At 42.9% G+C, this 144,179-nt stretch overlaps 4 protein-coding genes across 4 annotated transcripts; 2 read left to right on the forward strand and 2 right to left on the reverse strand.

Annotated features, from left to right (window-relative positions):
* Nucleotides 1-9,535: 9,535 nt before the first annotated feature.
* On the forward strand, nt 9,536-18,742 carry LOC311150481 (palmdelphin-like; the record flags this gene model as incomplete). Its single annotated transcript, XM_084187979.1, has 7 exons — nt 9,536-9,553; nt 9,686-9,766; nt 10,029-10,147; nt 11,478-11,592; nt 11,757-11,781; nt 17,183-17,287; nt 17,424-18,742. 7 exons carry the CDS (start codon nt 9,536-9,538, stop codon nt 18,740-18,742), a joined length of 1,782 nt encoding a protein of 593 aa, XP_084044105.1.
* An 18,745-nt stretch (nt 18,743-37,487) lies between these two features.
* frrs1a (ferric-chelate reductase 1a) lies at nt 37,488-53,719 on the reverse strand. Its single transcript, XM_084139883.1, has 16 exons — nt 53,545-53,719; nt 50,945-51,143; nt 50,446-50,585; nt 50,195-50,289; nt 49,900-50,047; nt 49,517-49,699; nt 49,317-49,415; nt 45,736-45,883; nt 41,300-41,413; nt 40,953-41,068; nt 40,759-40,845; nt 39,755-39,852; nt 39,306-39,364; nt 38,491-38,634; nt 38,073-38,131; nt 37,488-37,742 (listed from the first exon to the last, which is right to left on the reverse strand). The coding sequence occupies exons 1-16, from the start codon at nt 53,608-53,610 to the stop codon at nt 37,650-37,652; spliced, it is 1,848 nt and encodes a 615-aa protein (XP_083996009.1). The 5' UTR covers nt 53,611-53,719; the 3' UTR covers nt 37,488-37,649.
* Nucleotides 53,720-61,398: 7,679 nt separating this feature from the next.
* LOC311098787 (glycogen debranching enzyme-like) lies at nt 61,399-109,828 on the forward strand. The gene is made up of 33 exons (XM_084139352.1): nt 61,399-62,451; nt 70,813-71,023; nt 71,133-71,302; nt 76,181-76,384; nt 79,692-79,873; nt 80,205-80,316; nt 80,626-80,752; nt 81,366-81,468; nt 81,576-81,673; nt 82,097-82,236; nt 82,738-82,925; nt 83,153-83,276; nt 84,454-84,617; nt 85,066-85,167; nt 85,944-86,099; nt 93,723-93,873; nt 94,165-94,289; nt 95,193-95,305; nt 96,000-96,134; nt 100,791-100,921; nt 101,183-101,319; nt 101,611-101,744; nt 102,008-102,183; nt 102,578-102,680; nt 102,780-103,005; nt 105,711-105,831; nt 106,048-106,183; nt 106,382-106,494; nt 106,668-106,879; nt 108,250-108,347; nt 108,514-108,601; nt 108,748-108,881; nt 108,960-109,828. Exons 1-33 carry the CDS (start codon nt 62,367-62,369, stop codon nt 109,075-109,077), a joined length of 4,617 nt encoding a protein of 1,538 aa, XP_083995478.1. The 5' UTR covers nt 61,399-62,366; the 3' UTR covers nt 109,078-109,828.
* A 16,114-nt stretch (nt 109,829-125,942) lies between these two features.
* On the reverse strand, nt 125,943-138,417 carry LOC311150770 (ADAMTS-like protein 2; the record flags this gene model as incomplete). The annotated part of the gene is made up of 18 exons (XM_084188295.1): nt 125,943-126,064; nt 126,147-126,291; nt 126,592-126,768; nt 127,114-127,284; nt 127,681-127,836; nt 128,057-128,270; nt 128,603-128,729; nt 129,042-129,148; nt 129,414-129,771; nt 130,036-130,489; nt 130,618-130,793; nt 131,086-131,166; nt 131,329-131,452; nt 131,698-131,843; nt 132,549-132,651; nt 133,304-133,379; nt 135,581-135,762; nt 138,319-138,417. 18 exons carry the CDS (start codon nt 138,415-138,417, stop codon nt 125,943-125,945), a joined length of 3,018 nt encoding a protein of 1,005 aa, XP_084044421.1.
* Nucleotides 138,418-144,179: the final 5,762 nt, after the last annotated feature.

A 144,179-nucleotide genomic window follows, 5' to 3' on the forward strand; every position in this document is an offset into this window, starting at 1 on the left:
TAACTCTATCCTCCTGATTCCTGCTTATAAGCAAAAACTAAAGCAGGAAGCACCTGTGACTCGGTTAATAAAAAAGTGGTCAGATGATGCAGATGCTAAGCTACAGGACTGTTTTGCTAGCACAGACTGGAACATGTTCCGGGATTCTTCAGATAGCATTGAGGAGTACACCACATCAGTCACTGGCTTCATCAATAAGTGCATCAGTGACCGTACGTACCCCAACCAGAAGCCATGGATTACAGATAACATCCGCACTGAGCTAAAGGGTAGAGCTGCCGCTTTCAAGGAGCGGGACTCTAACCCCGATGCTTATAAGAAGTCCCGCTATGCCCTCCGACGAACCATCAAACAGGCAAAGAGTCAATACCGGACTAAGATTGAATCGTACTACACCGGCTCTCACACTCGTTGGATGTGGCAGGGCTTGAAAACTATTACAGACTACAAAAGGAAGCACAGCCGCGAGCTGCCCAGTGACACAAGCCTACCAGACGAGCTAAATCACTTCTATGCTCGATTCGAGGCAAGCAACACTGAAGCATGCATGAGAGCACCAGCTGTTCCGGATGACTATGTGATCACGCTCTCCGTAGCCGATGTGAGTAAGACTTTTAAGCAGGTCAACATTCACAAGGCCGCAGGGCCAGACGGATTACCAGGACATGTACTCCGAGCATGTGCTGACCAACTGGCAAGTGTCTTCACTGACATTTTCAACATGTCCCTGACTGAGTCTGTAATACCAACATGTTTCAAGCAGACCACCATAGTCCCTGTGCCCAAGGACACAAAGATAACCTGCCTAAATGACTACCAACCCATGGCACTCACTTCTGTAGCCATGAAGTGCTTTGAAAGGCTGGTCATGGCTCACATCAACACCATTATCCCAGAAACCCTAGACCCACTCCAATTTGCATACTGCCCCAACAGATCCACAGATGATGCAATCTCTATTGCACTCCACACTGCCCTTTCCCACCTGGACAAGAGGAACACCTACGTGAGAATGCTGTTCATTGACTACAGCTCAACGTCCAACACCATGGTGCCCTCAAAGCTCATCACTAAGCTAAGGATCCTGGGACTAAACACCTCCCTCTGCAACTGGATCCTGGACTTCCTGACGGGCCGCCCCCAGGTGGTAAGGGTAGGTAACAACACATCTGCCACGCTGATCCTCAACACGGGGGCCCCTCAGGGGTGCGTGCTCAGTCCCCTCCTGTACTCCCTGTTCACCCATGACTGCATGGCCAAGCACGACTCCAACACCATCATTAAGTTTGCTGACGACACAACAGTGGTAGGCCTGATCACCGACAACAATGAGACAGCCTATAGGGAGGAGGTCCAAAACCTGGCCGTGTGGTGCCAGGATAACAACCTATCCCTCAATGTGATTAAGACAAAGGAGATGATTGTTGACTACAGGGAAAAAAAGAGGACTGAGCACGCTCACATTCTCATCGACGGGGCTGTAGTGGAACAGGTTGAGAGCTTCAAGTTCCTCGGTGTCCACATCACCAACGAACTATCATGGTCCAAACACACCAAGACAGTCAGAGGGCACGACAAAGCCTAATCCCCCTCGGGAGACTGAAAAGATTTGGCATGGGTCCTCAGATCCTCAAAAGGTTCTACAGCTGCACCATCGAGAGCATCCTGACTGGTTGCATCACCGCCTGGTATGGCAACTGCTCTGCCTCCGACCGCAAGGCACTACAGAGGGTAGTGCGTACGGCCCAGTACATCACTGGGGCCAAGCTTCCTGCCATCCAGGACCTCTATACCAGGTGGTGTCAGAGGAAGGCCCTCAAAATTGTCAAAGACTCCAGCCACCCTAGTCATAGACTGTTCTCTCTGCTACCGCACGGCAAGCGGTACCGGAGCGCCAAGTCTAGGTCCAAAAGGCTTCTCAACAGCTTCTACCCCCAAGCCATTAGAGTCCTGAACAGCTAATCATTGCTACCCAGACTATTTGTACTGCCCCCCCACCCCCACCCCCCTCTTTTACGCTTTTACGCTGCTGCTACTCTGTTTATTATTTATGCATAGTCAGTTTAACTCTACCCACATGTACATATTACCTCAATTACCTCGACTAGCCGGTGCCCCCGCACATTGACTCTGCACCTGTACCCCCCTGTATATAGCCTCCCTACTGCTTTAATTTTTTTTTACTTAACAAACTTAACAGTTTACTTCAATATGATGATTATTATATTAATATTATATCAATATTTGCGCATAAAGGCGTTTCCACGCCATTTCTCACATAATTAATTTTCTAGGTGTCTGTTCACCTCTGTCAAGGTCAAGGAGGACCAAAGCAAAGACAGCTGCGCACATTTTGAGAAAAGGTTGGAAATGTGGAACTTTACAAAGAAAGCAAAGAGGAGCTTTGTTTCACTGGTGAGATGATGAGAGCGAGCACATGGCTTTCTCAATGCTTCAGTTAAACCCGCCAGTCATTGAACTTGCCCTGTTGCTATTGGTGTAAAGGCAAGCTGCCAATCATGCGTAACCCTGGCTCTGGTCAATCCCCACACACTGTACCTGACCATCGCGTTGTGCGGGACAGAGCGCTGTCCTTTTGAGAAGTATAGTGAACTATATCCTGCACTTGTTCACGTATATAACTGGTGAGTGTTCTTGCTATTTTCTAAAACCGTTACTTTTTGTTCGGCAATGTTGTAGAATTTGGGCACGAGCGCACAGCGCACACTGATAGCTGTCATTATGAAGAATAGTTTAAGTTTAGCACATTACAATACGTTATATTAACTATGCAATACGTTATACCTTTGTATAGGTTTTAACCTATGTACATTATACTTTTTAATGATTTCAACATAATTTCACTCTTATGTTCAATTGTTCTTTCTTTATGCCTGCCTATATAAAACAATTGGACAGGGGCACTGCGGGGTCTCCAATAATCTCTTAATGCTTCACTTAAACCGTTTCAGTTTTCGCCGTCTGTTGGGTGTCTTCAGAACCTGTCATAGCATGCGAAGGCATGGGGATTTAATCTTATAGGAACTTTTACTTGGGACACTTGTTTCACTCATGCGAGAACTGCACACTCACATTCGACTATATCTTAGTCACTTTGTCAAGCTCTTGTTCTCCCCTTATTTGATTACTTGTATGTATAGGCTATTTGTATATGACTTTGGAAAAGTACCATAATAGGCCTAGGATATACAGTACTTCTGTCTCATTGTTTGTGCATAATTGGTTAATTGGTTAATTGGCATTCAGGCTATATTATTGACAAATGCTTTGCATGGGCCCTTATCAGTCATATTGCCATTGGAATGAAATACACACCCATCAAATAATAGCATAAAGAAAATGAAGGAAGAGTGCACATTTAATTGTTTACTACATTTTGAATACTGCTTGACTATCATCCATGTGCCATTTTAAAAGCCATGTGTCCATGCAGTTATTGTTGTGGAAGCAGATGCCCCAGCAGATTTGCTGCCTGGATAAGTCACCAGTGATCAGCTTAGGGCAGGCAGCTTAAAAGGAACTGACCATCACAATTTAGAGCTTCCACTCTTCACTATAGGGAGATTGAAACACATCAGATTGTTCTGGGCAGCTGCTGGGGATTCAAGTATAAGAAAAGGAAAGAAAAGCAATTAAGAGTCTGCGTATTGCAGTATAGTGTACTATGCTACCAAGTGTGATCAGGGCCGGCTCTGTTAGCTGACATGGCTAATTGAGTAACTGTCAGTGACTGACAACAAGAGAAACATTGGGTTGGGCCTATGTGATCGCTTATGACGCTTATGCCTGGAGCCAGCCCTGAGTGTGATGTATCAGGCCAGGTAAAAAATGCATTGTTGCTTAGGTCTTTCATCAGGTTTTAAACTTTCCAATACTTCACAGAAGTGATGACCTAAGGGTCAAAAGGGTGCCTAGCTTAATTAGTCACACGTGGGAGGATATATCGCACACTTCACAATGCTGACCAGGGTTGGGGTCAGTGAGTACCATTTCAATTTAGTCTATCCAGGAGATTAATGGAAATTCCACTTAAATAATTGAAAAGTGCCATTCATTTTCAATTAGGATTTTGTGCTTTTTTCTTGTTTGAAATTTTATTTTGAATTTTATTTTTCACCAGGGAAGGATTTTTCAATTCTTGAATTTAATTGTTTATGCTGAAAGCTGATGTACAGAGCTGTGTGATGATGATACGTGTTGTAATAATGATAGGCATAACTGGCTGTATGCCACATGATAATATTGAATCACAAAGGCTTTATGTCAATAACATGTAATAGCTACTATAACCATAACAGCAGCCCAAATGTTTCTACATCACCCAATTTCATCCTACGATATCAGAATAGTGTATCTCCGATGCCTTGACAGAAGAACCAAAATAAATGTATAACATGTAAATGAAGAACAATAACTGTACTTCAGTTCTAAACAGTGATATCACCTGTTTGCTTATCTCTGTTTTGAAGAGACAGACAGACACATTATTCGCAGCAGAATGCAGCACTTGCTGTTTTGACCTCTTATTTTTAGACAGAGCTTCAGTATATAAGCATGCAATGCAAGAGGCGTGGTTTGGCCAGCTCATTCCTCTATGTACTGTATGTAGATGCCTCACCCCTGTATCACATCCAATGTGTATCCCTGCATCCCTGTATCCCTGCATGTACTGTATATGCCTCTCCCCATTTCATCCTCATGGGAAACATTGAGTGTTGTGTGGTGAAAGATGGCAATTGGTGCTCCTCTGGCATATTGTGTTGGTGAGGACATAATGATGGGAGCATCTTTATCATGTTCTACCACAGTGATTCCCACCCCTTGGCTTGTTGTCAAGGTCTTTTCTGAGCAGCACCGTACCTCACCCAGCCTCAGTAATGTTGGGGGGAGACCGGAGACATTGGATGTGATATACATACAGATATAGCTCCTCATTGCAATCATTCTCTGATCTGACAGAATGCCATTCCATATGGACTTCATACAGTGGAGGCTCCTCAGAGGAGGAAGGGGAGGACCATCCTCCTCAGTGAATTTCATAAAAATAAAAATAGTGAAACATTAAAAACTTTATATTTTTTAGATAAAACTATACTAAATATATTCACGTCACCAAATAATTTATTAAAACACACTGTTTTGCAATGAAGGTTTACAGTAGCCTCAGCAGCACTCTGTAGGGTAGCACCATTGTGTAGCCGGAGGACAGCTAGCTTCTATCCTCCTCTGGGTACATTGACTTACAAAACCTAGGAGGCTCATGGTTCTCACTCCCTTCCATAAACTTTCCCAGTAATTATGACAACTTCCAGAGGACGTCCTCCAACCTATCAGAGCTCTTACATCATGAACTGAAATGTTGTCCACCCAATCAAAAGATCAGATAATTAATCTAGTACTGAAAGCATAAGCTACAACTAGCTAGCACTACAGTGCATAAAATGTGATGAGTAGATGACTCAAAGAGAGAGAAAGACAATAGTTTAACAGTTTTGAACAAATTAATTTCTTCAAAAATTAAGGAGAAGTGAGAGAGAGAGAGAGAGAGAGAGAGAGAGAGAGAGAGAGAGAGAGAGAGAGAGAGAGAGAGAGAGAGAGAGAGAGAGAGAGAGAGAGAGAGAGAGAGAGAGAGAGAGAGAGAGAGAGAGAGAGAGAGAGAGAGAGAGAGAGAGAGAGAGAGAGAGAGAGAGAGAGAGAGAGAGAGAGAGAGAGAGAGAGAGAGAGCTAGCTATATTTGGTTGTATTTATTTTTACTTTCACTTAGCTAGCAAATGCAGCTAGCTTGTTTAGCCTATTCAAACACCTGGCTCAAACAGAGAGGGATGCTATGTTAGCTAACTGGCTATGGCTATCCAACACTGGAACTTTTCCAAGTCAAGGTAAGCTTTTGGTTTTATTAATTTATTGCCACCGGAGCCCGCCGGTGTAACTGCTAAACTGCTTTCTGACTGTACACTGTACTGCATGACTGTAGCGGGTTTACTAATGCGTTAGTTCTAGTAGATATGTTGACTATTATGTGACAATGATGTAGGCTGTGTGTAGCGGTTAGAAGTCATGATATGAAGGTTTGGCTTGGAAATATGTTTTAGTCTGGTCAGAGACAGCTGATGTGTTGTCCACTGAAGTCCACAAGCGAAGGAAAAAGGTGACAGGAACTAAGGGAAAAGGTGAGAGGAGGAGAGCACGTAGATGGTAGTGAGAAGGAATTATATATACAACGAGCAAAGTGATCATGCTGTTTTTATGTGGTTGCTATGAAAATGAACTGTGTTTGCGTTTGATCAGGTGTGTATTCATTCCGCCGATTCTGTTGAGAAACGTTTCTTAAACAGAAGCAAACGGGATACATTTGTCCATAGAAACTCCCATTTGCAACAGTTGGACTGATGTTGGACTGTAATAGAAATAAGGCCATGCTCATAAAAAAAAGTATAATTCTCCCTAATCTTAAACGGCACCGACCACCACTGACTTCATGCTGTTTTAGATTCTAGTAACTGCAAGACTTTGGTCTGACTCTCTAATTCTAGTTTACTATGGTGTTGGACCAAATACTGTTCTATCCTCATCTGGCTCTAGACTGAGAAGTATAATGTGGTGCATCTGGGTCTGCACAGATTAAAACATATTGACAATGCCTGGACACAATTCCTGGACACAATGCCTGGACACAGTGCTTGGACACAATGCCTGGACACACCTACTACCATACCCCGTTCAAAGGCACTTAAATCTTTTGACTTGCCCATTCACCCTCTATTTCTCAATTGTCTCAAGGCTTCAAAATCCTTCTTTAACCTGTCTCCTCCCCTTTATCTACACTGATGTAAGTGGATTTAACAAGTGACATCAATAAGGGAGCGTAGCTTCACCTGGATTCACCTGGTCAGTCTATGTTATGCAAAGAGCAGGTGTTCATAATGTTTGTAAATTGCAAATTCCCAGGTTTTTCAGAATTCCCGGTTAGAGGACTAGCAGAATCAGAAAGGAATAAGCAGTTATGTACAGAATTATTTTGACAGTATCTGGAAGGCCCCCATACTCCACTCACCTATCAGATTGCTATCTCTTTCATGTTCATACCTCTATGTGAAGAGCAGATGTGGAGGCTGCTGCTGTGTCATCCCATTAAGGTGCTATCTGTCTGAGGATATAGCCTGGCTAGAATATCTGTGGGGCATGGTGAGAGACAGGAAGTCTGCAGCAAGGCTAGAGTTTCGTGGAAAGATGTAAGGAGATCAGGGAGGTGCTGGCATGCCATTTCAGGCCCATAGGTCATCCCAGTCACTATCACCACACAGAAGCACCACATAAGCACCCTTGACAGCATGTGACAGAGTCCATAAAGTCCATGCATTTTTGCACCTCATGATGTTTGTAAGTATGCGTATCGGCATACCAGTTGACTCGACTTACAGCAAAATCAATACCACTCCCAATTGATATAGCGATTTTGGAGACTCTTGCCTTGTACGCCAGAACATTTCTGGAGTAAGATCTGAGGGGTTTGAATGCCATTCTCTCTCAGACCAGAAATACAGTTGAGTGTGCTAGTGGCTAGACCAGACTCTTGTTTCAGGTCTGGTCAGGCAGGCTTCCAGACCTGGGTTCAAATACTATTTAGGGTATTTAAATGACTTTGGAAGTATGTATTTATATATTTTTTTTTTGAAAAGACAAGTAGTTGAATATTGGAATGTATTTAGAAATACTCTTAGAAAGTATTTGAAAATACTCAAATACACTGACTCAAATACACTCCCCTGCATTTAATCCAGGTTTTTGAAAATAGTCTTTGAATACTTTCAAGTAGTACACTACCGGTCAAAAGTTTTAGAACACCTACTCATTCAAGGGTTTTTCTTTATTTTTACTATTTTCTACATTGTAGAATGATAGTGAAGACATCAAAACTATGAAATAACACATATGGAATCATAAAGTAACCAAAAAAGTTTTAAACAAATCAAAATATATTTTATATTTGAGATTCTTTAAATAGCCACCCTTTGCCTTGATGACAGCTTTTGCACACTCTTGGCATTCTCTCAACCAGCTTCACCTGGAATGCTTTTCCAACAGTCTTGAAGGAGTTCCCACATATGCTGAGCACTTGTTGGCTGCTTTTCCTTCACTCTGCGGTCCAACTCATCCCAAACCATCTCAATTTGGTTGAGCTCGGGGGATTGTGGAGGCCAGGTCATCTGATGCAGCACTCCATCACTCTAGTTCTTGGTAAAATAGCCCTTACACAGCCTGGAGGTGTGTTGGGTCATTGTCCTGTTGAAAAACAAATGATAGTCCCACTAAGCCCAAACCAGATGGGATGGCGTATCGCTGCAGAATGCTGTGGTAGCCATGCTGGTTAAGTGTGCCTTGAATTCTAAATAAATCACAGACAGTGTCACCAGCAAAGCACCCCCACACCATAACACCTCCTCCTCCATGCTTTATGGAGGGATATACACATGCGGAGATCATCCGTTCACCCACACCGCGTCTCACAAAGACACAGCATTTGGAACCAAAAATCTCCAATTTGGACTCCAGACTAAAGGACAAATTTCCACCGGTCTAATGTCCATTGCTCGTGTTTCTTGGCCCAAGCAAGTCTCTTCTTATTGGTGTCCTTTAGTAGTGGTTTCTTTGCAGCAATTTGACCATGAAGGCCTGATTCACACAGTCCCCTCTGAACAGTTGATGTTGAGATGTGTCTGTGACTTGAACTCTGTGAAGCATTTATTTGGGCTGCAAATTCTGAGGCTGGTAACTCTAATGAACTTATCCTCTGCAGCAGAGGTAACTCTGGGTCTTCCATTCCAGTGGTGGTCCTCATGAGAGCCAGTTTCATCATAGCGCTTGATGGCTTTTGCGACTGCACTTGAAGAAACTTTCAAACTTCTTTAAATGTTCTGTATTGACTGACCTTCATGTCTTAAAGTAATGATGGACTGTCGTTTCTCTTTGCTTATTTGAGCTGTTCTTGCCATAATATGGACTTGGTCTTTTACCAAATAGGGCTATCTTCTGTATACCCCCCTAGCTTGTCACAACACAACTGATTGACTCAAACGCATTAAGAAGGAAAGAAATTCCACAAATTAACTTTTAAGAAGGCACACCTGTTAATTGAAGTACATTCCAGGTGACTACCTAATGAAGCTGGTTGAGAGAATGCCAAGAGTGTGCAAAGTTGTCATCAAGGCAAAGGGTGGCTATTTGAAGAATCTCAAATATAAAATATATTTTGATTTGTTTAACACTTTTTTGGTTACTACATGATTCCATATGTGTTATTTCATAGTTTTGATGTCTTCACTATTATTCTACAATGTAGAAATAGTAAAAATAAAGAAAAACCCTTGAATGAGTTGGTGTTCTAAAACTTTTGACCGGTAGTGTATATAGTGGTGTCCGTGTCAAATCATCACTTTTTAGATACTGTTTTTATTCTAGTTTTTCTATTATCTTTCCTCCCCTCACTTTTCAATTTCTTTGATCCAGGGTCAGTATGGAAGAGGCAGAACTGGTAAAGGACCGACTCCAAGCAATAACGGTAAACTGATCTGGAATCAGTCTGGTCCTCTTACAGCAAATCAACTTCTGAATAATACCTGTTTCAAGTACTGTAGTAAGATTCATAACTATATTGTATCTGCAGGATAAGAGAAAAGTCCAAGAAGACATTGTTCATAAAAAGCTGGAAATAGACAAGGAAAAGTTAAAGCTTCAGCACTTAAAGGTACAGTACGATAATGTGATGAAGTGATCAAATTATAGTTTATTTTATAAATAGTCAGACCACATAATTTCAACAACATTGGATGAATTCGTAAATCAATATCTAATGACAGTGAGAATTCCAGGCATTAAAGCTTGCTGACAGTTTTATATTTTATAGTCACTGCAGTTGTGCAGTCCATTAAAAGACATATCAGCACGTAAAAAATAATATGTCAGCCATGACACTTAAGCCATAATGTTTCCTCATCTGCTTTGAACAGAAAAAGTCTCTGAGGGAGCAGTGGCTCATGGATGGAGCGAGCAACCAAAGCCCACAGCAGAGAGAAACTTTGAGGGGAGATCAACAGCAAACTAAACTCCTCCAGACCAGCATCCACAGGTACAGTAAGCCAAGACAACATACTCCATTTGTGCATGTTTATCTATGTTTATGTTTTTTTAATGTTTATGTTTATGTTTATGTTGATCTATGTTTACATTGCTGGTTTAACATGGCTGCCTGATCGAATATAGGCCTTATTATGTTGAGAAATGTTTTTAGCAAATGTTGGTTATGTGTTATATGCAAGTGCTAGTTAAGTATTATAAATCTTACTCATTTGTGCTGGTTAAGTGTTATATATCTTACTCATTTAAAACATCTGTACCACTTACAGTCAAGTGATGCTTTTAAATCAAATCAAATCAAATCAAATTGTATTGGCCACATGCGCCGAATACAACAGGTGCAGACATTACAGTGAAATGCTTACTTACAGTCCTTAACCAACAGTGCATTTATTTTTTATAAAAAAGTAAAATAAAACAACAACAAGAAAGTGTTGAGAAAAAAAGAGCAGAAGTAAAATAATATAACAGTAGGGAGGCTATACAGGGGGGTACCGGTGCAGAGTCAATGTGCGGGGGCACCGGCTAGTAGAGGTAGTTGAAGTAAATGGGGATGCCTGTTCTATTTATTTGATTTCTATGCTCAAGGGCCAGGCACTGTATCACACTGCATCAACACCCTGAAGACAACATGTATTGGACTGTCTGTGGTGAAGGGCAGTCCATCCACTGTCCAGTTAGACCTAAATCCCTTAGATGTGTACCAATTTGACCAAGTGACCGTCAGTGCGTTCCCTGAAAAGGTGCTGGTAATAAGACAGCAGCAGAGTGATCTTTAGGTCCACCAACTCCCGTAACTGAGATGGAAGTAAAAATTGTTTTTACCTAACGAAAACCACCTAGGATTGAAACATTTGTCATTATTAAAAGGTGGCATAAGGAGTGATATAGTGTTCTGGCCTTTTTTGTTTCTTTACTAAAAGAGAAGGACATCTACAAATAGACTCATTCTGCACTCCCCCTTCCACTCAATAGACACTTGTTAATATTTCACAGAGTAGGTGCCAATCTGTTAGGGTGGTACCGCTTTGGGGTTGTGCCATTTGGACTGTAGGTGTCAAAGTGGCAGGGTTGTACCAGTTGGCTGGAATGGCACAGCTTTGATGGGGTTGGCAGAGGAGGGATACCGGGGCCGTTGACCCAAAGTCTGTCTGATGCCAGCCATGATCAGTTTGCTAAGTTACACCTCTGATGAAATTACAGTCAGAACAGAAAGTTTTCAGAAGATGAGAAAACAGTCAGCTCACTGATCCGTTCCTCACCCCTACTCCGCTCGTCTATGAGGTGATATGACCTTTGACCCTTTCTGTCTGGGCTTGCAGGATTGAGAAAGAGATTGAGGCTCTGGAGAGGGAAGAGACAATGATTTCAAAAAATGAGGGCTTCATACTGAAGAGGCTGAAAGCTATCGAGAAAACACCTGAGGAGATAATAAAGGTACTTGGACAGTATGGTACTTATTGACATTGAGCTATTTCTGTCTTAGATGTTTTGCTTTGGCCATAATTAGAGTACTGTAGATGTAGATCTAACACTGTTGTATCTGAAAGTTTTATTTGAGGTTGGTGACTTTTAGTATCTTGTTTTATGTTATCTTACAGGAAGCAAAGGAGAATTTCAAAGAAGGTAAGTCCTTTTGCTAGCTTGCTGATTACGTTTCCGTGACCGAAATTATTGGCACCGTTGACAAAGATGAGCAAAAAAGACTGTACAAAATAGATAATACAAATCGTGACTTCACATTAGTGCCAATAATGACAGACAAGCTGTTGATAAGGTTATATCTGTGCAAAGCATAGTTCTGAGATATTCAGCATCACATTTTTCACATCCCAGATCTCAGATCTGTTTTTGTAGTGAATTCTTCTTTCATAACCCATATCCACACCTTAAAGGTAGCTAAAGTGCAGAGTATCAAAATCGTGAGACATTTGTAAATTTGTTTTTTAGGGGGGTGGAATCGCAGACAGAACCTTATGGCTCTGAAATGTCAATCTGGGTTCAGCCATAAGGTTCTATCTGACACCTCTGAATTAGACATGTTCAGTTTTTAAGAAAACTGTAGCTATTTGAATACATAAATGATAGAATAACACTATTTTACCAAGATAGAGTCAGAACACATAATCAAATACATAACATGTATTATGATCATCAGACGAATTACTGTCATCACTGAACAACAATGTGACAACATCATTTACTTTTAAGATTTCTGACAGTGTTGGTTTTTTGCTTGCGTGCCATTATTGCTGGCTAGACTAGCCCCCTAGTCCATACTTAGAGGGAGATGGTCCATCTGTATTTTTTCAGGCTTGTGATTGGATTGAAGCTAGAACCTTATAGTGCCAAGTTCAAATGGGTTTATGCAGATAGAACTTTCTAGTTTTGAAATGTTTTCACTTAAAGGGATTCTAAGGGATTTTGGCAGTGAGGCCCTTTATCTACTTCCCCAGAGTCAGATGAACTCGTGGATACCATTTTTATGTCTCTATGTCCAGTTTGAAGGAAGTTGCTGCTTAGCGCTAGAAGTCTCGTTATTGGGTTAAGTCTAGTTAGCGTTGGCTCACAAAACTACCTCTAACTTCCTTCATACTGGACACAGAGGCATACAAATGGTATCCACGAGTTCATCTGACTCTGGGCTATGTAGATAAAGTATAAATTTAAATTTAAAATGTTCTTATAAAAAAATCTAACTTATGAAGAACCATCTAAAGATCAATTATATGTGACTAACAAATGTTTGACAAAAATGTCAGATAGAACCTTATAGTTACAAGGTCTCAAAATATTGAGCTATATTGTATGCTCCACATATATATTAATATATTAATACAATTGCTCAGAGAAAGAGATTTTGTTTAACAAGTTTTTAAAAAACGACAAATAGGGGTCCAAATTATTGGCCTCGTTTTGACGATAATTCAGCAGCCTCTGCTGCTCTTTGGGAACGGTGCGGGTGAAGCATGCCTCTGTTTAATGCAGCGCGCCAGAATAGTTATTCCACTGTCAGAAGAAATTCCATGCATATTAATATATGTTAATTGCATGCAAATAAAGATTGCTTATCTACCACATCCACAATGGAAGCACAATCATGGCCTCGGATTCACAGGTGGAGGACTTCTGTGCCCAATCATGGCCTCGGATTCACAGGTGGAGGACTTCTGTGAGAGGTCACTGTTATGCCTGAATTCAACACAAAACAAACGAGGAAGTCTGCTGCAGTGTTGCGAGTGATTGTATGAAACCAATCGGTACGTCAAGCAAAGCTTATAACCGTGCCAGCCCGGCAGGTAGCTTAGTGGTTAAGAGCGTTGTGCCAGTAACCGAAAGGTCGCTGGTTCTAATCCCCGAGCCAACTAGGTGAAAAATCTGTCAATGTGCCCTTGAGCAAGGCACTTAACCCTAATTGCTCATGTAAGTCGCTCTGGATAAGAGCGTCTGCTAAATGACTAAAATGTAAATTATGACAACTCCATTCCTATTTCCAATTCCTGGAGGTGGAGGAAGCGGGGCTTGCGTGCACCTCCAAGGAGGAAGCAGCCCCCGAGCCCTTGGTTCGGGTAAACCCCCGAAGTGAGGGTCTGAGCAACCAGTGTGCCCTTCCACAAAAACATTGCTATGACAACAGTGCCCCGACATTTGGTTACGGCCAAACAGGATAATATGTAGCCATTGCCGGAGCTTGTCCATGTTTAATGCCCCCTCTGTTACTCCATGTTCCACGGGGTTCAAGGGGCATATTGATCTCCCCAGAGTGAGAGTAATAAGGGGGCACCCCTCCCCCATAGGTGTCTCATTACTGGGATTCATTGCTGATTCCTGCCTGTAGCTCACTAGACCCTATGAGGTATCTAGTGATGCAGGTTATGGGTTCTATAGGTGATTGGTTGTTGGTAGCAGAGTCGAGGGTTGAACCCGACAATGCTATTATCCCACACACAGTCTCTGTGGTTCCTATGAACCCCGAAATGAGCTGTCTGTCTCCAGCTCAACACTTTTAATTCCTGGGAATTAGATTCAATTACGAATTGCCCCTGTCTGTTACCATAGAATGGGTCAATTTTTCAGAGCTGTCTGTCCCATTCCCGGGTGGGTTACAAGACGCTTAGTCGCCAGTACCCATGACTGGTTGGTAGCGTAACCTCCATGATAACAGATTTTTCCCTGGGTCTATTTATAATGCATGTGGTCCTACACTGGGTGCCAGCCGGTTACCAGAACACATCTTACTGCCTAAACCAAGTGAGGCTTGTTGTGACAACAGTACCTCCAAGTGACACTGCCAATTGGGGTACGTCGCTGATCGCCGGAGCCGTTGTACCCAGAGTGGGCCAGGCTTTAAGCAAACCGTAGCACAGAAAAACACTGTTTTTTCAACCCCAGGTTCCACAGGGTTCATGGGTGTCGAAAGTGTTCTGTCTCCATCATGTAAGTTCAATTAAAAGTGTCTCTTCTCCAAATTCAGACACACGGATGTCAAAAATAACCATTCTCTCCCAGTCCACAAGGTGGCGTCTCACCCCTTCAGATGGCACTTCACGGGAGGCTCACTGTCTGCTCTGACCATTAGTTTGCATGCAGTGTCGCACTGGATCATGAGAACAGTGATGTTGGGGTACGGGCTATAATTTGTTGTGTGTGTCCTGCGCTTCTGCAGTATTATCACGTCGACTGTTCCTGAGGTCTCAGCGCTCGTTTTGAGGGAGAAAATATCCTACCTTCTCCCGAAGCAGGCTTCAAAATTGTATATCGTACACTGTAGTTGGAGGAAACATAGGAAAGTTATGCTGCTTTAAAAGTTGATCAACCTGTTATCCCACTTAAAAGACAAGCAGGAGAAAATGCCCTTTTGGTGAGATTTTTACACTTCCTAGAGAGTTCTTCTTTGTTTACGCCCATTCAGCATCGTTCATACCCTCTTAAAAATATATATAAATATATGCCATTTAGCAGACGCTTTTATCCAAAGCGACTTACAGTCATGGGTGCTTACATTTTTTTTTTGTGTGTATGGAAAGCCTTAGCCCCACCCACACATAAGCCTTAGCCCCACCCACACATGTAAAAGCATGTGAGTCAGCATGGCATTGCCCTCCAAAAAGTAGTTTCTCTACTTAAACCCAGCTAAACTCAGGGCAGCAATGTTTTTGCGAGCTGCAGCAACACTTTTCCAGTTGTCGATAGCTATACTGTATCTTTCAAAAAATCGGCGATAGCAAGTATTAGCTATATACTGACCAGGGAAGAGCCCATTCTGTTATAGACAGAAGCCTTTGACATGACAGACCAATCAGGGCTCATCTCTCTGCATGTCCAACCACGCCATTATCTCAGCCAATCATGAATAGCCAGGAAGGATCCTATCTTCCCTGTATAGCTCAGTGCTTTCTCCTTGGCTCAACTAGGCTGAGCATTTAACATTTGTATTAATATTTACAGATCCCATACAAGTTTGTAATTAATGCACATGAAAGTTCACATGTTCAAGAAGGCATTTCTGCAACAAAAAACTATTTTTTTATGGCCCTACTGTGAAGTAGGAACCAGCTTCAAACGCCTCAGATCCTGTAACCGGTCAAATGTAGGAAATGCTCAGCATTGCGAGAATACAAACTGTCGTCTGTTTTTCTCGATGAGGCCTCGGACCCTCCTTTATGCATTTACCCCCGTGGAGCTGATTCGGCCCACGTTGGGGAGGGTGCGCCTGGAGGGCTTGTCATGGATTTTTGGGTCCCTCGGCCAGAGATTTGGGGTCTGTGGCTCGTGCCCTGGTGGTGCAGTTCCTAAAGGGTGTGCGCCGTCTCAGACAGGTTTCTAAACCTATTGTGCCCACTTGGGATTTAGCTTTTGTTTTGGATGTTCTGTGTTATGCCCCCTTTTGAACCACTGGAGTCTGTGGATCTGAAGATCCTCTCCTACAAAACCTCCTTGCTAGTGGCTTTCGCCTCGGCTAAACACGTTGGGAATCTCCATGCCTTATCCGTACACCGTTCCTGTATTCAGTTCGCCCCTGGCGACTCTAAGGTGACATTGCGTCCTAATATGGCCTTCGCCCCTAAGGTCATGACTATGTCCTACAGGTTCCTAATGGTGTGCATGGCCAAAGAGCTCTATTTTCATGTCAACTAACAAATGTAAATGGCTGAAGTTTTTTAAACAGCATTGGCACTAGCATTGGAACCGGTGCTATGGTCAGATGACATGAAAATAGAGCTCTTTGGCCACGCACACCAGTAGTGGGTTTGGCGTCGAAAGAAGGATGTGATAAGCAGAAAATAACCCCATACCTACTGTAAAATGTGGTGGTTGATCTTTGATGTTATGGGGCTATTTTGCCTTCACTGGTCCTGGGGCCCTTGTTAAGGTCAACGGTATCATGAACTTTACCCAGCACCAGGATATTTTAGCCAAAAACCTAGTTGCCTCTGGCAGGAGGCTGAAACTAGGCCCAGCAAGCATCAAATTCCACAAATAAATTGTTAATTGACCACAAAATCAACATTTTGCAATAGCTATCGCAGTCTCTGGACTTGAACCCCTTTGAAAGCCTTTGATCTGAATTGAAGAGGGCAGTCCATAAGCGCACACAAAGAATATCAAGAATCTGGAAAGATTCTGTATGGAGAAATGTTCTAAGATCCATCCCAATCTGTTCTCCAATCTCATAAAACATTTCAGAAAAAGGCTCAGTGCCGTTATTCTTGAAAGGGGAGGGTGCCGGAATATTGAAAACAGGGGTGCCAATAATTTTGACCAATCTTTTTGAGAATAAATATATATATATATATATATATTTCTCTGAGCAATTGTATTAGTATAACATAATCAAATTTTCCGATTTTGTTGTGCATACAATATAGCTCAGTATTTGTATTATTTATTTTATGCAGTCTTTTTTGCTCATCTTTATCAAGGGTGCCAATAATGTCGGTCATGACTGTATTTGTTCAAACATATTAAATTATATACATAAATCATTGGCAATACAAAAATAAACATTGCTCCTTTTCTTTTGCAGAGCCAATCCATATCACCCCAGCTATTCCAGATGCCCCAAAGTCCTACAAATCTCTAATCTCAAAGAAGCAGTCCTTTGAATCTAATAAGGACACACCCAAACAAAGTAAGAAACTTCATAGTAACATTTATTACAACATTAGCATGTACTATAGATCTGACACAACCCTATTTTTATCTAACTTCAATCCAACTCTCCCTTCCTCTTCCATTCTGTCTCTCCTCCCTCTCTCCTCCTCCAGCCATGTTTGCCATGGAGATCAACGTCCAGAAGGACCGCCGTACTGGGGAGACTCAGGTCCTGTCCACATCCACCGTCACCCCCCAGGAGCTCCAGCAGAGAGGGGTCAAAGTCTATGACGACGGCCGCAAGTCTGTCTATGCCCTGCGGTCTGATGAGTCTCAGCTGGGGGATGGTTCTAACAGAGTGGACGAGCTCAGCCCTATGGAGGTGGAGGTGCTGCTCAGAGCAGCTACAGAGCAGAAGAAGTCTCAACGCAGCCCACTGGGCCACCAAGGCCATCAGGAATCAATGTCTGCATTCTCCACCCCCTGTGGAGTTCGGGGCCATCAGGGACTCAGCCCTGTGGAGGTGGAGGAGCAGCTCCGAAAGGCTACAGTGCAGAAGATGCCTCAAAGCGGGGCTTTCCCAAAAGACCACCGGGGCCACCAGGAATCAGTGCCTGCATTCTCCAACACCTGCAGCAGGAGGGCCTCAGCCCCCAACAGACCCCAACAGAGTCATGCTAAAGTCATCCACGGAACCAACGGGAACGGGTATCAGCAAGAGTCGTATAAGCGTGATGTCCTCTCCAGGAAGGAGCTCCACTATATTGATGGAGTCCACTACTCAGGGCCGGAGAGTCTTTCCTCCTCCCCTCACATTCCAGTCCGTTCTTTCATTGGCAGGCAGGACGAGGAGTACTACCAGCCAAACAACGGGTACAGCCAGAATCCTTTCACCTACGGTGTGGAGAAAGGGTTCACCACCCACGACTCCTACCATATCCCTAGAGAGAGCCAGCGAGGCGGGATGTTCTATGACTCGTTGGCTGAAATGGACCGGAAGCCGTCCCCGATCTACCAGGAAGACTCGCACTTCAGTATCCTGAACACCATGGACACGTCCGAGCCTGTCACCGCCATCTTTATGGGCTACCAGACCGCAAAGGATGACAGCGGACGTGGTCTTGGCTATGAAGGATCCATCCGGGCCGAGCTTGTCGTCATTGGCGACGAGGATGGGGTGGACAAGAGTAACCCTCAGTTCAACACCTACACCCCGGATGGCTACAACAACCGGGGCTACCATCACTGTCAACCTCAACAGAACTTAATAAAATACATGGCAGAGCCCACAGCAAATTTTAACTCAAACAATGCTTCACCGTACACAGCGTCAAAGAATTTGGTCTACCCTGGTCAACAGGCCAAAGAGGCACACTACCTGTATTCAGACGAACAGTCCGACGAGGACAGGACAGAGAAGCACTCTGCCCCAGGTATCAGAAATATAAAAAAGATTAAAAAGAGAACAAAGCCCTGCTGCACGCTCATGTAACCAACCTGCAACTGCTGACACTACTGTAACTAACAAATGTCACTTAATTTGCTTTGACTGACAGCACTTTTGAGGTCTCTCATTGGCTGGCTAGTGTGTTGAACTGTATGCTGGTTACTTGGCTTCTTCGCTGCATCAGTTTCTCCTTGTCTTAACCATTGCAACACAGACTGACCTGAAACTCTCATTCTAATCACAATTTATCACTGTATAAATACATAGTGATGTTGCGTATCCATACGAGAGCTTGTTTTGATGCTTGAAGTCAAACTCTGCCTCTCTCTAGTGGCTGAGAGGCATTCTGCCTCCCTCTAATGTCTGAGAGGCAGTTGTACTGTATCTTTGGTTCTCTTTTAAGTATTTGTTTCAACATCTAATATGAAGGATTTACCAGAATCTCATAAGCTCGAAGAACCATTTACACACGTCTGTCGGAGACAGACAGGTCGAGTGGCAAATGAGGTGAGCCCCTCCCCTCATACTAAAGAGCTACTTGCCCGCCCTCTGGTCATTCTCACCTCTCTTCCTCATGTAGAGTACTACTCTAAGCTCTCCTTAGCATGACTTTGTTTTCCTGTTCAACTGTTCGTAGGTGTGCTGTGAGGTTAGGCCACCAAGCACAGGTTTTTCAGCTTTTGTCTTCTGTGTTGGGTGACTTTACCAAAAGGAACGTTTTCGCTTTGGGTAGGAATTAGCTTTTCCGCCTTTTCTTCCCTTTGTCTCCTGTGGTGGCTACTGAGACTTGGCTAGCTTAGCTGCAAGGCTAGCTATCCTACTGACTGGTTTTTCTACCGACTGTTATTTCTACCTGGAAGGGTACAATTACTAGCTCGCTCTCTCGTTTAGCTCAACCCACTACCGTGCCGCGTTGACTAGACCGACCATCCTAGCTTTCACTGCTTATCGGTCAAGAGCCACACTTTTGTTAATCGCAAGACCAACATAGCGCTAGCTTCCTTTGGCTAACATTGTGCTAACTAGCTAGGCTACTAACCCAGGCTGTCGCTCGGGTGGCTGAGATTCTTGATGATCTTTTTGGCCTTCCTGCGACACCGGTGTCGTAGGTGTTCTGGAGGGCAGGCAGTGAGCACCCAATTGTGCATTCGGCTGAGCGTACCACGCTTGTAGAGCCTTGCAATCATTGTAGGGATTTTCCTGCTAACACCCACCATCGGAGAGTGCGCAGAGTAGCACAATGTGGTTTGTCTTCCACACCGACCCCATAGTGATGAGCTTTGAGGGCACTATGGTGTTGAACGCTGAGCTGTAGTCAATGAATAGCATTCTCACGTAGGTGTTCCTTTCGTCCAGGTGGGAAAGGGCAGTGTGGAGTGCAATAGAGATTGCATCATCTGTGGATCTTTTGGGGCGGTATGCAAATTGGAGTGGGGTCTAGGGTTTCTGGGATAATGGTGTTGATGTGAGCCATGACCAGCCTTTCAAAGCACTTCATGGCTACAGACGTGAGTGCTACGGGTCTGTAGTCATTTAGGCAAGTTACCTTCGTGTTCTTGGGCACAGGGACTATGGTGGTCTGCTTGAAACATGTTGGGATTACAGACTCAGTCAGGGACAGGTTGAAAATGTCAGTGAAAACACTTCCCAGTTGGTAAGCGCATGCTCGGAGTACACATCCTGGTAATCCGTCTGGCCCTGCGGCCTTGTGAATGTTGACCTGTTTAAAGGTCTTACGTACATCGGCTACGGAGAGCGTGATCACACAGTCGTCCGGAACAGCTGATGCTCTCATGCATGCTTCAGTGTTGCTTGCCTCGAAGCAAGTCTAGTTTTTCGGAACGGGTCTCTATATTTTGTACATTTATTTATGCATAGCGGGTCTGGGTGGGAAAGCCCCAGGTCCATTTCGGAATGAGTCCAACTTTTTGGACCTGTGAAGACCTCTAACCAGAGGTATGGCTACTTCTTGGGCGCTGTTCAAGGGCATCTCCTTACAGGAGATTTGCGATGCAGCTCGTTGGGCATCCCTTCATCTTTAGTATGAGGGAAGGGGCTCACCTCATTCACCACTCGACCTGTCTCTCTCCGACAGACATGTTTGATTGGTTCTTAGAGCTGATGAGATTCTGCTGAATCCATCATGTGAGATATCTCAGTCATAATATCAGAGAACCGGGGTTACGCAAGTAACCTTATGTTTCCTACGTGAGGCCAAATGGTCTTTGACTGCTTGTATAATATGTAAAATATGATTTGATATTTTTTTGTTTATTCCTTTTGGGTAACAAAGATAAAATTGACTTTTTTACTGACATATTGTAAATCACTAGTGTGAACGTACATTGCAAATCAAATTACGCTCTGACTAAATAATTGTTTTGTACTAACTTAATATTAATTATTTGTGTGTGTGTTTTCTAGAATCTCTTTTCTACATTACAATGCTGGTATGCCATGACTGTCCTCTGTATACTTACAGTAGTATGCATGATTGCTTGCCCTGTAACTTAAACAATAATGTACTCATTATTAGCTGGCTTACTCCTCTTGTGTAACAATGATCTGTTTGATTGTGTGAGTACATGGGTGTGTGCATATAGTGTGTGTGTGTATGTGTGTGTGTGTGCTGCTGAACTATTTTGTGCATATTTCAATGTTTGCTTTATTTATCATTAATGCATGTCACCACACAGAGACTACACACACACAAACAAACACAACCATGTGTCCAATAACACTCTCACCCTCTGTCACCTTTCATAATCTTTCTGAGCACACAGACGGACAGTGGACGGTCTGGACCTTAATGGTCTTAACAGTCCAGACATCAATCAGATCATTAGACACGGATGTCTCCCGAACTAATAGGCTTTTGACACATAACTGAGGACATACACCAATCTTAGCTCACAAGTCTTGTGGTTGGTTCAGACAGTCCTTTTCCTAACAACTGTGTCTGCTTGGTGAGTAGGCTATGGGAAGGTGGGTATTACCAAACTTCACAGAAAGAGCTGGGGTGCGTTCAGTTCGCTTCAATGTTTACTACGTTGCTTGACCGTGTGGTCAATATGCCCCACCATTTGGTATCACAACCTTTTTTAACTGGACTCTTCTACCATTTCTGTTGAATTCAACGTTGCACACCATTCTGTCGAACTGAACACAACCCTGTCCCATATTTTTGTCATGAGGTTATTTTCAGGAGTCACATTAATAGAAACATAGCACAACTAATCTGAATTAGTCCTAATTGATGTGATATGAGGTGATATGGTAAATGTGTGTCATTTTCTCTTACATTCCCCACAGCTTCAATTACAAGCATGGAGAAACCTGAACAGTTTGTGTAAAAATACACCATGCAAGACTCAGCAACCCTACAAGTTCCATGAGAAGAAGAAAATCAACTTTGCACAAAACATTCAACTAACAGCAAAAAGGGCACTTCTGTAATGCCATCAGTAGCTAAAACCAGAGCCTTGTATTTGGATAATTCTCAAAATATTCTCAATATATTGTCAATATAAGGATGTGGCTAATACTCTCATAATGTTTCCTTACACAGCTGAAAACTGACCAATGATGTCATTTAGAGAGAAAGAAACCACCCGAAAAGTAGACTTTTGAAATTAATCTCTGATCTTAAATGTTAAATCTGCTCAATGTTCCTGAAGATATAAGTGCCTCTGATGTTTACTGTACTCTCTAGCCTTTGGTGCTGCTGTCAGCTACTAGTCAGCACTTTTGATATGCTAATAAACCTTTATGGAGTGCCTCAATATTATATGCTGTTGAAACTGTAACATGGGAGCATATTTGTAAAAGATAATCATGCTAACAAAATAATAAAAAAGCAAATTGTCATACATCTGGGTGTTTTACTGTTGTTATATTACAAAGGCAATGAAATTGAGCTTTTCTTAAGTCACTTGATATAGGCTTAGATTTAATTAGAATGTGGTTATAATGTGACATTAACTTTAAGCATAAGGGGAGGACGCTATGGGTATATGTCAATATCCATTTTAAAATACTGTACAGAAATCTAGAATTACTTTTAGTACCCCACTGTTTCTTACTGACCAATATAATTATCTTCACTGATCTTATAGAGGAAAGATAAAATGTGATGCTAGAGAAAATCCATATTCATGAAATTTAGTGACTCTTCTACCATTCAAAATCCCTGACAGGAGTAGCTAACAGCTAGCAGTGTAGGAGGCTGTGTGGGGGAGTAGCTAACAGCTAGCAGTGTAGGAGGCTGTGTGGGGGAGTAGCTAACAGCTAGCTGTGTAGGAGGCTGTGTGGGGGAGTAGCTAACAGCTAGCTGTGTAGGAGGCTGTGTGGGGGAGTCTTTGTATTCATCCCAGCTGTTGGTGACATGCTTGTAATACCACATCAAATAGTATGTGTTTGTAACAACTGTCACCAAAACTGCTGTTTTGTGATTGGCTGATTCCCACGCACCCGATTTGTGTCGCTGCCTGCCGCTGTGGCATGTGTGTGTGTGTGTGTGTCAGACATATACAGACAAGCACACTCCACTTCATCACTCCACCACTGGACCAGCCAAAACCTGAATCACTGTGGAAAGACCCGGAGAGGTAAGAGAGCAGCAACACAACACTCACTTTGTTTCCATGACATTTGGTCATGACCTAGTTATTCAGCATCAGGCTGATAATCATTACAGGCACTTTAGAGACAGTGACCAAAGTAGGAAGTTCACTAAATTGCTTCGCACTTTACAGTTTTCTAGAAATGGTTAACAGTTCAGAGTATTGAGTAAATACTGCTCGGACAGTGTTCTGAAAGGTAAAAAGAGTGATAAGGAGTAATAGAGACAAAGAGAAACAGGGAAACAGAGAGAAAAAATGAAAGATACAGAGAGACAAATTGAGAGAGAAAGAGAGGGAGAGAGAGCTACGCTTAAACAAAATACGTTGTGTTATTGATATTTGGTTGATTCTGTTCTTGCTGTGGCTTCAGTGTGTGGGTGAAGTGGATAGAAAAAATCTCTGCTCCAGTGAGCCAGCTGAGCTGAGGAGAAAATACAAGACGGTGGATTAAACTGTAGAAACACTCACAGCAGCACTGTGCTTTCCTGCACACACTGGAGAGGTTGTCAAGTGTATAATTGGTTTAAATTATTTATTAGTTTTATAGGTTTTATTGCTGGATGGATGGCTGAGCAAAGTTGTTTAGAGTTGAGGAAGAGCTTTTGAAAGCTACTCTGACATACAGTTTCAGGTATTTTGTACAGCTGGAATGCACCCTGGAACCCAAAAGGTCAGAGTTTACAGGCCATTCTCATTACAAAAGATAGGGATATATAAAGGGTATATCATTTTAACCAATTTGGGCCACTAGAACTAACTGTGTGTTGTATTTATTTTTTGTAGGTATGTGGTAGATATGGTGGTTTATGGGGTTATCTTCCTATTTTAATTAATTAACACCTTTAATGGTAGACATACTGTGTGTGTGCCAAACTGAATGTCTCGTTTATCACAAAGTGTCTAAAGTGAACAATTGATCCCAAACATTGGGCACAGAACAGAATCCACCTCACTTAAAAATCCATAATTTATCCAGATTTGAATGGCTTTTTAATGGCAGTGAGTCAAATGTGTCTAGGGGTTAGTCTTAAATACATGTCATCACCCGAGGCTTCACTGGCACCACTCAGCTCTGGCTTATCTTTGAAACAGCTGAAGCGGATTTCTCATGGAAAGATTTACAGATGTTCTAATTCTCCACTTGTAGCCACAGCATGTTAATACTACAACCCAGCCAGACCAACACATGACCTTAGGGGTCATAGGAACGAAATGTATGGACAAAACCAGACAGAGATGGTTCACTCACATTTCAGAGAAAGAGTTTAGATAAGGTAAACATTGAAAAAAGTTGTCAGCTAAGGTATAAGACTAAGCCCTTTACAGAACAAAATTATTGGACCACAATAAATAATCAATCAGTGAGCTTATGATTCTGAGAGCAACAGTGACCTTGGTCATGGAGATCGACAGTGTTTTAAAATGTGCGTGGGCAAAATCAAACGCTCAATAGCTGGTCCTTGAAAGAGATGGAGCCTGGGGGCGATAGCTGGATGCTGCAGAAGTCGATGCATGCGCGCTCAACGTATCTATCTGTATGGGGACTGGGGAGGATGCTGCGAGAGAAGAGCGGTGAGTCGCGTGCGATGCAATGCATTTCAGTGGCGTTTATGCCAATACTTATCGCATCTGCTCTAGTTAACTTCAGACAAATGTGCCATGCAGATCGATCATTCCAACCGAAACCCACCACACACACCCACAGAAACGCAAATATGTTCCCGCTCCAAATCAAACCTGAATTACTCGCGACGGGTGGCCGCATGGTTGAGTTCTCCACTTGTCAGTGTAGTTCAAATAATATGTAGGCGCCTCGGTAAATTGGAGATGATATCCTTCTGGTTGCTCTGTTGGAGACTGCTGGTAGGTACCAGATATGTTATGCTATCCACATATGCTGCATCTGTTCGCCATGGACAGTTTTATTTTTTATTGGCAGCATGCTCAAGGCTTGGATGGGTACATGAACCGCATGAATTTTGCTTGATATGTGAGCTTATCTATCACGATTCTGGGCATTTGTCTGCCTTTACTATCTATCTACATTCCCGTTGCAGAATGGTTGAAATGTCTGTAATTTGCGCAGTGGGGTATCCAAGCATTTTGCGCGTGACTTTTGGAGCTGACATCCTAAATATTCTCGGTCCTCAGCCATTTGACAGGTGGTTTGCCTTTATGAAAATGAAAATAGTAACTTTACGTTAAGATATTTTACACATTTATTGTCAGCAAAGCATTCATTCTGTTAAATATATTTTCTCTCACATCCTATCACTGCCAATGATGGCTATTTTTCCCATTGGTTGGGTATCCTAGGAAAATGTTGAACAGGTTATTCAGAGTACATCAGCTTTTGATGTAACAAGGGAGAGGATGTTGGGGGGGGATCTCCTTATACTCATCAATCAAGTCATCTTTTAGTTGGATTTTCAACCCCCCACATAACAGGAGAACTGAGGGATCTCATCTTGCTATAACCTGTTGATTTCATCTTTGTTGTGTCTGCAGATAATCAAAGGCTGTGCATAGAGAAGATTCCATGTTCCTATCAGTTGTGATGTGTAGCCTACAGGTTCATATCATGGGCCTTGTGGTCATGATATAACAGTACACATGACATGGACATACAAAGATACATGGCTGTGAAGGTGAAATGAGTTGCCAGGCCTGTTGTTTTTTGACTGACTGCAAAGCAATCAAAGAACCATGTTTTCCTCGTTTTTTCGACCATACTGTACAACATTCATAATTATTAATGGATATTCAGTAAAATGTACATTTATTGATGGTGTGTGTATAGCTTAGGCTATGCTAATTTTCAACATCTGTCCCTGCTGTATCTTTCAAGATAAATCTGGTCCATCTGATAAATCAAGGCATTATGGTAATGGTAGAGAGCTGTACATTTAACAAAGCTCTATGTACATGTAATTTGACCCAGAGGATGAAAGATACGAAAAAGCATCTCTTACACTATACAAGCTGTCCCCAGGAGGGCTTGGATTTTCATATCAGCAAGTTTCTAGGCAACCGTTCCAAAGCTACAGTATATTTATATACAGTATGTTGGCTCGAGAATATGAGATTCACATCAAGTGGACTTGATCTTCAACCATAAAGCAGTCAGGGACACCAGTACAGTGCCTTGCCAAAGTATTCAACCCCCTTGGCGTTTTCCCTATTTTGTTGCATTACAACCTGTAATTTAAATGGATTTTTATTTGGATTTCATGTAATGGACATACACAAAATAGTCCAAATTGGTGAAGTGAAAAAAAGAATGTGTTAAAAAAGAATAAAAAAAATACATTATGGAAAAGTGGTGCGTGCATATGTATTCACCCCCTTTGCTATGAAACCCCTAAATAACATCTGGTGCACCCAATTACCTTCAGAAGTCACATAATTAGTTAAATAAAGTCCACCTGTGTGCAATCTAAATGTCACATGATCTGTCACATGATCTCAGTATATATACACCTGTTCTGAAGGGCCCCAGAGTCTGCAACACCACTAAGCAACGGGCACCACCAAGCAAGCGGCACCATGAAGACCAAGGAGCTCTCCAAACAGGTCAGGGACAAAGTTGTGGAGAAGTACAGATCAGGGTTGGGTTATAAAAAAATATCTGAAACTTTTAACATCCCACGGAGAACCATTAAATCCATTATAAAAACAATTGAAAGAATATGGCACCACAACAAACCTGCCAAGAGAGGGCCGCCCACTAAAACTCACAGACCAGGCAAGGAGGGCATTAATCAGAGAGGCAACAAAGAGACCAAAGATAACCCTGAAGGAGCAGCAAAGCTCCACAGCGGAGATTGGAGTATCTGTCCATAGGACCACTTTAAGCCGTACACTCCACAGAACTGGGCTTTACAGAAGAGTGGCCAGAAAAAAGCCATTGCTTAAAGAAAAAAAGAAGCAAACACGTTGGTGTTCGCCAAAAGGCATGTGGTAGACTCCCCAAACATATGGAAGAAGGTACTCTGGTCAGATGAGACTAAAATTGAGCTTTTTGGCCATCAAGGAAAACGCTATGTCTGGCGCAAACCCAACACCTCTCATCACCCTGAGAACACCATCCCCACAGTGAAGCATGGTGGTGGCAGTATCATGCTGTGGGGAAGTTTTTCATCGGCAGGGACTAGGAAACTGGTCAGAATTGAAGGAATGATGGATGGCGCTAAATACAGGGAAATTCTTGAGCGAAACCTGTTTCAGTCTTCCAGAGATTTGAGACTGGGACGGAGGTTCACCTTCCAGCAGGACAATGACCCTAAGCATACTGCTAAAGCAACACTCGAGTGGTTTAAGGGGAAACATTTAAATGTCTTGGAATGGCCTAGTGAAAGCCCAGACCTCAATCCAATTGAGAATCTTGGTATGACTTAAAGATTGCTGTACAGCAGCGGAACCCATCCAACTTGAAGGAGCTGGAGCAGTTTTGCCCTGAAGAATGGGCAAAAATCCCAGTTGCTAGTTGTGCCAAGCTTATAGAGACATACCCCAAGAGACTTGCAGCTGTAATTGCTGCAAAAGGTGTCTCTACAAAGTATTCACTTTGGGGGTTGAATAGTTATACACGCTCAAGTTTTCAGTTTTTTAGTCTTATTTCTTGTTTGTTTCACCCCAAAAAATATTTTGCATCTTCAAAATGGTAGGCATGTTGTGTAAATCAAATGATACAACCCCCCCCCAAAATCCATTTTAATTCCAGGTTGTAAGGCAACAAAATAGGAAAAATGCCAAGGGGGGTGAATACTTTCACAAGCCACTGTAGATGTGCTTGACAGCAATTAGGGACGAATAGCATGTATGGTGCTGCACTGGAGATTGGAGAAGCAAAACCACGTTAAGAGCTTCCCACTGGAAACTATACAGGCAGTACTCTACTCCAACGATCTACTATAAGATTGCTACCACATTATAGATAAATGACTGGTACAGGTTGAATCCAGGTCTTAGTATAGGGTTGTGGATGGAGGCTGGGCTGGATGCCCTGAGGGCTCGAATGTACTGATTTCCTGTTCTGTAGTACCAGGACCTGATGTTCAAACGCTATGGGGAACACAACCGAAATGGCGGGGGCGAGGTATTTAGTCCTTACATAATGGATCCAATTTGTTCTTTCAGATGGGTTTATTCCGTTCTCTGCCAAACACCATTACAGTCACAGTATGCAGGTCCACATGTGCGCAAACAAACACACACACACACACACACATACACACAACGCTGTAATTGTATGTATTTTTTTCTCTCCAGATAAAGCAACAGTTGATTCTTTGCAGATATGTGGTCTCCAAGCTTTCACATAACTTAAGCAATATACACGCTATGAAGCTTGACTTTAAAAATAAGTGCTGTCAACTGGTGGACAGTAGCCCATGCCAACTTCAATGGTGTGAATTGGCAGTATGGGTGTGTGGGTGTATTCAACATGCAATACATGTTGTCTTAGCAATATGTACTGTATGTTGGTCAGGGCTATTGTGTGGGGGGGTTTCTGCATAGGCTGAATTGTGTGTATTTGCTTACCTCCCCTCATCAAGAAGTCAGTTTCAGGCATCCCAGGCTGTGTCATTACAGGCCGTGACCGGAAGTCCCATAGGGCGCTGCACAATCATCCAGGTTAGGGGAGGGTTTGTCAGGGGGGGGCTTTACTTGGCTCATTGTGCTCTAGCGACTCCTTGTGGTGGGCCGGGCACCTGCAGGCTGACTTCGGTCGTCAGTTGAACAGTGTTTCTTCTGACACATTGGTGCAGCTGGCTTCCGGGTTAAGCGAGCAAGTGTTAAGAAGCGCGGTTTGGTGGTCATATTTCAGAGGACTCGACCTTTGCCTCTCCCGAGCCCATTGGGGAGTTGCAGCGATGAGGCAAGATTGTAATCATGAAATTGGGGAGAAAAAAGCGGGGTAAAATAAATGATAATAAGAAGTCAGTTTCAATCACATGTAAACTGAAATTAAGGGTCACAGAAAATGGTCTGTGCACCATATTTCATAGCATGCATGTTTTGCATGAAAACCTCATCCAAATGTTCATCTAAAGACACCAATCTCCCATCACCAAGCCATTTTTTTTTTTTTTTACATGTTTGTCAGCAGCATATTCGTTGACATCCACGTGTTATCCCTTGCAGAATCACATGCTTGGCTGTGAAACTAAGGAAATCATGCTAACCCACTTAGAGCAATGCCATGCTTGGTTTGCAGCATGTCTCATCATGACTTATGCTATCAAAAGATTTCCTCCCACCCTCGGTGAGCACCAGCGTGAAGATGATGTTTTGATGAAATGAAAGTGGCATGGTGAAACCCTGGTGTGTCATATCACAGAGAACCAAAGTCATAACCTGTTAACCAATTTCTAATTGTGAGTGTTGAAGGTTATACTACCAAGAAGGAGAAATTATCTTTGAAGAGTTTATTTCCAAAACGCTATATCCACCAATCAGAAATTAATGTTTATGGGTACCTTTATATGTGTGTAAAATAGTACTGCCCACTGGGCACACACTGGTTGAATCAATGTTGTTTCCACGTAATGTCAATGAAATTACGTTGAACCAACATGGAATAGATGTTGAATTGACGTCTGTGCCCAGTGGGTGTCCTCAGATTTTTCATTTATAGCTTTTAGAAGTGCATTGCAATTGGTTTTGTTGCAAAACTCTATATATCCATTGTTTAGCTGGAATGGAATGTTCATATACTGTATATTTAACATATAAATTCAACATCATAAATCTAGCCTCATGTTTGGTTAGAGTTAGTCCTCCTCCCAAATGACACCCTACTCCAAATATAGTGCACTGCTTCTGACCAGAATCCAGATCTCATATTACTGTATTGATAAAAATATATATATATAAATATATATATATATATATATATATATATATATATATATATATACACTTAAGGTCAAAAGTTTGACCTGCAGCAGGCTGGGAAGACTGAATCTGTAATAGGTAAGCAGCTTGGTTTGAAGAAATCAACTGTGGGAGCAATTATTAGGAAATGGAAGACATACAAGACCACTGATAATCTCCCTCGAGCTGGGGCTCCACGCAAGATCTCACCCTGTGGGGTCAAAATGATCACAAGAGAGAGCTGGGACCAAAGTAACAAAGCCTACCATCAGTAACACACTACGCCGCCAGGGACTCAAATCCTGCAGTGCCAGACGTGTTCCCCTGCTTAAGCCAGTACATGTCCAGGCCCGTCTGAAGTTTGCTAGAGTGCATTTGGATGATCCAGAAGAGGATTGGGAGAATGTCATATGGTCAGATGAAACCAAAATAGAACTTTTTGGTAAAAACTCAACTCGTCGTTTTTGGAGGACAAAGAATGTTGAGTTGCATCCAAAGAACACCATACCTACTGTGAAGCATGGGGGTGGAAACATCATGCTTTGGGGCTGTTTTTCTGCAAAGGGACCAGGACGACTGATCCGTGTAAAGGAAAGAATGAATGGGGCCATGTATCGTGAGATTTTGAGTGAAAACCTCCTTCCATCAGCAAGGGCATTGAAGATGAAACGTGGCTGGGTCTTTCAGCATGAGCTATTTTCAGGTCTCTCCAGAGATGTTCGATCGGGTTCAAGTCCGGGCTCTGGCTGGGCCACTCAAGGACATTCAGAGACTTGTCCCGAAGCCACTCCTGCATTGTCTTGGCTGTGTGCTTAGGGTCGTTGTCCTGTTGGAAGGTGAACCTTCGCCCCAATCTGAGTTCCTGAGCGCTCTGGAGCAGGTTTTCATCAAGGATCTCTCTGTCCTGACTAGTCTCCCAGTCCCTGCCGCTGAAAAACATCCCCACAGCATGATGCTGCCACCACCATGCTTCACCTTAGGGATGGTGCCAGGTTTCCTCCAGACGTTACGTTTGGCATTCAGGCTAAAGAGTTCAGTCTTGGTTTCATCAGACCAGAGCATCTTGTTTCTCATGTTCTGAATGTCTTTCGGTGCCTTTTGGCAAACTCCAAGCGGGATGTCATGTGCCTTTTACTGAGGAGTGTCTTCCGTCTGGCCACTCTACCATAAAAGCCTGATTGGTGGAGTGCTGCAGAGATGGTTGTCCTTCTGGAAGGTTCTCCCATCTCCACATAGGAAGTCTAGAGCTCTGTAAGAGTGACCATCGGGTTCTTGTCACCTCCCTGACCAAGGCCCTTCTCCCCTGACTGCTCAGTTTGGCCGGGCGGCCTGCTCTAGGAAGAGTCTTGGTGGTTCCAAACTTCTTCCATTTAAGAATGATGGAGGCCATTGTGTTCTTGGGGTCCTTCAATGCTGCAGAAATGTTTTGGTACCCTTCCTCAGATCTGTGCCTCAACACAATCCTGTCTTGGAGCTCTACGGACAATTCCTTCGAGCTCATGGCTTGGTTTTTGCTATGACATGCACTGTCAACTGTGGGACCTTATATAGACAGGTATGTGTCTTTCCAGATCATGTCCAATCAATTTAATTTACCACTGGTGGACTCCAATCAAGTTGTAGAAACATCTCAAGGATGACCAATGGAAACAGGATGCACTTGAGCTCAATTTCGAGTCTCATAGCAAAGGGTCTGAATACTTATGTAAATTAGGTATTTCCGATTTTAATACATTTGCTAAAATGTCTAAAAACCTGTTTTTGCTTTGTCATTATGGGGTATTGTGTGTAGATTGTTGAGGATTTTAATTTATTTAATCTATTTTAGAATAAGGCTGTAATGTAACAAAATGTGGAAAAAGTCAAAGGGTCTGAATACTTTCCGAAGGCACTGTATATATATATATATATATATATATATATATATATATAGTAAGGTGGATATATCTCATTTTGCAACAAAATGTGATCGTTTGCCTCTCTGAAATGAAACCATCTAGTTATAGGTTTCAAAGAAATTCATGTCTGTCATTTAACAACCCGATGCCATGATTTGATGGGTGAAAAAAAAACGCACCAATCTATTTAATAAGTTATTTAATCAAAAGGTTAATTTACCAACATTTCTGAAAATTGATATATAGCATTTTGGAATGAAACTCTTAATTTTGACACAGAACTGAGGGTTCTGGCTGGTATAAGGGGTTCATTATTTGAGATGCAATATCTAATGAATTCCACTCACCACCACACTTCATTAAAAGAGCCATTGAAGGAAGAAAAATATTAGAAATACCTCATACCAAAACAGGTTCATTGATGTATTCAGAGAAGTCATGTTTTTTCTGTGTCCCTCTTATTCTCCTCTGATCATGTTTTATTTGACTTCCATAGAGAGCCACAGCTGGAGTGAAGAGGATAAAGGGGAATGAAGTGATTGAGGGCTGCAGTGCCAGCGACACTCCACAAGGGAAACAAGAAGAACAAGAATCCCATTCTGGGGCCATAGCCATGGAGACCAGCCAGCTTTCAGAGATGGCGAACCTAACAGACTATAAAATTGATTCTGGGGAAACAGAGGACCAGAGTCCTCTGCTGCTTAGCGAAAGCGAGGAAGAATGTGACCGAGAACCTTTCGCAGAATACAGAGGAACAAAAGAGAACATAAAAACGTCAGTGGATGAACCAGACGAGGATGATGAAAGTGTTGAGGTGAACAAAGAGGAGGAGGAGACTCATAACTTTGAGACAGGACGAAATGACTTCAGTCTAACAGAGTTACTCAACCCCTCAAGTATATTTGGTAGTGAACCCATTTGTAAGGTGGAAGACCTGCTTGCACAAGGTCACATGGGCAACTCTTCTCCATCAGAAGTGACAGTGACACAAGAGTCCATCTTGGAGCAGAGCATCCGAGAGGTGGTCTCCTCAGACGTCTCAACAGGGTCCTGTCACGACCTTGACCGAGACGACCTGAGTGACTGTCTCCAGGTAGAAATGGCCATCGTATCATCAGATAGCGAGGCTGACGACCAATGGAGGTCCACTTTTGCCTCTTCAATCAGCAAGGAGGAAGGTTGTGACGGAAATGCTCAAGATGCCCTCGAGAAGGACAGAGCCGCAGGGGAGGCAGAGAATGGGGCCAAGGATGAAACTGGAGATAGTCCTCACATTCTTGAACAACCAGATTGCCTGACAGAATGCGATATCCAAGACCAAGATATGTCCTCTGGCCAGTTCCAGGGCTTATCCAACATCCCAGAGGATGAAGAAGAAGTCAGCCAAGGCAGGACTCGCAAAGTGAGTCGTTCTACATCTGCAAGCTCTTCTGCAAGCTCTGACCCCGACAAGAAGGTTCCTCAAGACTACTGTGTGATACAAGAAATGAAGAGCAAGAACATTAGTACAGAGCATGTGGACTTCCAGGGGGCTCGGAAGCAGTGGCGCCAAATGGAGGAGCAGACCCAAGGAGAGGTCCAGGTCCACCAGCCCACTGCCAGACAGCAGGGGACATGCCAGGGAGGTCACAGCGCCATGTACACACCCGTCAGGAACATTGACCGACCCAGGAGGGAACCCGAAATCGACAGCCTTGCCCTTGGTGACTTTCAACACACTCAGTTCAGCCCATGTTCAGAAGACTCAGGTCTGGATGACTTCAGCTACAGGTCCCTTTACGAGGACTCAGACAACCCTGTCGAAAGGGAGATACGACAGACCATAGAGCGTGAGGAGAACTTCAGGCGTGAAAGAGAGATTGCCAAACAGGGTCAAGCTGGAGAATCATCTGCACATTCCAAAACCCGACCAACTACTCTCTACCCCGGCAAGTACGGCAAAGGTCTTTGCCAGGAGGTGGAGGAGAAACGGAAGATATTTGACTCTATTGATCCCGGATGCAGGCCGTTGAGGTCTCCCAACGCAAAGACCCCAACCGTCTCCATATCCACCTCCCCATCGCCCACACCAAGGGGTGCAACCTACCATGAGATGACCGCCCAAAACGTGATCATCCTGGAGCCAGACTCCTACCCCACCAGCCCAAGACACCGCACCCGGGGATCCCTGCTCTCTCCGGGGCCCAGCCGATACAGCGAGTGGCCCTTGGAGACGTCAGCCAATGTCATCATTCTGGAGACGTCCAACCTGATCATCCGGAGTGCCTCTGAGTTCTGCCTGAGCTCGGCCTCCTGCCAGGAGACCCAGGAGAGCACGTTTGTCAACAACCCCTTCTTCAAGCTGCGCTCACGGAGCTCCATGTCCCTGGTGGACCAGGAGATTAAGATGGTGAACCAGAGGGAGGAAGAGTGGAGGAGGCAGAGAAGCCAGACGCAGACCAGGGAGAAGTACGACACCGTCCTGGTGTCCCCCAACCTCCTGGAGAACCTGAGCTTTGATAAAGCAGGTATGTGCTGATTACTGATGAAGTGCATGGTCATTATGGAAAAGAGTTTGTGTTTTGTAGCTGTGTTGTGTTTTCATTGCATCACTAGTGGTATTTTTATCTGACCTGGCTTATACTTACAGCACACTGAGGATATCGTGATCTTCTCAAACCCAATTAGTCCAAATTCATGATATAGGTCTCTTAGCATATGAATGTATGAGTATTAATTGTTTATCTTTCTTTTTCAGAAGTGCCACTGAAATGTGTGTCTTCCCCTTCATCACCATCAAGGACACGAAAGCTGGACCGCTCCACCCTGTCATGTGACCATAGGGTAGGTCCTATCTCCTCCAATAATAATTCATCAGAATTGAACAGAATTTGTGTGAAGAACAGATGCTAGCCTAGTCACCTGATCAAATGTTTGTGCTTTGTCAATTCACCTGTGGTGTTCGTTGTCATGTCAATTGCCAAACATTACCAGGCTAGAAAAAGGCTTCTTTATCATCTGATTGCCTCACGAAATGTCATCGGAATGCCTCAACAAAAATAACATTGCATGTGCTCATGTTTAAGTGTGGTCTTTACATTTTCCAATACTATTTAGCCATTAACCATTTTAACCACCATCCATGTTCACCTTGAAACCGGAAACTGCATGCAGTTTTACAGGTGAAACTCTTTCCCCCAGTTACCAGAATCACTATCCCCAGGACCAAGGAAAAAGAATGCCATCGCTCAGAGATGGGAGGCAGGACTATTTGTCAACCACGAACAAGAGTAAAGAACATCAAACCAGAATAATACCATTCCATACTACTACAGATGCCAACTTCCTGAACTTTTCTAGATGTTTTCCAGTTCTGCTATTGATACAGTTCGAATATATTCATTACCGGTACTGTAGCTTTAAAGTTATTGTGAAACAAAAATATGTACATGGAAATGTAAGAGATTATGACACAATGTAATGAACATAGATGGACTACCAGATGCTTTTTGAATGTGATGAGTAAGTTATTATATTGTCCGGTTAAGATTTGTACATATTTTTAAGTACTGTCTTGGTTATACAAAATAAAGATATTTATTGCATTTTTGTATTGTATTTTCTTCTAAACAGACTTTAAATTAAAAAGGCTATAATAATATTATGACAAATGTGGTATTACAAAGCTGTAAAAAAACGAATCTATCGCTGGTCTAAAATAAAGTATGTATATTATGACTACCTGTATAATTAACTTAATTCAAAATGTTTAATATGATAGCCACTTATAGTATAGGATATTTTAAGCTTGACCAGACATTGCCATTTTGAGATGCCTTTTCAACTATGACTTTTTAAAAAATCCTTTACGTCATATTTTTTGTTTGCAGCTGGTCTAGTATTACTTGCTAGACTAGCACAAAACTCCAAGGTGAATACTTTATCGTTTAAATGGAATTCTTGATTATTTTAAGTGTTATGATGTTTCATGGTGAATGTTTTTGTTTTATTTTTGTTATTCTCAATTGATAATGCTGCACCAAAATAAAGTTGGATTGACATTAAGGACAATAATTGGCTGTGTCCTCTTGTTACCTAGAAATGTGTGTGCCTGTCAATGTGTATGGGTGTGTGTATTTATTGGGTTATTGACTGGGAAGCTAGCTGTAAAGCCAATCAAATAAAATCACATGTACAGTCACAGGAAGGGATAGTTATCTTTCCAAATTAATGCATCATTCATTTATTTAACAATCTTTTTTTTTTTTACTGATATTTTACTACAGGATAATTTCAGTTTCAGAAACATAACTGACCCGCAGATAAAAATTCAACAAAAAAAGTGAATTTATAGTTATTCATTAAGATATCAATAATTGATTGTGGGAATAAATTGTGCATTCTCCGTTACAGCTATTCAGCAACACTTCGAAGAAATGTAATAAACATGAACTCATATGGGACAAGGCTGTATCGAGATAATGCATTTCAATAATTTATATACAATTTATTAGGTACACCCTTATAGTACCGGGTCAGACCCCCCTTTACAAGGTGTCGGAAACATTCCACAGGGATGTTGGTCCATGCTGACGCGATGGCATGACACAGTTGCTGCAGATTGGATGGCAGTACATTCATGCTGCGAACAGCCCATTCCATCTCATCCCAAAGATGCACTTTTGAGTTTGGTCAGCAACAATGTTCAGATACGCTTTGGCATTCAATTGTTGCTCAATTGGTATCAAGGGACCTAACGTGTGCCCAGAAAACATTCCCCAGACCACTACACTATCGACACCAGCCTGTACCGATGACACTAGGTGGGATGGCTCCATGGACTCATGCTGCTTATGCCAAATCCTGACTCTGACATTAGCATGACACAACAGGTACCGGGTTTCGTCAAACCAGGCAATATTTTTCCACTCCTCAATTGTCCAGTGTTGGTGATCACGTGCCCACTGGAGCTGTTTCTTCTTGTTTTTAGCTGATAGGAGTGGAACCCGGTCTTGGTAAACCCTAGACACTGTCGTGCGTGAAAAGCCCAGGAGGCTGGCTGTTTCTGAGATACTGGTACCTGTGTGCCTTGCACCGACGATCATACCACGCTCTAAGTTGCTTAGGTCACTCGTTTTGCCCATTCTAATGTTAAATCGAACAATAACTGAATGCCTCGATGCCACAAGAGGTTGGTGGCACCTTAATTGGGGAGGATGGGTTCGTGGTAATGGCTGTAGCGGTATTAGTGGAATGGTATCAAATAGTGCACCTAATAAACTGGCCACTGAGTGTACAACTGCATTTCCCTGAGAAGTTGGGATAATAACATTAGTGCAAAATCAATAGTGCATAAATACTTTTGGTATGTGTGTGAAATGGATAATCTATCCAGTTTTTTTTTTTTTTTTTACATATTCCCTACCATTTCCTGTCACTCCATTTATAGCTTTAGATCTGGTTCAGTGCCTTGATCTGGCTGTGTCCTGAATTTGAATAAGAATCAGGATCCTCCATCATTCTAACAGCCAGTGAGTTGTCATGTACCATGGAATGGCCATTCTCACAGATTCATCACAATCCACTGATGGTGTAAATGAAGCTGATCAGGAACCCGCTATTCCCAATAATAAAGGCAAGAAGGGCAACGATTTTGAACCATGCATCCTGTGGAGAAAAAGGATGCCATTATATTAAACTGTCAAAAGTGCACAATATTATGATATCAGACAAATAAAAATGGTCATTCTGAACCAATCTTAATATTAAATGAGTAGCTAAAAACCAGCAGCTGATTTGGTTCTGGGTGCCAAGATTACCTTGCACCAGCAGTTGCTAGTAAATCACATACATTAACTCATTTAAACATAATGTCCAGGAAGAGAGTTCCATCTTAACTATCTCTGGCTTTAAATCTGAACTCTTACTGGCCCTTACACTTCAAATCACTTCAAAGCTTCACAGAGATAACCCTTAAATCTGTGCTTATGGCCTTACCCAAGCGCTGCCCTCTGAGTGGTCAGCAAGAATCCTCTGCTGGTCATCAGTGTCACTCGCTGTGGAATCAAGGTCACAGAATCACAAAACAGGAAATTGGTGCTAAAAAGATATTTACCTTGAAGGAATATAGCTTCTAAAATAGCATATAGGCTATTAACACATATACGACCTGTTATGTAGGTTGAAATAAATGTGAAGATGTGCATTGTCTTAACATCAGAGATATACTAATCATATGAATGATAACTGGTAATTTCAAGAATTCACTAAACTGACATATAGCAAGAATGGAACTAATGTATTTGCACCTCATAGTTTGATGAAAGATTCAACTTGTCAGCTATAAAAGAAAACTTCTCACAAATTCTCACTGACGTCACAACTAATGGAGATCAACAACATGCCGATTCCTTACGTGTTTTAATGTAGCCTTTTTTATGGAGCCCAAGGATCACCCTCAAGAGGACGACCCATGCCAGGAACCCAGCCAGAACCAGCAGGTACCAGGGGTGAGGCAGGAGCACAGACTGCTGGCCCATCCCCAAAAACATGGCCGCCACTGCATTACAACAGGAAGTGAGTATCACATGAGAAGGGATAAGAGTTTTCCCTGACCATGTGACCTGACCAGGAAAAACTCTGGGCCCAATGCTGCATTCACGTACTCGTCGGAAGTGGGAACCCTCCCAAAATGGAAGTTGTAAGTCCGACATGATTCCGTTCAAGTGCTTTTGAAGTCAGAACAATTCTTCAACCAATAACATTCAAGCTAGCTAGATAAGATAGCTAACGTTGCTAATAATACAGTAAGCTAGCTTGACAATATGGTCAAACTATCTACATTATCCACATCTTTTGGTTGAAAAGGTGAAAGATCAGTGGTTAAATGTTACAACTCGGCAACTCGGGTAAAAACAAATCTTGATATGATGACTTGGAGGGTTGTTCAAGTAAAACTTTGTATTTCTGATAACTCCGACAGCACGGGAACGCATCACAAGTTATAGATACGACCCAGAGCCTTTCCTGGTAAATTCACATGGTCAGGAAAAACTCCTGGCCCTAAACAGGATTTACTCAATGATGGGAAGTGGTCCACATCAGCTAGCTACTCAGTAACAGTAACATTCAATAAGACAAAATTAGGACTTTGTATGCGTTTTAAGTTATTTAGCTTGACTATCAAATATGTACTAAAAGAACAGAAGAATTTCCAGATGGTTGACTAACCAGCCATAATCTCAGCAACAGTCCCAGCTCCCCAATGCAGCCAATTAAACACCCACCTCCTGCATAGAGAGAACAGCTAATCAATGGTAAGAATACAGCCTAATAATAGAATAACACTTAGTATATCACAGCCATGGAATGGATAGAGAAAACAACAGCACCAGATTCAATATAAAACCCTTCCATTACTTGTATGCAAAATGGTAGCACTTCATTTGTTTTTAACCTATTCCATGATCAACATTTTATAAATAATTTGCTCAAGTGCATATTTTATTTCAATATCAGCAAATGTGTGTATTATAAACCATTTAGTATGAGGTCTATGTAATAATGTTTACGAGCAGTTTAGCAAAGCATTTCCAGCATTGGAATCTTCCATTATGTAGTACTTGAGTATGGCCATGTGAGATGGTTGGTGGTCAATTGGGCTGTGGATAGGGTTTTACCTGGAGGAGTCAGGGGGAGGTCTGAGAGTGGCCATGATAGGCTGAAGGAGAGCCAGGGCTAGTACAGTACATCCCAGGTAGGGATGGGCCCCAGCACTCTGGAGAAAGACATACAAACCCTCTGTATTAAACACTAAAGCCCTCGATGCAATCAAACAACTTTTTTACCCGGACTACCTGCATTGACACTTTTTTCACTAACTCTCTTGCACTGACTCTATGCACACACACTGGACTCTACCCACACACTCACACATACTTACACTGACACCCAACACACACACACACACACACACACACTTCATATGCCCACACACAGATAACACGCGCACACATGCACTGACGCACCACTCACACACACACACACACACACACACACACACACACACACTTTCACTGCTGCTGTTACTGTTTATTATTTATCCTGTTGCCTAGTCACTTTACCCCTACCTAGCTACATCAGTTATCTTGTACCTCTGCACATTGACTCAGTACTGGTACTCCCTGTATATAACCATGTTATTTGTACTCGTTGTTGTTCTTCGTTATTCACTGTGTATTTATTCCTCGTGCCACTATTTCTGTTTTCTTTTCTTTTTATCTTTAACTCTGCATTGTTGGAAAAGGACCCGTAAGTATTTAGCATTTCACTGTTAGTCTACACCGGTTGTTTACAAAGCATGTGACAAATAAAATTTGATTTGAACAACTTTTCAGCTGAAGCCTCTGTTTAATCTAACCTGCATTACAGTATCCAGTCAGTAGCATAAACAAAGCCCTGCTGCATAAACATTTCTAAGATAGATTTGGTTGAATCGTTCCATGACAGTTACATTATAATCAGGCACTCAAAATCAAAATAGAAAAATTAAGGAAAATCCTCCTCATCCAACAACAAGATGCAATGCCCTCTGCTGGCTAAACAAGGTTAAAGCAGTGCATAACATCGCAAGCGTGAGGCAGAATAAGAGGGACTTTATGTGTGCTAATGCTTAGTAGCTTACCTTACTCCAACCTCCTCTGTAGATGAAGGGAAGAGTGAAGGCCACACAGGTAAGCAGCACTGTTAACATCATCAACCCTCGATGCACCTGGACAAACACAGGACACGTTGATGCTTATCACCTTTAAGCAGTGACATATCAATGTAAGGACAACTTTTACCACAGATGTTAGTTTATCAGTTTCTTTTACATACCTGGAACCAAATTTTCTGACCGAACAGTGTTTTCTCTGGCCAATCAGGCTTGAAGTAGCTGGCTATGAAAGTACCTGTGCTTCCAGCCAACATCCATGCAATTAACATCAGAACGCCTGATATTACAAAAGAGATAACAGGTATTACAGATGGGCATCAGACTAAAAACTTTAACAGGAGCCAAAATCATTCATAAATCAAGTCAAGAAATACTGTATGTATCAAATTGTGGACCGTCTGACATGACATATTTACTTGGTATTGCTCATAGAGCTGAATGTTGGTTTTATGTAGTTACAGAATTATACATTTGTTTGCCTATCATTTTCAGTCTCCAGTCCACTCACTGTGAAATTTCATGAGGAGTGGTGATCGAGAGCCAGTGAGAATCTCTGCTGGGCCGTTGATGACTGACTGCTGTGAGGATATGAGGGGTTGGCGGTCATGCCTGTGCACCTCGCCTCAAGACAATGGTTTGAGAGAGAGACGAGTTAGCAGCAAGTCACCTACAGTAGCTATAGGTTTCTCATATAGGTAATATGTCACCATGAATGACATACAACTGATATGTCAGTGAAGGTGACATCCCACTGGGCACACAATGGTTGAATCAATGTTGTTTCCATGTAATTTCAATGAAATTACTTTAAACCAACGTGGAACAGATGTTGAATTGACATCTGTGCTCAGTGGGCTATAACGGGAAGACTCCATCTATAGAAATAGGACCTACAGTTCAAAGGATGCATGCTGTTGTGTGACAGCACGAGTTGAAGTCATTTCAGAGCCAGCATTAGAAACTCTTCGCTTCTCTATCCTCATCTGCAAAACCTTTCATCTATATTGTCACTTCTTTCACGTCTTATCATTTCCGTCATAAACAAGTCATAAAGTGGCCATTAAGGGGAAAAGTATTTTCTTTTTTTCCCACAATGCCCCTAAAATGATAGAAAGTCTCAATCTAGAATCTAAAATATTTTATTTATACCACAGAATTGATCTGACATTTACTGTCATGGTAGTCAGTTGCGGAAGCGTCGGTGTCATTAAACAATAATGTGAAATAAATGTTTGTTATGAGACTTTACCTTGAGGGCAATAACTCAAGCCAACCTCATAAACCACAAACTCCTTGACCTCATTTGACAGAAAAACACTGACACATTACATTTTTGTGAACTAGGAGATAACTAGAGTAAAGACAGGGAGTTTAGATCTAAAGTTTAGATCCGGAAGACCGGATCTGAAGTTGCATTCTGCATTTATATTTTATGATGTACTGTACAAAGATATGTAGATGTGTGCAAAATACAATCTGCTAATGGATGTCATAAAGGAAACAATTTACAATGCAGCCCTTCCTTGTACAGTAATTAGATAACTACTAAAATGTGTGAAAGACCTTGTTCCCACTTCCCCACCAAAGCCCATAGATTGTGTATGTACGATGCAACAGTAAAATGACAGGCGAGGAAGCCTTGTAACCAAAGTTAAAGTTATGTTTTTTGGGGGCATACATTTGAAAGTAAAAAATCAGAGTCTCAGCATAATTTCGTTACCATGGAATTGCTCCTATGACTGGGAGGCTAGGAGCCATATATGTGTTGTAGGTTCTAGTTCTTCCCTGTTAGCTAGTGATAGCTAGTAGTCTCGGAAATCCCAGGCCTAGAGCATCAGCCCAAGGTCTGGGGAGGATGTCAGATTCTCTTGGACATAAAAAAGGGGTCCTCTTCAGACAGACAACTCTCCCAACAAATCACGAGTTTGGGTAGGCGGGCTAAGCCTGAAAAAATCAAATTCTTTCCGTAGCCTGTAGGCAGACATCTCAGAATGTTGCGATTCGAAACCAAAGTTTGCAGGCAAAACATTTGCCTAGGTTTTAGTGGTAGAAGATGCTGTGGTGTCTCAAAATATGTTGCTAATTATGCTGTGATGATAAGAAGTCCGCTTACACTGTACTTTGATTATAAAGGTTTATTGTATCAAAGATCACAGTATCAATTTACAGACATCTGCAGATATCTGGAGAACAACGGCCCAATCTGTTAATATGTTGTTTCTCCCCGTCCTTTGTTCAAAACATGGTATTTATATCCTATGTAACATAAGATGGGTGGTTTTTGACAGACCAATCCCCGGCTTCCACATATGTCCAAATGTCCTCTATTCCAAGAAGCCTATGTAGTAATACTTTCCAGATATTTCAGCAAAGCAGAGTAGAGTTCATCCATTACACCATTTGCAAATGTCAGCAAATTCATAGACCCTCAGACACTACAATGCAAACTAGTGAAATGCACTTATTGAAAATAACCTCTGCATTCCCCATCTCGCTAGCTAGTACTTTGTGTCCAGCTGGGATGTTTAAGCTCGGGGCACTCTCCGCGAAGTCTGCAGAAAGCGAATGCTTTCGGTTTTCAGGGATACAGAATTTTCAACCTAACTTTAATTTCCCCTGAAAAACAGATATGGGGACTCCGCTCAGGCGTCTTTTTACTCCTGCTACGTTAGTGTAGTATATGGAGAATTATGACTTTGCTAATGTTTTTAAGTGGAACCTGAGAGGATGTTTATTCAGTTTCAGAGGGAGCCGTTTTAGAGTGACACCTCATAGAACAGAGGGAGTCTGTTTGTTGGAGACAGGTGATTGGACAGTAGAGGGAGCCACCCATATTTTTGTAAAGATTATAAGTATGGGCTAGAGACAAAGAACATTAGAGCAGACATATTCTTTTCGGACACTGCTCTCCGGATGATCTTGACATCTGTAACCTTATGCTGAAATCTTGTGATATGAATAAAACTTATGATCAAAGCTCAGTATAAGCAGACTCCTTTGTTTCAGAGCATAATTAGCCACATTAACTCGATACTACATTAGGTTAACGCTAGGGCAACAAGTGGATGAGACAGTGACGTCACCAGATAAGGCAGTGATGGTCTTCCCTGTTCTGACTCCTCTCTGTCCCAACCAATGACTGTATATATGAAGGTCCCAAATGACGCAGGTACTTGTAAAGACATGTCGTATGCTGGAACATTGTTAAATTGTTGGAGGCAAGCCTTTTGTCTAAAGAGATAGCTAATGATGGTGATGCACAAACTATTTGAAACAGATTTTTGGCCAAAGTTTAAAAGAGAAAAAACGGAACATAATTTCTTATGTTTTTATTTAATTTTACTTAATTTTGGAGTCAAAGATAGTAGTTTCAGTATAGTTTTATTTTTTCTAATGTGTTTCTTAATTATTTTATTTCAGTTTCCTAAATAGTTTTTTATTCGTTTTAGTTTTAGTTTTAGTTTACTATAATAACCTTTGTGTGAAATACATGATATGTCATTGGGCATCTATACATGCAGAACTATAAAGGCCCGTTGCCATTGACCCTTTGAAGTCAACCCGGGCTTCTACTGCCTCCAGAAATTAGAAAAGATGTCATGTTGCTAGGTAGCCGTGACTGTGCAGCTGGCTTCGCTAATGTTGCTAGCTAGCTACAGTAGCAAGATGTTGAAGAATTTTATTCACCCGCCATGCTGTAACTAACTTTACCCCATACTACTGCCACTGCCAGCCAGACTCAGAACCATGTATTTAGCAAATATGTTTTGCTTGCTAACGTTAGCTAGCTAGCTAAACAGTTAGCATCATCGCTAGCATAACAGGCTAGCTAGCTGTCTAGCTTAATTCATACCTTGCTTGCCATGGCATTGGCTATTAGCTAACTAGCTAACCAAGCAAACCAGAAGACAGGTTTGATATGACGTAGCTAGCTAGCTTTCAATACGACCTGGTCAGCTAAAATTCCTGCTAGCTAACATTAGCTGGCTAACTAGTTTCAACTCTGATTTCCTAGCTAACGTTAGGTAGCTAGCATTCGAGGGCTTACTATTCTCATAAAAGTTTATTGTGTAGCGCAAAAATGAATGAAGAATCCAGCTATGGTGGTAATTCATGTCATGTCTGACTACTGCAGTACTGCTTGTCCATGTGCTAGCTAACAGCAACAAGCCCAGACGTGCTAGCTAACAGCAACAAGCCCAGACGAGCTAGCTAAACGTTGTGTCCAGTGGTGGAAAAAGTAGTAATTGTCATACTTGATTAAGTATAGATACCTTAATAGAAAGTTACTCAAGTAAAAGTGAAAGTAACCCTGTAAAATACTACTTGAGTAAAAGTCTAAAATTATTTGGTTTCCCCCTACACAGCTCGAATTTGAGAATTCCATTTGAGCCAGCTCGAATTTGACCCTAATTTTAAGTGCCAGTGGAAACATGGCTTAAGAGGGTTTCAATTTCAAATCAACATTTTAGTCATTTAGCAGACACTCTTATCCAGAGCAACTTACAGTTAGTGAATACATATATATTTTATACTGCCCCCCCCCCTGGGAAACGAACCCACAACCCTGGCGTTGCAAACGCCATGCTCTATCAACTGAGCTACATCCCTGCCGGCCATTTCCTTCCCCTACCCTGGACGACGCTGGGCCAATTGTGCGCCTGGATTCGAACCAGGATCTCTAGTGGGACAGTTAGCACTGCGATGCAGTGCCTTAGACCACTGCACCACTCAGGAGTTACACAGGCAGTTACACACAACACTACTACATTAAAAACTATATCACAGGTCCAATCTATACCTGTATGCTCAAATCTAATCTATATGTTTTTAGCATTCTGCCCTTTTTTCTTTTTTTGGGTTACTCTTATTTATCATATTGGACATTATCTTATTGGACAGGTACAAAACCTTACCGTGATCGTATATCATATTGCAACTCACCGTATTCAGCTTCACCGTATGCCATGAACAGGTAGTACTGTGCGTCCAGACTAAACCGGGTCGCGTCCTGTGGGACAAGAACGCGTCGACGAAACCGACACTGAATTACTCCATCCGCCAATCTCCAGGCCACATCTGTAAGAACATTCTATAGGAAAAGGAAACAATGGCGTGTCTATACATATCTTCTATATAAGATACTCAGTTTAAGTAAATGATTATAATACGCCTGATCTAATAAGTCATAGTAATGTCATGTTTGATTATCATAACTCATATTGATGAGTTGATGCTGATTGAGGAAGGTTTCATTTTCAGGCATTCAAGGAATTCTAGCTTGTGGCCAAGTCAGCCATACAACAGTTACAGTGCTACACATATAGCAGGCTGAACTAGAGGACATGTAGCAGGGTTGAATGACGGAAACCCGGTTACCGAGATTTACAGGGATTTATCGCCCAAAACCACTCCTTTTTCCCAGGATAAATAACTGTGAGAAACCGGTAAATTATAAATATTATTTATATGAACAGCATGGTGTGAAATGGAACTGTTAAATTATATGCGATGTCTAAATTTGGCTTCTCTACGGCCTCTGCATGATGAATCATCAACTCTCAGGGTGGGGACAGACAGCACATCTCAATATGGAGCGCAGTTCACAATGCATGTAGACCTATCATCTCATCATGGTAACCTTTGTTCTTGTGACAGGTAGGCCTACATTTGCTGCCGCGTAATATAAAGACCGAATGAGCGTCTGATTTACAGATCTCCATCTGGCTTTTGGGGTTTACTTTATTTTTTTATTGTAAAGATAGATATTGCAGCTGCAGAGTTATAAAACAGCCTGTCACTCAAATATTGTTGCTTTAAATCAGTGCACGCACAAGCACTCTCTCACAGTTTGTCTCTCTCTCCATCAACTCCATTCAAATTGCATCCAAAATAGATAATCCTGTTCTAGATTGATATATAGCCCTATACATATATATATATATATAGATGTCCTAGCCTACCTCTTTCAGGTAATACATTCAATGCAGTATTAGCCTTATGTTTAACTAATTAATGATGGGTTATGCATAATAAGCTTCTAACTTATAGCCTCTGTCGCTTGCGCAAAATGCACGCACCTGTGCTCAGCTGGCCTCTTTCCTTAAAAAACGCTCCTTAACTCTTGGAGTCCCATGCAGGAAAAGCTAGACTGGAATAGCTTGCTGGCCATTTTTGTTGTTGTTGCATGTCTTATACCGATAGACTATTCGAAGAGGGACTCAAGCTCTTGTTTGCTGAATCTTAAATACAGCAGCCAATAGAACTCACGATGGTGGTTTGAAAGAAGAACGAACGCAGGATGGTGGTAGGCTTTAGCAGTTATTTATTCAGACCCATGACCTTTAAATCTTTGTGAAGAGAAGTGAACGGCTTCTGCATCTGATTCTAGTCCTATATTATTCAAGGATGTCTTTAGAATGATGAAGATAAGGACAACGAAACGTACAGTTGAAGTCAGAAGTGTACATACACTTAGGTTGGAGTCATTAAAACTTGTTTTTCAACCACTCCACAAATTTATTGTTAACAAACTATAGTTTTGGCAAGTCAGTTAGGACATCTACTTTGTGCATGACACAAGTAATTTTTCCAACAATTGTTTACAGACAGATTATTTCACTTATAATTCACTGTATCACAATTCCAGTGGGTCAGAAGTTTACATACACTAAGTTAACTGTGCATTAAACAGCTTGGAAAATTCAAGAAAATGAATTTGAGTCAATTGGAGGTGTACCAGTGGATGTATTTCAAGGCCTACCTTCAAACTCAGTGCCTCTTTGCTTGACATCATGGGAAAATCAAAAGAAATCAGCCAAAACCTCAGAAAAAAATTGTAGACCTTCACAAGTCTGGTTCATCCTTGGGAGCAATTTCCAAATGCCTGAAGGTACCACATTCATCTGTACAAACAATAGTACGCAAGTATAAACACAATGGGACCACGCAGCTGTCATACCGCTCAGGAAGGAGACGCGTTCTGTCTCCTAGAGATGAACGTACTTTGGTGCGAAAAGTGCAAATCAATCCCAGAACAACAGCAAAGGACCTTGTGAAGATGCTGGAGGAAACAGGTACTAAAGTATATATATCCACAATAAATGAGTCCTATATCAACATAACCTGAAAGGCCGCTCAGCAAGGAAGAAGCCACTGCTCCAAAAACCGCCATAAAAAAGCCAGACTACGGTTTGCAATTTACATGGGGACCAGATCGTACTTTTTGGAGAAATGTCCTCTGGTCTGATGAAACAAAAATAGATCTGTTTGGCCATAATGACCATTGTTATGTGTGGAGGAAAAAGGGGGTACTTGCAAGCTGAAGAACACCATCCCAACCGTGAAACACAGGGGTGGCAGCATCATGCTGTGGGTGTGCTTTGCTGCAGGAGGGACTGGTGCACTTCACAAAATAGATGGCATCATGAGGAAGGACAACTATGTGGATATATTGAAGCAACATCTCAAGACATCAGTCAGGAAGTTAAAGCTTGGTCGCAAATGGGTCTTCCAAATGGACTATGACCCCAAGCATACTTCCAAAGTTGTGGCAAAATGGCCTAAGGACAACAAAGTCAAGGTATTGGAGTGGCCTTCACAAAGCCCTGACCTCAATCCTATAGAAAATGTGTGGGCAGAACTGAAAAAGTGTGTGTGAGCAAGGAAGCCTACAAACCTGATTCAGTTACACCAGCTCTGTCAGGAGGAATGGGCCAAAATTCACCCAACTTATTGTGGGAAGCTTGTGGAAGGCTACCCGCAACGTTTGACCCAAGTTAAACAATTTAAAGGCAATACTACCAAATACTAATTGAGTGTATGTAAACTTCTGACCCACTGGGAATGTGATGAAAGAAATAAAAGCTGAAATAAATAATTATCTCTACTATTATTCTGACATTGCACATTGGTGATCCTAACTGACCTAAGACAGGGAATTGTTACCAGGATTAAATGTCAGGAATTGTGAAAAACTGAGTTTAAATGTATTTGGCGAAGGTGTATGTAAACTTCCGACTTCAACTGTATATCATTTAACTATTGAAAGTGAGTAAGGAATGAAGCAACAATAGAGAGAGAGGAGGTAGGTAATAACATTAGGGGAAATATTATAAAAGGTATATATGCGTCAGCCTAATAATTATACAAATAGGCCATATTATATTTCATATATGTATTGGATAACGTCACAATCATTTGGCCTTTTTGGGCTTGGTCTCATTAAATGTTTTTAATGTAGGGCTTATAAATGTATTTAATGTATGGCTCATCAGGCTCAGGTAGCATCAGGCTTGAATGTTCGATCAAAGCTCGAATCAAATCCAGACATAGGCCTATTTATATGCTTTATAATGCTTTTGAATGACACTTCCGGTTTTGGTGGGAAATACCGGGTACCCGGGAAAAAAGTGATTTATTCTCGGGATGGAACATTTGTAAAATATCGGGAAAATATTCAACCCTAACAGGTAGGCCTATAAAAGAGAGACGTATAATTAAAGTCATATACTGTGGGGTTTCACCTCAGAGGCCTCCTCTGGGTGGGACCTTCCTTTGACATAAGCTGCGCTCACATCCACCGAGCTGTCATCCCTCACACATAGGTACACGTCATCATCCCCCTATTAACAGAAAAAGGAGGGAAGGAAAAGCATACCATTACAGCATAATGCTACAGTAACTTACCTAGCAAGTTATCAATGATGCTAAAATGCTAACTTACCATCCATGTGTCATGGGAGAGGGCGAAGGCAATGTAGCCATCTGAGGGCCCACTGAGCTCAAACTCCACAGACTGTCCCTTGGGGGCGAACGACAGGAAGAAGCACGTTGAATCTTTTTCAGGGTTACATCCCGCTGGGTCCAACAGGCAGGACTTCTGTTGGCCACAACCCACTGAGCTGAACTGAGACAGGAGGAGGCATCAAGAAAGAGAGGAAGAGAGAGAGAGCGACAGTGAGAGAGAACAGAGAGAGAAACAGACAGAAAGACAAACAGAGAGAGACACAGACAGACAGAGAGAGCATGAAAGGGGGGTTTCTGTACCAAAACATACAGTAATGTACAGTATATTTATATTCCATTATATTACTAAATATGACTTACTGGTCTGGGCAACACAGAGGGAGTTGACGTCTTTATGGTAGTGGAAGGTGTGGTGGGTTTAGGTGGGATGGGAGGCACCCCACTCTGAGACACAACCGGACCGGGGATTTTCACCCAGAAAGTATTGTAATGAGCCACTACCGTCACACTTAATTCAGAAACACACAAATGCATTGTTAACTGTACACTCAGGATATAATTTTAGCTGTAGAGCGTAAGAGACCATAGCATGTAATGGAAATGCATGTGTGAGACAGGGAATGCAGAGGGAATCAGATGGACTCTAAACACTCACAGAAATTCGACAGCATCTGGAGAGTTTTGGGGAGCGTTCCAGATTACCACGATTTTTGTCTGTCTGGCATCACTTGTGTGACTGACAGCTGAACCCTAAATAGCAACAAAAACAGAAAAATAACTACAATAAATTGCAAGAAATTTAGAGTATTGAGGCCATGCGTAACCTAAGGTCATTGTAAATGATTCATTCTAAGCCAAATGAAAATAAATCCATTGACCTCTTTGCGTAAAGGTAAGTAGGCCTACCGGAGTGTGGCCACATTTCAACAGTTGTGTGGTTTTAGGATTGGTTAGGGTGAAGGAGCCGACAGCATCAGAGTCTGGATTGGATGCATTCCGAGCCTCAAGCAGGAAGCCCTCAAAGTATGTCGTTCCAGATATGGTAACTAGGGACATTACATGACAATGTATGAGTGTGCATGTGTTGGACCCAGAACAATTATTTCAATGACAATTGAATAAAAGGCTGATGAAATGGGTGCATGTCTAGTCCTCTGGATATTTCACATCCTCTCTTTTGATCCTAGCATGTTTCTGTTCAGCTTATTGTACACAGGAGCTATAGAAAAACAGAGGATGTGAAATGTATTGACAAACCTCCTTTAACTTCTGTCTGGAAATACCCTGATGAAGGTTACACCCCAAAATACATTGGATTTAATAATTAAGAAGCTTTCTATTTCCATTGTCTTAGAATAATTGCTGAATATATTATTCTATTGTATTACCAAACTGTTATCATTACCTTGGATGTAATCTCCTGAACTGAATTGAGTGACATTGACAGCCAGAGTGTAGGGACAGTGGGTGGTATTGGGGGCATGACTGTGTTTTGGCATCATATTCCCACAGGATTCAGTCACTTCTCCATTGGGGTAGGCATCAACTGATGTCAAACAAAGAGTCTGAACTAACAGCAAGCTGCTCCATAGACTCACACCCATCTAAAAAGAAAATACACAAAAATAAAACACTCCAATACATGCCCTAGAAGGCAAGCATATTTCTGGGGCAGCTCTAGCAGGGCAGAAAGTTGACGAACTGACTTGTTGGAAAGTCACTGAGCTCTTCAGTAAGGCCATTCTACTGGCAATGGAGATTGCATGGTGGTGTTCTCGATTTTATATACCGGTCAGCAACGGGTGTGGCTGAAGTTGCCAAATCCACTAATTTGAAGGGGTGTCCACATACAGTTGAAGTCGGAAGTTTACATACACCTTAGCCAAATACATTTAAACTCAGTTTTTCACAATTCCTGACATTTAATCCTAGTAAAAATTCCCTGTCATAGGTCAGTTAGGATCACCACTTTCATTTCAGAATGTGAAATGTCAGAATAATAGTAGAGAGAATGATTTATTCCAGCTTTTATTTCTTTCATCACATTCCCAGTGGGTCAGAAGTTTACATACACTCAATTAGTTTTTGGTAGCATTGCCTTTAAATTGTTTAACTTGGGTCAAACGTTTTGGGGAGCTTTTCACAAGCTTCCTACAATAAGTTGGGTGAATTTTGGCCCATTCCTCCTGACAGAGCTGGTGTAGCTGAGTCAGGTTTGTAGGCCTCCTTGCTCGCACATGCTTTTTCAGTTCTGCCCACAAATTTTCTATAGGATTGAGGTCAGGGCTTTGTGATGGCTACTCCAATACCTTGACTTTGTTGTCCTTAAGCCATTTTGCCACAACTTTGGAAGTATGCTTGGGGTCATTGTCCATTTGGAAGACCCATTTGCTTTAACTTCCTGAATGATGTCTTGAGATATTGCTTCAATATATCTACATCATTTTCCTTCCTGATGATGCCATCTATTTTGTGAAGTGCACCAGTCCTTCCTGCAGCAAAGCACCCCCACAGCATGATGCTGCCACCCCCGTGCTTCACGGTTGGGATGGTGTTCTTCGGCTTGCAAGCAACCCCCTTTTTCCTCCAAACATAACGATGGTCATTATGGCCAAACAGTTCTATTTTTGTTTCATCAGACCAGAGGACATTTCTCCAAAAAGTACGATCTTTGTCCCCATATGCAGTTGCAAACCGTAGTCTGGCTTTTTTATGGCGGTTTTGGAGCAGTGGCTTCTTCCTTGCTGAGCGGCCTTTCAGGTTATGTCGATATAGGATTAGTTTTACTGTGGATATAGATACTTTTGTACCTGTTTCCTCCAGCATCTTCACAAGGTCCTTTGCTGTTGTTCTGGGATTGATTTTCACTTTTCGCACCAAAGTATGTTCATCTCTAGGAGACAGAATGCGTCTCCTTCCTGAGCGGTATGACGGCTGCGTGGTCCCATGGTGTTTATACTTGCGTACTATTGTTTGTACAGATGAATGTGTTACCTTTGGAAATTGCTCCCAAGGATGAACCAGACTTGTGAAGGTCTACAATGTCAAGCAAAGAGGCACTGAGTTTGAAGGTAGGCCTTGAAATACATCCACAGGTACACCTCCAGTTGACTCAAATGATGTCAATTAGTGGCGCAGTGGTCTAAGGCACTGCATCGCAGTGCTAACTGTGCCACTAGAGATCCTGGTTCGAATCCAGGCTCTGTCGCAGCCGGCCGCGACCGGGAGACTCATGGGCGGCGCACAATTGGCCCAGGGTAGGGGAGGGAATGGCCGGCAGGGATGTAGCTCAGTTGATAGAGCATGGCGTTTGCAATGCCAGGGTTGTGGGTTTGATTCCCACGGGGGACCAGTATAAAAAAAAAAAAATGTATTCACTAACTGTAAGTTGCTCTGGATAAGAGCGTCTGCTAAATAATGTAAATGTAATTAGCCTATCAGAATCTTCTAAAGCCATGACATCATTTTCTGGAATTTTCCAGAGCTGTTTAAAGGCACAGTCAACTTAGTGTATTTACACTTCTGACCCACTGGAATTGTGATACAGTGAATTATAAATTAAATAATCTGTCTGTAAACAATTGTTGGAAAAATTACTTGTGTCATGCACAAAGTAGATGTCCTAACTGACTTGCCAAAACTATAGTTTGTTAACAAGAAATGTGTGGAGTGGTTGAAAAACTAGTTTTAATGACTCCAACCTAAGTGTATGTACACTTCTGACTTCAACTGTACGTTTCAACTGTACTTTGTGTATACTGTATATAGTGTATTTCTCATTTAGCATGTGGCACGTTCAAGAGCCTAAGACAGTGAAAGTTTCAACAGACATAGCATTGAGAAAACCAATGAATAAACACCATTCTAGCAGTAAGCTTTAAGTAATCCAAATAAAGCATGTGGTCATTTCAAACCAATGGAAAGCAGTATGAGAAGTGACAAACTAGGACAAAAGACAGTTTAAAGAACATTTCTCAAAGAACTTAACTCGGACCATGTACTCACCTCCAGCATGCTTGCGAAAAGCAAAGTATGCATTTTATTACCTGAGCAAGGCTTTTTAAAGCTCATGCCCAGGGCGGTTCTTCATCCAATGTGGGCTTGCCTTGTATGGGAAGAGGCATGGCCTACATAGTCTGACTACCGGTCTCTTTAGCTAACATTCGACTCCTTGCCACTCCTTGTTATTGCCAAAGAGACTGTCCTTTCTGCAATCTCAATGTTCAAGTTATGCACTGGATTTACAGCGGAGTTGCTCATTGGTTGTTGGAAATAACATTAATATTTTCCATGACAACATGTGGAGCCTCAAAAATAGAATTAGAATGTATAACAAAGTAAAAAACTAATATTTAGCTGTTAGCTAGGCACCTTTTGTGGTTGGAATTGTTGTTTGAGAATTTAGACATGATTCTATTAACTTTTGATAGAATGAGGGTGATCGAATCAGGATCAAGTCCTCTGTTCTCCTCATGCTCATTAATGATAGAATGTTCATAATTGAAGATGGCAGAAAGGCCAGTCTCTTTAGCAATGACATGGAGTACAGGGAGTGGTGATGCCGTACTTTATCAACCAGGTTCTTGGGTAGGGCAGAGTTAATGGAGACCTGAACTAGGTAATGGATATGGAAACGCAACACATACAGGATTATCACAAAAAATAGATTTTATTACAATTAATCTAACACAAGGATGTATGCTGGCGGGCTTGGATTGCCATTTACCACAAAACAGTTCGCAAAATAAAATTACAATGACAATTTGAAAAAACGCTGACTCGACCTGCACTCCCCAATGTATTTATTTGGACAGTGAAGCTAAAACTTTAAATTTGGCTCTATACTCCAGCATTTTGGATTTGAGATCAAATGTTTTATATGAGGCGACAGTACAGAATGTCACCTTTTATTTCAGGGTATTTTTATACATATCAGTTTTACCGTTTAGAAATGAAAGCACTTTATGTATCTAGTCCGCCCATTTAAGTTAGTTACAGATGCACAAAGATCATGCCCCCAAAACGTGCTAACCTCTCACCATTACCAATAACAGGGGAGGTTACAATTTTTTCGGGGGTATGATATTTATGCCTCTGTAATCATCATGCCTCTGTAATCATTATTTGTGATTTATTAATGATTATCTTTAATCATGGTAGCATCCACATTCATGTAGAAGTGTTCAGAAACATATGCTATTCTTATGCTATTCCAAATTGGCACAATACATTATTGGACATTCATTTCTACTGGGCACAACATAATCCGAAACACAACCAAAACAATGTAGTCATTGCGTTCTAGGAATATGGGACCAAATACTAAACTTTTGACTAAATTGAATACACTATAAGTTAATTTGTCCAAATACTTATGACACCTTCAAATCAGGGAACTAGATACATAAAGTGTTTTAATTTCTAAACAGTAAAAAAGATATGTCTGAAAATACCCTCAAATAAAAGGTGACAGTTGATCTCAAATCCAAAATGCTGGAATATACAGTACATTCTGAAAGTATTCAAACCCCTTGACTTTTTCTACATTTTGTTACGTTACAGCCTTATTCTAAAATGGATCAAATTAAATAATTGAATTTTTCCTCATCTACACACAATACCCCATATTGACGAAGTAAAAACAGGTTTTTAGAAATTTTTGCAAATGTATTAAAAATAAAAAACAGAAATACCTTATTTACATAAGTATTCAGACCCATTGCTATGAGACTCAAAATGGAGCTCAGGTGCATCCTGTTTCCATTGATCATCCTTGAGATGTTTCTACAACTTGATTGAAGTCCACCTGAGATTTGGAAAGGCACTCACCTGTCTATATAAGGTCCCACAGTTGACAGTGCATGTCAGAGCAAAAACCAAGCCATGAAGTCGAAGGAATTGTACCTAAAGCTCAGAGACAGGATTGTGTCAAGGCACAGATCTGGGGAAGGGTATCAAAAAATGTCTGCAGCATTGAAGGTCCCCAAGAACACAGTGGCCTCCATTATTCTTAAATGGATGAAGTTTGGAACCACCAAGACTCTTCCTAGAGCTGGCCGCCCGGTCAAACTGAGCAATCTGGGGTGAAGGGACTTGGTCAGGGAGTGGGCAATTCAACAGTAACAGAAAGACACTGAGACTCTGATTTTTTCACTTTAAAAGTAAGCCAAACTTAAACCATTGATTGCAAAGTTATACTGTACAAACTCTATGCAGAAGGACTACTATGGAGTGATTTCAGTGCCAACAGTGCAGATGTAAGTTTGGTAACAGAATGACGGTCAAATCTCCCTCCCTTTTTTGTGACCATGTTTTCCAAAAACGACTATAAATATCAACTCTGAATTGAGATTCAAAGATGTCTGCAGAAAGAAGGGGATAACATCTATTTTGGTTATTGAACTATAGTAAGTGAAGTGGATTAACAGAATGATGGAAACAGAATGACATCATGGGTCCCTTTCTGTACTACACAGAAATGCATCATTATTCATGTTATTCTCTTCATGGGGAAGTATCCTGAATAGGTACACAAAGGTAGAAAATTGTAATATCCTCCTTTGCATGTTTGGGTATTATTCTAATGAGCTCCACCCCCAAACAAGACCAAATTTGGTTGGTCCGCACAGGACCAATTCTGTACTAATCATAGACGTCTAGGTTTCACAAGTTTGGACATCACAGTACAGCACAGTACAGCACAGTATAGTACTCTAATCATAAAATCTCTTTTAAAAAATTAACCCAGAACGCAATTGTCATTCATTTGTAATGGATAACATTTCTTAGTTCATCATCTCTACTGAACTCTAGAGTATAGTTCAGTACAGTACAGTACAATCAAATAGAAGAGAACAGCACAATACATTAGAGTATAGTTCAGTACAATACAGTAAAGTACAGTACATTATACTGTACTCTTACTCTATTGTTCTCTACTGTACTGCAAATTATACTGTACTCTACTCTATTGGTGTCACGATCGTTACAGGAAGACACGGACCAAGGCGCAGCGTGATAAGCGTACATTTTATTTGTGCTGAACACGAACCAAAATAACAAACCAAACGATACGTGAAGTCCTAGGTTAACACAAAACAAACCTTACGGAACAAGATCCCACAAATAAACTGGTGCCAACAGGCTGCCTAAGTATGGTCCCCAATCAGAGACAACGAGCTACAGCTGTCTCTGATTGGGAACCACCCTGGCCAACATAGATCAACACGATCTAGAAACAAAAACATAGAAAACAAAACATAGAAAAACCACACCCTGGCTCAACATATAAGAGTCCCCAGAGCCAGGGCGTGACAATTGGGCTCTAGTGTACTGTACTGTACTAAATTGTAATGACCTATACTTTACTCTACTCTACTTTTCATGGGTCGGTGTCAGTACACCTTTCAAACCAAGACATTTTCCCACCAACTTTAAGCATCCCCCCAACTTTAGGGGGGGGGGTTTACAGAAGATAGCCCTATTTGGTAAAAGACCAAGTCCATCATTACTTTAAGACATGAAGGCCAGTCAATACGGAAAAGTTCAATAACTTAAAGTTTCTTCAAGAGCAGTCGCAAAAACCATCAAGCGCTATGATGAAACTGGCTCTCATGAGGACCGCCACAGGAATGGAAGACCCAGAGTTACCTCTGCTGCAGAGGATAAGTTCATTAGAGTTACCAGCCTCAGAAATTGCAGCCCAAATAAATGCTTCACAGAGTTCAAGTCACAGACACATCTTAACATCAACTGTTCAGTGGGGACTGTGTGAATTAGGCCTTCATGATGGAATTGCTGCAAAGAAACCGCTACTAAAGGACACCAATAATAAGAAGAGACCTACTTGGGCCAAGAAACACAAGCAATGGACATTAGAGCGGTGGAAATTTGTCCTTTGGTCTGATGAGTCCAAATTGGAGATTTCTGGTTCCAACCGCTGTGTCTTTGTGAGACGCGGTGTGGGTGAACGGATGATCTCCACATGTGTAGTTCCCACCGTAAAGCATGGAGGAGGAGGTGTTATGGTGTGGGGGTGCTTTGCTGGTGACACTGTCTGTGATTTATTTAGAATTCAAGGCACACTTAACCAGAATGGCTACCACAGCATTCTGCAGAAATACGCCATCCCATCTGGTTTGGGCATAGTAGGACTATCATTTGTTTTTCAACAGGACAATGACCCAACACACCTCCAGGCTATGTAAGAGCTATTTTACCAAGAAGGAGAGTGATGGAGTGCTGCATCAGATGACCTGGCCTCCACAATCCCCCGACCTCAACCCAATTGAGATGGTTTGGGATGAGTCGGACGGCAGAGTGAAGGAAAAGCAGCCAACAAGTGTTCAGCATATGTGGGATCTCCTTCAAGACTGTTGGAAAAGCATTCCAGGTGAAGCTGGTTGAGAGAATGTCAAGCGTGTGCAAAGTTGTCATCAAGGCAAAGGGTGGCTATTTGAAGAATCTCAAATATAAAATATATTTTGATTTGTTTAATACTTTTTTGGTTACTACATGATTCCATATGTGTTATTTCATAGTTTTGATGTCTTCATTATTATTCTACAATGTAGAAAATAGTAAAGATAAAGAAAAACCCTTGAATGAGTAGGTGTGTCCAAACTTTTGAATGGTACTGTACAGTCGTGGTCAAAAGTTTTGATAATGACACATGTATTGGTCTTCACAAAGTTCACTGCTTCAGTGTTTTTAGATATTTTTGTCAGATGTTACTATGGTATACTGAAGTATAATTACAAGCATTCCATAAGTGTCAAAGGCTTTTATTGACAATTGCATAAAGTTTATGCAAAGAGTCAATATTTGCAGTGTTGACCCTTCTTTTTCAAGATCTCTGCAATCCGCCCTGGCATGCTGTCAATTAACTTCTGGGCCACATCCTGACTGATGGCAGCCCATTCTTGCATAATCAATGCTTGAAGTTTGTCAGAATTTGTGGGTTTTTGTTTGTCCACCAGCCTCTTGAGGATCGACCACAAGTTCTCAATGGGATTAAGGTCTGGGGAGTTTCCTGGCCATGGACCCAAAATTTCGATGTTTTGTTCCCCGAGCCACTTAGTTATCACTTTTGCCTTATGGCAAGGTGCTCCATCATCCTGGAAAAGGCATTCGTTGGGAGAAGTTGCTCTCGGAGGATGTGTTGGTACCATTCTTTATTCATGGCTGTGTTCTTAGGCAAAATTGTGAGTGAGCCCACTCCCTTGGCTGAGAAGCAGCCCCACACATGAATGGTCTCAGGATGCTTTACTGTTGGCATGACACAGGACTGATGGTAGCGCTCACCTTGTCTTCTCCGGACAAGGTGTTTTCCGGATGCCCCAAACAATCGGAAAGGGGATTCATCAGAGAAAATGACTTTACCCCAGTCCTCAGCAGTCCAATCCCTGTACCTTTTGCAGAATATCAGTCTGTCCCTGATGTTTTTCCTGGAGAGAAGTGGCTTCTTTGCTGCCCTTCTTGACACCAGGCCATCCTCCAAAAATCTTCGCCTCACTGTGCGTGCAGATGCGAGTGTTGATGAGGACAAGGCTGGAGATCACTCTGTCATGCTGATTGAGTTAGAATAACAGACTGGAAGCTTTAAAAGGAGGGTGGTGCTTGAAATCATTGTTCTTCCTCTGTTAACCATGGTTACCTGCAAGGAAACACGTGCCATCATCATTGTTATGCACAAAAAGGGCTTCACAAGCAAGGATATTGCTGCTAAATCAACCATTTATCGGATCATCAAGAACTTCAAGGAGAGACGTTCAATTGTTGTGAAGAAGGCGTCAGGGCACCCAAGAAAGTCCAGCAAGCACCAGGACCGTCCCCAATCACTACCCTGGGTGTTTGGGATTTTTTTTTCATTGACCAGAGGAAAGAGTGCCTCCTACTGGCCCTCCAACACAACTTCCATCAGCATCTGGTCTCCCATCCAGAGGCTGACCTGGACCAACCCTGCGTAACTTCAGGGGCAAGCCAACAGTGGAATGCAGGGTGGTATGCTGCTGGGATGAGGATCAGTGGAAATGTGGAATGCTTGTATAGGCTTCTCCTGCGCTGACGGTGGCGCTAATGCCTATGATTGACAGTGAACATTCAGACAAGCATGCCCTGAAGAAGATTATCTTTACACTTGTTACATTGTTACCAAACAAACAACACCATACTGTGGGGACTTTCATTATCAACTATCGACTGGATTAGCCAGTTATCTAGATACATTGTAGCCGTTGTAGTTAGATATAATGCAAGTTAGAAGCCTTCCCCGTATTGTGGTCATTGCGCTGTGTGCGGATCTACAGTTAACTGACAAAATAAAGGAAACACCAACATAAAGTGTCTTAGTAGGGCGTTGGGCCACCACGAGCCAGAACAGCTTCAATACAATTTGACATAGATTGTACAAGTGTCTGGAACCCTATTGGAGGGATGTGACACCATTCTTCCATGAGAAATTCAATGTTTGTGGTGGTGGAAAACGAGAAATTCAAAATATCTGTATTTATCCAATCATAACACTCAGCTCAGCTGATATACATAACACTATCAGTGTTTATAATACATATAACATACAGTACTAGTCAAAAGTTTGGACACACCTACTCATTCAAGGGTTTTTCTTAATTTTTACTATTTTCTACATTGTAACACTTTTTTGGTTACTACATGATTCCATATGTGTTATTTCATAGTTTTGATGTCTTCACTAGTTTTCTACAATGTAGAAAATAGTAAAAATAAAGAAAAACCCTGGAATGAGTAGGTGTGTCCAAACTTTTGACTGGTACTGTATTTCTGCATGCTAATCAATGTACTGAATAATCATATGATCATAATTGTACAATTCCAGTGTAAATAACACTATATAATTTACGTGATTGTATTGATTCTATAAATAAAATTATATGGCATACGTGGGGCAAGGACATTTTGTCCTATGATTACATACATATTTATCAGATGATGACACAGTCTGTAAGGCAAAGTCAGATCTAAGTCAAAATGGAAATGATCTTGTAGTGTGAAAAGTGCTGCAGAAAATAGTACATATTTACTACATGAATAAATAGACAGGCGTAACACATGTCCCGTTCATGTAAAAGCAGCGCAGCATTTGCTCACGGTTTTATCGTGTATCATTTCTTATTTAATGTTTTGCATTGCAACATTTGGTGATTCAGACGAATTGTGCTATGCAATAACCCCAGATAATGTTGCCAAACGGATAGAATTCGCACTGCATCTGTCTACAATAAATTATATTAATGCTTTCTTATATTCGTACATGTACGGTAGTCGGGGTAAAGGTTCATGCAACATTGACACGCTCCCGTCAGATGCCAAGCCTCTTCTTCAAACTAGGAACAATTAAGCCTGTAATCTCTGGATCTTTACAAGTGGCGCTCAAGCGACTCTTAACGATGCATTGAGTATTTGAAGTTGGATGTAACAGATGCATAACGTTTGCTTTTTGACAGTTTGTAAACTAAGCATAATGCTTCAACACTACTTTGTGTACTGTGTGCGCGTCTTGCAGAGTCAGGTTTTGTGGTTGCCTGCTTCTTTCGGTTTGCAACGAGAAATTGTTTACAAACAATGGCTCATTGCGGGACGAAGCAAATTGCCTGCTCGGTCCTTATATAGGGACAGACAGACTGCACACGGTAGACCGAGCATTTAAAATAGCACTGTTGGCCTTTTAACCGACTGAATTGTCGACCTTATCCAGAATGAGTTATGAGTTAAAGGGCAACTCCACCACTTTTCAATCTCGTTTTCATTATCTCTAGCACAATACCATTGTCTGTATATATATATATATATATATATATATATATATGAAAAAGGCGCATTTCAAAGTTTTGTAGAAACAAATGTAAAGTTAAAAAGTTATACCTGATGACATCAATGTTAATCAAACACTGAGATTTGCTGTGACCTAGGGAGAAAGAAATCACAGTTTTTTACTTTTAATCCTACCCTGCTATGTCACAGAGAATCATTTTTTTAGGACCTTATCTTTTTAACCACAGATCATAAAAACGCGCTGTTTTCACATATGTAGACACTGGTTTGGTGCTGAAGATTATGAATATGATTTTTAAAAGTGGTGGAATTGCTCTTTAAATATGGACACTGTGCAAAATCAAGTAGGCGTTTGTTGACAGTGTGTGTTGTATGCGAGAGAAGCCGTTGGATACTTGCAGTGAACTAAAAGGGATGAAAACTTAAGTCTTACGAATTTAGTTGATATGGAAAGAACTTAAACTGTATGTATGTTTTGATTTAGTTGGCACATGGTTTCCACTTTTGAATAAGGCTGACAGCTCCACTTCTAAGAACTTAACCTTTGTAGTGACTTATCAAATTACAAATGCATTGATCTTTAAGAATTGGATCCTCTAGTCCAATTTCAACCACAGCATGTGAGCTGTCACAATGTGTCAACAATATTATGTTACAAACTGTAATAGGCTGCTGCTAAAATGTAACTATTTTTAGACAGCTGGAATAGAACTTCTGTTAATTGCTTCAATTTTCAACTGGTTGTTATGTAGCCATGCATGTTCTGAGGAATAGACTGGAATGAAAATGTTGTTTAATGTTCAGAAATATGTGTAGCCTATGAGGAGCGAGAAAGATGTGAGTCAAATTTCAATATGAATGTATTTGGAAACATGGGCTACAGTTGCCTACTTGTACGTTGCTGATGGCTGGTGACACATGACTCTCTTTTTTTTTCACAAGGGGGTCTCGAGAACTAAAATTCCAAAGCATCATCCCCTGTACAGTAAAGGGCGTCCTATATAGGGAAAGTCAAAATGTCCCTCCAGGCAAACCAAGTCCGAGTCCTGGTCCTCAAAGATATGGAACAGCTGGAAAGGACACTCTTCCGCCTGGACCAAGGTACCTGGACATTATTTCCCTTTTATGCATGGCTTAGGTTACCATGGTATTGACTTATTGAGAATGAGAATAATGTGATCATTTAAGTATTTAAATATGCTAATGTGCTAGTTCTATAGATGGCCAATGGGGAGTGTGGTTGCAGGCGGACATGTACACAGTCTCAGTCTTGTTGCATTGCAGTTTTTGAACATGTTGTTTTGTTGTTGTTGTGATGTGAGAGTTGTCTTTTAGTTTATTATAGTCCAAATTATTGCATGGATTCAGACACCTTTTGGTCACCCAAGATTTCCATTATACGAAATCAAACAGCGTTTTCTAGATAGCACTCACACTATACATTGTGTGAATAATAGCCTGATCCCAGCCATTCAGTCATTTTAATTATTTGTGATATCTGGTAACATGAGACTATTATGAGACATATCTCTTCTTTAAGAAGAGATTCTGGTTTAGAGGATTTGAATAACCTCTTTCATTGTCTATTATTTTCATAAACCACAACTACAGTTGCACAGTGACAACGGGATTGAACATGTAGAGATCAAGTTTCACTCAAATTCTCCAGTTGAGCAACTGTGCAGGCTCAACCACACTTGATAAGGCAGCTGCTGCTGAGCTTATTAGCGGAACCTATTTTCAAAGATTAGAAAGAACTCATTTGGTTACATGCACACTATAATATGATTATTGTGAATAGTCAGATTAATATACAGTGCATTCGGAAAGTATTCAGACCCCTTGACTTTTTCCACATTTTGTTACGTTACAGCCTTATTCTAAAATGGATTAAATAGTTTTTTCAATCTACACACAATACCCCATTATGACAAAGCAAAAACAGGTTTTTAGAAGTTTTAGCAAATGTATAAAAAATTAAAAACTGAAAAGACATTTACATAAGTATTCAGACCCTTTACTCAGTACTTTGTTGAAGCACCTTTGGCAGCGATTACAGCCTCAAGTCTTCTTGGGTATGATGCTACAAACTTGGCACACATGTATTTGGGGAGTTTCTCCCAGTCTTCTCTGCAAATCCTCTCAAGCTCTGTCAGGTTGGATGGGGAGCGTCGCTGCACAGCTATTTGCAGGTCTCTCCAGAGATGTTGGATCGGGTTCAAGTCCGGCTCTGGCTGGGCCACTCAAGGACATTCAGAGACTTGTTCCGAAGCCACTCCTGCGTTGTCTTGTCTGTGTGCTTAGGGTCGTTGTCCTGTTGGAAGGTGAACCTTCGCCCCAGTCTGAGGTCCTGAGCGCTCTGGAGCAGGTTTTCATCAAGGATCTCTCTGTACTTTGCTCCGTAAAGGCCTGATTGGTGGAGTGCTGCAGAGATGGTTGTCCTTCTGGAAGTTTCTCCCATCTCCACAGAGGAACTCTGGAGCTCTGTCAGAGTGACCATCGGGTTCTTGGTCACCTCCCTGACCAAGGCCCTTCTCCCCGATTGCTTAGTTTGGCCGGGCGGCCAGCTCTAGGAAGAGTCTTGGTGGTTACAAAGTTATTCTATTTAAGAATGATAGAGGCCACTGTGTTCTTGGGGACTTTCAATGCTGAAGACATTTTTTGGTTCCCTTCCCCTGATCTGTGCCTCGACACAATCCTGTCTTGGAGGTCTACGGACAATTCCTTCGACCTCATCGCTTGGTTTTTGCTCTGACATGCACTGTCAACTGTGGGACCTTTAGATAGACAGGTGTGTGCCTTTCCAAATCATGTCCAATCAATTGAATTTACCACAGGTGGACTCCAATCAAGTTGTAGAAACATCTCAAGGATGATCATTGGAAACAGGATGCACCTGAGCTCAATTTCGAGTCTCATAGCAAAGAGTTGAAAAATACTTATATAAATAAGGTATTTCTGTTTTTAATTTTTAATACATTTGCAAAAATTCCTAAAACCTGTTTTTGCTTTGTCATTATGGGATATTGTGTGTAGATTGATGAGGAAAATGTTTTATTTAATCCATTTCAGAATAAGGCTGTAACGTAACAAAGTGTGGATAAAGGGAAGGAGTCTGAATGCTTTACGAATGCACTGTAATAGTTTGATTTAAATGTTTACATGCTTTGCAAGAAGAAAGATTTTTGTAATAATCCTGTTTACATGGACACATCTGAAATCAGGCTACCTGATGGGACTTTGATCAACTCTGACTAAGGTGGGTTTTTTTTTTTTTACTTTTGGGGGAGGTAGATCAGCTTTAATGTTGCAGATAGATTGTGGCTTCCATCAATGTAATTGTCTGCATCATTTCCAATTCCCCATATATATTTTTTGTAAATATATATACACTGCTCAAAAAAATAAAGGGAACACTAAAATAACACATCCTAGATCTGAATGAATTAAATAATCTTATTAAATACTTTTTTCTTTACATAGTTGAATGTGCTGACAACAAAATCACACAAACATTATCAATGGAAATCAAATTTATCAACCCATGGAGGTCTGAATTTGGAGTCACCCTCAAAATTAAAGTGGAAAACCACACTACAGGCTGATCCAACTTTGATGTAATGTCCTTAAAACAAGTCAAAATGAGGCTCAGTAGTGTGTGTGGCCTCCACGTGCCTGTATGACCTCCCTACAACGCCTGGGCATGCTCCTGATGAGGTGGCGGATTGTCTCCTGAGGGATCTCCTCCCATTCCTGGACTAAAGCATCCGCCAACTCCTGGACAGTCTGTGGTGCAACGTGGCGTTGGTGGATGGAACGAGACATGATGTGCTCAATTGGATTCAGGTCTGGGGAATGGGCGGGCCAGTCCATAGCATCAATGCCTTCCTCTTGCAGGAACTGCTGACACACTCCAGCCACATGAGGTCTAGCATTGTCTTGCATTAGGAGGAACCCAGGGCCAACCGCACCAGCATATGGTCTCACAAGGGGTCTGAGGATCTCATCTCTGTACCTAATGGCAGTCAGGCTACCTCTGGCGAGCACATGGAGGGCTGTGCGGCCCCCCAAAGAAATGCCACCCCACACCATGACTGACCCACCGCCAAACCGGTCATGCTGGAGGATGTTGCAGGCAGCAGAACGTTCTCCATGGCGTCTCCAGACTCTGTCATGTCTGTCACGTGCTCAGTGTGAACCTGCTTTCATCTGTGAAGAGCACAGGGCGCCAGTGCCGAATTTGCCAATCTTGGTGTTCTCTGGCAAATGCCAAACGTCCTGCACGGTGTTAGGCTGTAAGCACAACCCCCACCTGTGGACGTCGGGCCCTCATACCACCCTCATGGAGTCTGTTTCTGACCGTTTGAGCAGACACATGCACATTTGTGGCCTGCTGGAGGTCATTTTGCAGGGCTCTGGCAGTGCTCCTCCTGCTCCTCCTTGCGCAAAGGCGGAGGTAGCAGTCCTGCTGCTGGGTTGTTGCCCTCCTACGGCCTCCTCCACGTCTCCTGATGTACTGGCCTGTCTCCTGGTAGCGCCTCCATGCTCTGGACACTACGCTGACAGACACAGCAAACCTTCTTGCCACAGCTCGCATTGATGTGACATCCTGGATGAGCTGCACTACCTGAGCCACTTGTGTGGGTTGTAGACTCCGTCTCATGCTACCACTAGAGTGAAAGCACCGCCAGCATTCAAAAGTTACCAAAACATCAGCCAGGAAGCATAGGAACTGAGAAGTGGTCTGTGGTCACCACCTGCAAAACCAGTCCTTTATTGGGGGTGTCTTGCTAATTGCCTATAATTTCCACCTGTTGTTTATTCCATTTGCACAACAGCATGTTAAATGTATTGTAAATCAGTGTTGCTTCCTAAGTGGACAGTTTGATTTCACAGAAGTGTGATTGACTTGGAGTTACATTGTGTTGTTTAAGTATTCCCTTTATTTTTTTGAGCAGTGTATAAATTATATATATTTTGAATATATTTTCCTTTATTATTTTCCCCTGACCCTACCATCCCTCCCCTAATTGGAGTTAACTAATGGACAACAACACTTAGGCTTCTACTTCCAGCTTATACGTACTATTATACATTTTACGGACACAGTATATTTTACAATAGTTATCTTTTGTTTTTAGTCCCATCCTTCAGCTCCACTCAACCTCTCCCATCTATCTCTGAACACCATCCAGTTTTGATTTGCCATATTTTTTTAAAACTGTGCTGTGATGTTTCACAAAAGTTCTGAACCTTTCTATTTTCATAGATTCTACATATTGTAAATTAAAGAATTTTTTTTGCTAAGAGTATTATTATATTATTGATCGATTGACTTTTTAAATCACCCAGCAGTGCTATTTGCGGAGTTAGCTCCAGGTAAATGTTGCAATTTTTCAGCCATTCCTGAACCTGCGACCAAAAACAAGCTAAATATGGACAGTACCAAAACAAATGATCTAATTATTCTGTCCCTTTGCATCAAAATCTGAAGCGCTGGGATCGTTGTATCCCCCATATATAGTTGAAGTCTGAAGTTTACATACACTTAGGTTGGAGTCATTTAAAACTCGTTTTTCAACCACTCCACAAATTTCTTGTAAACAAACTATAGTTTTGGCAAGTCGGTTTGGACATCTACTTTGTGCATGACACAAGTAATTTTTTCCAACAATTGTTTACAGACAGATTATTTCACTTATCACAATTCCAGTGGGTCAGAAGTTTACATACACTAAGTTGACTGTGCCTTTTAAACAGCTTGGAAAATTCCAGAAAATGATGTCATGGCTTTAGAAGCTTCTGATAGGCTAATTGACATAATTTGAGTCAATTGGAGGTGTACCTGTGGATGTATTTCAAGGCCTACCTTCAAACCCAGTGCCTCTTTGCTTTACATCATGGGAAAATCAAAAGAAATCAGCCAAGACCTCAGAAAAAAATGGTAGCCCTCCACAAGTCTGGTTCATCCTTGGGAGCAATTTCCAAATGCCTGAAGGTACCACGTTCATCTGTACAAACAATAAACACAATGGGACCACACAGCCATCGCAAAGGACCTTGTGAAGATGCTGGAGGAAACGGGTACAAAAGTATCTATATCCACAGTAAAACGAGTCCTATATCGACATAACCTGAAATGCCAATCAGCAAGGAAGAAGCCACTGCTCCAAAACCGCCATAAAAAAGCCAGACTACGGTTTGCAACTGCACATGGGGACAAAGATCGTACTTTTTGGAGAAATGTCCTCTGGTCTGATGAAACAAAAATATAACTATTTGGCCATAATGATCATCGTTATGTTTGGAGGAAAAAGGGGGTGGCTTGCAAGTCGAAGAACACCATCCCATCCGTGAAGCACAGGGGTGGCAGCATCATGCTGTGGGGGTGCTTTGCTGCAGGAGGGACTGGTGCATTTCACAAAATAGATGGCATCATGAGGAAGGAAAATTATGTGGATATATTGAAGCAACATCTCAAGACATCAGTCAGGAAGTTAAAGCTTGGTCGCAAATGGGTCTTCCAAATGGACAATGACCCCAAGCATACTTCCAAAGTTGTGGCAAAATGGCTTAAGGACAACAAAGTCAAGGTATTGGAGTGGCCATCACAATGCCCTGACCTCAATCCTATAGAAAATGTGTGGGCAGAACTGAAAAAGCGTGTGCGAGCAAGGAGGCCTACAAACCTGACTCAGTTACACCAGCTCTGTCAGGAGGAATGGGCCAAAATTCACCCAACTTATTGTGGGAAGCTTGTGGAAGGCTACCCGAAACGTTTGACCCAAGTTAAACAATTTAAAGGCAATGCTACCAAATACTAATTGAATGTATGTCAACTTCTGACCCACTGGGAATGTGATTAAATAAATAAAAGCTGAAATAAATCATTCTCTCTAATTTTATTCTGACATTTCACATTCTTAAAATAGTGGTGATCCTAACTGACCTAAGACAGGGAATGTTTACTACGGTTACATTTCTGGAATTGTGAAAAACTGAGTTTAAATGTATTTGGCTATGGTGTATGTAATCTTCCGACTTCAACTGTATTTAACATTCTATTGGTTGCAATAATTTTGTATAATAATTTAAATTGAAAAACACTACGTTTTGAATCCAGCATTGTTTTGTGTATTACATTTGCATTTTAGTCATTTAGCAGACACTCTTATCCAGAGCGACTTACAGTTAGTGAGTGCATACATTTTTCATACTGTATCAGTTCATAAACCATGTGCCATGGAATCGGTACATCGAAAATCTCTTCCCAACTATTTTGCCATCTATATGGCACAGCTGTCAATTATTTAGTCCTTAAATGAAACTTGTATACAATTTTTTTGCCAATTTTGCTCTTTAATTCAGGGCCGACAGACAAGTTCCTTACTTTCTCCCCCTTCCATTTTTGTGGTAATGCTGAAATTAGTTGGTTGTAATATTGAGTAAAGCAGACATTTCCATAAATTTTTGTTAGCTACATGTGTGAAATCACTCCACCAGTCCTATTTATGATATCATTTACAAAGATTATACCTTTTTTATTTTTTATTCCAAAAATATTGTGTGTTTTTTATCAGTTCGTATATTTGAGTTTAACCATAATATTTGTTGTAATATTTTTTCTGTCTTTTCTGGTGGATTAAACTGAAATTGCAACCAACTTAATGTGGCTTATTTTAAAAATAGCGATATTTCAGAGATGATTACATTTTCTAATAACCGAAAGTTATAGGTTGTAATCTGAATAAAGGGAAAAAAGGCCATTCTTGAACATGGGGTGAGACATTCCTACTAATCAGCTAGAGAACAAGTTCGGATTTAAGTATAACTTTTGTATGACTGAAGCCTTTAGTGAGAGGTTTAATGTTTTATGATATTTAATCATTTCTGCCCTCCGAATTCATATTAATTATATACATAGGCCCGTTCCAAATATAATGGAATATTTGTTGCTCATATAATTTACAAAGCAAGTCGCTAGGTGTAAGCAAGGCCATAAGCAAATAGGTAAACTGGGATATGACTAAAGAGTTAATCAAGGTGATTTTTCCACAAATAGACAGGTATTTTCCTTTCCACAGTAGCAAGATCTTATTTATTTTTGCTTTCTATTAAAATGTATTGTAGTGAGATCATTTATTTCGTTCGGGATATGAATACCGAGTATGTCCACTTCACCGTCAAACCATTATGTTGGTAAACTACACAGTAATGTAAAAGTTGTATTTTTTAGTGATCCAATACGTAATATAGTAAATACACTTATCATAATTTGGTTGTAATCCAGAGAGGTTAGAAAAAGTATCTAGATCATCTATGAGGCTGTGGAGGGATCCAAATTGTGGATTAAAAAAAAAATAACATGAATCATCAGCATACAATGACACCTTTGTTTTTAAGCCCTGGATTTCTAGGCCCTTGATATTATTGTTGGATCTGATTTTAATGTAATCTGATTAAGGTGTTTGCATGTCCTAATAATTTAAAGTTTACTCAGAAACCATGTGTTTTAATCAGCGTATGTTTACTTCAATTATGACCTCACGCCGATTAAGATAAGCAGAGTAAGGTGTTTACGTGACTAATGCCATACTCTGCCTTATGCCATAATCAGTTTAATATTGAATTATTAGTGTGCATGTAAACGTACTAATTTGTTATTCCTATATCTATCTATTAACTAATAACTGATAGTCTACACAGTATTTATACATTTTACTTTTACATTTTCGTCATTTAGCAGACGCTCTTATCCAGAGCGACTGGATGTAAATGTAAATGTAAATATTTATAAACCCGTTCTAACCCGTTCATAAAGGGTAGCAACACTGTAGGCTATCATTGAGTTCTCTCTAGCAGGCATGGTGTAACTACTAAAGACATGCTCCTAGAGATCATACATTCCTGACCTTAGTGTTGAATTACCATAAGTGGCAACAGGGTTAGAGTGTTAAGGTCAGGGTTTCAAAAGCAGGCATGGTGGCAACTAGACTTTAAGGGGTGGTTTCCTGGATTAAGGGGTGGGTTCCACAGATTAAGCTAAATACTGGACTAAAAAGTAATCTCATTAGAGAGTCTCCATTTAAGATTATTTTTAGTCTGGGACTAGGCTAAATATGTGTCTGGGAAACTGGTCCCAAATGTGTTAGCTGGTTCATTAATGGCAATGTGCTAAATTTCCTGTAGCATTTTTGGAGAATGAGTAACAATTGAAAATTGAAAGGGGTTGTATCAGTTAGCGGTGCATTCAAAAGCATGGGGAAAGGGGGGACGTAACTCGATCCATGTGCCTTGCTCCATGCTTTTGGCTAGATCTGCCTTTACAGTCTGGGGATGTTACCTGAATAATACCTGAGAAAATATCTCTGTCAAGTTGTGTACTTTTATCATATGCTATGGAATGTATCATATAGATGTCTTGTATCCTCAGGCCTGTTTGTACTATATGTTTCTTCTAAGGCTTTGAGCTCCAGTTCCGTCTGGGCCCTACTCTCCAGGGGAAACATGTGTGTGTGCAGACTAACTACCCCGCCCCAGGGGAACACTTTGACCGTCACACCTTCCGAACCCTGGACTGGCACAACCCCACGGGAAGAGAGGACGACTCTGACAAGTTCTGCTCTTTAGACCTACAGATCGCTGGATCGTACCAATACAATTTTGGTCACGGGTGAGACACTATTGTGTTACAGACCAGTATTCATATTCCATTTCTGTATGAGACACAACATCACTGGAGCTTCATCCTTTAACTACATATTCATTGTTTTCACCCCCAGCCATGAGGAGAAGTCAGGCGGTGGCTACTTGGTGGTGGACCCAGTGCTGCGTGCCGGAGCTGACAACCACCACGTCCATCTGGACTGTATCACCATCCAGACCTACCTGTCCAAATGCCTCGGACACCTGGATGACTGGCCAGACAGACTGAGGGTGGCTAAAGAGTCCGGTGAGAGAGCAGGAGGCAGGGGTCCATCCTTATGCAAGCCTGCCTTTACGTGTAGTGTTCTTCACTCCTGGTCCTTGAGGGCTGTCTAGTCTGTGTAGGGCTTTAATTGTTCCAACCCTGGATTATAATACCTGATTCAATTTCTCAACTAGTCATCAACCAAATCAGGTGGATCATGTGTGTTATGCCTGCACACACTGCAGTCTTCCAGGGTCAAGACCGAAGAATACTATTTTAGTGCATTGTCTTACCTGGAAGTTTGAACAATGAACAGGGTTGGTGTCCATTTCTTAGGTCACATATGGACACCAGTGTAGTTCAAGGTCCCAAGACAATGTTTACACTACATTTCACCTTGTCATTCTGCAATATTCCATTCTTGAAAGAGGGCTAGGGAAATCATCAACATGCAGGTGGGTCTCAAAATGCATACAAAATTATGCCATATGATAGACAGTATTCCCTGTGTCGTTTGTATGAAACTATAAGCTATAAAAATAAATAAAAAGAGTTGCACACTCTCTCTCTCTCTCTCTCTATATATATATATATATATATATATCCCAGTAATTTATAGGGTAAAACACCAACGTTTCACCCTATAAATTACTGGGAGTGTATACAGTTGAAGTCGGAAGTTTACATACACCTTAGCCAAATACATTTAAACTCAGTTTTTCAGAATTACTGACATTTAATCCTAGTAAAAATGCTCTGTTTTAGGTCAGTTAGGATCACCACTCTATTTTAAGAATGTGAAATGTCAGAATAATAGTAGAGAGAATGATTTATTTCAGCTTTTATTTCTTTCATCACATTCCCAGTGGGTCAGAAGTTTACATACACTCAATTAGTATTTGGTAGCATTGCCTTTAAATTGTTTAACTTGGGTCAAACGTTTCGGGTAGCCTTCCACAAGCTTCCCACAATAAGTTGGGTGAATTTTGGCCCATTCCTCCTGACAGAGCTGGTGTAACTGAATCAGGTTTGTAGGCCTCCTTGCTCGCACACACTTTTTCAGTTCTGCCCACACATTTTCTATAAGATTGAGGTCAGGGCTTTGTGATAGCCACTCCAATACCTTGACTTTGTTGTCCTTAAGCCATTTTGCCACAACTTTGGAAGTATGCTTGGGGTCATTGTCCATTTGGAAGACCCATTTGCGACCAAGCTTTAACTTCCTGACTGATGTCTTGAGATGTTGCTTCAATATATCCACATAATTTTCCTTCCTCATGATGCCATCTATTTTGTGAAATGCACCAGTCCCTCCTGCAGCAAAGCACCCCCACAGCATGATGCTGCCACCCTCGTGCTTCACAGTTGGGATGGTGTTCTTCGGCTTGCAAGTACCCCCTTTTTCCTCCAAACATAACGATGTTCATTATGGCCAAACAGTTCTATTTTTGTTTCATCAGACCAGAGGACATTTCTCCAAAAAGTACGATCTTTGTCCCCATGTAAGTTGCAAACCATAGTCTGGCTTTTTTATGGTGGTTTTGGAGCAGTGGCTTCTTCCTTGCTGAGCGGCCTTTCAGGTTATGTTGATATAGGACTCGTTTTATTGTAGATACTTTTGTACCGGTTTCCTCCAGCATCTTCACAAGATCCTTTGCTGTTGTTCTGGGATTGATTTGCACTATTCGCACCAAAGTACGTTCATCTCTAGGAGACAGAACGCGTCTCCTTCCTGAGCGGTATGACGGCTGCGTGGTCCCATGGTGTTTATACTTGTGTACTATTGTTTGTACAGATGAATGTGGTACCTTCAGGCGTTTGGAAATTGCTCCCAAGGATGAACCAGACTTGTGGAGGTCTACAATTATTTTTCTGAGGTCTTGGCTGATTTCTTTTGATTTTCCCATGATGTAAAGCAAAGAGGCACTGAGTTTGAAGGTAGGCCTTGAAATACATCCACAGGTACACCTCCAATTGACTCAAATTATGTCAATTAGCCTATCAGAAGCTTCTAAAGCCATGACATCATTTTCTGGAATTTTCCAAGCTGTTTAAAGGCACAGTCAACTTAGTGTATGTAAACTTCTGACCCACTGGAATTGTGATACAGTGAATTATAAGTGAAATAATCTGTCTGTAAACGATGGTTGGAAAAATGACTTGTGTCATGCACAAAGTAGATGTCCTAACCGACTTGCCAAAACTATAGTTTGTTAAAAAGAAATTTGTGGAGCGGTTGAAAAACGAGTTTTAATGACTCCAACCTAAGTGTATGTAAACCTCCGACTTCAACTGTATATACAGTTTATACACTACCAGTCAAATTTCTTTTTTTTTTCCTTTTTCTTTTTTTTTACTATTTTTTACATTGTAGAATAATAGTAATAATAGTAAAGACAAAAAGCCACCCTTAGCCTTGATGACAGCTTTGCACACTCTTGGCATTCTCTCAACCAGTTTCATGAGGTAGTCACCTGGAATGCATTTCAATTAACAGGTTTGCCTTCTTAAATATTATTTTTCCTTCTTAATGCTTTTTAGCCAATCAGTTGTGTTGTGACAAGGTGGAGGGGGGGGGGGGGGGGGGTATACAGAAGATATCCCTATTTGGTAAAAGACCATGTCCATATTATGGCAAGAGCAGCTCAAATAAACAAAGAGAAATGACAGTCCATCATTACTTTAAGACATGAAGGTCAGTCAATACGGACAATTTCAAGAACTTTGTTTCTTCAAGTGCAGTCGCAAAAACCATCAAGTGCTATGATGAAACTGGTTCTCATGAGGACCGCCACATGAATGGAAGACCCAGAGTTACCTCTGCTGCAGAGGATAAGTTCATTAGAGTTACCAGCCTCAGAAATTGCAGCCCAAATAAAGGCTTCACAGAGTTCAAGTAACAGACACATCTCAACATCAACTGTTCAGAGGAGACTGTGTGAATCAGGCCTTCATGGTCGAATCGCTGCAAAGAAACAACTACTGAAGGACACCAATAAGAAGAAGAGACCTGCTTGGGCCAAGAAACAGGAGCAATGGACATTAGAGCGGTGGAAATTTGTCCTTTTGGCCTGGAGTCCAAATCAGAGACTTTTGGTTCCAACCGCCATGTCTTTGTGAGACGCGGTGTGGGTGAACGTATTATCTCCTTATGTATATTTCCAACCGTAGGTGTGTCCAAACTTTTGACTGGTACTGTATATACAATATATATATATATATATATATATATATATATATATATATATATATATATATATATATATATATATATATATATATATATATATATATACACACACACACAGCGCCTTCGGAAAGTATTCAGACCCCTTGACTTTTTCCACATTTTGTTAGGTTACAGCCTTATTCTAAAATTTATTAAATTGTTTTTTTCCTCATCAATCTACACACAATACCCCATAATGACAAAGCAAAAACAGCATTTTAGAAATGTTTGCAAATTTATAAAAATAAAAAAACTGGAAATATGACATTTACATATGTATTCAGACCCTTTACTCAGTATTTTGTTGAAGCACCTTTGGCAGTGATTACAGCCTTGAGTCTTCTTGGGTGTGACGCTACAAGTTTGGCACACCTGTATTTGGTGAGTTTCTCCCATTCTTCTCTGTCAGGTTTGATGGGGAGCATTGTCCTGAAGCCACTCCTGCGTTGTCCTGGCTGTGTGCTTAGGGTCGTTGTCCTGTTGGAAGGTGAACCTTTGCCCCAGTCTGAGGTCCTGAGCGCTCTGGAGCAGGTTTTCATCAAGGATCTCTCTGTACTGTTCCGTTCATCTTTGCCTCGATCCTGACTAGTCTCCCAGTCCCTGCCGCTGAAAAACATGCATGATGTTGCCACCACCATGCTTCACCGTAGGGATGGTGCCAGGTTTCCTCCAGAAGTGACACATGGGCATTCAGGCCAAAGAGTTCAATCTTGGTTTCATCAGACCAGAGAATCTTGTTTCTCATGGTCTGAGAGGCTTTAAGTGCCTTTTGGCAAACTCCAAGTGGGCTGTCATGTGCCTTTTACTGAGGAGTGGCTTCTGTCTGGCCACTCTACCATAAAGGCCTGATTGGTGGAGTGCTGCAGAGATGGTTGTCCTTCTGGAAGGTTCTCCCATCTCCACAGAGGATCTCTAGAGCTCTGTCAGAGTGACCATTGGGTTCTCTGACCAAGGCCCTTCTCCCCAGATTGCTTATTGCTCAGTTTGGCGGGGTGGCCAGCTCTAGGAAGAGTCTTGGTGGTTCCAAACTTCTTCCATTTAAGATGGATGGAGGCCACTGTGTTCTTGGGGACCTTCAATGTAACAGAAAGGTTTTGGTACCCTTCCCCAGATCTGTGACTCGACACAATGCTGTCTCTGAGCTCTACGGACAATTCCTTCGAGCTTATGGCTTGGTTTTTGCTCTCAAGGATGATCAATGGAAACAGGATGCACCTGAGCTCAATTTCGAGTCTCATAGCAAAGGGTCTGAAAACTTAGGTAAATAAGGTATTTCGGTTTTATTTTTAATACATTTGTAAAAGTGTCTAAAAACCTGCTTTCACTTGGTGTGTAGATTGCTGAGGATTTTTGTATTTATTTAATCCATGTTAGAATAAGGATGTAACGTAACAAAATGTGGAAAAAGTCAAGGGGTCTGAATACTTTCAGAGAGAGCGGTTGTGCGACTCTCTTTATTTATTCATATAGCTTACAGTTTATTCGCCATTAGTCAGCACCTCTACACAAAATACTTTTCTCTGGGTGTGCTCCAGCTTATGCTTTTTGTTTGTATGAAACTAAAAATATATGTGAATAAAGAACATTCAGCTAATTTCTTAGAATATGTCTTCTAATATCTTATAATATGTTATTTCTTATAGTACTAATTTCTTACATTGTTGATATAATGTAGTTTGTTTGTTTCCCAGGCTACAACATGATCCACTTCACGCCTCTGCAGAAGCTCGGTAAATCTAGGTCCTGCTACTCCCTAGCTGACCAACTAAGCCTGAACCCAGAGTTTTCGCCACCGGGAAAGAACTACACATGGACAGATGTGGGAGAGTTGGTGCAGAAACTGAAGAAAGAGTGGAATATGATCTGTATCACTGACGTGGTCTACAATCATACAGGTGTGTGTTTGTAGTTGTGGGATGGGGCGTGGACATATGTGTGGGTGTGTGTCTCCCTCTCTTTGGTTGAACGATGAGCTGTCCAGTAGGTTACAACAATTGCATCACAGTCTGTTACAATGAGGCCATACCTAAAGAGCAGTTTGTTCCTCTCATAGTTCAGGGAAAAATAACCAGAATTTGTCAGCAAGCCAGGCAGGTCTCACAATTCATAGTTTAGTAGTCATCCCTAATATCCCTCTACATGTACAATGTTTTTTTTTTTGGTGGGGGAGTTTATCTGTATAGTGTCAAGTGTGTTGACTAAGGCCTTTTTCGAATCAGTGGTTTGTGTCTGTAACATCCCCTGTCAAGAGATTGTTTAATACTACTGTGTTGTTAAATGTACCTTACTGGTTGCCATAGCAGAACTCCCAATATCACAATGGGTGTGCATACTGCATGTTTCACACTGAATATAGACTAGGGAAAGGCCACTATTGAAATGCCACAGTCGCAAAAATTATGACGAGTCATGGTCCTCGAATCCAGTGCAAGCTTTAAAGATGAGTGCCGTGTTAAAAATACCCTCCCTAGATAATTCTGCACAACTTAGTTATGGGTGAACTTAAACCTAGTCACTATGTGCAGCCCTGCAGTCAAGCTGTTGTATAGCAGTTCAGGCAGACACTATGTGGAGTCTTTGTGACAAGCATGCTAAACTAAGAAGGGAGAATGAAATAATTAACTCATGCTCCAATTGATTAGATGTGTTATGAATAGAACCTGCGTCAAATGGACTCGTTGCCATTGGTTCAGAATTGGTTTATTTTGTCCTCAGTTTTTGAGTGCAGTGCTTATATGGAGGTAGTTGAGTTGTTTCTCTATTGTCTACTTGTTCCTGTTTAGTGCAGTTGTATACTTTTTGATTTACAAGTTTATCTAATAAGGGTCATTTATTACAGTGCAGTGTAGTTAGTCTGCTTCAGAAACCTAGGTAAAGCTTGGAGAGTATAAAGGCTTGAGAGCAGCATTCTCTGGCCCAGGCCCAGTATTGTAAAAGGTCGGATGATCAGAGAAACCTTATCTCCATGGCAGCTTAAAGGCCATGTGCTAGCTGACATCCGACCTGGCTACTGGTGTGCTGTGTGCTCAGTGCAGCTCATGGTGAACCAATGGGTGTGCTCTGCTGTTACTTGATGTAACATTAAGACATGGTTACCTTTGTTAGATTTCCCCTTATCTGTCATATGTGCTCATATCATAACTATGGTTAGAATGTTTTTCATACCCACAACCCTGGCTAGAATTCTATTCAAAATTATTCACAGCTGTAATGGCTTCCAAAGGTGCTTCGACCAAGTATTAACTCTGGGGTGTGAAGACATACACAATCAAGACAACTTTTTTCTTCTTCATTTAATTCATTTGGAAAAATGTATTTACTTTTTTTCACTTTGAAAATGTGGAGGAGGTTGTGTAGATCTGTAGGAAAAAAATCTAAATTAATCCCTTTTTAGATTTAATTTTAAGGCAGCTAAATGTGAAGACTGTGCAAGGGGTGTATAGACTTTCACTAGGCACTGTACAGTGGTGTTCAAAAGTTTTGAGAATGACACAAGTATTGGTCTTCACAAAGTTTGCTTCTTCAGTATTTTTAGATATTTTTGTCAGATGTTACTATGGTATACTGAAGTATAATTACAAGCATTCCATAAGTGTCAAAGGCTTTTATTGACAATTACATTAAGTTTATGCAAAGAGTCAATATTTACAGTGTTGACCCTTCTTTTTCAAGACCTCTGCAATCTGCCCTGGCATGCTGTCAATTAACTTCTGGGCCACATCCTGACTGATGGCAGCCCATTCTTGCATAATCAATGCTTGGAGTTTGTCAGAATTTGTGGGTTTTTGTTTGTCTACCCGCCTCTTGAGGATTGACCACAAGTTCTCAATGGGATTAAGGTCTAGGGAGTTCCCAGAGCCACTTAGTTATCACTTTTACCTTATGGCAAGGTGCTCCATCATGCTGGAAAAGGCGATGTTCATCACCAAACTGTTCTTGGATGGTTGGGAGAAGTTGCTCTCGGAGGATGTGTTGGTACCATTCTTTATTCATAGCTGTGTTCTTAGGCACAATTGTGAGTGAGCCCACTCCCTTGGCTGAGAAGCAACCCCACACATGAATGGTCTCAGGATGCTTTACTGTTGGCATGACACAGGACTGATGGTAGCGCTCACCTTGTCTTCTCCGGACAAGCTTTTTTCCGGATGCCCCAAACAATCGGAAAGGGGATTCAGCAGAGAAAATAACTTTACCCCAGTCCTCAGCAGTCCAATCCCTGTACCTTTTGCAGAATATCAGTCTGTCCCTGATGTTTTTCCTGGAGAGAAGTGGCTTCCTCGCTGCCCTTCTTGACACCAGGCCATCCTCCAAAAGTCTTTGCCTCACTGTGCGTGCAGATGCACTCACACCTGCCTGCTGCCATTTCTGAGCAAGCTCTGCACTGGTGGTGCCCCGATCCCGCAGCTGAATCAACTTTAGGAGACAGTCCTGGTGCTTGCTGGGCGCCCTGAAGCCGCCTTCACAACAATTGAACCTCTCTCCTTGAAGTTCTTGATGATCCGATAAATGGTTGATTTAGGTGCAATCTTACTAGCAGCAATATCCTTGCCTGTGAAGTCCTTTTTGTGCAAAGCAATGATGACGGCACGTGTTTCCTTGCAGGTAACCAAGGTTAACAGAGGAAGAACAATGATTTCAAGCACCACCCTCCTTTTAAAGCCTCTAGTCTGTTATTCTAACTCAATCAGCATGACAGATTGATCTCCAGCCTTGTCCTCGTCAACACTCTCACCTGTGTTAACAAGAGAATCACTGACATGATGTCAGCTGGTCCTTTTGTGGCAGGGCTGACATGCAGTGGAAATGTTTTTTGGGGGGATTAAGTTCATTTTCATGGCAAAGAGGGACTTTGCAATTAATTGCAATTCATCTGATCACTCTTCATAACATTCTGGAGTATATGCAAATTGCCATCATAAAAACTGAGGCAGCAGACTTTGTGAAAATTTATATTTGTGTCATTCTCAAAACTTTTGACCACGACTGTACAACAGCCATTTTGTTCATATGCCCAACGGTTATCCTACCACTGACAGAAGGTTAGCTTTGATATCATCAGGGAGTGTCTGCATAGAGAGAGTCCATTAACCTTCATTGCCCTTAGTAATATTCCTTGACAAAAGGCCTCAATGTCCTCCATAACAGTTAGTTAGATTTCTGTGTGGTAACTCTTGCATTGTCCCCTTCCCCTCCCATGTGCAGCCGCCAACAGCCCATGGATCAAGGAGCACCCTGAGTGTGGCTACAACCTGGTCAACTCCCCCCACCTGAGGCCAGCCTGGGTCCTGGACCGGGCCATATGGCACATGACCTGCAACATGGCTGACGCCAAGTACGCTACTAACGGCCTTCCCGCCCTGGTCAAGAATGAGGGGCACCTCAATGTGAGTGTCTGAAGGTCACTTTCACAGCTAGGGTTGCAACATTCCAGAAACCTTCCCAAAATTCCCATGTTTTCCGAAAATCCTCCTACCGGGAACTTATCAGGATGGAATAAGCAGGAAGGAAATCCTCAAACCGGAAAGTTTATGGAATTTTATAACCCTGGCCACAGTGGTCCAGAGTTTTTTCCTGATCATGCCACGATGTGGTCAGGAAAAACTCAGGGCCTTACACATATCACCTTATTGGGTTTGTCTTAATGAAATTGTGAGCTCCTTTGGGGAAGACCTGAACCTTGAACCTGTTTATTTTTTATTTTTTAATCTCTCTCAGGCAATCCGCGATGTTCTGTGGGGGCAGGTGTTCCCCAAGATCAAGCTGTGGGAGTTCTTCCAGGTCAGAATCGAGAGCGCTGTGGAGGAGTTCAGGGACCTGCTTGTAGATGGTGAGAGCATTCAACTGAGCACTGTACTGTTCTGTCTTTCTGTTCATGACATCTGTTGTGTCATTATAATAACTGGGGTATAAAGAACCAAACAGAAGCAAAGAGGCCTAAACAAGCAAACGTATTGTTGATTTTATCATTATCCAATTTTCATTTTAAGATTAATTTTGGCAGCTACAGTATATGCTTCCTAATCCACCACCCTTGTCAATCAGAGAAATGATGTGTTTTGGTATTGAGTAAATGTTTCAATGTGTTGGTATTGATGGATTAATTGAATGGGTTGTGGTATTATGTGGTTGTAATCAGGAGAGAAACCAGACCAGAAGAAGACTGGGGGTAAACAGGGACTGAAGATCATTCAGGACCCAAAGTTCAGACGCTTCGGAAACGAAGTGGACATGGACTCTGCTCTGGAGACCTTTGTGCCTCACAGGTAAGTGTGTGGGTGTGTGTGGTGACATTGAAATTCCAATTTCCTCAATGCTTTAGGTTACTCCCTGAATTGAAATGCAATTGACCCCAACCCTGGTGCGTGTTTGGTACTTTATAGATGTGTGTCAAACTTATTTTGCCGAAGGGACGCATTTCGTGTTCAACAAGGTACGGAGGGCCGCACAATGTTTTTTAAATATTTCCTTGCCATCAAAATGTGCAGAAAACAGTCCATAGGTTTGGGAATTTTCAATGCTCCCTGACTGTCTAGCTTTCGTTTTGGTGAATGTTAACAAGCTGGACAGAGTAAAGAGACTGTATAAATGTAGGTCCATTATCATTTATACACAGTTTCAATTTGGTTTTAGTAATTTCAATGTAGATTGAGGTTGTACGTTTTTATTATTATTTTAAAGAAAAAAAAACGTTTTCTTTAGGCTCGCGGGCCGGATCCGTCCTGCGACCCATATGTTTGACACCCCAACCTCTAGTTACTTGGATTGCCAACGTTGATGATCCTGACTTTACATCAGTTTATTGAGTGGATTCTGAATCGACCCCCAAATCTAAAGCCAAGTCTCATCCTGCACATGTCAATCCTTTTCCCTGTCCAGCCACAGTACACAAGCCATTCTGGAGGCCTGTAACAGGCTGTGGGGGAGACTGGAGGAGATCAATAAAGAGCAGTACCAGCAGATGCTACACCACCAGGAGCAGGTAGCCCCCCCCCCCATCAGTAGCTTTGGTATGCTCCATATGCGTGTCTGGATAATGTAGTCCATCCATTTTACAATTCTTTGTTCTACTTCTTTTTTTCCACTCAGGCCACTAACTGCATTGTGGGAAATGTTGTTTATGAGCGCCTGGCTGACCACGGACCCAAACTGGGCCCCGTCACCAGGAAAGACCCTATTGTTACCAGGTAGGCCAGTGGTATTCAAACTCGGGGTCGGGGGAAGTGCAGTGGGGTCGTCAAAAAAATATATAGCTAAATTCTGGCTGAAAATATGGGGTTTGAAGGTAGGCTGTGTGCTGACTGTATGTAGATGTTAAAAGGCTTCATGACCTAGTGTATTTCACTCACATGAATACAAAAAATGGCTTTAGAAACAAGGTCTACAGTATTATGACTGTAATGTCAAAGAGGCAGATTCACTTTATTGAACCCTCGGCCGTGGAAAAAAAGGTTCCATCCGTGACATAAGACATTATATCATGCTAAACTTATTAAGCAGGAGTGCCCTCCTTAGGGCCGAAGCAGTAATGCACATGCAGATACAATTTGGGTCCTTTGTTTTCACATTTCATTATGGATCCAACTAATTAAATGTGCGTGTGTTGACAGATACTTCACCTTTCCGTTCGAGGAGAAGAGCCTGGAGGATGACCTGAAGATGATGGACCAGCCAGACAACGCCTGTCACTTCCTGGCTCACAACGGCTGGGTGATGGGAGACGACCCTCTTAGAAACTTTGCTGAGCCAGGTTTGCATTCATTCACTTCTCCCCATTGTGCGCGGCTGGCACATAGGGCAGCAACAAAAGTATCTCCACTTCTGGCAGTCTTCTCCACTGTGCCCCAGCTCTGCTGATGTTGGTGCTTAGTCAATTGTTTTACATTATAATTTTTTAAAAAGATGCTCTTATCCAGATCAACTTACAATAAGTGCTTTCCGCTAAGGAAGATCATACTTTACACTCACTTTTTTAATCAGGGCAAAGATCAGTGTGTCTCTATTGGTCAATGACATGCAAACAGTCTGGAGATGTGTGATATATTACCATGTGTAGCATAAGGGATATAGATGAATGTAAAGATGAATGCTTAGTTTAGACAGTCAAAAAGCTGGAAATAGCAATGCTGCTTCAGTGGTAACCTGATCCTTCCACAAGGGGGAGCCAGTGTGATGTAAATATCATTCCCAGTGTTACTAGAGGCCCAGTCCCTGAGAACGTCAAGAAATTAATGCCTCTCTGTCTTTCCAGGCTCTAACGTGTACATCAGGAGAGAGCTGATCTGCTGGGGCGACAGCGTCAAGCTTCGCTACGGCGACAAGCCCGAGGACTGCCCCTACCTGTGGGCCCACATGCAGAAGTACACAGAGATCACAGCGGAGCACTTCGCCGGAGTCCGCCTGGACAACTGTCACTCCACCCCCCTGCACGTGGCTGAGGTACATTCCATTCAGTCTGAGCCATTTGAGTTTGTTATTACACTCCATGTAGCCCATACCATTCCACACTCTATGAAACCCATATAGTGTTACTGCATGGCCAATGAATAAGATTTAAGGATCTTCCAAGGTAACAATTGATACATTTGATGTATGAATAAAGTTAGTGATCATTCGCTGTAAAGGGACGGAACAATGTAATTACTGAAACCACTCTCTTTCCGTAGCACATGCTGGCAGCAGCCAGGGCTGTCAGGCCCAACCTGTATGTGATCGCGGAGCTCTTTACAGGCAGCGAGCTCATTGATAATGTGTTTGTTAACCGCCTGGGGATAACCAGTCTTGTCAGAGGTACCGGACGTTCACATGAAGTAGACAAAGCACTGGAGTGGTTGGGGTTAAACCCTAGGTTACACTTTATTTTACATATCTGGTGTTTACTTGCTTACATAATTACATTTTGGTGTCTTTGAGATCAATTGAAAAACGGACCAATTTGTATCATCTGGTACCTGTTTCTTCAAAGTAAGTACCGGAAAGTATCGTTGGTTACCAAATAATTTTAGAGTAAACACAAGTACTATATTAGGACTGTAAAATAAAGTTTTACCAAAAATGTTTTGTTTAGGCACGACACTAAATCTCTGTTTTTGTTTCTTTCTATGTGTCTCTCTCACTACATCTCTCTAATAACTCCCATTTACAACCTTCATCTCATCATTCCTGATACCTCACTTTACATAGTATCTGCTAAAATGTTTTGCATTAAACATATCACCTGTCGTTTACTTCCTGGTCTAAACACCTCGTTTACCTTTTGACCTTTATACTTTGTCGTCCCCCTCACCCCTTTGTCGGTTCTCTTCTCATATTTCTGTCTCTCTGTTTGGTTTCTGTTTTGGATTTTGGGATGTTTTCTTTTGCACCTTGACCTTGACCCCCATCACTCCTCCATACTAACCTCCTCTCCTGCTTAGCTTCATTTCTACTTCTTCTTCCCTCTCCCTACCCCTCATCCATCCTTTCTCTCCCTCCTTCAACCTAACCCTCCACCCCCTCCTTCCCCTCTTTCCACCCTCTCTCTATGATTTAACCCCTTGTTGACTGGCCTGTGGATGTGTACATGTAGTACATGTTGGATGTGGCTCGTGTGGCGAGGCGCAGTCTGTATGTGGTGGCTGAGCTGTTTACGGGCAGCGAGGACCTGGACAATGTCTTTGTAAATAAGCTAAGCATTACCTCGCTCATCAGATGTAGGACTACACACCACTAGCCTGGTCCCAGATCTGTTTGGTCTACTCCTTTGGACGTTGTCATGAATGACCAAAGGAGTTGGTAAGACACCACAAACAGATCTGAGACCAGGTTAATGCATCACTGCATCTTTGAAAGGAAAATGGTATCAACATGCATTCTCAAGTCCTGCGTGTTGGCACCATTGTATGTGATTGAAAAGACTACAAAGTAATACAGGGGTGTAACTGTAAATCCCTTCCTCCCTCTTTTTCCCTCTACCTGTCCCTTCCAGAGGCAATGAGTGCAGGGGACAGTCACGAGGAGGGCAGGCTGGTGTACAGGTATGGAGGGGAGCCCGTCGGAGCCTTCGTCCAGCCCAGCCTCCGGCCCCTGGTGCCCAGCATTGCACACGCCATGTTCCTGGATGTCACCCACGACAACGAGTGCCCCATCCAGGTACGTTATTCTTAAGTGGCCTATTTAGGTAGCCTATTCTTGACTTCCGTTATTCAGGTACAGCATAGCATTATAGTGGCCATTGCTAGTTCATTGCTGTAAAACATATCTAGGCAATGTTTCAATATGCACACTACTGTAGCTAGCATACTACTTCTTAGAATGAAGCAAATATACTGGCCATGCATTCTAAGTGGTATGCTAGTATGTACATTGATACATATTGTTAAACAATATAGAACCTGGTCAGAACCTGGTTGATTTCAGTATGAACTTTGGGTTTAAATCTTAAATCCAGTGCTATATGAAACTCCAGTGAGGCAGTGGAGCGGTACCCCTTTGTGCTGTGTCCCTGTTCATTCTCTGGGAACATTTCCCCCTAATTAAAAAAAAGTAGGGCACCACAAACCTGGGTGTGTCAATTCCTTTTTTGATGTCTATGTTCCAGCTCCGCTCTGCTTACGACTCGCTCCCCAGCTCTGCCATCGTTTCAATGGCCTGCTGTTGCTCTGGCAGCACCAGGGGATATGATGAGATGGTGCCCCACCAGGTAACACTCACACCTTTTCTCGGTCATAACAGTATAATGACTTTTATCCTGATATTTGTATATGTTAAATGCATATACAACACTATAGCATCACTATATATATCTCAAATCACTTTAAAGGGAAATTTCAAAAATTTTCAACTTCATATTCATCATCTCCAGCACCACCCAAACATCAACATATGTGAAAATGGTGTGTTTCAATGTTTTGTAGTAAAAAAGCTAGAGAAAGATAAGTGTTTCCAATGACATCATCAACCAATTAGTAGACAATTAGTAAGCAATTAGTGGGCAATGCCTACTCACAACTCACTGGGCCCCGTGTAGCTCAGTTGGTAGAGCATGGCGCTTGCAACGCCAGGGTTGTGGGTTCAATTCCCATGGGGGGCCAGTATGATTTTATTTTTATTTTTATAAAAATGTATGCACTCACTTAACTGTAAGTTGCTCTGGATAAGAGCGTCTGCTAAATGACTAAAATGTACAAATGTAAATGTCAAAATCACACGATGCACACCGATGATGCCCTAGGAAACACTTATTTTCCTTATTTTTTAAAACAAAACATAGAAATGTGCCATTTTCACAATATGTTGATGTTGGGGTGGTGCTGGAGATTATGAAGTTGAAAAATTGTGAAGTTTCCCTTTAAGTATAAAGCCAAAGGAAAGTTTAGAATTATGGTAGGTACTATAGTAGTATTGTACAGTAAATAGCCATGGATGATGAATGACTATGGTCTTTAGTGACCATCTCCTCTGCGTGTCTGCCTGTAGATCTCAGTGGTGAAGGAGGAGCGTTTCTACCCCAAGTGGAACCCTGACGCCAAGGCCTCGTCCCCCGGGGAGGTCAACCTGAAGACGGGTATTATCGCTGGCAAGCTGGCCCTCAATAAAATGCACCAGGATCTGGCCTTGAAGGGCTTCAACCAGGTGGGTGTGTTGGGAAGTAAATGAAAACTGAAATAAAAACGATTTAGTAAACTGAAATTAAATCATTAACAAACCTGTTTGAAAAACTCAAACTAAATAAAAATCGAATGGGCTTTTCAAGCTTTTTTTCTAATTGGGTTGTCAAGATTCTGAATTTGGCGGGGTCACATTAAGATTGACTTTAATTTCAAGGTAGACTCAGCGAGATGACATTGCCATGAGCGGCACCGCAGATATTGGTCGCATTCCCCTGCGGGCACCAGATTGCTATAACATGTCGGTCGTTTTCCTCTGCTCAGGCGTTGCTGACACATGCCAGATCTTACAACGCCTGGATAAGTATTTTACGTATCAGCTAACCACTTTATTTTATAGCAGTCTGGTGCCCGACTGCACAGTCGATGATGGGGCACACAACCATTGGTTGATGCATGCAACGTCTGAGCAGCGTAACACGACCATGATGTGGTTGAAAGGTACGTAAAATAGCCATCCAGGTGTTGTAAGATCTGGCAGGCGTCAGCAACGTCTGAGCAGAGAAACGCACCCATTGAGATGAAAGCGATGCAAGACTTTGCTCCTGTGGGTACACTCGCAATGGCTGCCAGTCCACCCATAATGCCTTCATTGACTTGAATGGGGATGTTCGTTCTATTCATTATATTTCTATGGCAGGACATGCATTCAGGAGCGAAGGAGAGGAGAAAATGTGTGTCTTTTTTGCTATTCTAACGGTTATTATGGTGAGTGCAGTCATTTGGCTGGCCAATTACAGTCATCGAAAATTCCATGACTGTCACAGCCCTACTTTAAACGTAACCTAACCTATGACCTGACTCGTCACCTTATGTATTACTGCCCCACAGTAGCATGAAGTGACATCCCCAAAAACACAAACTATACAACACATAAATGGCTGTTAGCTTCCCACGCATACAGTGAGGGAAAAAGTATTTGATCCCCTGCTGATTTTGTACATTTGCCCACTGACAAAGAAATGATCAGTCTATAATTTGTATGGTAGGTTTATTTGAACAGTGAGAGACAGAATAACAACAAAAAAATCCAGAAAAACGCATATCAAAAATGAGGGAAATAAGAATTTGACCCCCTCTCAATCAGAAAGATTTCTGGCTCCCAGGTGTCTTTTTATACAGGTAACGAGCTGAAATTAGGAGCACACTCTTAAAGGGAGTGCTCCTAATCTCAGCTTGTTACCTGTATAAAAGACACCTGTCCACAGAAGCAATCAATCAATCAGATTCCAAACTCTCCACCATGGCCAAGACTAAAGAGCTCTCCAAGGATATCAGGGACAAGATTGTAGACCTACACATGGCTGGAATGGGCTACAAGACCATTGCCAAGCAGTTTGGTGAGAAGGTGACAACAGTTGGTGCAATTATTCGCAAATGGAAGAAACACAAAATAACCGTCTATCTCCCTCCAATGGGGCTCCATGCAAGATCTCACCTTGTGGAGTTGCAATGATCATGAGAACGGTGAGGAATCAGCCCAGAACTACACGGGAGGATCTTGTCAATGATCTCAAGGCAGAATCAAAATCACATTGTAGGATTTTTTATGAATTTATTTGCAAATTATGGTGGAAAATAAGTATTTGGTCAATAACAAAAGTTTCTCAATACTTTGTTATATACCCTTTGTTGGCAATGACACAGGTCAAACGTTTTCTGTAAGTCTTCAAAAGGTTTTCACACACTGTTGCTGGTATTTTGGCCCATTCCTCCATGCAGATCTCCTCTAGAGCAGTGATGTTTTGGGGCTGTCGCTGGGCAACACGGACTTTCAACTCCCTCCAAAGATTTTCTATGGGGTTGAGATCTGGAGACTGGCTAGGCCACTCCAGGACCTTGAAATGCTTCTTACGAAGCCACTCCTTCATTGCCCGGGCGGTGTGTTTGGGATCATTGTCATGCTGAAAGACCCAGCCACGTTTCATCTTCAATGCCCTTGCCAATGGAAGGAGGTTTTCACTCAAAATCTCACGATACATGGCCCCATTCATTCTTTCCTTTACACCAGGGGTGTCAAACGTACGGCCCGCGGGCCGGATCAGGCCCGCAAACGGGTTTAATCCGGCCCGCGAGATGATTTTGAAAGAAAAAACTATTATTGCACACAGCTTATTATGTGGCTTGTTAAGCAAACGTTTACTCCTGAACTTATTTAGGCTTGCCATAACAAAGGGGTTGAATACTTAGTGACTCAAGACATTTCAACTTTTCATTTGTTATTAATTTGTAAAACATTTCAAAAACATAATTCCACTTTGACATTATGAGGTATTGTGTGTAGGCCAGTGACACAAAATCTCAATTTAATAAATTTTAAATTCAGGCTGTAACACAACAAAATGTGGCAAAAGTCAGGGGTGTGAATACTTTCTGAAGGCACTGTATGTGCAACAAGTCATCTCTCTCTCTCGCTCTCTCTCTCTCTCTGAACAGTAATTCTTCCCTCAGATTATGCATGTATGAACTAGACATTGAAGCATCCAGCCCAAAGTGAGAGGTTTAAAAAATACTTTCTTAGTCACCAAAGTACCATGTCTTTAAACATTTGGTTTCCAGGGGGGCAGTGCGGGCCATGAGGAAGGCCAAAAAGTGTCTCACTCCCTGGGTCAGAAAGCTCATAATTAGCTGGGTCATCGCAAGCACCAGCACCAGTGTAGATACTACCATGACCTGGTAGTATATGAGGAGCTGTAGGTCACGGGGGCATTTGCCAAAGTCGTAGGAGAAAGCAGTTTAGGGACAGGGACTTCACGTCAAACTAATTGCCAAATGTATCCAAAGAGATGAATTAATGAATTATCTGAATTAATGAATACAATGAGGAGCAGGTTACAACATTCTGGAACACGTGATGTTATAATCAGATTCTTCTATTACATCATGTTGGGTCCATATCTTGTGTATGTTTGACAGTGAACAGTAAACCCAATTCACTTTTACAAAGCACAGCTAGCCAACTAGTAGTTTGACTTGTAATTTGTACTGCCTACTTTTGAAAGACGATTTCTTTAATCAAAATGGCACAGCTCTCCCAGAAGGGTGGGCTGTGCAACATGAAGATGTTATTGTTGGCTGTTATTTTCTGTCTCCTTTCGCCTGTTGCTGCAAATGTGTTGGTGTCTTCAGAGCACAAGACTTTGATGCCAGTGAAGGACCACCCTATTCTGAACAACCCTGATGCTACAAAAGAACAAGTTGATAGTTTACGGGTGAAAGACTATTCTTCTCCAGGTAATGTGGGCCAGTTGACAAAAGGATATTCCTCAAAAAATGTCAAAGACCCCCCGGACTTTGTAGAGCCCCTGATTTCTGTTCCAGAGCACAAGCCGTTGATGCCAGTGAAGGACCACTCTGTTCAGAACAACCCTGATGCTACAAAAGAGACCAATTTTAAGTCATTGCTGGAACAACTTGAGAGTTTACGGGTGAAAGACGATTCTTCTCCAGGTAACGTGGGCCAGTTGACAAAAGGATATTCCTCAAAAAATTCTAAAGAGCCCTCGGAGCTTGTAGAGCCCCTGATTTCTGTTCCAGAGCACAGGCCTTTGATGCCAGTGAAGGACCACCCTGTTCAGGACATCCCCAATGTTGCAAAATGGACCAAAATGGTGCAAGTGGACCAGATGCTGGAACAACTTCAGAGGATGAAAGATGATACTTTCCCAGGTAAAGCTAAAGTCCCACAGATGATTGTGGAGAAACGTATTCCTTATCTACAGGCTTACAAGCAAAAAGCATTGCAAGGTGACAACAACGTCTTCAAAGAAAATCTTCAGGCTCCAGCTCCAAAAGCTCAGAAGAGCACCCTGAAGATCAAACCCAGAGTCAACATATTGACTGACCCTTCTTACTCCGAGCCACTTGTGAAGGTGAACCTGATTTTGGGGCTTGTTTTCTATGGCTTCATCGTAATAGTGGTTCTCTATGATGCTGTGAGAATCTCCAAGGAGGCTAGAAGGCGATCTGATGCTATTGCCACTGCCAGGTTGAAGAAAAGGGAACCAGCCACCGCTGAACCACAGACACTGGCATCCAGAGTTCGGGAGAGCATCTCTTCACGGTTTGGTTTGAAACAAGCATCATCCACACCACAGTGTGCCCCCATTTCTGACGATTCTGCAAAAGAGTTGCAGAAGTCAAAGGAGTTCATCTCCACTAAGGACAAATCTGAGTCGGAAAAGAGACCTGGAAAGAGTGCTGTCAGCCTGAGAGAGTGTGAGCCGCCTCTGCCTAGCATCCCAGATAACTTCCTTGTGCCTGACTCTGAGCCTGCCATCCAGGTGGCATTGAACCCATTCGACACCAAGCTAGCCAAAGTTGTATCTGACAATGCTGAGGCATCCAACTACGAGGCAACCGAGAAGCCCTGCTACACACAGTCTGGGCTCACTGAGGTTTGCGTCAATTAAGACTGAGGACTACTTCTTAAACCAAGTGATATTGAATAAAAGCTGCAGATATTACATCTCCAAATGAGATCACATGGAGACTGTCACCTTTGAAGACTTCCATTTTCTGTTTGTAATTTAATTTCTTTAGAATAGTAATAAAAATATATTGCATTTAAAACATATGTTTCAAGTTATTTTTGGGGTATTTTGATTTGTTGTTGTACTGTTGTGTTGTAAATGCAATAGGCAACATTATTTAATTGATAAAATAATATATTTTTCAGAGAAAAAAAATTGTTAAACATTAAAGAGATTCTTCTGTACTTTTGTATACTTTTTTGCCAGTAGTTCTGAAAGTAGCACTCACGAGCCAAAAGTGTTCCCAGAGAATTGCGTACTACGTCACATATGTGCAGATACAGTGCCTTCAGAATGTATTCATACCCCTTGACTTAATCCACATTTTGTTGTGTTACAGCCTGAATTCAAAATGGATTAAATAGATTTTTTCTCACCCATCTACACAACATACAGAAATATCTAATTTGCATAAGTATTCACACCCCTGAGTCAATACATGTTATAATCAACTTTGGCAGCAATTACAGGTGTGAGTCTTTCTAGGTAAGCCTCTAAGACAGGGGTGTCAAACGTACGGCCCGCGGGCCGTATCAGGCCCGCAAACGGGTTTAATCCGGCCCGCGAGATGATTTAAAAAAAAAAAAAAAAAAACTTTTTTTTTTTTTTTTTTTTTTATAAAATAAACTGCTGTTCCAATTGCGTCCACTGGATGGCGCAATAGCAATTGTGTTAAGCAAGCAAACTGTTTATACCGGGGCAGAGCAAGTAGGTCAAGCACGTGCAGCCAATGAGCTACTTTGTTTTGCCCGCGATATTTATTACGGCTTCTACTTTTAACATTATGTGCTTTGGCACCCTCATTGCCCCAATATGTCTCTGTCAAAAAAGAGAAAAGTGGACACAGAGTGCAGAGTGTTCCAAGAAAAATGGTCATCCTATTTAATCACGGAATTGAATGGGAAAGCTGTATGTTTGGTGTGTTCAGAGCATGTTGCAGTGCTGAAAGAATATAACCTTCGTCGCCACTATGTGAGTCTTCATGCCGACAAATATGACAACTTTCAAGGACAGCGGAGATGAGAGAAGGTGAATGAACTGTTGGCGGGTCTGAAGAAACAGCAGTCTGTGTTTACTCACAGCCGAGACATCAGTGACGCTGCAGTGAAAGCTAGCTACCTCATTGCTAATGAAATCGCAGTGGCTTCAAAACCATTTAGTGAGGGTGAATTTGTAAAAACATGCATGATGAAGGCAGCGGAGATTGTGTGCCCTGAAAAACGGCAGGCTTTTGCAAATATCAGCCTGACAAGAAACACAGTTGCAGACAGGATTTCCGATCTTTCAGTGGATTTGGACAGCCAGTTGAAGCAAAAAGTAAAGTCATTTATTGCGTTTTCGGTTGCAATTGATGAAAGCACGGACATTACAGATGTTGCACAACTGGCCATTTTTTCATCCGCGGAGTTGATGACACATTGACCGTCACCGAGGAGTTCGTGGAGTTGGTGCCGATGACAGATACAACGACAGCAGCTGATATTTTTACCGCACTCGTCGGCGCGCTGGACAGGGTCGGAGTGGACTGGTCCCGTGCTGTCAGCCTGGCTACAGATGGTGCGCCCTCAATGATCGGGAAAAAAGCAGGCGTTGTGACAAAGTTCAGAGAGAAAGTGCAATCTGCAAATGGAGGACGTGATTTTTTGACTTTTCACTGTATTTTGCACCAGGAGGCTTTGTGTTGCAAGTCACTTTTTCTTTAGAATTTTCAAATAAACTTGACGTGTTTTATGATTAATAGTGATGTTGTGCTTGTACTATTTTGGACACACTGTCCTCAGGCTCCAGCTTTATGTTGTATGTTGATCGTATTAAAACAAAGAAAACAATCTGAAGTTGTTGTTTTTAAGTTATATATACCATGATTTTTCCGGTCCGGCCCACTTGGGAATAGATTTTCCTCCATGTGGCCCCTGAGCTAAAACGAGTTTGACACCCCTGCTTTACACGGATCAGTCGTCCTGGTCCCTTTGCAGAAAAACAGCCCCAAAGCATGATGTTTCCACGCCCATGCTTCACAGTAGGTATGGTGTTCTTTGGATGCAACTCAGCATTCTTTGTCCTCCAAACATGACGAGTTGAGTTTTTACCAAAAAGTTATATTTTGGTTTAATCTGACCATATGGCATTCTCCCAATCCTCCTCTGGATCATCCAAATGCACTCTAGCAAACTTCAGACGGGCCTGGACATGTACTGGCTTAAGCAGGGGGACACGTCTGGCACTGCAGGATTTGAGTCCCTGGCGGCGTAGTGTGTTACTGATGGTAGGCTTTGTTACTTTGGTCCCAGCTCTCTGCAGGTCGTTCACTAGGTCCCCCCGTGTGGTTCTGGGATTTTTGCTCACCGTTCTTGTGATCATTTTGACCCCACGGGGTGAGATCTTGCGTGGAGCCCCAGATCGAGGGAGATTATCAGTGGTCTTGTATGTCTTCCATTTCCTAATAATTGCTCCCACAGTTGATTTCTTCAAACCAAGCTGCTTACCTATTGCAGATTCAGTCTTCCCAGCCTGGTGCAGGTCTACAATTTTGTTTCTGGTGTCCTTTGACAGCTCTTTGGTCTTGGCCATAGTGGAGTTTGGAGTGTGACTGTTTGAGGTTGTGGACAGGTGTCTTTTATACTTATAACAAGTTCAAACAGGTGCCATTAATACAGGTAACGAGTGGAGGACAGAGGAGCCTCTTAAAGAAGAAGTTACAGGTCTGTGAGAGCCAGAAATCTTGCTTGTTTGTAGGTGACCAAATACTTATTTTCCACCATAATTTGCATTAAAAATAAATTCATTAAAAATCCTACAATGTGATTTTCTGGAAAAAATATTCTCAATTTGTCTGTCATAGTTGACGTGTACCTATGATGAAAATTACAGGCCTCTCTCATCTTTTTAAGTGGGAGAACTTGCACAATTGGTGCCTGACTAAATCGTTTTTCCCCCACTGTAAGTGGGAGAACTTGCACAATTGGTGGCTGACTAAATACTTTTTTTCCCCACTGTATTTGCGTGATAAGAGTTATGTGGAACATTACTTGTTATTTCCTCTGTCCCCCTCCTAGGTGTATGTGGACCAGGTGGACGAGGACGTTGTGGCGGTGACGCGTCACTGTCCCAGCACACACCAGTCTGTGGTGGCCGTGTGTCGCACTGCTTTCCACAACCCCAAACACCACCAGTACAGGAAGGAGGTTCCACCCATGTTCATCCCTGGTATGATGCTTCACTGTTACCATACACACGACACTGTCCTCAGAACGGGCCATCCATAGAAATACAATAATACTAAAGTGGCCTATGTCATTCACCTTCATATATGTCATTCATCTTCATAACTCTAGAATGTGCTGATAATGGCAGCCATCTTGGTCAGGGATCAATTCCAAACCAATATTATTGGAACAAATGGCAAGAGAGGCACAGGAGATGACATGAGAACACTACTGACCTGGATGCAGGACCTACTATTTTAACACAATCAACTTAATCTCTCTCCATCTCCAGGTAAAATTGATGAGGTGGTTCTCGAGGCGCGTATCATCGACAGGCAAGCCGGCACCTACAAGAAATGTGAGAAGTACATTAATGGCATGCCGGAGTACACTGTGGAGATTAAGGAGCACATCCAGGTAATGTGACGCCAAGTGCCGGGGAACATGGGTAATTACAGTTGTTTAGGCCCCCTGTCACAATGGGCTTGAGATGTAAAGTCTTTCCTCTCAAACAAAACAAATCCATTCTCAGCCTGGGCATCCGGTTACGTTTCACAAGCTGGTATTGTGTCTGTATTCTGTCTGGCTTGTTTGAGTTTCTATTGAATGCCATTTAGTTTACATAGCTATTTACTCAGTGTTATGTGCTTCGCTCAATATACTTTTTGCTATTTAGTCAAAGTAAAACGTTTGGTAATGGTGTATACACCAATGATTTATATATATATACACTAGATGACTGAAAGGAGGTGCTGTTTTGAAAACACTGCGCCTCCATCTTGGCACTCCCCCACCATTATAAAAAATATATATTTTAGAAGCTATAGAAATGCATTTATTAATTTCTACATTTGTTTTTGCCACATTTATTCTATTACAGGCACCTTAATGCATATTTTTGTATTATATTATGTGAGCTAAACATTAACATGTCAACTGAAAATATATGTACAAAAAATTACCTTAAAGTATCATTTTTTGTATTTAAAAAAAGTATACGTTCTAATGTTACTGTCCCCACTACAACAACAAAATACTTAAATACATGTAATTTTGTCCTTAAAACATTTCATTTCAATGCTGTAGAATTCCATTCATTCCTAAGGAGGACTGCCGACAGGTGGCTTCAAAGCCTCTCATTGGCCAATACTTAGCATTAGCAATCCAGTGTTTATATACATAATTGATATAGACCAGCAAAAGCCAATTCAGAATTGTCCTCAACTCTCCTCTCAATACCCCATTGTGGACCTTCATACTGTTTTGTAAGGTAGTGAAACTTTATTCACCCATGGTCTTTTGTGTCCCCTGTCACCCCAGCTGAAGGACAGTGGCGTTGTGAAACATGCAGGCGTGACATCTAAGGGCAGCAGTGAGTTTGTCCAGGAGATCGTCTTCGAGCGCCTCACCCCTGGCAGCGTCATAGCCTTCAGGTCAGAGGTCATGATGAGCAGCCCAATATAAACACACATTAAATAGAATAAAACACACACCAATGTTAGTGAGGGGTGGCGCAGTGGTCTAAGGCTGTGCCACTAGAGATCCTGGTTCGAGTCCAGGCTCTGTCGCAGCCGGCCGCGACCGGGAGACCCATGGGCGGCGCACAATTGGTCCAGCGTCGTCCAAGATAGGGGAGGGTTTGGCTGGCAGGGATGTGGGTTCGTTTCCCACGGGGGGCCAGTATGAAAAAAAACAACAACAAAAAAACATGTATGCATTCACTAACTGTAAGTCGCTCTGGATAAGAGCGTCTGCTAAATGACTAAAATGTAAATGTAAATGGGTGGGGATGTTCTTTGGTCAGTTTGGCCTCCTATTGTCCACACACAGCTCACAGGTAATACTGTTGACTCTTCACCCCTTTGATAGCTCAGTTGGTAGAGCGGAGGACTGTAGGTAAAATAGCATTGATTTGTAGGTCGCTGGTTCAAATCCATCTTGAAGGAAAAAACCTTTTGGCCGAGGAATCTCTCCAGCCATGCAGACTGTATGTCTCCTAGCCTGGTCCCAGATCTGTTTATGCTGTCTTGACAACTTCTATGTTCATGTCAGGCCAATGGCACAAACAGATCTGGGATCAGGAGATATGTCTCCCTCTCTGAGATGTATCTGTGTTTCCCTCATCAGGGTGAGTCTGGACCCCAGGGCCCAAGAGCTGGTGGGAATCATCAGACATCACCTGATCCAGTTCAGCCCGAAGTATAAGCTTGGCAGTCTGCCCGACCAGCACACACCAACCATACTGGAGACACCCCTGGCACAGTGAGTATACATCGCACAAAGACACGCTTGCACACACACAAACATACACATACAGTGAGGGAAAAAAATATTTGATCCCCTGCTGATTTTGTACGTTTGCCCACTGACAGAGAAATTATCTGTCTATAATTTTAATGGTAGGTTTATTTGAACAGTGAGAGACAGAATAACAACAAAAAAATCAAGAAAAACGCATGTCAAAAATGTTATAAATTGATTTGCATTTTAATGAGGGAAATAAGAAAGATTTCTGGCTCCCAGGTGTCTTTTATACAGGAAACGAGCTGAGATTAGGAGCACACTCTTAAAGGGAGTGCTCCTAATCTCAGCTTGTTACCTGTATAAAAGACACCTGTCCACAGAAGCAATCAATCAATCAGATTCCAAACTCTCCACCATGGCCAAGACCAAAGAGCTCTCCAAGGATGTCAGGGACAAGATTGTAGACCTACACAAGGCTGGAATGGGCTACAAGACCATCGCCAAGCAGCTTGGTGAGAAGGTGACAACAGTTGGTGCGATTATTCGCAAATGGAAGAAACACAAAATAACTGTCAATCTCCCTCGGCCTGGGGCTCCATGCAAGATCTCACCTCGTGGAGTTGCAATGATCATGAGAACGGTGAGGAATCAGCCCAGAGATACACGGGAGGATCTTGTCAATGATCTCAAGGCAGCTGGGACCATAGTCACCAAGAAAACAATTGGTAACACACTACGCCGTCAAGGACTGAAATCCTGCAGCGCTCGCAAGGTCCCCCGGCTCAAGAAAGCACATATACAGGCCCGTCTGAAGTTTGCCAATGAACATCTGAATGATTCAGAGGAGAACTGGGTGTAAGTGTTGTGGTTAAATGAGACCAAAATCGAGCTCTTTGGTATCAACTCAACTCACCGTGTTTGGAGGAGGAGGAATGCTGCCTATGACCCCAAGAACACCATCCCCACCGTCAAACATGGAGGTGGAAACATTATGCTTTGGGGGTGTTTTTCTGCTAAGGGGACAGGACAACTTCACCGCATCAAAGGGACGATGGAAGGGGCCATGTACCGTCAAATCTTGGGTGAGAACCTCCTTCCCTCAGCCAGGGCATTGAAAATGGGTCATGGATGGGTATTCCAGCATGACAATGACCCAAAACACACGGCCAAGGCAACAAAGGAGTGGCTCACGAAGAAGCACATTAAGGTCCTGGAGTGGCCTAGCCAGTCTCCAGACCTTAATCCCATAGAAAATCTGTGGAGGGAGCTGAAGATTCGAGTTGCCAAACGTCAGCCTCGAAACCTTAATGACTTGGAGAAGATCTGCAAAGAGGAGTGGGACAAAATCCCTCCTGAGATGTGTGCAAACCTGGTGACCAACTACAATAAATGTCTGACCTCTGTGATTGCCAACAAGGGTTTTGCCACCAAGTACTAAGTCATGTTTTGCAGAGGGGTCAAATACTTATTTCCCTCACTGTACAGTGCATTCAGAAAGTATCCAGACCCCTTTACTTTTTCCACATTTTGTTATGTTACAGCCTTATTCTAAAATTGATTAAATAGTTTTTTTTTGTTCATCAAACTACACACAATACCCCATAATGACAAAGCAAAAACTGTTTTTTAGACATTTCTACAAATGTATTAAAAATATAAAACTGAAATATCACATTTACATAAGTATTCAGACCCTTTACTCTGTACTTTGTTGAAGCACCTTTGGCAGCGATTACAGCCTTGAGTCTTCTTGGGTATGACGCTACAAGCTTGTCACACCTGTATTTGGGGATTTTCTCCCATTTTTCTCTGCAGATCCTCTCAAGCTCTGTCAGGTTCTATGGGGAGCGTTGCTGCACAGCTATTTTCAGGTCTCTCCAGAGATGTTAGATCGGGCTCAAGTCCAGGCTCTGGCTACTCAATGACATTCAGAGACTTGTCCAGAAGCCACTCCTGTGTTGTCTTGGATGTGTGCTTAGGGTTGTTGTCCTGTTGGAAGGTGAACCTTCGCCCCAGTCTGAGGTCCTGTGCAGGTTTTCATCAAGGATCTCTCTGTACTTTGCTCCGTTCATCTTTGCCTCGATCCTGATTAGTCTCCCAGTCCCTGCCGCTGAAAAACATTCCCACAGCATGATTCTGCCACCACCATGCTTCACCATAGGGATGGTGACAGGTTTTCTCCAGACGTGACGCTTGGCATTCAGGCCGAAGAGTTCAATCTTGGTTTCATAATTTTTACATTTTAGTCATTTAGCAGACGCTCTTATCCAGAGCGACTTACAGTTATTGAGTACATACATTTTTCATACTGGCCCCCCGTGGGAATCGAACCCACAACCCTGGCGTTGCAAGCACCATGCTCTACCAACTGAGCTACAGGAGCTCTAGGGACAATTCCTTTGATCCCATGGCTTGGTTGTTTCTCTGACATGCACTGTCAACTGTGGGACCTTATATAGACAGGTATGTGCCTTTTCCAAATCATGTCCAACCAATTGAATTTACCACAGGTGGACTCCAATCAAGTTGTAGAAACATCTCAAGGATGATCAATGGAAACAGGATGCACCTGTTTTTTAAATCCATTTTAGAATAAGGCTGTAACAGAACAAAAAGTGGAAAAAGTCAAGGGGTCTGAATACTTTCCGAAGGCACTGTACACACGAATGTCCCGCTACACACACACACACACACACACACACACACACACACACACACACACACACACACACACACACACACACACACACACACACACACACTGCTGTGCAAACACACCAAGTCTATTGGAAAAGAGCTGATGCAGGAAAATAAAATATTGTATTGTATTTCAGGTTTAAAAAGGCTTCTGAAGTTTGTAATTTCCACTTTGACATTTCAGACTTGATTTTCCCTTACGAAAAATGTAGCAACCCCTACAAAAATGTCCATTAATTATAATCCACATAATAATTGACATGTCCTGTTGCTGCAGGAGTATTTTCCTGCTGTAGCAAACTTGCTCAAATTAAAATCCTACATCTGTATGGTAATATAAACTCAGCAAAAAAGAAACGTCCTCTCACTGTCAACTTTGTTTATTTTCAGCAAACTTAAGACATAAACTGAGACATAAACTGAACAAGTTCCACAGACATGTGACTAATATAAATTGAATAATGTGTCCCTGAACAAAGGGGGGGTCAAAATCAAAAGTAACAGTCAGTATCTGGTATGGCCACATTTTTACATTATAAAAAAAAAAACATTTTAGCAGACGCTCTTATCCAGAGCGACTTACAGTTAGTGAGTGCATACTGGCCACCAGCTGCATTAAGTACTGCAGTGCATCTCCTCCTCATGGACTGCACCAGATTTGCCTGTTCTTGCTGTAAGATGTTACCCCACTCTTCCACCAAGGCACCAGCAAGTTCCCAGACATTTCTGGGGGGAATGACCCTAGCCCTCACCCTCCGATCCAACAGGTCCCAGACGTGCTCAATGGGATTGAGATCCAGGCTCTTCGCTGGCCATGGCAGAACACTGACATTGCTGTCTTGTAGGAAATCACGCACAGAACGAGCAGTATGGCTGGTTGCATAGTCATGCTGGAGGGTCATGTCAGGATGAGTCTACAGGAAGGGTACCACATGAGGGAGGAGGATCTCTTCCCTGTAACGCACAGCGTTGAGATTGCCTGCAATGACAACAAGCTCAGTCCGGTGATGCTGTGACACACCGCCCCAGACCATGACGAACCCTCCACCTCCAAATCGATCCCACTCCAGAGTACAGGCGTCAGTGTAACGCTCATTCCTTCGACGATAAACGCGAATCCGACCATCACCCCTGGTGAGACAAAACCGCGACTCGTCAGTGAAGAGCACTTTTTGCCAGTCCTGTCTGGTCCAGCGACGGTGGGTTTGTCTGGTGAGGACATGCCTTACAACAGGCCTACAAGCCCTCAGTCCAGCCTCTCTCAGCCTATTGCGGACAGTCTGAGCACTGATGGAGGGATTGTGCGTTCCTGGTGTAACTCGGGCAGTTGTTGTTGCCATCCTGTACCTGTCCCAAGGTGTGATGTTCGGATGTACCGATCCTGTGCAGGTGTTGTTAGACGTGGTCTGCCACTGCGAGGACGATCAGCTGTCCGTCCTGTCTCCCTGTAGCGCTGTCTTAAGCGTCTCACAGTACTGACATTGCAATTTATTTCCCTGGCCACATCTGCAGTCCTCATGCCTCCTTGCAGCATGCCTAAGGCATGTTCACGCAGATGTGCAGGGACCCTTGGCCTCTTTCTTTTGGTATTTTTCAGAGTCAGTAGAAAGGCCTCTTTAGTGTCCTAAGTTTTCATAACTGTGACCTTAATTGCCTACCATCTATAAGCTGTTAGTGTCTTAATGACCGTTCCATAGGTGCATGTTCATGAATTGTTTATGGTTCATTGAACAAGCATGGGAAACAGTGTTTAAACCCTTTACAATGAAGATCTGTGAAGTTATTTGGATTTTTACGAATTATCTTTGAAAGACAGGGTCCTGAAAAAGGGACGTTTCTTTTTTTGCTGAGTTTATTTGTATAGTGAGGAATTGATCAACATACTGATCAATGGGGATCTGTAGTCTCCAGTTGTGCCCAGTAAGGTGAGTGTGTGTGTTGTAATGTTATGTGACCCCATCCTCTATCCCCATGCAGGATCATGTCTAAGCTGACCCTGGCCGACATGAACATGCTGCTGTTCCGCTGTGACTCTGAGGAGCAGGAGGAAGGAGGAGGCTGCTACAACATCCCCTCCTGGACCAGCTTCAAGTACAGTGGCCTGCAAGGTACAGTACAATTCACACTGAGGGGTCCAGTCAGCACCAGGGTTGGGGTCAATTCCATTTTAATTCAGTCAATTCACTGTAAATTGAAATAGAAATGAGAATTTTGCAGTTTACTTCCTGAATTGACTGATTTGAAATTGAATTGATCCCAACCCTGGTCAGCACTAGGATTTGGGTTGGTAAGCTGATCCTAGATCTGTGCCTAAGAGCATCTGAAACTGGACATAGACATTAAAAACGTGTTTCATTGTTTTGATACAGGTCTGATGTCAGTGATGGCGGACATTCGTCCCAAGAATGACTTGGGCCACCCGGTGTGTAACAACCTGAGACAGGGTGACTGGATGATCGACTACGTCAGCAACAGGCTGGTGTCCTGTGGTGGCGCTCTAGGAGAGGTGAGTACGGTTTGAGTGACAGTAATTCAAACTGAATGAATCCCTCTTGATTTTCCATAGGCCTTATGACAAAGTAGACAGACAAGACCGTCTGATGAACTTGACAATAATGATGCTAAATAGAAAGAAATTCATCCTATAACTCTGCCCATCTAAGATCCAAGACCTGAGTTTTAAATCTACCAGTGTGGTAGTAGTAAAATGAGGATCATCATTGTCACCATTTTCCATGGTCATCATTTTCAAAGTTGGTGTTATCCATATAGCATGTGTTGTCCGAAATGTTTCCAGGTGGGGAAGTGGCTCGAAGGGATGTTCCACTATCTGAAGCACATCCCTCGCTACCTCATCCCCTGCTACTTTGACGCTATCCTAGTGGGAGCCTACACCACGGCTCTGGACATCACCTTCAACAAGATGTCCAGGTATGTCCCCACAGAAACAACCCTATAAATGTTTCTCACACACTCAACATACATTACGAAAATGATGCAATAGAACAATTGAAGATACTTAAATTAGATTTAGTGAGAATATTTGTATTAAAAAGGCCCTGTACCTTTAAGGGTGTGCCGAAAACTTTTTTAACTTATGTGTTTTCTCGTGGTTTCTTCAGTTTTGTCCAGCAATGGTGCACAATGTTTTTAATGTAAAACCATGTTTTTCTCTGTGTTTCTGTCTTGTTCAGTTTCGTCCAGAACGGCTCCACCTTTGTCAAACTGCTGGCACTGGGCTCGGTCCAGATGTGTGGTGTTGGCAGTTTCCCAGCTCTGCCCCCCTTGTCCCTGGCGCTACCCGACGTCCCCTACAGCCTCAACAAAGACACCGGCAAGAAGGAGCAGAGCTGCGTCTCCCTGGCCGCAGGTCTGCATAGCAACCCCTCATTTATATTAATCAATTCTAATACTGTAAACAGTAGTCGGATACTGTAAACAGTAGTCGGACGCCACCCAAATAACCCATAATATTTTTCTGTTGATATTCTGGAAACTAATGATAATAACCATCATGCTGGACTACATTGAGTAGCCAAATAACTGATGTCTATTGGTAATCATCAAAATGGCCTATCATTGTCAGTCGCTTGGTATTTTAATGAAACTAAGCTATAAGCTTCAGTTCATGACCAATTCAGCAGCTATCAGCTGATAAAGTCATATTTGTATCTCTGTACCATTTGAGAATTGGTGTTAGAATTTCAGCTCTATTCAACCATCTTCTTCCTTTATTCATCTCTACCATGCTTCCTGTTTCACAGGTCTGCCACACTTCTCCTCTGGAATCTTCCGCTGCTGGGGCCGAGACACCTTTATCGCTCTGCGTGGACTCATGCTGGTCACTGGTCGTCACCTGGAGGCTAGGTGTGTATTCTCTATATTGTACTAGAATCCAAATGGAACTTCTTAGGTATCATTTTATATATTTGTATATGTTCATTCAATGTTTATTTTCTTGAACAGAAACATCATCCTGGCGTTTGCAGGCACCCTGAGACACGGTCTTATCCCCAACCTGTTGGGCGAGGGCATCAGTGCCCGCTTCAACTGCCGTGACGCAGTGTGGTGGTGGCTGCAGTGCATCCAGGACTACTGTACCCTGGTGCCCGAGGGCACTGCCATCCTCCACTGCCCCGTGGTCAGGATGTACCCCCATGATGACTCCGAGCCCCACGCCCCTGGCACTCCAGTAGGTCACAGCTATACACATACCGTATACACACATATGCATAAATGCATACACACACTTTCTCTTTATCTCTCTCGTACACACACTCACACATGTACACATATAAACACCCACACACATATGCATAAACACACACTCTTCATCTCTCTCACATGTACAACACATACAGTATATACACCACATACAGTATATACACCACATATAGTATATACAGCACATATAGTACACTGCTCAAAAAAATAAAGGGAACACTAAAATAACACATCCTGGATCTGAATGAATGAAATAATCTTATTATATACTTTTTTCTTTACATAGTTTAATGTGCTGACAACAAAATCACACAAAAATTATCAATGGAAATCAAATTTATCAACCCATGGAGGTCTGGATTTGGAGTCGCCTTCAAAATTAAAGTGGAAAACCACACTACAGGCTGATCCAACTTTGATGTAATGTCCTTAAAACAAGTCAAAATTAGGCTCAGTAGTGTGTGTGGCCTCCACGTGCCTGTATGACCTCCCTACAATGCCTGGGCATGCTCCTGATGAGGTGGCGGATGGTCTCCTGAGGGATCTCCTCCCAGTCCTGGACTAAAGCATCCGCCAACTCCTGGACAGTCTGTGGTGCAACGTGGCGTTGATGGATGGAGCGAGACATGATGTCCCAGATGTGCTCAATTGGATTCAGGTCTGGGGAACGGGCGGTCCATAGCATCAATGCCTTCCTCTTGCAGGAACTGCTGACACACTCCAGCCACATGAGGTCTAGCATTGTCTTGCATTAGGAGGAACCCAGGGCCAACCGCACCAGCATATGGTCTCACAAGGGGTCTGAGGATCTCATCTCGGTACCTAATGGCAGTCAGGCTACCTCTGGTGAGCACATGGAGGGCTGTGCTGCCCCCCAAAGAAATGCCACCCCACACCATGACTGACCCACGCCAAACCGGTCATGCTGGAGGATGTTGCAGGCAGCAGAACGTTCTCCACGGCGTCTCCAGACTCTGTCACGTCTGTCACGTGCTCAGTGTGAACCTGCTTTCATCTGTGAAGAGTACAGGGCGCCAGTGGCGAATTTCCCAATCTTGGTGTTCTCTGGCAAATGCCAAACGTCCTGCACGGTGTTGGGCTGTAAGCACAACCCCCACCTGTGGACGTCGGGCCCTCCTACCACCCTCATGGAGTCTGTTTCTGACCGTTTGAGCAGACACATGCACATTTGTGGCCTGCTGGAGGTCATTTTGCAGGGCTCTGGCAGTGCTCCTCCTGCTCCTCCTTGCACAAAGGCGGAGGTAGCAGTCCTGCTGCTGGGTTGTTGCCCTCCTACGGCCTCCTCCACGTCTCCTGATGTACTGGCCTGTCTCCTGGTAGCGCCTCCATGCTCTGGACACTACGCTGACAGACACAGCAAACCTTCTTGCCACAGCTCGCATTGATGTGCCATCCTGGATGAGCTGCACTACCTGAGCCACTTGTGTGGGTTGTAGACTCCGTCTCATGCTACCACTAGAGTGAAAGCACCGCCAGCATTCAAATGTGACCAGGAAGCATAGGAACTGAGAAGTGGTCTGTGGCCACCACCTGCAAAACCAGTCCTTTATTGGGGGTGTCTTGCTAATTGCCTATAATTTCCACCTGTTGTCTATTCCATTTGCACAACAGCATGTGACATTTATTGTCAATCAGTGTTGCTTCCTAAGTGGACAGTTTGATTTCACAGAAGTGTGATTGATTTGGAGTTACATTGTGTTGTTTAAGTGTTCCCTTTATTTTTTTGAGCAGTGTATATACATCACGTATATACACCACATACAGTATATACAGCACGTATATACACCACATACAGTATATACACCACATACAGTATATACACAACATACAGTATATACACCACATACAGCACGTATATACACCACATACAGTATATACACCACATACAGTATATACACCACATACAGTATATACACCACATACAGTATATACACCACATACAGCACGTATACACACCACATACAGTATATACAGCACATATACTATATACAGCACGTATATACACCACATACAGTATATACAGCACATACAGTATATACAGCACATACAGTATATACAGCACATACAGCACATATAGTATATACAGCATTTACATTACATTTTAGTCATTTAGCAGACGCTCTTATCCAGAGCGACTTACAGTTAATGAGTGCATACATTTTTCATACTGGACCCCCATGGGAATCGAACCCACAACCCTGGTGTTGCAAGCGCCATGCTCTACCAACTGAGCTACAGGAGGCTACAACACATAGTATATACAGCACATATAGTATATACAACACATATAGTATATACAGTCACACACATATGCATAAACACACTCTACACACACGTACATTGTAATATTGTTGTATGGTGGCAATATACATTTTGTATTGTAGATATGTAGTGGTGTAATAATGTTATATGATTAACTGTTTTATCTTTTGTTTTATGTATAATGTAAGTACTTGAATGTGTTTGGATCCCAGGAAGAGGGAGAGCTAATGGGGATCCCTAATAAATACATGCACACACACACGATCCCACAAACTCTCACATGCGCACATATCACCTACACACATTATGCATAAATCCATACATGTCCACACATACACCTACAGTACATCAAGCGGGGGTACAGTCTAACGTCATCCTCGTGTGTTTCAGTTCTCGTTCACACAGTCCCTTTGTGATGTCATCCATGAGGCCATGACTCGCCACATGCAGGGTATCGATTTCAGAGAGCGCAATGCCGGACCAAAGATCGACATGCACATGAAGGACGAGGGTGAGTCTGCTACAGTCACCTCCGGTTGCGGTCATACTTTGAGTTAATAAGTAGGACCAGGAGTTTTTCCTGATTACGTTACCTGATTTTGAAAAATTATGTGTCCCGGTTATTCCCTAAAGTGGCTCTCGTTGGTTAAGGTTTTTCTTATGGTGCACATTGTCATAGTGTCTTGGTTCAGCAAACATGGTATGTTATTATTCTCCTTGCTCCCAGGCTTCAATGTTGTGGCCAAAGTGCATCGTTATACTGGCTTTGTGTACGGTGGCAACCGCTTCAACTGTGGAACATGGATGGACAAAATGGGAGAGAGCGACAAAGCTCGGAACAAGGGCATGCCTGCCACACCCAGGTAAGACCATCATAGACCACCAATATAATAGAATACAATACAATACAATACAATGTAAACCAAACTGTTAGGCAAAGCCAGAGTAGTTGGACCTCTCTCCTGCTTCTTCATAAAAGATGAAGCTGTTATAAATGCACATTCAATTCATGTTTCATTTGATCTGATTTGACTCATGTCCCTGGTTGTGTGTGTCTCAAGAGATGGGTCAGCGGTGGAGATGGTGGGCCTCAGTAAGTCTGCAGTACGCTGGCTGGTGGAGCTCCATAAGAAGGGCCTGTTCCCCCACAGCTCCATGAAGATAGACAGGGATGGTGAGTGCTGCCTGGACACGCACGCACGCACACACACACACACACATGCAGTGCAGATATATACACACACACAGACACACATTCTAATGTATGCAAACACACGCACACGACTTCCCTTTCTCTAATAAGACTTAATGAAAACATTTTTATTCTATATTTGTTTTCCCTGGCAGGTAAGGAGTTGAAGGTGTCCTATGAGGATTGGAACCATAAGATCCAGGTCAACTTTGAGAAGAACTTCTATGTGTCCCATGATGAGAAGGACCCCAACGAGAAGCACCCAGACCTGGTCCACAAGAGAGGCATTTACAAGGACAGCCACGGAGCCTCCAGCCCCTGGTGTGACTACCAGCTCAGGCCCAACTTTTGCATCGCCATGGTGGTGGTGAGTTGCCATCAGAGTGGCATCAGCTCATGCCCTGTTTCATGTTTTTTCTCATAGAGAAGCATTGGAATTTCAGTTTACTTCCAGAATCGACTGATTTAAAATGGAATTCACCCCCAAGGCCTTAGCCCTTTTCTTGCAATGTTGTACAGTACCAGTCAAAACCTTGGACACACCTACTCATTCAAGGGTTGTTCTTTATTTTTTACTATTTTCTACATTGTAAATTACACATATGGAATCATGTAGTAGCCAAAAAAGTGTTAAACAAATCAAAATATTTTATATTTGAGATTCTTCAAAAAGCCACCCTTTGCCTTGATGACAGCTTTGCACACTCTTGGCATTCTCTCAACCAGCTTCACCTGGAATGCTTTTCCAACAGTCTTGAAGGAGTTCCCACATATGCTGAGCACTTGTTGGCTGATTTTCCTTCACTCTGCAGTGTGACTCATCCCAAACCATCCCAATTCGGTTGAGGTCGGGGGATTGTGGAGGCCAGATCATCTGATGCAGCATTCCATCATTCTCCTTCTTGGTCAAATATCAAACAAATGATAGTCCCACTAAGCCCAAACCAGATGGGATGGCGTATCGCTGCAGAATGCTTGAATTCTAAATAAATCACAGACAGTGTCGCCAGCAAAGAACCCTCACACCATAACACCTCCTCCTACATGCTTTACGGTGGGAACTACACATGCGGAGATCATCCGTTCACCCACACGCGTCTCACAAAGACACGGCGGTTGGAACCAAATATCTCCAATTTGGACTCCAGACCAATTTCTTAGGCTGGTAACTCTAATGAACTTATCCTCTGCAACAGAGGTAACTCTGGGTCTTCCATTCCTGTGGCGGTCCTCATGAGAGCCAGTTTCATCATAACGCTTGATGGCTTTTGCGACTACACTTGAAGAAACTTTCAAAGTTCTTGAAATGTTCCGTATTGACTGACATTCATGTCTTAAAGTGATGGACTGTCGTTTCTCTTTGCTTATTTGAGCTGTTCTTGCCATAATATGGACTTGGTCTTTTACCAAATAGGGCTATCTTCTGTCTTTATGTTTAGCTCACATAATATAATGTCAAAGTATGCATTAAGGTGTCTGTAATAGAATAAACATGACAAAACCAAATATAGACATTAAAATGCATTTCTATAGCTTCCAAAATGTTTTTTACAATGTGGCTTCAAAACAGCGCCCCTCTATCAGTCATCTAGTGTATATATAAATCATTGTTTTCTTGGCTACCCCTTGTGTGTAAATATATCTAAAGAACTGTGTCGGTAGAAGATGGTTATAGTGGTGGGGGGGGAGTTTGCGAGGTATTAATGAGTTGAATATTTTCTCTATTCTGTCCCTGAGGCTCCTGAGTTGTTCACGGTGGAGAGAGCCTGGAAGGCCCTGGAGGTCGCTGAGAAGAAGCTGCTAGGACCTCTGGGAATGAAGACCTTGGATCCAGAGTAAGATACCTACAGCCATTAATAGTCATTGGTAGGGCCAGAAGTTTTTCCTATTCAGGTCATATGGTCAGGAAAAGCTCCTGGCCCCTCTTCATTTACTGATTAATTTTCTATATATATTTTCTTGGCTTATATACTACTGACATCACGTTTATTTCTCCCCCAGTGATATGGTGTACTGTGGTGTCTATGACAACGCCCTGGATAATGACAACTACAATGTGGCCAGAGGCTTCAACTACCACCAAGGACCAGTGAGTGTGCCTCACTCAGGATTTGGAGTTGTACCACACCTTAAATGAGGAGTTATTGTTCAACTTCTTATGGCAATGCTCCTGAGCGGATAAATAAAGTTGTATTGAATTGATCTGATGGGTATAATCACTTGTTTGTTTTTTAGGAGTGGCTGTGGCCAATTGGGTACTTCCTTCGAGCAAAGCTCTATTTTGCCAAGAAGCTTGGGAAGGAGACCTATGACCAGACAGTGTACCTGGTGAAGAGCATTCTCTCTCAGCATTATGTCCACCTGGAGAGGTAAATACACAAAGACACAAACACACATATTTACGCACACTATTTGAACATCCATCCATGTCTCTTCTAACCCCCCAGGTCTAGTTGGAAGGGTCTGCCAGAGCTGACCAATGAGAATGGCCAGTACTGCCCCTTCAGCTGCGAATCACAGGCCTGGTCCATCTCCACGGTGTTAGAAGTCCTCTACGACATGTAACAACAACTCACTTCCTGTGGGCGGAGACTCGCCCAATGATCTCATGTAGTCCGGCATTGTTTTATTTCACCTTCATAGTGTGGTCTTTGTTGTCTTGTTTTGGACCTCATGTACACCCTATGCACTAACCCTACTGGGATCTCAAGTATACAGCAGGCTAATGCCTAGTGAACATGTGAACACAAGAATTTACAGTGGTTGTGGAGGGCATTGGGAAATTGTAGTTCACAGCCTCATTTGACACCTGACTTAGTGTTGTCAAGGTATGATCCCTATCTGTTACAGTAGATATGCGCTAATGTTATCGCACTTAAAGAGGAAGAATTTAAAGATACATTTAAGTATTGTAAGGGATGGAAGACCGACTGTTTTAAAACCAGATTACCTCCTAGGCAGATAAATGTTCATCTTGTCGCCTGAGCTGCTAACCTGTCACTGGTGATGCTTTTAAAGATTGTATCAAAATGTACTGTACTATGAAGTTAGTCAAGTGGTGATCCATTGCCGTGTGCTTCCATGCATTTTACTAGAGTTTAGATCCCTAAAAAGAAACCTCTGTGGGAACTTATCACTGTGACTGAAGCCTTGTAGAGTTGATGTTCAATCTATGACCCACTCTAAATGTGATGCATCTCTCCTTGTGAATCTGGTGCCTCATTTTATTGGTCAGCATGCGTCCAGCTTATAGTGTGATTTAGTGTGGCTAGTCTACGTAGTGTTGTCATGGTATATAAACAGTCTGCAACCTGACATATTCTGTGTCTTTGTCTTCATGTCTGTGTTGAGGTGAAGGAAAACAATAGTTTTACTGACTGAGTAGCCTGTTCACCAGCTCCCAGTTTCTGGGTTGTGTTAAGACACAGCACACAGTAAAACCTTTATTTATTTATTTAAACATAATCTAGTTTTTTAATATATATACACATTTCAAAAGAAACCTGGTCAAAGACAGAAGTAGATTTGAATTTGAATTCTTACAAATATTTACAAACATACAGTACCAGTCAAAAGCTTGGACACACCTACTCATTCCAGGGTTGTTCTTTATTTTTACTATTTTCTACATTGTAGAATAATAGTGAAGACATCAAAACTATGAAATAATACATATGAAATCATGTAGTAACCAAAAAAGTGTAAAACAAATCAAAATATATTATATATTTGAGATTCTTCAAATAGCCACCCTTTGCCTTGATGACAGCTTTGCACACTCTTGGCATTCTCTCAACCAGCTTCACCTGGAATGATTTTCCAACAGTCTTGAAGGAGTTCCCACATATGCTGAGCACTTGTTGGCTGCTTTTCCTTCACTCTGCCATCCGACTCATCTCAAACCATCTGAATTGGGTTGAGGTCGGGGGATTGTGGAGGCCAGGTCATCAGGTCTTCACTCTCCTTGGTAAAATAGCACTTACACAGCCTGGAGGTGTGTTGGGTCATTGTCCTGTTGAAAAACAAATAATAGTCCCACTAAGCCCAAACCAGATGGGATGGCATATCGCTGCAGAATGCTGTAGTAGCCATGCTGGTTAAGTGTGCCTTGAATTCTAAATAAATCACAGACAGTGTCACCAGCAAAGCACCCCCTCACCATAACACCTCCTCCTCCATGCTTTACGGTGGGAACTACACATGCGGAGATAATCCGTTCACCCACACCGCGTCTCACAAAGACACAGACACATCGAAGGACACATTTCCACCGGTCTAATGTCCATTGCTCATGTTTCTTGGCCCAAGCAGGTCCCTTCTTCTTATTGGCGTCCTTTAGTAGTGGTTTCTTTGCAGCAATTTGACCATGAAGGCCTGATTCACACTGTCCCCTCTGAACAGTTGATGTTGAGATGTGTCTGTTACTTGAACTGTGAAGCATTTATTTGGGCTGCAATTTCTGAGGCTGGTAACTCTAATGAACTTATCCTCTGCAGCAGAGATAACTCTGGGTCTTCCATTCCTGTGGCGGTCCTCATGAGAGCCAGTTTCATCATAGCGCTTGATGGTTTTTGCGACTGCACTTGAAGAAACGTTCAAAGTATTTGAAATGTTCCGTATTGACTGGCCTTCATGTCTTCAAATCAAATCAAATCAAATTGTATTGGTCACATGCGCCGAATACAACAGGTGCAGACATTACAGTGAAATGCTTACTTACAGCCCTTAACCAACAGTGCATTTATTTTTAACAAAAAATGTAAAAATAAAACAACAACAACAAAAAGTGTTGAGAAAAAAAAGAGCAGAAGTAAAATAAAATAACAGTAGGGAGGCTATATATATACAGGGGGGTACCGTTGCAGAGTCAATGTGCGGGGGCACCGGCTAGTTGAGGTAGTTGAGGTAATATGTACATGTGGGTAGAGTTAAAGTGACTATGCATAAATAATTAACAGAGTAGCAGCAGGTCTCTGACCTCCTCCCTATAGGCTGTCTCATCGTTGTCGGTGATCAGGCCTACCACTGTTGTGTCGTCGGCAAACTTAATGATGGTGTTGGAGTCGTGCCTGGCCATGCAGTCATGGGTGAACAGAGAGTACAGGACGGGACTGAGCACGCACCCCTGAGGGGCCCCCGTGTTGAGGATCAGTGTGGCAGATGTGTTGTTACCTACCCTTACCACCTGGGGGCGGCCCGTCAGGAAGTCCAGGATCCAGTTGCAGAGGGAGGTGTTTAGTCCCAGGATCCTTAGCTTAGTGATGAGCTTAGAGGGCACTATGGTGTTGAATGCTGAGCTGTAGTCAATGAGTAGCATTCTCACGTAGGTGTTCCTCTTGTCCAGGTGGGAAAGGGCAGTGTGGAGTGCAATAGAGATTGCATCATCTGTGGATCTGTTGGGGCGGTATGCAAATTGGAGTGGGTCTAGGGTTTCTGGGATAATGCTGTTGATGTGAGCCATGACCAGCCTTTCAAAGCACTTCATGGCTACAGACGTCAGTGCTACGGGTCGGTAGTCATTTAGGCAGGTTATCTTAGAGTCCTTGGGCACGGGGACTATGATGGTCTGCTTGAAACATGTTCGTATTACAGACTCAGTCAGGGACATGTTGAAAATGTCAGTAAAGACACTTGCCAGTTGGTCAGCACATGCTCGGAGTACACGTCCTGGTAATCCGTCTGGCCCTGCGGCCTTGTGAATGTTGACCTGCTTAAAAGTCTTACTCACATCAGCTACGGAGAGCGTGATCACATAGTCATCCGGAACAGCTGGTGCTCTCATGCATGCTTCAGTGTTGCTTGCCTCGAAGCGAGCATAGAAGTGGTTTAGCTCATCTGGTAGGCTTGTGTCACTGGGCAGCTCGCGGCTGTGCTTCCCTTTGTAGTCTGTAATAGTTTTTAAGCCCTGCCACATCCGACGAGCGTCAGAGCCAGTGTAGTACGATTCAATCTTAGTCCTGTATTGACTCTTTGCCTGTTTGATCGTTCGTCGGAGGGCATAGCAGGATTTCTTATAAGCGTCCGGGTTAGAGTCCCGTTCCTTGAAAGTGGCAGCTCTACCCTTTATCTCAGTGCGGATGTTTCCCGTAATCCATGGCTTCTGGTTGGGGTATGTACGTACGGTCACTGTGGGGACGACATCATCGATGCACTTATTGATGAAGCCAGTGACTGATGTGGTGTACTCCTCAATGCTGTCTGAAGAATCCCGGAACATGTTCCAGTCTGTGCTAGCAAAACAGTCCTGTAGCTTAGCATCTGCGTCATCTGACCACTTTTTTATTAACCGAGTCACTGGTGCTTCCTGCTTTAGTTTTTGCTTATAAGCAGGAATCAGGAGGATAGAGTTATGGTCAGATTTGCCAAATGGAGGGCGAGGGAGAGCTTTGTATGCATCTCTGTGTGTGGAGTAAAGGTGGTCTAGAGTTTTTTTTTTCCTCTGGTTGCACATTTAACATGCTTGGAGAAATTAGGTAGAACGGATTTAAGTTTCCCTGCATTAAAGTCCCCGGCCACTAGGAGCGCTGCATCTGGATGAGCGTTTTCCTGTTGATTTATGGCCTTGTACAACTCATTCAGTGCAATGTTAATGCCAGCATTGGTTTGTGGTGGTAAATAGACAGCTATGAAAAATATAGATGAAAACTCTCTTGGTAAATAGTGTGGTCTACAGCTTATCATAAGATACTCTACCTAAGGCGAGTAAAACCTCGAGACTTCCTTAGTATTTGATTTTGTGCACCAGCTGTTGTTTACAAATATACACAGACCGCCACCCCTTGTCTTACCGGAGTCAGCCGTTCTATCCTGCCGATGTAGCGTATAGCCTGCTAGCTGTATGTTATCCATGTCATCGTTCAGCCACGACTCGGTGAAACATAAGATATTACAGTTTTTAATGTCCCGTTGGTAGGATAACCGTAATCTTAGGTCATCCAATTTATTTTCAAATGATTGAACGTTGGCTAATAGGATTGATGGAAGAGGCAGTTTACTCGCTCGCCGTCGGACCCTTACAAGGCACCTCGATCTACGTCCACGATATCTCCGTCTCTTCCTCAAGCGAATGACGGGGATTTGGGCCTTGTCGGGTGTCTGTATGATATCCTTCGCGGCCGCCTCGTTGAAGAAAAAATCTTCGTCCAATACGAGGTGAGTAATCGCTGTCCTGATATCCAGAAGCTCTTTTTGGTTATAAGAGACGATGGCAGAAACATTATGTACAAAATAAATTACAAATAACGCGGAAAAACACACATAATAGTACAATTGGTTAGAGGGCTGTAAAACGGCAGCCATCTTCTCCGGCGCTGTTATCAAATTCTTAAGGTAATGATGGACTGTTGTTTCTCTTTGCTTATTTGAGCTGTGCTTGCCATAATATGGACTTGGTCTTTTACCAAATAGGGCTATCTTCTATTATTTGGTAAAAGACCAAGTCCATATTATGGCAAGAACAGCTCACATAAGCAAAGGAAAAAAAATCATAAAATTCACTTTTAAAAAGGCACACCTGTTAATTAAAATGCATTCCAGGTGACTATCTCATGAAGCTGGTTGAGAGAATGCCAAGAGTGTGCAAAGCTGTCATCAAGGCAAAGGGTGGCTATTTGAAGAATCTCAAATATACATTATTTTGATTTGTTTAACACTTTTTTGGTTACTACATGATTCCATATGTGTTATTTCATAGTTTTGATGTCTTCACTATTATTCTACAATGTAAAAAATAGTAAAAATAAAGAAAACCCCTTGAATGAGTAGGTGTGTCCAAACTTTTGACTGGTAGTGTATGTCATGAAGATCGGTTATTACAGTATAATAACTGTCTCTAGTCCTGTTCTTTAGGATCAATTGAAGACGGAGAGAGATATCAGGGGGATCCCGAACACTGACAAGACACAGGCAGAGAACACCTGAAAAGAGAAAAAGAAACAATAAGCTCAATCAGACAAAAAAACCTGCTCAGGAAATACTTAGGGGTGTAAATTCACATGAATTTCAGTACATGTATTATTCATGTTAATCACCATCCACAGGCACACACTACTCACTGGGGCCGAACTGGCCACTAGTCACTGTGGTGCGGTTCACCTTGGGCCAGAACACTTTAAAGTCCCTCACAAGCGTGGCACTGCAAATGTATAGTAACCATAATGTGTTAAACATCACCCCAGAAACAGTTTTTAGGCAGTAGTATTTGGTTTGTATAATGTAGTACTGCCAAATTGTCTCCTAGAGTGGTGTCAAGGTAGCTTGGAACTGGGTTTTCTTCACACCAGATGCTTGACTCAGAGCAGAATCCTGTAGAGCAGAATCAAAACAGGACTAGACAAGGCTATACAGTCGCTAGTGAAAGTCTACACACCCCTTGCAGTCTTCACATTTTGCTGCCTTAAAATGTAATCCAAAGTAGGATTACATTGCCTTTTCAAATCATGTCCAATCAACTGAATTTTCCACAGGTGGACTCCAATCAAGTTGTAGAAACATCTCAAGGATGATCAATGGAAACAGGATGCACCGGAGCTCAATTTCGAGTCTTATAGCAAAGGGTCTGAATACTTATGTAAATAAGGTATTTCTGTTTTTATTTGTAATACATTTGCAAGATTTTCAAAAAACCTGTTCTTGCTTTGTCATTATGGGGTATTGTGTGTAGATTGATGAGGAAAACAATATATTTAATCCAGTTTAGAATAAGGCTGTAACGTAACAAAATGTGGAAAAGGGGAAGGGGTCTGAACACTTTCCGAAGGCACTGTAGGGGGTTTCCTACATATCTACACAACCTACTCCACATTGTCTAAGCACATTTTTCCAAATTCATAAAAAATAAAGATGTATTGATTGCGTATCTCTTAAGGACTGAGACTGGACCATTCAGGAACATTTAACACCTATTGGAAAGCCATTCTAGTGTGTCTTTGGCATTTAAATGTCTGTAATTGTCCCTCTGAAAAATAAAACTGTATCCCAGGGTTAGGTATTCTGAAGACTGAGGCAGGGTTTCCTCTAACTCTTTAGCTGGGCTTTGCTCCTTTCATATTTATTTTGATCCTGACATACTTCCCTGTCCCTCCCGGTGACAAGCATACCCATAACATGATGCTGCCACCACAATACTTGAAAATACAGAGGATCAACAACATCGCATTCACTCATTACTGGCCTGTTTGACAAAGTGAAAAGAAAGAAGCCTGTATTTAAAAAATCCACTTCAAATCATCCATTCTGTTTGCAACAAGGCCGGTAAGTAATACTGCAAGACAACATGACAAAGATATTTTTTTTTTGCCTAAATGTAAAACTACAGTGCTTCGGAAATTATTCAGACCCCTTCTCTTTTTCCACATTTTGTTATGTTACAGCATTATTCTAAAATGGATTAAATATATTGTTTTCCTCATCAATCTACACACAATACACCATAATGACAGAGAAAAAACTGTTTTTTTGAAAATCTTGCAAATGTATTACAAATAAAAAACAGAAGTACCTTATTTACATAAGTATTCAGACCCTTTGTTATGAGACTCGAAATTGAGCTCCGGTGCATTCTGTTTCCATTGATCATCCTTGAGATGTTTCTACAACTTGATTGGAGTCCACCTGTGGCAAATTCAATTGATTGAACATGATTTGAAAAGGCACACACCTGTCTATATAAGGTCCCACAGTTGACAGTGCATGTCAGAGCAAAAACAAATCCTTGACGTCAAAGGAATTGTCCGTAGAGCTCCGAGACAGGATTGTGTCGAGGCACAGATCTGGGGAAGGATACCAAAACATTTCTGCAGCATTGAAGGTCCCCAAGAACACAGTGGCCTCCATCATTCTTAAATGGAAGAAGTTTGGAACCACCAAGACTCTTCCTAGAGCAGGCCGCCCAGCCAAACTGAGCTATCGGGGGAGAAGGACCTTGGTCAGGGAGGTGACCAAGAACCCGATGGTCACTCTGACAGAGCTCCAGAGTTCCTCTGTGGAGATGGGAGAACCTTCCAGAAGGACAACCATCTCTGCAGCACTCCACCAATCAGGCCTTTATGCTAGAGTGGCCAGACGGAAGGCACTCCTCAGTAAAAGGCACATGACAGCCCGCTTGGAGTTTGCCAAAAGGCACCTAAAGGATTCTCAGACCATGACAAACAAGATTCTCTGGTCTGATGAAACCAAGATTGAACTCTTTGGCCTGAATGCCAAGTGTCACGTCTGGAGGAAACCTGGCACCATTCCTACGGTGAAGCCTGATGGTGGCAGCATCATGCTGTGGGGATGTTTTTCAGGGACTGGGAGACCAGTCTAAATTGAGGGAAAGATGAACGGAGCAAAGTACAGAGAGATCCTTGATGAACACCTGTTCCAGAGGGCTCAGGACCTCAGACTGGGGCGAAGGTTCACCTTCCAACAGGACAACAACCCTAAGCACACAGCCAAGACAACGCAGGAGTGGCTTCAGGACAAGTCTCTGAACATCCTTGAGGGGCCCAGCCAGAGCCCGGACTTGAACCCGATCAAACATCTCTGGAGAAACCTGAAAACAGCTGTGCAGCGAAGCTCCCCATCCAACCTGACAGAGCTTGAGAGGATCTGCAGAGAAGAATGGGAGAAACTCCCCAAATACAGGTGTGCCAAGCTTGTAGCGTCATACCCAAGAAGACTCGTGGCTGTAATCGCTGCCAAAGGTGCTTCAACAAAGGACTGAGTAAAGGGTCTGACTACTTATGTAAATGTGATGTGAAAAAATGTGGAGTAGGTTGTGTAGATCTATAGAGGAAATATCCAGTTTAATGTCTTTTAAGATTGAATTTTAAGGCTGCAAAATGTGAAGACAGTGCAAGGGGTGTGTAGACTTTCACTAGGCACTGTATATGAACCATGACTGCATTGGTTTGAGCTCTACAATATGTTGTGTCATGTCTGACCTACCCTGGACCTGATGACCTTTGTAGCACAAAGTATTCCCACACTAACATACCCTGACGTAAGTGGCGGTTGGTGCCGTTCAAGATGAGTGAGAACCATTTTTTTATGAGCATGGCCTTATTTCTTACCTAGCTCAACGTAACGTCGATAGGTTTAGGCTACTACATGATACTCGAATTTGCCCTATACCCATCTTGAGGTTGCTACAACCTAGCCTACAAATTAACTTTTATAACGTAGGTGCGAAGGTCGAGAGACAAATTGGAGTAATCAAAGTGACAGACAGTGCCTTGCCTGCATAATAATAATAATAATAAATAATAATAATATGCCATTTAGCAGACGCTGTTATCCAAAGCGACTTACAGTCATGTGTGCATACATTTTTATGTATGGGTGGTCCCGGGGATCGAACCCACTACCCTGGCGTTACAAGCGCCATGCTCTACCAATTGAGGACCACATCTAGCTGATCTGGGGTGTAGTCATTAGCCCAAACATTTGCAAAACGTTCTGTTTTGCTACTAAAACAAGTTTCTATTGGACAAATTCAGGAAAGTTCCTCCCCGTTTTGTTCTGTTTGCTTCCTTTTAAGAAACGTTTTGCAACAGAATCGGCTTCATAAATCAAACCAAATCAAATGTTATTGGTCACAAACACATATTTAGCAGATGTTATTGCGGGTGTAGTGAAATGCTTGTGTTCCTAGCTCCAACAGTGCAGTAGTATCTAACAATTCACAACAATACACACAAATCTAAAAGTAAAATAATGGAATTAAGAAATATATAAATATTAGGACGCGCAATGTCGAAGTGGCATTGACTAAAATACAGTAGAATAGAATACAGTATATACATATGAGATGAGTAAAGCAGCATGTAAACATTATTAAAGTGGCCAGTGATTCCATGTCTATGTATATAGGGCAGCAGCCTCTAAGGTGCTGGGTTGAGTAACCGGATGTTTGCCGGCTAGTGATGGCTATTTAACAGTCTGATCGCCTTGAGAAAGAAGCTGTTTTTCAGTCTCTCGCTCCCAGTTTTGATGCACCTGTACTGACCTCGCCTTCTGGATGATAGCGGGATGAACAAGCCGCGGCTCAGGTGGTTGATGTCCATGATGATCTTTTTGGCCTTCCTGTGACATCGGGTGCTGTAGGTGTCCTGGAGGGCAGGCAGTGTGCCCCCGATGATGTGTTGGGCAGACCGCACCACCCTCTGGAGAGCCCTGCGGTTGCGGGCGGTGCAGTTGCCGTACCAGGTGGTGCAGTTGCCGTACCAGGCGCTGCAGTAGTAAATACACCCCTGATCACACACAGTTCACTTTCATAGCAGCCACAAACAGCATCATCTCTTTGTTCGTTGTATAATTCCTTCTCGCATCTACGCGCTCTCAACTGTTGAATTGTCTTTCTCTCTCTCTGAGTGAGCTACTCACCACATTTTATGCACTGCAGTGCTAGCTAGCTGTAGCGTATGCTTTCAGTACTAGATTAATTCCCTGATCCTTTGATTGGATGGACAAGATGTTAGTTCGTACTGCAAGAGCTCTGATAGGTTGGAGGACGTCCTCCGGAAGTCATCATGAATACTGTGTAAGTATATGGACGGGGGTTAGAACCATGAGCCTCCTAGGTTTAGTATTGAAGTCAAGAGAATGGAAAATAGCTGTCCTCCGGCTACACCAGTGTGCTACCCTAGAGGGTGCTGTTTTAATCAGTTATTTGGTGACATGAATAAATTCATTATAGTTTTATCTAAAAATGATCACTTTTGAAATGTTTCACTATTTAAATTCTTATGAAATTCACTGAGCAGGATGGTCCTCACCGTCTTCCTCTGAGGAGCCTCCACTGGTTGACGTTGTTGCGCCCCAATGCGACTAGTCCTCCCAACTCCCTGGCCTGTAACAGGAAACCCTGGAATTCTAAGGAATTCCCAACAGTCTCCATAGTCACTGTTGGGAAAAGTTGAGGAGTGGAGCGGTGACCTTGGCAGTCTCAAACAGGAGTCACGCCCAATCCTAAACACTTGACCTTTGACCACATTACACATGAGAGTTCCAGTATTCCATGGAGTGGAGAGAGTTCAAGTGAGAGGCTAAGAAAGACAAAGCATGCAAACTGAAATCAAATCAAATCAAACGTTATTTGTCACATACACGTGTTTAGCAGATGTTATTGCGGGTGTAGCGAAATGCTTGTGCTTCTAGCTCCGACAGTGTAGTAATATCTAACAAGTAATATCTAACAATTTCACAACATATACCCAATACACACAAATCTAGTAAGGAATGGAAGAATTTAAGAGTATATACATATATGGACAAGCAATGACAGAGCGGCATGGACTAAGATAGAGTAGAATATTATAGAATATAATACATTATATACATATGAGATGAGTAGTGCAAGATATGTAAACATTATTAAAGTGACTAGTGTTCCATTTCTTAAAGTGGCCAGGGATTTCAATACGCAGCAGCAGCCTCTAATGTGCTAGTGATGGCTATTTAACAGTCTGATGGCCTTGAGATAGAAGCTGTTTTTCATTCTCTTGGTCCCAGCTTGATGCACCTGTACTGACCTCGCCTTCTGGATGATAGCGGGATGAACAGGCAGTGGCTCGGGTGGTTGATGTCCTTGATTATCTTTTTGGCCTCCCTGTGACATCGGGTGCCCTGTAGCTCAGTTGGTAGAGTATGGCGCTTGCAACGCCAGGGTTGTGGGTTCGTTTCCCACGGGGGGCCAGTATGAATATGTATGCACTAACTGTAAGTCACTCTGGATAAGAGCGTCTGCTAAATGACTAAAATGTAAAAAATGTGCTGTAGGTGTCTTGGAGGGCGGGTAGTTTGCCCCAGGTAATGCGTTCGGCAGACCGCACTACCCTTTGGAGAGCCCTGTGGTTGCGGGCGGTGCAGTTGCCGTACCAGGCGGTGATACAGCCTGACAGGATGCTCTCAATTGTGATTCTGTAAAGGTTTGTGAGGGTTTTAGGTGCCAAGCCAAATTTCTTCAGCATCCTGAGGTTGAAGAGGCTCTGTTGCACCTTCACCACACTGTCTGCATGGGTGGACCATTTCAGTTTGTCAGTGATGTGTACGCCAAGGAACTTGAAGCTTTCCACCTTCTCCACTGCGGTCCCGTCGATGCTGTTTCCTGAAGTCCACGATCATCTCCTTTGTTTTGTTGACGTTAAGTGAGAGGTTATTTTCCTGGCACCACACTCCTTCCCAGAGCCCTCACCTCCTCCCTGTAGGCGGTCTCGTCATTGTTGGTAATCAAGCCTACTACTGTTGTGTCGTCTGCAAACTTGATGATTGAATTGGAGGCGTGCTTGGCCACGCAGTCATGGGTGAACAGGGAGTACAGGAGGGGGCTGAGCATGTACCCTTGTGGGGCCCCAGTGTAGAGGATCAGCGAAGTGGAGATGTTGTTTCCTACCTTCACCACCTGGGGGCGGCCCGTCAGGAAGTCCAGGACCCAGTTGCACAGGGCGGGGTTCAGACCCAGGGCCTCAAGCTTAATGATGAGCTTGGAGGGTACTATGGTGTTGAATGCTGAGCTATAGTCAATGAACAGCATTCTTACATAGGTATTCCTCTTGTCCAGATGGGATAGGGCAGTGTGCAGTGTGATGGCAATTGCAGTGTGATGGCGATTGCATCGTCTGTGGATCTATTGGGGCGGTGAGCAAATTGAAGTGGGTCTAGGGTGACAGGTAAGGCAGAGGTGATATGATCCTTGACTATTCTCTCAAATAATTCCATGATGACAGAGGTGAGTGCTACAGGGCGATAGTCATTTAGTTCAGTTACCTTTGCTTTCTTGGGTACAGGAGCAATGGTGGCCATCTTGAAGCATGTGGGAACAGCAGACTGGGAAAGGGAGAGATTGAATATGTCCGTAAACACACCAGCCAGCTGGTCAGTGAATGCTCTGAGGACGCGGCTAGGGATGCCGTCTGGGCCGGCAGCCTTGCGGGGGTTAACATGCTTAAATGTCTTACACACGTCGACCATGGAGAAGGAGAGGCCACAGTCCTTGGTAGTGGGCCTCGTCGGTGGCACTGTGTTATCCTCAAAGCGGGCGAAGAAGGTGTTTAGCTCGTCTGGAAGCTAGACGTCGGTGTCGGCGACGTGGCTGGTTTTCCTTTTGTAGTCTGTGATTGTCTGTAGACCCTGCCACATACGTCTCATGTCTGAGCCGTTGAATTGCGACTCCACTTTGTGTCTATACTGATGTTTTGCAAGTTTAATTGCTTTGCAGAGTGAGTAGCTACACTGTTTGTATTCTGCCATATTCCCAGTCACCTTGCCATGGTTAAATGCGGTGGTTCGCGCTTTCAGTTTTGCGCGAATGCTGCCATCTATCCATGGTTTCTGGTTAGGGTAGGTTTTAATAGTCACAGTGGGCACAACATCTCCTATACACTTCCTGATAAACTCAGTCACCGTTTCAGTGTATTCATCTAAATTATTTTCGCAAGCTACCCGGAACATATCCCAGTCCACGTGATCAAAACAATCTTGAAGTGTGGATTCCGATTGGTCAGACCAGCGTTGAATAGTCCTTAGCACGGGTAATTCCTGTTTGAGTTTCTGCCTATAGGAAGGGAGGAGCAAAATGGAGTCGTGGTCAGATTTGCCGAAAGGAGGGCAGGGGAGGGCCTTATAACCATCCCGGAAGTTTGAATAGCAATGGTCGAGGATTTTAGCAGCGCGAGATATGTTGATAGAACTTCGGCAGCCTAGTCCTCAAATTTGCTTTGTTAAAATCCCCGGCTACAATAAATGCAGCCTCAGGATATGTGGTTTCCAGTTTGCATAAAGTCCAGTGAAGTTCTTTGAGGGCCATCGTGGTATCTGCTTGAGGGGGGATTTACACGGCCGTGACTATAACCGAAGAAAATTATCTTGGGAGATAATACGGTCGGCATTTGATTGTGGGGTATTCTAGGTTGGGTGAACAGAAGGACTTGAGTTCCTGTATGTTACTACAATTAGTATCATCTACAATCATGAAACACACACCTCCACCTTTCTGCTTCCTGGAGAGATATTTATTCCTGTCTGCGCGATGAACTGAGGACCCATCTGGCTGGACCGATTTCGACAGAATATCCCAGAGAGCCATGTTTCCGTGAAACAAAGTATGTTACAGGCCTTGATGTCTCTCTAGAAAGAAATCCTTCCCCGGAGCTCGTCGAGCTTGTTAACCAGAGACTGAACATTAGCGAGTAGTATACTTGGAAGCGGCGGGTGGTGTGCACGCCTCCTAAGTCAAACCAGCAGGCCACTCCGAGTGCCTCTCCTCCGCCGGCGATGTTTTGGGTCAGCCGCTGGAATCAGTTCAATTGCCCTGGGGAGAGCAAACAAAGGAAAGTCGTATTCCTGGTCGTAATGCTGGTGAGTTACCGCCGCTCTGATATCCAATAGTTTTTCCCGGCTGTATGTAATGATACAAAACACTTTCTGAGCTAATAATGTAAAAAATAATATATAAAAAAACAAAATACCGCAAAGTTTCCTAAGAGCTAATCGCGAGGCCGCCATCCTCGTCAGCGCCAGTATACAAATCATCCCTTTCAACCAAGATGAACAAGCTATCAACATTATGTACTTATTCTAAGACAAATCTTCCATGACCAGTAACACAATAGTAATTGCTATGTAACTATCAACTGCACACTGCCATACACTTGCTTACTACGTGGTTTAGCTCCACTTTATCCGAGGTTGAACTATCCTTCCAAACTGATGATTGGCTGCATATGATAACCCTAGTGTTATGAGACCTAGAGTCACCTTTCTCCCCCGTCCAATGATGGTAAAATAATATCCCAATTTTCCATCCCCTCTGACCAGGCCCCTGGTTTGATCCCCTCTGACCTGTGAGACTGGCCCCTGGGATGTAGGTGCCGCTGCTGGCTGAGACTATGTACAGGGCCACAGTGGCCATGGGACCAAAGGTAGTGCAGAGGGGCCATGCTCCCACAGGAGGGGACCACAGAGCCATTGGGGAATGACAGGGCTCCCTCCATAAAGGCAGATATCAGGATGATGGGTAGAACGTGTGGATGCATCTAAAAAACAGCCATCAAAAGGAGACTGTATCACTGTCCTACAACAGACAATTGGCAGTATTTCTCATGTACAAAATGCTGTGAAAATTGTTCATTTACCATACATACAGCTAATAAGGTGTCACCAAACCATTTGTTTACATTACGACATGCAAAAGAAGACTACTGCAATGACATGCCTCTGACATACAATAATACGGATTTAAAAGGTATTGTTATGTAATAGGCCCTACTTTATCATTATGTCAATCTTCTTGTGATTTTTTCTATAGACAAATTCACTCTCAGTAACCTACCTAGATAATTCAAGACAATTTAAATACAGACTTATTGCCCAGAGTAATTGAACAGAAAAATAACTGACAGACACTTACAGTCAATACTGAAATACCCCACAGTTGTCGTCGGTCAGTGGTGCTGTATCCAAGTGCTATACCAAAACCGTTGAGAGACTTTAGCCATGCGAGTATTTCCTCTTTTCAAACCAAATGATTGAATTTCAGGTGGCGGCACAAAAAGGAAGTGAAGGGGTTAACTTCACACTGAATAGACAAAAGCAGGTCATTGCTAAACTCTTGCCCCCCACTTACTAACAATGTCCTCAAAGTGGGGTTGAACTGGAGCTCAGATTACTCATGACATCATGAAACACTAATCCTGTGTACTTGCCAAAACAAGTGGTCATAACTTGTTTTTTTATTGTTTCCCAGCATCTCCAACTCAACAGTCAAGAAAAAAGGACATGGCTGTCTAAGTGATAATGCCTTAACATTTCAGTCTGTGCTTGAAATCCTAAACAACGCATCATTTGAAGCCATTATTTCATGAACGTCTTTCCAGATACCGTAGTTCTTCTGTGGCCACCAAAGTGTATTGTATTATCTCTAACCACTATGTTCTCATACTATGCTCTACAACTGTTGTGGAAAAGTCCAAGGAAATGTACTATAGTAGCCTGGTAAAGCAGTGTAAACTCAAAAACAACAACTGTGGAACTTCCAAAACAGCTTGGCTTTTATTTCGGTCTTCCTAAAACAGCTGGAGACATACAGTACACATTTAGAACAACTCTGTACAGTAAAAGTATTTTAAAAAAGCGAATCAAGAGAACAGGGCTTCTACAGCAGAAGAGGTGGAGAGACCGTGTACTGAGTGGTCGAGCCACGGTTGGACGATCGGACCGTGAGTCTCTGCGGTTGGTCTCTCCTGACCGTGGAGCTGTGGATCCAGCTCGATATGCAGTCACGTAACAGGAGCTGCCTTTGGGGGGTTGTAACGTTACTGAGCGACGCCCAGGGTATTATAGCACCTTTGGTGGGAGTTGGTCTGGCTCCCAGGGTTTTTTGCTTTGGGGGGAAAGGGGGTAGAGAGGTGGAAGGTCTTGGGTTAGGGAAGAAGATGGAGTGGGTGAGGTTCTGGAGGTGGTTAGGGAGGGAGGAGAGATTGGGGGACAATTCTAGCCTGGTTTATGTGTGCTTTATGGAACCCCTCTCTGCAATGTTCGTTTCTTACCATTCCAAACATGTACAGGTAACTGCCAAAATAATGGAAACACTTGAGTAAATGAGGGTTCTGACAGCTCTGTTATGATGTGGGGTGCATTTTCCTGGCATGGTTTATGTCCACTCAACCCCTTAGAGGGCAAGGTGTGGTCCTCTGTAGCTCAATTGGTAGAGCATGGCGCTTGTAACGCCAGGGTAGTGGGTTCGATCCCCGGGACCACCCATACGTAAAAATGTATGCGCACATGACTGTAAATCGCTTTGGATAAAAGCGTCTGCTAAATGGCATATTATTTATATTATAAGGTAAACGCCAACCGATGGTGATCACCTTCAACCTATGGTGAATCATTTCTATCCTGATGGGAGTGGATGGCAATGCCCCCATCCACAGGACATGAGTGGTCACTGAATGGTTTGATGAGCATGAAAACGATGTAAAACATATGCCATGGCCATCTCAGTCACCAGATCTCAACCCAATTGAACACTTATGGGAAATTCTGGAGCGGCGCCTGAGACAGCGCTTTCCACCACCATCAACAAAACACCAAATGATGGAATTTCTCATGGAAGAATGGTGTCACATCCCTCCAATAGAGTTCTAGACACTTGTAGAATCTATGCCAAGGCACATTGAAGCTGTTCTGGCAGCTCGTGGTGGCCCAACATCCTATTAAGACACTTTATGTTGGTGTTTCCATTATTTCGGCAGTTACCTGTAGCTATGGCATGAAAACAAGTCAGAGTTGGCTACAGGCCATAGAACTTCTGGAACCAGGCTATAGGTCAAGTCTACAATCTAAAGGAAAAGAGTCCAGGGCACAGTGCAAGGTGTCCTGTATGGGGACTGTCTTCACATTCTGTGGGGGGCCATTGTGAGTGCAGGCCCCTGGCCTGTGGCCCCTGGCCCTTACGGGGCCTTGCTCTTACAGGACTGGCAGCAGGCCTTCCTGTAGTACCAGTGTGTACACAGTTTCACCTTCAGCACCAGGGCACAGTTGGCCGTCGCCTTGTCCTGACACACCTCTTCAACTAGGGGAGAAGAGGGGGGACAATATTACAGTGGCCATTTTGACAGACAGACAGTTAGCCAGACAGACAGCGTTCTTCCTACCTGGGGCCTCTGTGGGACAGGCCTGCACCTCACACGTCTGCCCGGCCTCAGGTTTGAGGGCGGAGTCACAGCTGTGGCCTAGCTCCTCCCCCTGGTAGCACTTCACCTCCCGAACATGCACCCCGCTGCCACATGTCTTACTGCACTGTGATGGGAGGAGAGGAAAAGCAATGACATTACTCACACGCAGGAACAAAAAGTGACTAACGGCCACATTTTGTATTGTGCTTGAGAAGAGAGAGAGTGAGAGCATCACACAAACCCTGCCGTATTTATTTAGCATAAACTACTAAACTATGGCATAAACACTGATAGAATTGTCTAAATGACAGTGGAATGAGCTAGAGGAGACTGCCTAAAACAGAGTGCGATGGAGAGGAGTCATTGATGGTCCAAAGTAAGTGAGTAACAGTGACAGCGGTTGGATTGCTCTAATGACAGGTACCTGAGACCAGGAAGTGGTGAACCACTTGGAGCAGGGCCTCTCGAAGCAGGCGGAGCTCTCCTCAGGTTTGAGGGCAGAGTCACACATCTGCTCGGGAAACTCCTTGAACACACCGTCCTCCAGGCCTGAACAGACCACCTGCCGCGTTTTCACCCCCCGCCCACAGGTGGCGTTACACTGATGGTACACAGGGAGAGAGGAAGACTGTTACCACCACAGCCAGAGAGTTCTCTGTCATCTTACATGTAGTTCCCCTGTGAATCATGCATTTCACACAGTGGTACAAGTTTTGACCTTGCTGTAAAGCCTGGACTTGTTTGTTGCGTTATTACTATGACAATGTTTGTTTAAGCTACTATGAAAATGTTTGTTAAGTGTATTGAATTAAGTTGAATGAAATAGAAACGACTGAAGCTGAACTATGTTGAACTCTCAAATAAAAGATCTGACATGTATTGAGAGGCTGTTGTGAATACTCTGCTAGGCAAGTCATTCTTCTACATAAAGCTACAGTACACTCACCTGTTCCCACTCCTGTTCCACCCAGTGTGCGGGGCAGTTCTTGTCCCCACAGGGGTACACAGCCAGGGGCTTGAGGTCCAGGTCACACTGGCCGTCAGAGATCACGTTGCCGTTGCTGTTCTTACACACCACATAACGTGTCATCCTACCCTTGCCACAGGCTCCTGAACACTTAGAGAGTACGCAGACAGCCAGGGGGAGGAAGGGAGGAGGGAAAGAGAGGGAGGGAGAGTAAGAAAGAGTGTATGAGAGAGACAAGTGATGACAGGGAAATGAGAAAGCGGGATAGAGGGAAACAAAGTAACAACGAGGGAGAGCTTATTCAAGATCAAGAGTAGATGTATTGATTTCATATCAATTATATATTATCAAAAATACAATATCAAGATTATTTTTCAGCCCATATTATTGCTGTCACAGCCTAATAACATGACGATCTGAGTGTAGTTCCTGAACCTATATAGGTAAAGGTGTTTTTTCCTGACCATGTGACTGGACCAGGAAAAACCCTGGGTGTTAGCTATGCCTAGGCTAAGACCTTTGTGCAGCTGAGGGTGGTTAACTCACAGGGCCCCAGTCAGAAACAGTCCACCTGCGGTCACAGGGCGGTCCCTCACACTCCTTCTCACTGAGTGGTCGTGAGGATTCGTTACACAGACGTGTCTCCATGGAGCAGCGCACCTCCCGACTCCTCAAACCCCGTCCCCCACACCGAGCTGAGCACTGCAAGAGAGAAACAACCACACTGCCCTCCATCAATGCTCAGAGAACACACTATTATGATCCTTCATTCCTGAGAGATGGAGTATGATAGCTAACATTTTACAACTTCATATGGTTCCTACTGATCCCCAGAACACATACTTTAAGATCCATTTCTATCTTAAAGATTTCTTGTCAGATACACAATCAAAAACACACACACACACACACACAAACGCACCTCAGACCAGTCAGAGACTTCCCATTGTGGGCCACAGCCTTTGCTCTTGCAGGCCTTGCGTGCCATTGGTTTCTGCAGCTCTGCAGCCACACACAGCTCGTCATACACAGAGCTGTCGAAGCCTGGAGCCATCATCTTCCAGCAGCGCACCGTACGGAACTGGTATCCCTCGCCGCACGTCCTCGAACACTCACTCCACCGACTGGTCTCCCACCTTGAACACAGGATGAAGACCCAGTCAGCCCAAGTATAATGGTTAGTGTAAGGCTTTAGCTCCGCTGGCTAACACAATCTTATGGCATGCAGGACAACAGGGTTCGAACTCCAGTCGGTCACAATTGTCCTAGAGAAAAGTTATTATTTGTGTGAAGAGAATGGCAGACTTAATGCCAACAGGCATATTGCATCAAAGGAGCTATAAATCCAGTAATTATTCTCACAGCATCAGGTCCTAGCCAACGGAATATAATTCAGAATACTATTTACTGGTCCACGAGGACCCCAATCTGATGTTGGAGTGAAAACTGATCATGTGTGATATCTGACCTTGGTGGACACTCCTTCCCGGTGCAGAACTCATGTGTGGGTTCAGGTCTGGTCACGGCGTCACAGTAAGTCTCATCCACCTCAGAGCCGTCATAGCGGACACACAGGGCGTAGGACGTACTGATACCTGGCAAGGAAACATAGACTACCATGACCAATATAATACTGAAACTCACAAAGCTGTTGAACAATCAGGGTTAAACAAAATATCCCAGTGAACATGTATCCTTTATGTTAATTTGGTTAATGAGACTAAAGTATATTTAGTGAGAGGTATGATCAATTTGGAGAAAAGAGACACTAAGTGATTTGCCAGTACCGGTATGTGTCTATGTTTGTGTAATGTATGTGAACGTGTGTGAGAATATGTGTATAAAGTGTGTGTACAATGTGTGTGTGTCTGTGTACACAGTATGTGTGGTGTGGCTGGTAGCTGCACCTGTGGTACATGTTGAACTGCAGGGTGCATACGCAGATACCTTCCATCTGTACATGTCAGCAAGGCTGATGTCATGGTCTAGCAATCCCACCTCAAACTCATTGCTGCTGGAACACATTGGGAGAGAGAGGGAGGAAGAAGCACAAAACCGGAGAATGGAAGAAAGAGATAGAGAGACACACAGAGGGAGAAAGGTGATTGAACCTTACCAAATGTAACCTAACAATGTATCTACTTAATATAAAGGTAGGTACCATTGGGGAAAAAGCACGCCAACAAATAACAACCAACAAAAGCACATATAATGGGGCAGACCCTCCTCACATCCACTCCCCAAAGTCTTCCGTCCACCCGTCCACCAAGGCAGCTCACCTCTCTGTGTCGGGAGCCTGTACCGGCTCTACCTGGTGGAGGTTGACGAGGTTGGAACTCTCTGTCCCGTTGGGCTCTGGTTCAAAAAGGAGTCCATAGGGGGCGTTGTCCACAGCCGTGCCCTCGTGGAGGTTGAGGCTGCCTGGGTAGATCTCCAGCTGGGCCAGGCTGTTGTCCAGGGAAGAGCTAGTGTTGAGTTCCAGGAGAGGGCAGAGATTGGAGCCATCCTGGCAGGGTTGTCTGGGGCCTCCTGGCTCAGATAGCAGGTCCAGGAACAGGCTCCTGTGGAGGGGCTTGGATGGTCGGTGGGTGCCGTTGGGACCGGGAGAGTCGCCATCGATCAAGTTTGAGTCTGTCCCTTGTAAAATACATAGACAAATTATTTAAAATCTCATAAAAGATTATACTGATCATTCCCATCACAAAAGGGCATCAAAACCGTTTCCTGATATCCCGCAATAATATACTTCTAAGAAACTTCCCAAATAAAAGTGACAGACTACAGGCCAATGTCCTTGTCCGTTACAGATACAACAATGTTTGTACATTTTAAAGTTTAAACTCTCTGTAAAATAGTCAAGTGGATACACAGCCCAGATATAAACTTCATACTCAGACTCACTGTAGTTAGGCAGTGCAGGATGTCCCTGGTCTCCTAGTTTATTCTCCAGGTTGTTGTGGTAGATCTCACTGACTGGTCTGAACACCAGCATGGCTGGTGGGTGACTGAGGTTGAGAGGAGCCTGTAGTTCCCACACAAGACTTTCATGGTCATGATCCAGGTCATGGTCTACATCAGGGGGCTCGTCTGGGGCCAGAACACCACTATGGTTTCCCAGCTTCCCATAGTCCTCGCTGGCCTCAATCTCATTATCATTGAAGGAGAGTTCTGTGGCGGTGTCGTTGGCTATTTTTTCTGGCCACGGTTCTGGGACCACTGAATCAACGACGGACAGTGCTCGTATCTGGACCTCCTCTGGAGGTGAGGCTACTGGGGTTGTTGTGCGGGCTTCTGGGGTGCGAGGTACGGTGTACTCATATGTGATGTGGGGCATCTTTCCGTTCAGGTTGTAGTACTTGTATAAAAGAGTAAGAGGCCTTTCAATCACATATACAACAAAGCCAACATGTCAATTGTCTATTTGAGGAATCACTGGAAAACATGCCCTAGTTACCTACAGACAGTACATACCTAAATACCTACCATGACGTTTAGCCCCTGGTCAGTGGGTCCTTGGGCGATGATATACTCAAATCCATCTGATAAGAGGTTAGCGGGTCTCCTGTACTTGAAGACTGTGCCAGCAACACGGAAGTTGCGGGGATTGTCGATAATTGTGTCCCCATTGAAAAAGAAATGTCCTGCTTCATCGGATAGGGCTGGAGGAAAGCAATAAAATCTTATGGACAACAGCTGTAACAACTTTCTTGCTAAATTAATGTTGTTTCAGATTTATTCCACAAACCCAGGCACAAGTTTTGATTGGATAGGGCCTATGGTAATCATGCGGAAATCAACAACAGCTCATATTTCTTAATTCTAGTAACTATGACGTTAAAACCCAAACTTGTAAGGTTGTATGTCCTCCAAAACATGTTCTGCTTGTTAAGTTTCACAATTTCTAGTTACTGTATCCCAATAAAATTCAATACAACATGATATGGATCTTACCCAGTATATTTTCTGTTTTCCGTCTCTCAATGATCTGGATGTCGGTGGCACCGACAGGAATGTTGGTGATAAACACATAACCTGATCCAAAGGAAAAAACAAGAACACCCACTTTAGTTGTGCCTTTATTTCCAGGCACATTGTGACATGGAGATTAAGGCTCTTTGATTTTATTGATGTTTAAAAGGGTACTTAAAAAGGTAGGATATACTGTATAACCTCTTGATACTACTTAAGATATACCTAACTGTGTGCTCCCTTTCCGGTGAGATCCAGACACTCTGTAGCAGGAGCTGCCATTCCCGCCGCACACGCCGCACGAATCTACCGTTTTACTGGAGTAAAGCTTCCCGTCACACCCCACCGTCTGTAGTACAGGGCAACCAGGGGAGAGAAGAGAAGAAAGTCCTCATTAGTTTGGGATCCTTTTCCTAACCCTTTGACCTGACCAGGAAAAACTAGGTATAAAATCTCCTGGCAACAACTCATTACAGACCTAGGCCCAAAGTGCATTGATTGACATTATTTGGCAGATGCTTTGAACCAAAAGAGACTCAAGCGGTTGATCACGAAAAAAAATGAATGGTCCTAATACCGATCCCTGTGGCACACCTGACACTGGCCCTCGATGCAGACGCCCTGGTAGATGCCATCCCGGCAGTAGGTTCCGTCGTGGGCCGGGACCAGCAGCTGCCTCTCCCCCGTGGTGGTGGTGCACTGGAGGTCACACGGCTTGTTGGAGATACTGATGTAGTCATCTGGAACAGGAAGTGACATCAGAGAACAACTTAAAGAAATGTTCAGATACTCTTAAGTACGTTAAGCCTGTTTTGACACCAGCTACAAAAGCCAGTCCTTGAGGTTATTGTCTAGAATGGAGATTTGATTATAGAGGGATTGAGAAATTGACCCAAATGCGATTAGATATGAATGAGAATGTTTTTATTTGTCATGTCTATATGTCATTTACCTAGAAACTGAGACATAATAGTCAGAGTTTAAAGATGACATAAGCCTTGGACTGGGGCCTTAAAGCATGATGCAAGATGTTCTATGGAAAGGTACTCGTTTCCTGATTCCGACAGGCAAAAGCCAAACGAGTCAGACAAGAGAATGAAAGACAAAAAATGAACATCAAATTAATGCAACTAGGCAAAAGCTTGAGAGAGAAAGGAAGAAGGAGAGAGGAGAAATAGAGGGTGCGTCCCAATAAAAGCTTCTTTCTCCTGAAGTGTGCACATGATCATTACTTCCCACAAATCTAAAAGCATAGGATTGGTGGAGGCATGGGCTAGTGGGAGTCTTCGCCATATTTCTTATACCAGTCATTTCCTTTCGAATCAGTGAAGGTGAACAACTGCACACTTCTATAGGTAGGAGAGATAATTGGGACCTAGCAAGATAGACAAGGAAAAATAGCATATTAGAGAATGAAAACCATCTATGACTAATGAATTGCTTACCTGGATAGAGGGGCACCCACTCATAGTGTCTCCTGCCAAAGGCTTTGGCGTTGAACTGGGAGCACTGCTGCTGTTTGAAGCTGACACTGGTACTGAAGCAGGGCTGGGGAGGAAGATGAGACAACAGTAAACCAAGTCTCAGAAACAAATGGAAGTAGAGTAGGCAATGCATGTTTTCTAGACTGTGACACTGTGACACTGAAACATCTTCAGTCTAAAGCTCATATTCCACTTTAACAGGGCAATCTGCAGTTAAAAACAATAACAAAGGGTTCACCCTGCCTCTGTTTTGGTAAAAAGCTCAGGGATGGGCCTGGATAAATGTAACCACTCTTAAATGCATACAGTAGACAGAGCTATTGATGCAAGGACTGACCATCCAAGATATCAAAATTACAGTTTTGAGCATATTTGGAGGCTATAGAGTGTTTGTTTACATGTAAAACAAGCTTATATTTTGATAGGGTATGACAGTTGATCTTAGCTCATCAGGAAGTTATAAGCTACCTGTATATTCTTCAAGAATCAATGAGTATACATCCTTTATTTATAAGTCCAAAAATTATGTAGCAACTGCAGATTGCCCCTTTAAAGGGGAGCCGAATCATTGTAAACTTAATCCATTAGAAATTGGTAGGGCAATGGTGCATAAGCTAATAGATGCCTAGCAAATACTGTTGTTGAGACTTGACTCGGTTGATACTCCCAAAATGAGAGGAGAAAATTCAATTCATGGTGTTGGTGTAAATGCATACCTGAAATGGACACAGCTGATACTGCTTTGGAGATCCGACACAGAAGGAGCTGTTGATGTTCTGTGTGGCAGTGAGTCTGGAGAGAAAGGGTTCAACATAAACATACTTATCTTGCATGAGCAGACAAAATGTGATATTACAATAAAGATACCTTAGTTTGAACCTTGTTAATGGTCTTATAGTGTACTCCTTAAGATGTGTAAAGTTGATGTGACCTCAAAAGATCTCCCACAGTTCACGATAAACTCAGGTTATACAGTAAGTAAATGGAAGAAAAAGGTGAGTTACACTAGTATCTCCACTGTGGTAATCTCTTTAAGGAGTAAGGCTTTCATGTTTAGCCTACCTTCCACAGGACTAACATGAGATAGCCCCCCCTAGACTCCAGATGTTAAACTTTCCCAGGCTTTTTCAGAGCTTTCCCCAACACCCCTTCCACTCCTCCCCTCCAGATGTGGGTCTCCTCTTCTCTCTCTCTCTCATTCTCTCTAGCTAACACACCATTTTCCCCTTTCCATCTCCCTCTTTCTTTCCCTCTCTCCCTGTCTCTCTCTTTGTCTTCTTTCACCCACCACCCTCTCTCTCTCTCTCCTTTCCCCTCTCTCTCTCTCTTTACTCACATCTCCCTCTTTCCCTCTCTCGCCCCACCCCCCTTCACCCTCCCCACACCACACAGGGGGAGTGTTAATGGGCGCCAGCTGGAACAGCTCAAAGTCAAACCCTGGTGCTTATCTGGGGAGGAATCTCCCCCTAAATGGCCCAGCGCCTGACTAAAAGCCCTTTTATAAATATGGCTGTCACTCCGGCCAGACTGGCCCGTGTCATGTGGAACCGCTGACCGCCGGGATTGATGTTCATTCCACAGGACATTCCTCGGACCGCAAGAGGGTGCCCCAGAGGTTATTTGTCAAGGGGGAAACTTCTCTTTTTCACGCTCTCTCTCTCTCTCTCTGTCTTTCTTTCTGTCTCTTTCTTTCGTTCCCTCTCTCTTTCTCTCTCGCTGTCTTTCTCGACCTCCTATTCTCTCTAAGGAAAACTGGTGGGGTCAGAACCTATACTTTAATCTAAACCATGGAAATATGACGTTATGTATTTGTCTCCCTAGAAACTGTTAATCCACATAACTGTCAAGTTAATGAAAACCCCTATCCACCTTCCATTTAACAAACCCAGTTCTCAAATAAATCCATCAGCATTATTACTTGATTACTCCACATACAAAACACATTTACATGTTATATGGTATATGTTATAGTACATGTTATGTCACACACCAAGAGCAGGGGCCGTCGGGCAGGATTGAACATGGACACTTCAGACCGGAGATCATTGAGCCCCCAATTACCAGCCATTTAAATGAGCTCTGGAGTCAAACCCGCTGATGAGGACTGACACCCCCCAGTATGAGGAGTGGGTTCAGTTCAGGGTCAAACTGTGTGTGTGTGTGTGTGTGTGTGTGTGTGTGTATGTGTGTGTGTGTGTGTGTGTGTGTGTGTGTGTGTGTGTGTGTGTGTGTGTGTACTAGCAGCACTGCAGCTTGTCAGGCCTGATCAGACCACTGCTGGGAGACATTTCCGGAACATTTGGAAGTAAGTGTGTGTGTGTTGTAATGCCTACATTAGGCTGTCATAAGTGTAATGGTGTAAAGCGTGTCGTAACAGTTCGTGACAGCAGGAAACAGGAAGCGTTTTATAAGTCTTGATTGGTTGACTCTGTGATGATTGAACCTCAAATTCCAGGCTTTTTGAATGAGACTTTGGAGTATGGAACAATTGAATTGGAGTTCATTTTGGTAGCTGTCATCATAGCTAGCATGTTGTGGGAAATATTGTCACTCTAACAGAAATCTCATACAGTGTGTTATAACCCAAAAACAAATGTAAGTGTTGGGTCTAATTTTCCTCCAGGAGAGTATTCCACAAACAACATTAATGAGTTGGCAAGCTGACTTTTCAAAACTTTTTTTAACCAATTTGAGTAGCCATAATGATTAGCAGCCTGACTCCTTGGTCCCACTGGCCTAGTTAATTCTAGCATTGGGTTGGCTCTCTACCTGCCTAAAGACCATAGCAGGCAGTGGCAGCTTTAGAGAAGTGATGGTTAGTTAGGTTCCCAAGTGTTTCCTGTATTTCCTGACCAGGAAAAACTTCTGGCCCAGGATGTTGTAGAAATAATGTACGGCCCGCACACACGATTGCTCCAGCACATACCTTTTTGTTTGGCAACGTTTCAATCCAAGAGTGGATCTTCGTCAGGTCAGTGATGGTGTATCTTTACCTCTGCTGCAGACAGTGTCGTTCCTGAGAGCGCACCCCTCCTCCACAGGTCCTGGAGCAGGTAGACCAGCTGCTCCACTCTCCCCACCACTGGGCCACCTCGTCGGGCTGCTGCCCCCGGCTCTGGTGCCTCTGGCTGTGCCGGCTCTGCCGCTGGACCTCCTCCCTCCCGTCACTACTGTCCTGGCAGAGACAGAGTATTTTACATGTGTATTACACTGTATGTACAGTATGCATACGTGTGTGTGCGTGTGTGCTTGTTGCGTGTGTATGTCCATCTCGATGTAGTTTAGGTTGTCCAGAACAGTTTTCTATTCTTCTCTCCCCCCATAAGGAAGGCATAAGGGACAGTTGTGTTGTTTCCTATAAGTGTTGGTAAAAGCCCTGTAGCTCTAACAGTAGGGTTGCTGTGCAGACTGCAATTGGCAGCAGCAGCTGGCTGGACTGTTCCATTAAACCCGAGCAGGTACGGAAAACGAAAAGACCAAAAATCACTTTAGGTGGCATTCGCACAAGATTCCCATTGTAAGTGTTCTGTCTCTGTGTGCAAGAGTAAGGCAGCAAGCAACGCAGTAACATGACTGACTTTGCTATGCTTCCTTTATTCCTGAAGTGTGTCCTACCTACATGAATAAGCACACACTGGGGCGTGTTTCCCTAAACCCTTCAGTGAATGCATTGCGACCACTTATGGTGCTATGGTACACTTTCCACCCGACGAACCTGTTAACACGTGTTTGGATACACTGACTAAAGCAGAGTCCAAAAAGGCTGCTGCTACCTTCTGGGGTATGCCTTAAAACCTATAGATGATAAGGTTTATTCCAAGTGGTGAAAGATGCGGGGGTAAAACTGTTTACTTCTGTGACTTAAAGGAAAGCAGAAACCTAACCAAAACCTGTAATGCATTTAGGAGGGGAGAGAGAGGGAGGGAAGGAGAGAGATAGAGATAGAGAGAGAGAGAGAGAGAGAGAGAGAGAGAGAGAGAGAGAGAGAGAGAGAGAGAGAGAGAGAGAGAGAGAGCGAGAGAGACTAAAATTCAAAACAGAGCTGGTGGTTGGCTATGAATATCTTTTCTTTACAGAGGTAGAGACAGGCCAAGACTTTTAAGAGCATTACTGTGCTTTTGATGAGTTAGAGGGGTGGATCAGAGACTGGCGGGAGGAGGAGGGAGAGATGGAAGGAGGGAGGGGCGAATGGAGACAGAGGGAGGATTGAGGGCTGCTAAAACGAGTGCTAGATGAAAGGGCCAGTGACTGTCTGTAAGTAACTGAAGCTGACTCCTGTTGTCTAGACTTCAGGTTAATCGTAGCCCTCTAAACCTGACCATTAGAGTGCATTAACAGCACACAGACACTGCCATGGCTGGCCACACTGTTGTAGGGCGTATGATTTCTTCCCAATGATTAATGTTTCACACTCAATAGTTCTCAAGAGTAGAAACTGTGGTTATAGAACCTATATTCATCTGTACATTTTGAATGATTTGCAGCTATTTGTTTGAGGTATTTTTAGGTTGCTTTTTGGGAAGACTTGTGTTTGCATGTTTTACTGGCCTATAGTCTATATGACAGACATATATATTTCACAACAAGCTCATTTTACAACACCACACATTTCAACACAAGAAGTGGTAATGAAAAAAAAGCAATTTTGCTAAAATCACAAACAAGCACAGAAATCCGAAAAGAGTGACAGTTCTGTAAATCAACTAGGGGGACTAGAGTGACGCTTGTCCAAACAAGAATGTGCAAGCCCCATATGTTTTGTCTGAATGCCCTCTGGATATTTAGGAATCTAAAGAGACTATTTACTTTTTTACGTTTTAATGCACCAGGCTCTCAAACAAGGGACCTCCCGGGAAGTACAAATTAGTATACTTATGGAGGCGGCGGCGACCGGCGTCCGGTGGCGGGGGAATAATTGGGCATTGGCCAGTTTTATTACAATGTTACTGGAGTTTAGCGGGTCTGCTGCCGCCGCGACCGAGCACTGGTCAGGTGGATGCCATGCGGATGATTCAAGAGGCTGAGTTGTTACTCATCCATCAATAATGGACACGAACCCTTGGAAACGGAAAACCATATGGTTCAAAAAAGCTGTTTTCACGTATGTAGACGGTTTGAAGCATGTCTGTAAAATGTTCCAATAACTTTTTTTTCAGAAGCTGTGTTTTAACATAGTTCCCTGATGTTGGTTAGAGGGAGGTAGGCTAGCCAAGGCTATTTTGTTAGCCCATTGGATCATCTTGTAATATCCCATGTCAAACGTCTCCAGATTACCTCCCTTCAATTTGAATTGAAGTACAATCCAGTACCGTATCCTTGTCTTCTACCCTGCCTCATTAGTTTAAATCCAGTGGACCACGAAGCTCTCTAATAATGTGCAGCTACTTCAACAGCTTCGGAAATGCCAGGCAGGCAGAAATAAAGACTCCAGCTGGGGCTTTGATCTTAAAGCATAAAGAGTCTTGAAAAGGAGTTCGGCATGAAACGGATAGCGGAAAAGAAGGCGCAAAACCTAGACTTCACTAATAGCCTACAGTACCGAATGGATTGAAACTGTTGCAGGCAAGCATGGGTTAGTAGGCTAGTCTAGAAAAACGCATAATCTCTTGCCATTTGAATGCTTTCACACAAGTACCGGCATACACGAGCAGACATTTGCGTTGAGAACAAGGATGTTTGAAGCGCACGGCTTTATGGATAAGATTATTTGAATGAAAAATATGCGATTTACCTTAATGTTGCTGGTGGATGCTCTCTCAAAAGTACCGAATAGCACGACAGTGCTGTGAATAAGAATAATACCGAATCTTGCGCTCCAAAGACAGTACATGGTTCATTTAGGAACAAGGAGACCTCGCCCCCCAACCTTAACCACAGCTTGAAAGGGAGGCTCGCACTAAGAGGTCTATTGGGAAGAAAATCCTTGATGCTTTCTTTAATGGCTTTACAACCTGCTGGCCCGAAGGGAAAAGGGGGTTGGTCAAGCCGGCTTTGATTGACGTTGTAGACTTGCAGAACCTTGTACTCTAACTCTGAAACCCACTTCTGGCTCTTTAAATAGTGACTACCTCCACCAGGGGTAGTGGGATAGTTCTCCTGTGTGTGTGTGTGTGTGTGTGTGTGTGTGTGTGTGTGTGCGTGCGTGCGTGCGTGCGTGAGCGAGAGAGAGAGAGAGAGAGAGAGAGAGAGAGAGAGAGAGAGAGTGAGTATTTTGGCACCATAAGCAAGAGAGAGTGTTTTGGCACCATAAACAAGAGAGAGTGTTTTGGCACCATAAACATTTTCACATCGATTTGCCTATATTTATAGGGTGTAGAGAAGCAATTATTAATAGTATAAAAAGGGGAAAGACCTATGGTGTTATGATGTAACACAGAATAGGGAGGTAGGGTAGTTGAACTCAAATCTCATGTCCCCTTATGCATAAGGGAGTGAAATTTACACAATTGTTACCTGGAGGAAAATGGGGGAGGGTCATGCTTTTTCAATTTCAGTCAGGGAGAGGTTTTAGTATTTTTTAAAGTAGTCCAGGGGAGGGTCATGTCACTTGTAATCAATTAACAAACCTAATGCAATGGTAGCGCTTAGATTGGTGTGTCACAAATATTTTTGCTAGTTTGCTAGTTTTGGTGGCGCAAAAGGGCTGGGTTTTGATGAATAAACCAGTTGTGGGTGTGTCGAGACTTGGCCCCTCACTGGCCAATCAGAATGTGCTCCATGGCTAAATATGTGGTTGCTTCAAGTTGTGTATTTACAGTCTTTTATGTATTGCCTTTGAATCAACTCCAATTCCAATGTTAGTCCATTATAGTTTGTTAAACCGCTTACAGAAACGAAATAACAAAATGTAGACCCATCCCATCTTTGCTAAATATCTTAACTTGAACCTGTTTGCAGTCAAAATGGTTCTAAGTAATTATATGGCTTCAATGTGGAAATATATACAGTTGAAGTCGGAAGTTTACATACACCTTAGCCAAATACATTTAAACTCAGTTTTTCACAATTCCTGACATTTAATCCTAGTAAAAATGCCCTGTCTTAGGTCAATTAGGATCACCACTTTATTTTAAGAATGTTGTTGTCCTTAAGCCATTTTGCCACAACTTTAGAAGTATGCTTGTGGTCATTGTCCATTTGGAAGACCCATTTGCGACCAAGCTTAACTTCCTGACTGATGTCTTGAGATGTTGCTTCAATATACAGTGGGGAAAAAAAGTATTTAGTCAGCCACCAATTGTGCAAGTTCTCCCACTTAAAAAGATGAGAGAGGCCTGTAATTTTCATCATAGGTACACGTCAACTATGACAGACAAAATGAGGAAAAAAATTCCAGAAAATCACATTGTAGGATTTTTAATGAATTTATTTGCAAATTATGGTGGAAAATAAGTATTTGGTCAATAACAAAAGTTTCTCAATACTTTGTTATATACCCTTTGTTGGCAATGACACAGGTCAAACGTTTTCTGTAAGTCTTCACAAGGTTTTCACACACTGTTGCTGGTATTTTGGCCCATTCCTCCATGCAGATCTCCTCTAGAGCAGTGATGTTTTGGGGCTGTCGCTGGGCAACACAGACTTTCAACTCCCTCCAAAGATTTTCTATGGGGTTGAGATCTGGAGACTGGCTAGGCCACTCCAGGACCTTGAAATGCTTCTTACGAAGCCACTCCTTCGTTGCCCGGGCGGTGTGTTTGGGATCATTGTCATGCTGAAAGACACAGCCACGTTTCATCTTCAATGCCCTTGCTGATGGAAGGAGGTTTTCACTCAGAATCTGACGATACATGGCCCCATTCATTCTTTCCTTTACACGGATCAGTCGTCCTGGTCCCTTTGCAGAAAAACAGCCCCAAAGCATGATGTTTCCACCCCCATGCTTCACAGTAGGTATGGTGTTCTTTGGATGCAACTCAGCATTCTTTGTCCTCCAAACACGACGAGTTGAGTTTTTACCAAAAAGTTATATTTTGGTTTCATCTGACCATATGACATTCTCCCAATCCTCTTCTGGATCATCCAAATGCACTCTAGCGAACTTCAGATGGGCCTGGACATGTACTGGCTCAAGCAGGGGGACACGTCTGGCACTGCAGGATTTGAGTCCCTGGCGGCGTAGTGTGTTACTGATGGTAGGCTTTGTTACTTTGGTCCCAGCTCTCTGCAGGTCATTCACTAGGTCCCCCCGTGTGGTTCTGGGATTTTTGCTCACCGTTTTTGTGATCATTTTGACCCCACAGGGTGAGATCTTGCGTGGAGCCCCAGATCGAGGCAGATTATCAGTGGTCTTGTATGTCTTCCATTTCCTAATAATTGCTCCCACAGTTGATTTCTTCAAACCAAGCTGCTTACCTATTGCAGATTCAGTCTTCCCAGCCTGGTGCAGGTCTAGAATTTTGTTTCTGGTGTCCTTTGACAGCTCTTTGGTCTTGGCCATAGTGGAGTTTGGAGTGTGACTGTTTGAGGTTGTGGACAGGTGTCTTTCATACTGATAACAAGTTCAAACAGGTGCCATTAATACAGGTAACGAGTGGAGGACAGAGGAGCCTCTTAAAGAAGAAGTTACAGGTCTGTGAGAGCCAGAAATCTTGCTTGTTTGTAGGTGACCAAATACTTATTTTCCACCATAATTTGCAAATAAATTCATTAAAAATCCTACAATGTGATTTTCTGGATTTCTTTTCCTCAATTTGTCTGTCATAGTTGACGTGTACCTATGATGAAAATTACAGGCCTCTCTCATCTTTTTAAGTGGGAGAATTTGCACAATTGGTGGCTGACTAAATACTTTTTTCCTCCACTGTATCCACATATTTTTCCTTCCTCATGATGCCATCTATTTTGTGAAGTGCACCAGTCCCTCCTGCAGCAAAGCACCCCCACAGCATGATGCTGCCACCCCCGTGCTTCACAGTTGGGATGGTGTTCTTCAGCTTGCAAGTAACCTCCTTTTTCCTCCACCCCCTTTTTCCTCCAAACATAACGATGGGCAATATGGCCTAACAGTTCTATTTTTGTTTCATCAGACCAGAGGACATTCCTCCAAAAAGTACAATCTTTGACCCCATGTGCAGTTGCAAACCGTAGTCTGGCTTTTTTATGGCGGTTTTGGAGCAGTGGCTTCTTCCTTGCTGAGCGGCCTTTCAGGTTATGTCGATATAGGACTCATTTTACTGTGGATATAGATACTTTTGTACCTTCCTCCATCTTCACAAGGTCCTTTGCTGTTGTTCTGGGATTGATTTGCACTTTTTGCACCAAAGTACGTTCATCTCTAGGAGACAGAACGCTTCTCCTTCCTGAGCGGTATGATGGCTGCATGGTCCCATGGTGTTTATACTTGCGTACTATTGTTTGTACAGATGAACGTGGTACCTTCAGGCGTTTGGAAATTGCTCCCAAGGATGAACCAGACTTGTGGTTGTCTACAATTTTTTTTCTGAGGTCTTGGCTGATTTCTTTTGATTTTCCCATGATGTCAAGCAAAGAGGCACTGAGTTTGAAGGTAGGCCTTGAAATACATCCACAGGTACTCCTCCAATTGACTCAAATGATGTCAATTATCCTATCAGAAGCATCTAAAGCCATGACATCATTTTCTGGAATTTTCCAAGCTGTTTAAAGGCACAGTCAACTTAGTGTATGTATACTTCTGACCCACTGGAATTGTGATACAGTGAATTATAAGTGAAATAATCTGTCTGTAAACAATTGTTGGAAAAATTACTTGTGTCATGCACAAAGTAGATGTCCTAACCGACTTGCCAAAACTATAGTTTGTTAACAAGAAATTTGTGGAGTGGTTGAAAAACAAGTTTTAATGACTCCAACCTAAGTGTATGTAAACTTCCGACTTCAACTGTACATAGCATTCACACTGATATAGGGGCTAGGCCTACTGTAAATTACATTATGGCTGAGCATGGACATGCCAAACGTTGTCAATAAGCAAGACAAAATTCATTATTGATAAGGCCTAAAAACAGAGCAAATAATTATAATAAAATTCTAAACAAAACGAAACAACTTGTTGTAAATAGTCTATGTCTAAATACACTTACAGGCACCATAATTGCTACCTGTGGGCATATAATAGGCTATTAAAACAACGCAGACTATGGAGGGTTTTAAACACATCCAAACTTTTCACAGTAGCTGGACAAAGATCCAATTTAAAGAGAAAGGGAGAATGTCCACTCACCTTATACTGCTCCCAAATATAATGTTTTGTATACATATTGGAACCATCTTACAGATCGCAATCACACTTCTCCAGAAGCTGAATTGCATGTGTGGTATCTAAAAATATGATGCTAATTATGCTGTGAGACCAAGGAGTCTGCTTACACTGTACTTTGATTATGTCACGCCCTGGCTCTGGGGACTCTAGTATGTTGAGCCAGGGTGTGAGTTTTCATGTGTGTTGGTTCTAGTTGGTGTATATCTATGTTGGCCAGGGTGGCTCCCAATCAGAGACGGCTGTAGCTCGTTGTCTCTGATTGGGAGTCATACTTAGGTAGCCGTTAGGCATTCATTCATTGTGGTTTCTTGTTCGTGTTGGTTTGTGTTTGACCATTGACTGTCATGTCATCGTTTTGTTGTTTTGATCGTGTGATCATTAATTAAATAAATATGTTCGCATTCAACGCTGCGCCTTGGTCCTCCTCTGTTCCCGACGAGCGTGACAGAAGAAACCACCAAGACTGGACCAAGCAGCGTGTCCAGGAGCCATCGCCAGGGAGATCTCTAGCAGATCTCCTTCGCCTCCTCGACTGGGTCAAGCCGGGTGAGGAAGAGAAGGGCTTGACATGGAGGCAGAAGGGCGAAAGGCTGGCGAGGGACATGGAGACCTGGTCCACGGGTAGGAGAGACGCCCAGAAATTTTTTAGGGGGGGGCTAACGCCGTGGACGACGGGCCAGCAGGAGACCGTGGCAGAGCGGCCCAGCGGGTTGGCAGAGGAGGCCGCCAGGTTACGGGGGCCACTGGTCGAAGAGGGGATGGAAGGTGTAGAGGCACGGCGAGAGGTACTGGGGTGTGTTACCAGTCCGGTCCGGCCCATTCCAGATCCCTGCGTAGGACCAGTGGTGTGTGTCCACAGTATGGTCCGGCCTGTTCCTGCTCCCCGCACCAGGCCAATGGTGCGCTTCGTCAGCCCGGCTCGGCCCGTTCCTGCTCCCCGCACCAAGTCAGTGGTGCGCTTCGTCAGCCCGGCTCGGCCCGTTCCTGCTCCCCGCACCAAGTCAGTGGTGCGCTTCGTCAGCCCGGCTCGGCCCGTTCCTGCTCCCCGCACCAAGTCAGTGGTGCGCTTCGTCAGCCCGGCTCGGCCCGTTCCTGCTCCCCGCACCAAGTCAGTGGTGCGCTTCGTCAGCCCGGCTCGGCCCGTTCCTGCTCCCCGCACCAAGTCAGTGGTGCGCTTCGTCAGCCCGGCTCGGCCCGTTCCTGCTCCCCGCACCAAGTCAGTGGTGCGCTTCGTCAGCCCGGCTCGGCCCGTTCCTGCTCCCCGCACCAAGTCAGTGGTGCGTTTCGTCAGCCCGGTTCGGCCCGCTCCTTCTCCCCGCACCAAGTCAGGGGTGCGTTTCGTCAGCCCG

This window comes from Coregonus lavaretus (genome assembly GCF_964263955.1).
Source record: "Coregonus lavaretus genome assembly, chromosome: 23".
Taxonomy (NCBI): Eukaryota; Metazoa; Chordata; class Actinopteri; order Salmoniformes; family Salmonidae; genus Coregonus; species Coregonus lavaretus.

What these genes read in the sequence shown, in the direction of transcription:
- frrs1a (XM_084139883.1), bottom strand. Translation starts at nt 53,610, where the DNA reads ATGAGCTTTAAAAAGCCTTGCTCAGGTAATAAAATGCATACTTTGCTT. An exon ending in TCTCCCATGACACATGGATG is followed by an intron (nt 49,416 to 49,516) that starts GTAAGTTAGCAT and finishes TTCTGTTAATAG; the next exon opens with GGGGATGATGACGTGTACCT. An exon ending in AAAAGGCTACATTAAAACAC is followed by an intron (nt 38,132 to 38,490) that starts GTAAGGAATCGG and finishes TTGATTCCACAG; the next exon opens with CGAGTGACACTGATGACCAG.
- LOC311098787 (XM_084139352.1), top strand. Translation starts at nt 62,367, where the DNA reads ATGTCCCTCCAGGCAAACCAAGTCCGAGTCCTGGTCCTCAAAGATATG. An exon ending in TTTGCATCGCCATGGTGGTG is followed by an intron (nt 106,880 to 108,249) that starts GTGAGTTGCCAT and finishes TCTGTCCCTGAG; the next exon opens with GCTCCTGAGTTGTTCACGGT. An exon ending in CATTATGTCCACCTGGAGAG is followed by an intron (nt 108,882 to 108,959) that starts GTAAATACACAA and finishes CTAACCCCCCAG; the next exon opens with GTCTAGTTGGAAGGGTCTGC.